At 48.5% G+C, this 143195-nt stretch overlaps 2 protein-coding genes across 5 annotated transcripts; one reads left to right on the forward strand and one right to left on the reverse strand.

The window, feature by feature from the left end:
* The first annotated feature begins 9355 nt into the window (after window positions 1-9355).
* On the forward strand, window positions 9356-62463 carry ST3GAL5 (ST3 beta-galactoside alpha-2,3-sialyltransferase 5). 3 transcript variants are annotated; one of them, XM_057558395.1, is made up of 7 exons: window positions 9356-9550; window positions 34010-34133; window positions 37764-37875; window positions 48180-48523; window positions 51921-52107; window positions 53584-53742; window positions 58063-62463. In XM_057558395.1, the coding sequence occupies exons 1-7, from the start codon at window positions 9460-9462 to the stop codon at window positions 58309-58311; spliced, it is 1266 nt and encodes a 421-aa protein (XP_057414378.1). In that variant the 5' UTR covers window positions 9356-9459; the 3' UTR covers window positions 58312-62463. The 3 variants fall into 3 exon arrangements, with proteins under 3 accessions (XP_057414378.1, XP_057414379.1, XP_028020586.2); XM_057558396.1 differs by lacking the exon at window positions 9356-9550 and adding an exon at window positions 9612-10087; XM_028164785.2 differs by lacking the exon at window positions 9356-9550 and adding an exon at window positions 28348-28459.
* A 39888-nt stretch (window positions 62464-102351) lies between these two features.
* Window positions 102352-136851, reverse strand: ATOH8 (atonal bHLH transcription factor 8). 2 transcript variants are annotated; one of them, XM_007175336.2, is made up of 3 exons: window positions 135653-136841; window positions 126164-126355; window positions 102352-103384 (listed from the first exon to the last, which is right to left on the reverse strand). In XM_007175336.2, exons 1-3 carry the CDS (start codon window positions 136406-136408, stop codon window positions 103379-103381), a joined length of 954 nt encoding a protein of 317 aa, XP_007175398.2. In that variant the 5' UTR covers window positions 136409-136841; the 3' UTR covers window positions 102352-103378. The 2 variants fall into 2 exon arrangements, with proteins under 2 accessions (XP_007175398.2, XP_057414792.1); XM_057558809.1 differs by lacking the exon at window positions 102352-103384 and having other exon boundaries at window positions 126169-126355; window positions 135616-136851.
* Window positions 136852-143195: the final 6344 nt, after the last annotated feature.

Below are 143195 nucleotides of genomic sequence, written 5' to 3' on the forward strand. Positions count from 1 at the left end.
CCACATCCTCGGTCTTGGCTGCTACAACTTCCTTCCCTTCTTTCCTTCTGGCCGCTTACAAAATAGTCGCATCAGCATCACCACTAACAGCTTCAAGGATGCCAGGCCCTGGGGAAGGCACAGCTTCTGTCTCGGTGTCAGATGAGAGCCATTTGGCAGGTGAAAAGAAACAGGCCATCTGGAGAGGCCTCTGAGACCTCGGTAATTTGAACCAATGACTCCCCGCATTTTTAGTTATTGTAAAAAACAACATTTAGCAACATGGAAGGACATTCCTTAAAAAGGAAGAAAAGATTATTCATGATCTCACCACCCTAATGCTACAACTGGTTTCTTTTTCCAAGTTATCTTCCAGTTTTTGGCCACATGATAGAAATTTGCATACAATCTGTATCCTCTTTTTGTTGTTGTTGTTTTCAATTAAGCTCTGTCTTAAGCCTTTTCCAGTGTTGGAATAATCTTCACATTTGTCTCTCTCTCTCTCTCTCTCTCTCTCTCTCTCTCTGTTTTTTAACTGCAAATATTCCAGCCAATTTGATTGAGGCATAATTAATGATTCCTTAACCCTTCGGGATGTTGTTCATTCCCTTGAATCTTTGAAGTTGACTCCTGGCAAAGCTGGAAATGAAAGGAAGTTTATTTCCTAGGCTCATCTGCATGCCTTACAGATCTTCTTACTTCCCTGCTAGCAATTTTAGCCCAAGAGTTCTCCCGCCGTGGGAGCAATCTGCTCTCCAATCCCAACCTGCAAAGTCTTGCCCCCATTCGATGGGCTATTAAAAAAATAAGAATATAGTTCTATTTTTTTCTCAACATAAAAGTGATACATGCTCATGTTATCCAATCTGAGAATACGTAAAAGCAAAAGAAAATAAAAATCTACTGTAATCTTCCTATTCAAGATCAGATACCACTGTTCCTTGTTCCTCTCAAAAATGTTGTTGGCACTTTTGATGCCACTCATCTGTGCTAGGTTCCTTTCCTCCCAGACCCTGCTCTGCCTTCCAAGTTCACCTTAGAAGCTAATTTGTGTTGCAGTGATGAGGACTGAATGAGTAAACCCTAGATAGTATATTGTCCTGAGGCCTTAGGCACCTGTTGAGGAAAAAAAGAAATACGCACAAACAGGTACATAATGCATCAATTGTGGCACCTGAGGTTGGCTAGTTTAACCACAGTGGAATTCATTGGCTTATAAAACTGGAATGTGTAGAAGTAGGATGGGCTGCAGGTCTGGTTTGATCAAGTGGCTCAAAATGTCAAAAAGGAAATGGTTTCTTTCTAACCTCTCTCTCTGCTTTCTCCACAACATTATTTTCTTCTTAAGGTAAGTTCTTCTTACTTGGCTGCCTTATCAGCAATTTCTAAGACTACGTATTGCCTGGCTCCTGTCTAGCAGGTTATGAGAGCATCTCTTTCTCCCTACTTGATAAATTCCTGGGATCTCCTCTGATTGCATCAGTCTTGTTCCTATGGCCACCCATAAACCAATCCTAGTGGCAAGGAGGATGAGACAACTATGGGTGGTTGAAACCAGTAGGTCTTAAACTATAGTCTCAGAACCCCTTTACACTCACAGAAATTAACGAGGAGACCAAAGAATCTTTTTAATGGAGATTTTATCTATTGATACTTGCCAAATTAGAAATTAAATTCATCGACACCTAAGAAATACAAAGGATCATAAGAGATTACAATGAACAATTTTATGCCAATAAAATGGACAACCTAGAAGGATAGACAAATTCCTAGAAATGTACAATCTCCCAAGGCCAAACCAGGAAGAAATAGAAAATATGAACAGACCAATTTCCAGCAATGAAATTGAATCAGTAATCAAAAAATTCCCAACAGGGGCTTCCCTGGTGGCGCAGTGGTTGAGAATCTGCCTGCCAATGCAGGGGACACGGGTTCGAGCCCTGGTCTGGGAAGATCCCACATGCCGCAGAGCAACTGGGCCCGTGAGCCACAACTACTGAGCCTGAGTGTCTGGAGCCTCTGCTCCGCAACAAGAGAGGCCGCGATAGTGAGAGGCCCGCGCACCGCAATGAAGAGTGGCCCCCACTCGCCGCAACTGGAGAAAGCCCTCGCACAGAAACGAAGACCCAACACAGCCAAAAATAAAAATAATAAATAAATAATAAATTAAAAAAAAAAATTCCCAACAAACAAAAGTCTAGGACCAGACAGCTTCATGGGTAAATTCTACCAAACATTTAGAGAAGAGTTAACACCTATTCTTCTCAAACTATTCCAAAAAATTGCAGAGGAAGGAATACTTCCGAACTCTTTCTGTGAGGCCAGCATCACCCTGATACTAAAACCAGAGAAAGACACCACACAAAAAAGAAAATTACAGGCCAATATCACTGATGGGCATAGATGCAAAAATCCTCAACAAGATGCTAGCAAACTAAACTCAGCAATACATTAAAAGTATCATACATTATGATCAGGTGGGATTTATCCCAAAGGTTCAAGGATAGTTCAATAACCACAAATCAATCAGTGTGATTCACCACATTAACAAATTGAAGAATAAAACTCATACGATCACCTCAATAGAGGCAGAATAAACTTTGGATGAAATTCAACATTCATTTTTGATAAAAACTGTCAACAAAGTGGGTATAGAGAGACCATACCTGAACATAATAAAGACCATATATGACAAGCCTACAGCTAACATTATACTAAATGGTGAAAGCTGAAAACATTTCCTCTAAGATCAGGAACAAGACAAGGATGTCTAGTCTTGCCACATTTATTGAACATAGTATTGGAAGTCCTAGCCACAGCAATCAGACAAGAAAAAGAAATAAAAGGAATCCAAATTGGAAAGGAAGAAGTAAAACTGTCACTGTTTGCAGATGACATGATACTATACAGAGACTATCCTAAAGATCCCACCAAAAAACTACCAGAATTCATCAACGAATTTGGTAAAATTTCAGGATACAAAATTAATACACAGAGATCTGTTGCATTTCTATACACTAATAGTGAACTATTGGAAAGAGAAATTAAGAAAATAATCTCATTTACAATCACATCAAAAAGAATAAAATACATAGGAATAAATCTAACTAAGGAGGTGAACGACCTCTACTTGAAAACCTATAAGATTCTGATGAAACTGAAGATGACCCAAACAAATGGAAAGATATACTCATAGACTGGAAGAACTAATATTGTTAAACTTACCAAGCTACCCAGCGCAATCTACAGATTCAACATGGTCACTATCAAAATACCAATGGCATTTTTCACAGAACTAGAACAAATAATTTTAAAATTTGTTTGGAAACACAAAAGACCCCAAGTAACCAAAACAGTCTTGGAAAAGAAAAACAAAGCTGCAGGTATTATGCTCCCTGATTTCAAACTATATTACAAACCTTCAGTAAGCAAAACAGTATTGTACTAGCACAAAAACATACACATAGATCAATGGAACAGAATAGAAAGCCCAGAAATGAACTCACACTTATATGGGCAATTAATCTCTGACAAAGGAGGCAAGAACATATAATGGGGGAAAGAACATCTTCAATAAATGATGTTGGGAAAACTGGACAGCTACACACAAAAGGACCAAACTGGACTACTTTCTCACACCATGCACAAAAATAAATTCAAAATGGATTAAAGACTTAAATGTAAGACCTGAAAGGTCAAAGAGTATAGGCAGTATACTCTTTGACCTCAGTCTTAGTAATTTTGCGGGGGATATGTCTCCTCAGGCAAGGGAAACAAAAGCAAAGGTAAACAAACGGGACTACATCAAACTAAAAAGCTTTTGCATAGCAAAGGAAACTACGAACAAAATGAATAGGTCACCTACTGAATGGGAGAAGATATTTGCAAGCGATATATCCAATAAGGAGTCAATACCCAAAATATACAAAGAATTCATACAACTCAACATCAAGAAAACAAACAGCAGATTAAAAAATGGACAGAGAATCTAAATAGACATTTTTCCAAAGAAGAAACACAAATGGCCAATAGGCACATGAAAAGATGCTTAGCATTACTAATCATCAGGGAAATGCAAATTAAAACCACAAAGAGATACGATCACACCTGCCAGAATGGCTATCATCAAAAAGACAACAAATAACAAATTTCGGCAGAGATGTGGAGAAAAGGGAACCCTTGTGTACTGTTGCAGCCACTATGGAAAGCAGTATGGAGAATCTTCCAAAAATTAAAAATGGGACTACCATATGATCTAGCAATTCCACTCCTGGATATTTATCTGAAGAAAATGAAAATATTAACTCAAAAAGATATATGCACCCCTATGTTCACTGCAGCATTATTTACAATAGCCAAGATATGGAAGCAACTTAAGCGCCCATCAATAGATGAATGGGTAAAGAAGATGTGAGACACACACACACACACACACACACACACACACACACACACACAGGAATATTACTCAGCCATAAAAAAAGAATGAAATCTTGCCATTTGCGGTAACATATATGCACCTAAAGGGTATTATGCTAAATGAAATGTCAGACAGAAAAAGACATAGACTGTATGATTTCACCTATATGTGGTATCTAAAAAACAAATGAACAAACATAACAAAACAGAAACGGAGTTATAGATATGGAGAACAAACAGGTTTTTGCCAGAGGGGAGAGAGGTGAAGGGAGGAAAGAAATAGGTAAGGGTGATTAAGAGATACAAACTTCCAGTTGCAAAATAAATGAGTAACAAGTATGAAATGTACAGTGTGGGGAATATAGTCAATAATTATTTAATATCTTTATACGGTGACAGATTGTAACTGGACTTATCATGGTGATCATTTTGAAATGTACAGAAATATTGAACCACTATATTGTGTAATAGGAACTAACATAGTGTTGTAAGTTGATTATACTTTAAAAACAAGCAAACAATAAACAAGCAGACTCACAGAAAAAGAGATCAGGCTTGTGGTTACCAAACGCAGAGGATGGGGGGGGGGGAGGTGAACTGGATGAGAGCAGTCAAAAAGTACAAACTTCCAGATATAAAATAAATAAGTACTAAGGATGTAATGTACAACATGATAAATATAATCAACACTGTTGTACGTTATATATGAACACTGTTAAGAGAGTAAATCTTAAGAGTTCTCACCATGAGGGAATAATTTTTTTTTCTATTTCTTTAATTTTGTATCTATATGAGATGATGGGTGGTCACTAAGCTTATTATGATAATCATTTCATGATGTATGTAAGTCAAATCATTATGCTGTACATCTTAAATTTATACAGTGCTGTATGTCAAGTATATCTCAATAAAACTGGAAGAAAAAATTAAATTCTTTAAAAATAATAAAATAATTCATAAAAAATAATAAAATTACATGTTAATATGTTGGCAAAAAAGCCTACATTTTCCAAAACAAAAAGATGGTGAGAAGAATGGCTTTTTAAAAAAACATATTTGCAAGTCTCTTTAAGTCTGGCTTAATAGAATTAAGCTGGATTTTCATATCTGCTTCGCATTCAATCTGTTGCAAATTGTTTTGGTTAAAGTACGTGAAGAAAACCTGCTTCACATTAACATGTAATTGGAAAAGCGAGGAATATTTTAATAGCCTTTTAAGATAATTGTGGATAGTCTTCTTTGATAGTACACCAAAACTCTACAAGAGGTGATTTCTTAAAAGTTTGTTGCATTGTGGAATCTGAAACCTTATCTATGAACTTTTCATACTGTTAAATTAAAATCCACTGGGGAATTCCCTGGCGGTCCAGTGGTTAGGACTCCGCGCTTCCACTGCAGGCGGCAGGCGTTCAATCCCTGGTTGGGGAACTAAGATTCCCGTATGCCACGTGGCTCGGCCAATAAATAAATAAACAAGTAAAATCTGTTTTATATTAAAATATAAATAAAATAAAATAAAACCCATTGTCTGCCTTGCATTTAAAACGGATCTTTTACCCATACATGATTTTGTAACATCATGCATTAGCCATTTGGAAAACATCGATTCACTGAGTAAATGCAGGTCTTCCAAATATTGGCACACAATACATTATCCAATATCCAAAAATCACCTTCATTTATATTACCATTGATCACATCAGAAAAGTCCTGAAATACTGACAAGCTGTCAAGCTGATGATGATACAAGTTTTCCAAAATTCCAAATCCCTTTTGAAATCTGGAATTTTTTCACCATTGGCAACAAGTAAATTGTTTTCCTTGAAGAGACAGGATTGCTTAGTTGATTTTCAAGAAAATGTCTACCAAATACCCAAGTTGAAATAACCATAATTGGTCAGCTGTTTTCTCAAGCAAAAATGCTGTTCCATGAAAAAAAAAAAACAAAAACCAACCAGCTAGTTCAGCTTGCAACTCAAATGATTGCATGAGTGCTTCTCCTTACACAACCATCATACTTCAGTTTGCAGCAAAAGTGTTTTATGTGCAGTTTCCATTTTGCCATATAAAATATTTAAAAGGTGTGTGCTCAAGAGAGATTGAGATTTTTTTTTTAATTATTTAATTTTTAAATTATTTATTTAGCTGCATTGGGTCTTCGTTGGTGCGTGCGGCTTTTCTCTAGTTGCGGTGAGCAGGGGTTACTCTTCATTGCGGTGCGTGGGCTTATCATTGTGGAGGCTTCTCTTGTTGCAGAGCATGGGTTCTAGGCGTGTGGGCTCAGTAGTTGTGGCTCACGGGCTTAGTTGCTCCGCGGCATGTGGGGTCTTCCCGGACCAGGGCTCGAACCCGTGTCCCCTGCATTGGCAGGAGGATTCTTAACCACTGCGCCACCAGGAAAGTCCCAGAGATTGAGATTTTAATGAGATAGTCACATTTTTGCTGCTCCATCAAGAACATTCTTAAATGAAATCGCGTTTTTTTTTTTACCGTGAATGTGTGGTGGTGAAAATACTACTACAGTTGCACACCTTTTGCACACCTTTGCTTTTGCACCATCAGTGAGAAAGGTAAATAAAGTCTTAGATTATAATGAAATAATTTTGACTTCAGAGATACTCTGAAAGGTCCTCAGGGATCCGCTCCCCACCCCCGCCCCCCCACCAGCCAAGGGTCTGCGGACCATACTTTGAGAACCACCGACTTAGACCAATCGCAGCCCAGTCATAGAGCTAAGAGTGGGGCAGACTTACCTAAACCGTATGTTGCATCACAGAGGGGGAAGATGGGATGGATGTTGGGGGCAGTGCCTGCTAGGAGAATGACCAAAAGTAATGTTATGACCAATGACCAAAATGTAATGACCTAAATGTAATGACCAATGACCAATGACCAAAGTAATGAGCCTAAGGAACTAACGAATCACAAAATCATGGGTGCTGTCCCAGATTCACAAATAGCCCCACCATTTTGCTAGTCAGGGTTCAAAGGCTTTTCTGAGACCAGTCACTGACTTGAAGAGATTCTAGTTGAGGCTTTGAGATCCAGTGGCTGATTCTCATCTACCGTTTGGGGATCTCTGTCTTAACCCTGAACAGTTACTAAGGGTGGCAGGGACTCCCCTGGCGGTCCAGTGGTTAAGACTCCGCGCTTCCACTGCAGGGGGCGCAGGCTCGATGCCTGGCGGGGGAACTAAGATCCTGCATGCCCTGTGGCACGGCCAAAAGTAACTAAGGGTGACCCTGCAGGCAGTGGAGAGGATGTTTAGGGCACGGCTTGTCTTGTTGCACAAGTGGGTCAGCTTCTCTCACTACCTTCCAAGCCAGAGTACTATTGACCCCCATGCCAGCCATAAAGGGTGTCTGGGCCATGCCTGCCTCAGGGCTGGCTGAAATGCGGAGGTGGATGGATGAGGGTCCTGCCCAGGAGAGGACAATGGTGGTGATAAGGCCTCATCATGGTTCTGCTAGTGGTGGATTGACTGGAAGGTCAGCTGTTCCTGCTCTAAATATATACTTTCAAACAGGGCCTGGCTTTATGGATAAGGAGTATCTGGGAGAAAAGGGGGAAAGCCGCTGAGGCAAGTAGAGGTAAAGAGTATCTGATAATCAGGCAGGCCTCTGCTGGTCTCCAAGAGAGAGGGGGTGAGGTGCTCAGCATTTTCCTTGCAGCTGTCACTGACCCCAGAGACAACAGAGAGCTAGGCTGATGCTCTGTTGGCCAGCCTTGGCCAACACACTGGATTTAGATCTCCTAGTGACAGCTTTTCCTCCAACATTTTCAAAATGCTCATGTGTCTTCAAATTAAAATAATCCAGAAACATTTTTACTACAAAATCCCTTTGAAAGGTGTGAAGGCAGTGTCCTTCCACCTCTTCCTCTCCGAGATTTCCCTCCTGATTTTGTTACCCAGATACGACAATTTTTTTTTCCCCAGCACCCCTGCCCCCACCAGGGGAAGAACACATACAGTGTGCAAGCTGTTGCACAAAAAAGAGTGACAAGACTCTCGGTGTACGCAAATATATTTTGCTCCGTGTCTAGGATCTTCTTTTTCAAACGGGAACTGGAACCGGTATCACAGGCACACGACTGCGATGCCCTGTGCTCACCAACCCGAAAGGAAACTATGAGAGCAGATCAACTTCACTGACTTTACTGAAGAGTCAACAAGTCCTACGGCACAGAAATGTCCCAGGCGCATTATACACACCTGCCTGCGTTAAAGAAATAACATATCCGTACTTTCACGTCCTCTTAATTCCTGAATTTGGGGATTCACTAATATTCACACTTTTAAAAATTGTATGACACTTCCGCTCCAGAATCGAGGGGGACTCCAGAGTTATGGAAATGGGCGCTCCAAGCACAGGTTCTGATCCTGGCTCTGCCACTAAATGCCCTAATGATTTAGGGTGACTCACTTCTGCTCTCTGGGTCTCAATTACCCATCTGTGAAACTAGTGCTCCCTCGATTTTTTCTGATACGTGGAACAACAGAAAGCTGTTCGGCAAATGCCCAGACACACTCAGGCTGCTCTCGTTGTGTCGAGGGCTCCAGGAACTCCAAACTAGTATTGCCTGCGGGTCCGTCCTAGAGAATAAAGCACGTGACTACATAAAGCCCCTTCATTCAGCGGCTCCGCATCTACGAGTCCTCTGTGCAGTGAAAGCCTATAACCAGCCTATAAACACCTTTTGTTCCTTCGCCATCTAACCGCACGCAGAGATCCAGAGGGCGGTGGGTGCCCAGGACCCTCGCCCGGGCCAGCACACAGCCAAGCGCGCTTCCAGCTACGGGCGTCTGGCTGGGGGTGCCCAGCTCCCCTAACCCCGCAGGGTGGAGGATTGAGCGTCTGTGGAGCAGGGCAGCCTCTGGGGCCCTCGCGCGCTCTGATTGGTTCTCGTGTCCTCGTGACTCCAGGCCCCGCCCCACGCCCCTCCTCCGCATCTGAGCTGGGGAGCGGACGGTCTGGGACTGAATGGGCGCTAGCGCGGCGCAGGGGGCGGGCCGGGGCGCCGGGCCCAGGACTGGTGGCAGGCTGGCGCCCGCTCCCTAATATGCGGACGAAGGCGGAGGGCGGCGTGGAGCGGCGTCCCCTGCAGCCGCGGACCAAGGCGGCGGTGGCGGCGGCGGCACCTGCCGGTCGAGGTACGTGGCGCAGCCCCCTCCTCTGCGTAGCGGGGCCCGCGGGCCGGGGGCGGCGGCGCAGATCCGTCCCTGCCCCCGCGTGGCTGGGCCCGGCGACTCCGCCCAAGCCCCCGCGGGCAGCGCCAAGGGCACGGTTCCCCCAAACGCGCCTGGCGGGGGCGCGGGTTGGGAGTCGTGGCCTCGCTCGGAGTGGACCGGCGGGAGGCGCCGCGGCCCGCTCAAGTGTGGACGCGGTGGAGGCGGAGGGGTGAACGGCCGGGACGTGGAGTCCAGGCACGGTGTCCCTTTCCCCTCAGTCTTTCACATCGACTTGGGGTTTAATTCATTGCTGGAAGCTTCCGAGCCCGGGAGAGCCGAGTTAACTCATTTCCCCGGGACAGAATTGGGGGACCCTATGACTAGCAGCTCCGGAAACTGACCTTTGCATCCATCGGGAAGGCGTGCGGTGTCTGCAGGTAGAAGTTCGCCAGTGATCTTCCCTGCTCCTTCTCTGCGGCCAGCCCACACGTTTTGGTGACCTTTGGTTTCTCCTGAATTGTAAGCAATGGCTTGACATGGGCGTGCATTCATATGAGCCTTTAGTGTGTAAGTAATGCAAGATTTTCGGGGAGCATCTTCGAATAGGAAGAGGCGGGGGGTCCTGCCCAACCCCACATCAGGTGGATGACCTTGGCGGACACTGATCCCCCTGTAGGACTCCATCTCCTGATCTGTACTGGGAGGCTTGACCTGCTGATGGCCAAGGCCCCTTTCAGGCCCCTGGTTCTGTGGTTCTGACTGCAAAATGTGTTCACCAATGAAGAGGGTCCTGCAGAATCATTAGCTGACTTGAAAGACAAATTTATGTCCTCATGTCTTAATTCATGTTTATGACGTTGCTTCATTAGGTATTGTTCATTTAAAAGGGAAAATGGTTTTACCTGCTACCCTTCATCTGGCACCCTCGGTTTGCCTGCTCATTAGGCCACGCACCGTGCTGGGTGTTGGGATTACAAAGAGAAAGGAGACGCATCTCCTGCCCTCTGGTGTTAAGCGGAACCCTCCTCTTGGTAATCCTCTTCCACAGAAGAGTGCGCTATCCTGAACCTGGAAGAGGAATCCTGTCTGTTGAGTGAAGGGGCACAAACTCAAAACTGTCAGGATGGGTTGTGGTTTCACTCACATAATCCTGAAAGCTTGATGGTTTAGAAGAATGTCTTAAATTTCTAGTCGTAGAGCCAGGGGATCACCTAAATTGCAGTCAGTGCTGGGACAAGGAGAGACTGACGAGAACTGGCAGAGCCCTGTGACTGGAATGTCGTTAGCTTTTTCATGTGTCTGTCCATTGTCTGAGTGCCGCTGTTTCTGTAAGATGAAATGAACCTTGGTTATGATTAGTAGCTGTATCTTCCTCTAGGCGAGAAAAGAAATGGGTGAGGTGGGAAGGCATGAAGGTGTTTGTAGAAGACGGAGAGGGCCAACAGGCAGAAATTCTAAAAATGCACATTTATGACTACCTATTTTGAAAATGCTTATAATTTTGGCACAGACTGCCACATTGTTTCATATTACCACAATAGATTAGTATTGAATTTTTTTAATTTAATTTTTATTGGAGTATAGTTGATGTACAATGTTGTATTAATTTCTGCTGTATGGCAAAGTGTATCAGTTATACATGTACATATATCCACTCTTTTTTAGATTCTTTTCCCATATAGGTCATTACAGAGTACTGAGTAGAGTTCGCTGTGCTGTACAGTAGGTCCCTATTAGTTATCTGTTGTATATACGGTAGCGTGTATATGTCAATCCCAGTCTCCCAGTTTATCCCTCTCCCATCCCCCTTAATAACCATAAGTTTCTTTTCTACATCTGTGACTCTATTTCTGTTTTGTAAATAAGTTCATTTGTACCATTTTTTTAGATTCCACATATAAGTGATATTATATATTTGTCTTTCTCTGTCTGACTTACTTCACTTAGTATGACAATCTCTAGGTCTATCCATGTTGCTGCAAATGGCATTATTTCGTTCTTTTTTATGGCTGAGTAATAGTATTGAATTTTAAGACTACATTCAAGGCAGGATAAAAACAAACCCTTTGTTCTTTGATATGCCTCCTTCAGTCCTTCCCTGCTTTCCCTGCTGGTCTGTTTGGCAGGAGTTTATCTAGCAGGTTGGCTCTTAGGAGGTGAATGGGACAGTAAAAAAGGTTCTGGGTCCTCTGTGGGAGTCATCCAGGTGCTGAGGGCAGAAGGGGGAGTCTTGGAAGAGGGTCAAGCCTCACTTTCCACACCTTGCTAGTTCCTGAGAAGGGATTTAATCGATTGAATCTGAATTGCCTGTGGAGACACTCCCAGAGAGCATGCTCTGTGTTTTTGGTCTAGCTGGGAAGCCTTGGCAGAATTAAAGCAACTGGGAGTATACACACATTAATGATGGTACGAACTCCCTAACTGCGGAGGAAGGAGAAGCAAGGGCTGGATCAGTATGAAGGATATAAGTTAGCAAAGGCATCCAGAAGTGGGTGAATCACTGGCCTAGTGTGGGAGGGATCCATGACTGTGGTTGGTGACACGCAGGCTGTCCGGGGAGAGAGACCCAGCTTGAGCACATGTGCAGGGGGGGAGTGAGGAAGATGTATAGGGGAGCAGGAGAAAAACGAGGTTAGAGGGGTACAAGGACACTACCAGGCTTTTCTTACCTGGACAGCTTTTTCTTTGTTTTTCTAAGTATAGCATACATACTAGAAAAGTAGGCATAAGTATACTACTGTTCAACAGATTTTCCAAACTCAGCAAGACATTTTTGTTCCCCTTTAGAGTGTGGAAAAATATCCAGGATTAAGTTATTGGATGGTTCATCAACTCCTTATACCCATGAATTCGTCCCCTTTTCAAGTTTTAAATATCTGGAATTAATAGTTCAGAATCAAGTGGTATGATTTGATTAATTTAAACAGGGAGGGCTTCCCTGGTGGCGCAGTGGTTGAGAGTCTGCCTGCTAATGCAGGGGACACGGGTTCGAGCCCTGGTCTGGGAAGATCCCACATGCCGCAGAGCAGCTGGGCCCGTTGAGCCACAACGACTGAGCCTGCGCATCTGGAGCTTCTGCTCCGCAACAAGAGAGGCCACGATAGTGAGAGGCCCGCACACCGCGATGAAGAGTGGCCCCCACTCGCTGCAACTAGAGAAAGCCCTCGCACAGAAACGAAGACCCAACACAGCCAAAAAGAAAGAAAGAAAGAAAGAAAGAAGCTTTCATTAAAAAAAAAAAAAACAGGGAAAAATAGATACAAATAACAAATTTGTTTTGATGGAATAGTAGGTTGTGTTTTGAACATGAAGTCTGCCTTTCTTTTTAAAATTAATTAATTAATTTATATTTATTTTTTGGCTGTGTTGGGTCTTCGTTTCTGTGCGGGGGCTTTCTCCAGTTGCGGCGAGCGGGGGCCACTCTTCATTGCGATGCGCGGGCCTCTCACTGTCGCGGCCTCTCCCGTTGCGGAACACAGGCTCCAGACGTGCAGGCTCAGTAGTTGTGGCTCACGGGCTCAGTTGCTCCACGGCATGTGGGGTCTTCCCAGACCAGGGCTTGAACCCGTGTCCCCTGCATTGGCAGGCAGATTCTTAACCACTGCGCCACCAGGGAAGCCCTCTGAAGTCTGCCTTTAAGACTAGATGTCATTTTCATAATTAAAGGCTTATATGTATTGAGTTCATCAACTCCTTTCTGCTTTTCACAAACGTCTTGTTCTCATTTCCAATCTAGACTTCAGCAGCAAGAGAGGAGGACAGAGTTGTGGTACTTTTACAGGGCTACCAGTACTCTCCTCTCTTTGCTTGTCATTTTCTGCAGTCAAGTCCTTAGTCACCCAGGATTTGGTAGCTGGTTTTCTTGCTTATTCTTCCTCTGGACCAGCTCTGTCCAATGGATATATAACCCAAGCCATGTATATAATTAAAATTTTTCTAGTAGCTACATTTAAAAAATTAAAAGGAAACCGGTGGATCAAAGTTTCAGTTTCCCAGGAAGATAAAAAAACCTTCTAACTCTTGTGCACCTAATAACACAGCTTCAAACTGTATAAAGTAAAAAGTGACAGAATGACAGAAAAAGTTGACAAACCTGCCGTAATAGTGAGAGATTTTAGCATATCTCTTTCAGTAATTGATAGAACAAGCTTACTAAAAACCAATAAGGGATTTTTTTTTTCCAATAAGGGATTGATTCAACAAGCAACACAATTAATAAGCTTGATCAAACTGGTTAAATAGAAAACATAGTTCCAGCAAGTGAAGATTAATTATACTTTTACAAAAATCGAACATATACCAGGTCATAAAGTAAGTCCTAACATATTTAAAATAATCAGTATCATATTGACCAAGTTCTCTGAACACAGTGAAACTAAATTATGTATCAATTTAAGAATATAATTTAAAAAATTAAAAAATTTGAATTTGAAAGTATTTAGATTTGAATGATAAAGAAGTAATAACAATGAAAATATATATATCAAAACTTGTAGAATGAATTGTACACGTAAGGCTTGTGGGATGCAACTAAATCAGTATTTAAAGGGAAATACACAGTCTTAATTACTCATATTAGCAAGAAAATAGTCAAAAACGAATGAGCTAGTCAGCTAAATTAGGAAGAAGTTAGGAACACAGCAATTAAAATAAATCCAAGGAATTAGAAGGAAGGAATTTAAAAAAAAACAAACAGGTGAATTAATTTTAATAATATATTTTAGTTAACCCAACATGTATAATATATTATGAAATCAATGTAAAAATTGTTATTGAGCTATTTTACATTCTTCTGGTCAAACTAAGTCTTCAAAGCCTTGTGTGTATCTTATACTTTTATTAGAGCACATCTCAATTTGGTCTGGCCATGTTTGAATTACTCAGCAGCCACATGTGACTATGGTGTCTTTGCCTCCTGTAAATGTTGAGATTTGTGGTGATAAACGGAACAGTCAGAGCTAACAGTGGTGGGGTTCAGTTATCTGCCAAGTGAATCGAGGGTCATGGGAAATCTAAGAGCGTTTTGTGGTTGGCAGAGGGTGGCTCTTCTTGAAAAATCTTATACACCACCCCCTCCCAACAAACCCACGTGCTACAAAACATAGGACAGAAATAAAGATAAATGCTCTACTGACTCACTTTGTCCTTCCCTGTTTTAGACATGTTACGTATGTGTGTGTGTGTGTGTGTGTGTGTGTATATATATATATGTATATGTTCTTTTAATTTTCACAAAAGCCATATGAGTTTGGTACCATTATTATCCCCATTTTACAGATGAGGATATTGAGGCTCAGGGAGGTTAAGAAACTAAGAAATTCTAGGGGACAGAGCTGGGATCCAGACTCCGGCAATCTGGCCTGGAGGGGGTAGACGAGGCAAATGCATCCCTGTCTTTGCAGCGCATAGGGCATTCCTACCCCACCCCTCAGAAGGTCTCCTGAGAGGATGATCTGAGGTGGCTGAGGCAGCTCTGTTCCCTGGTCCAGGTTCCTGCGTTTCCAGGCACAGCATTGTCCCTCTGCTGGGTCTCCAAGACAGCCTCCTCACTGGTCCTGCCTCACAAAAGGACTTCCCCATCTCCAGTCCTGCCTCAAGAGAGGTCTCTCCAAACTCCAGTTCCAGTTCAAATCCACACCCCAACCCCCAGTTGCTTCTTTTATCTTAGGATAAAATTCCAACCCACCATGGCATGACCTGCTTCCTTTCCCAGCCTCTGGGTACGTTGTTCCCTCTGGGGCTAGACCTTCAGAAACTTCCCTCAGTGCCTACTGTCCTTGCTCAGGCAGCACCTGTCTCCCCACCCCCAGCAAGTCCTACCCATTCTTTCCTGGGGTGGGGGTGAGCCTTTTCTAAGCCCCCTCCCAAACACACACATAACTAACACACGTCCTCCAAATGTAAAATACCTCCTAACCCTGCCCTCATGTCCAATGCAGAGTGAGTTAAAAAGAAAAATGAGGAAAATAATTACATTGGTGTTAGATCTACTTGTCTGATTTTAAAAATGAGATGAGAGCTTTTAGAAGAAGAGGCTGTGTCTGTGTTGCTTCTTGCTCTACCCCCAGGCACATACATACTCCCTGCCTGATTAAAAACGGGGTTACGTGAATGACAGTACGCCTGTTGGGAGCCTGCCCAAGTGCTGGTTTCCCAAATTTTGGGGAGCAGAGAGTAAAAGGGACATGTGATTGGGGCGTAAAAGGCAACTGTATGTTTTAGCCGTGCCTGTTACAGACCTAAATACATGTTGTCAGTTTTAGGAACTCAAACATGCTTAACTTATTCTGGGCTTAAAGCGACCCACACAGAACTTTCCTTTGCCTCCTACGGTTGCTCCCTCTCCTTCAAGTCTCTCAACTGCCGGGGCCTGTCAGCCTCCAGGTTGTTCCCACTCACTGTCCCTCCAGTTCCTTTTCTGGGGTCATTACCACTCTCTGCTAATGGATTTGGGGTTTTACATGACTAGTATGGTTCTTCTGTTCCTGTAGGACAAATAGGGTTATTGAATTCAGCCAGCCCTCCATATCAACCAACTGCGGATCAAAGATACTCAAAACGGAGACTTTCTTGAAAGTTCCGAAAAACAAAACTTGAGTTTGCCGCATGCTGGCAACTACATACATAGCATTTACATTGTGTTAGGTATTACAAGTAATCTAGAGATGATTTAAAGTATACGGGAGCTTCCCTGGTGGCGCAGTGGTTGAGAATCTGCCTGCCAATGCAGGGCACACGGGTTCGAGCCCTGGTCTGGGAAGATCCCACATGCCGCGGAGCAACTGGGCCCGTGAGCCACAAGTACTGAGCCTGCGTGTCTGGAGCCTGTGCTCCGCAACAAGAGAGGCCGAGATAGTGAGAGGCCCGCGCACCGTGATGAAGAGTGGCCCCCGCTTGCCGCAACTAGAGAAAGCCCTCGCACAGAAACGAAGACCCAACACAGCCACAAGTAAATAAATAAATAAATAATTTTAAAAAACCAAAAAACTGCAAAGTTAAAAAAAAAAAGTATACAGGGGAATGTGCATAGGTTCTATGCAAATACTGCACCGTTTAATATAAGGGACTTGAGCATCCATGGATATGGTATCCAAGGGGGGGTCCTGGAACCAATTCCCTGCAGATACTGAGGGGCCACTGTACCAGATCAGTGCGTAAACTGCCTGTCAAATCCTCCACCTTCCCTTCCCCATTGACCAGCCAGCTGCCCCCTGAGGAATATTGCTAAGGTCCTGTTTGGTGATGTCTCTTCATAATCCCAAACCTTAAGAACCCATACCCTTCCCCTTTCTTTTTTTTTTTTTTTTTTTTTTTTTAATGAGGATCTTGAATCAGATGCGTATGTTTGATTGATTGATTGATTGATTTTGGCTGTGTTGGGTCTTCGTTTCTGTGCGAGGGCTTTCTCCAGTTGTGGCAAGCGGGGGCCACTCTTCATCGCGATGCGCGGGCCTCTCTCGTTGCGGAGCACAGGCTCCAGACGCGCAGGCTCAGCAGTTGTGGCTCACGGGCCCAGCCGCTCTGCGGCATGTGGGATCTTCCCAGGCCAGGGCTCGAACCCGTGTCCCCTGCATTAGCAGGCAGATTCTCAACCACTGCGCCACCAGGGAAGCCCCCCCTTTCTTTTTGGGGTGGGATCTTGGTTATTTTAGAATTTGCACACTCACTTTTCCATCATCTCATACCTGGTGTTTCCCTTTATACTCCTGTTTAGGGGAAGGTCCCCATGTTGGAGCTTGTTTACATTGGGTCCCAGAGTTGCTTTTGTTAACTGTTCATTCTACTGACTTTCACTTTCTCCTATTAAGTATTATTTATTCAGCCTGACTAGTTGTATTTCCTTTAGATTAAGAGGGAAATCTCCCATTAAAAAGGTAGCTTCTAGATTTTGCTTTATTTATGGCACTCATGAGGTTGCCACAGACGTGCTCTGCTGTAGCATATTCTGCATGTCTAATTTGCTGTCACGTGGAGGCCCACCGCCAGAGAGCTGTTACGTAAGGTGTTTTGTTAGAGCTTGGAGGGGCCCAAGGAGGACAGGCAGTTCTCTGGGCCGTTTCCTCAGTTTATCCCAGTGTCCTGTCTTATTCCCTCTGGCCTCCTCCTCTTTGATGGGTGCCCACACCTCGGCCGTGAAATCATCTCAGTGGATGGTGGAATGGTGGCAGCTGGTGTAGCCTTCTTGCATACTTTGCTTTTTTTTTTTCTTTTTTTTCTCCCATTAGCAGCCTGAATTCGTTATGCAGGCCGGATCTCGGCTGGCTGGGTGCGACAAGAACAGCCCCTGCCAGCTCAGTCACCAAGTTCCGTGGCCTCTTCTTCCTCCACAGCTCTTGTCGGCCCCCATCTCGCCGTCCCTGCTCTGGCTCAGCTGCCCCATCACCCCTGGCTGCGGTGGTCACAGCAGCCCCTTGACCACTCCGTCCCGTGGCCTCCTACATCCCAGTGTGAGCTCTCCGCCCCCCTGCTTAAGAACCACTTAAGGCCGCCTCCTCCCCTGGGGCCAGTTGGAAGGGCCTGGTTCCTTCTTTGTCACATCTTCTGCCACTTTCCCCCAGGTCCCCTGTGACCTGGCCTGAGCAGCCCTCTCTGGGCATCTTGACATGCCCTTCCTTCCATCCAGAATGCCTGCTCTCTCTTCTTTCTGTCTCTGAGGTCTTGCCTGTCCCTCAAGGATCCATTTACACATCATCTCTTCAGGGAGGCCTCCTTGATTTTGTCTGATGGAGCTAGTGGTCCCTTGCCCAGGGTGCTCCAGGTTCCTCTGTTATTTGGCATTTTGAGTATTTAACTATTTTTTGCTTTCCCTGGCTGGGTTTTTCATTTCAAGAGAAAGGCTGTATCTTAGTTTTCTTTATATTCCCAGTGTTTGGTGTATGCTTATTAAATGTCTGTTTAAAGGATTATTAGGTGAACAAAACAAATTATACAACAGTACAGACCAGCCCTCCCCAGCTGGGGCTCTACAAGAGAATTAAGCCCTAATGCGCTAAGGTCACTATTGTATACTATGAATTAACTTCTCTCCTGTGCTTCTGGAGTGATTCTAGTTATGTACCGTCCTTGGGAGAATTAAGAAAATAGACACTCAGGGACTTCCCTGGCGGTCTAGTGGTTAAGACTTCACCTTCCAGGGCAATGGGTGCCGGTTTGATCCCTGGTCAGGGAGCTAAGATCCCACATGCCTCGCAGCTGAAAAACCAAAACATAAAACAGAAGTAATATTGTAACAAATTCAATGAAGACTTTAAAAATGGTCCATGTCAAAAAAAAAAAAAAATCTTAAAAGAAAATAGACACTCAGATCCTTTTCTGTAGGGCTTAATCTCCAGTGGACCCAGCCTGAAGAAGGGTAGTATAGGTAATATGATCCCAAACCTGATAAAATATACATATGCAAAGAGGAAAGGCAGATGGAATATAGACCAGAATGTTAACAGTGGATATCACTGCACTGTAGTGTAACAACTGGTGTGTGATTTCAAAATGTTCTTTCTGAAGTTTCTAACTTTGTGATAACAGAGTTGTTTTTTTTTTTTTTTAATGTTTCTTGAATAATCCAAATAGGAGTTCCTAAACCTGACTGTGCTTTAATGTAAGGCAATGGAGAGTTGGAGTTTTGTTTTTAAATATAGCTCCCTGTGCCATGCCATAGCGGCCCAGAAGTCACCGAGCTGACCCCTCAGCATTGCCCCTGGAGAACCAGGCCTCCACGTGAGGATGGCTAGGTGTCAGCCCTCTGAACCTGGGTGTTGCCACTGAACACTTGTAAATGAACGGCTGTGTCCAGCAGGCATGACTCAACGTAAGAGAAAATAGCATAGTCATGGGCACTCATGGAATACTCTCAAAAGCAAATCTAGAGGTGTTTTTTTCTTAATAGCGAAGAGTGAACATACCTTGTGGTTATTGGAATTAAGTCTGATAGAGGAGCCTCAATGCTAATTCTTGCTCATCAGCTACTGCTTCAACCCGCCCTGGATGTTTTTCCTGAAGTTTGACCTTGCTTGACCTCACACAGAATTTTATCCTTATCCTGGGTGCTGAAACCAGTAGATTGGATGAGGAACAGGGTAATTACTTAGTCTCTTAAGTATCTCCCATCAAGTTACTTATTAATTACAAAGGAAAAAGGGTAACTTGACAGTAGTTAAACTTGCCTTACACAACTTTGACCAATTGATTTAACATCACCAGTAATGGGACAAAGCAACATCAGGTGCCTCCTGAGAAAATGCACCGAGGCAGACCAGCACCACTTCTGTGATATTCCTGCCCAAAATGCATAACTTGAATCATGAAGAAATGGACAAATCTCCACTGAGGGACATTCTACAAAACAATTAGCCTGTACTTTTCAAAAAATGCCAAGGTCATGAAAGATAAAGGAACTGTTTCAGATTAGAGGAGACTAAAAAGATATGACAGCTGAATGCCACATGTGATCCTGTTTTTGCTCCGAGGCCACTATTGAGACTGCTAAAGAAATTTGTCTGAGGTCTTTAAATTAGAGAACAGTATGAAAGCCACAGTAATTTCCTGATTTTTATCATAATGCTGCAGTTGTGTCTGGGAATGTCCTTGTTTTTAGGAAATACTAAAATATTTAGGGGTGAATGTCATTGTGTCCTCGACTTACTTTCAAGTGGTTAAAAAAGTAGTATGCGCATCATATAATAGAATCACCAAGCAAATGTGGTAGAATGGTAATAAGTGGGTAGTCTGGGTGAGGGGAATTCTTTGTAGTTTTCTTGTAATCTCTCTGTAAGTTTGAGATTATGTCCAGAAATAAAGTTTAAAAGCCCAGAAGCCTCCAGGTCATGGTGCTGCGGCCAGTGTAGCATCAGAGGCCAGCGCTCTCAGTGGCTGCGCTTTGCAGGGTTGCTACTGAATCATTTCCAGCAACACTGAGCTCTCTTCAGAATTGGTTTTGTGGAAAACAGGATAGAGACCACTCAGTGTGGTTTCACCTGACAGGAAGTTTCTTTCTCCAACTTCCTGTTGATGTCACCACCACTGTTGTCCCAGAAGGCATCACTCCTGCTGGTCATCCCCGGGTATCTGGTCAACCAGCTCCAATGCACACATTTGCCTGGTTGAGACTAGACCTCCAGCTGTCCTACGAAAGAGGCTTCCCAGGCAGAGTGTAACATCATTATCACCCAACCTGCTTCTTACATGTTAGCAGACATCCTCAGAGAGGTGACTTGGCCACCGTGAAACAGGCAACAGCCAAACAGTTACTTATTTTCTCCCTCTTTTCTTGAAAAACAAAACAAAACAGATCCAGTTGCTCTTTTATTTTAATTGGATTTTTCCTCAGCTTTATTGAGATATAATTGACAAATAACACTGTATGAATTTAAGTTGTACAGCATGTTGACTTGATACACTTGTATGTTGCAAAATGATTACCACCATAGCCTTGGCTAAAACATCCATTACTGCACATAATTATCTTTTTTTTTTTTTTTTTGCGATGAGAACATTTAAGATCTATTCTCTTAGCAACTTTCAAGTATGCAATACAGTATTATTAACTATAATCACCATGCTGTGTATTAGATCCCCAGAACTTACTCTTATAACTGGGGACTGACACCTCCCCATTTCTCCTACCCCCCCCCGGCCCCTGGTAACTACCACTCTACTCTTTGTTTCTATGAGTTAGGCTTTTATAGATTCCACATATAAGTGATGTTGCAGTTGCTCTTTTATTTCCTTGGTGGTGGGTGGGACAATCATTTATCTCCCTTCCTCACCCTTCCTCACCATACACACACAGTGATTCTTGTTTGAAAAAGGATTCCTGTCCCTGTTCTCTGTATGCCGGGTGTGCCCTGGACACTGTACAAACAACCAATGATTGTGATGTCTGGACGCATGGAAGGATCTGGTCTTCACGTCTGCCTCCTGTTAGGATCTTGCTGAGTTTGGGTTAGCTTTTCTGTGGGGATCTGGGTGCAGGCTGCTGACCAGTGCATTCATTTATTCATTGGTTCATTCGTTCAAGTATTTAAGTGCCTTTTACATGCTAGGCACTGTTTTAGGTTCTGAGGTTACAGCAGTGAACAACATTGACAGTCTAGGAATCTTATGTTTTAGTGGGGAGAGCAGACAGTAGGCAAATATGTACGAGTCGCAATGAGCGTATGAGGTAAAGTAAAGCAGGAAAGTGAATCACAGGGCTTAGGGTGAGAATGCAGTGCTACAGAGGGTGATCAAGGAGGCGACTTTTGAATAGAAACCAGGATAAAGATGGTGTGAGAGGGAGCCTTCTGGAAGAGGGGCAGAGGGAACCACCAGTGAAGACCCTGAAGTGGAAGTGGGGATGGCCTCCCCACCCCTTGAGGAACAGCAGGAGGCCTGCCAGGCTGAAGCAGAGAGAAGAGGAGAGTGAGGAGAGTGCGGGGAAGGGGCGAGGGCTCCAGATTTGACACTGCAACAGTCGATGTCAGTATCTTTCGTCACTTCAGTAAAACCTTGGAGAAATACCATCTGCAGTTGCCGGGCATGTTCTCATTTTGGAAAATGTTTACATACTGTGAGGGCTCAGTTAGTTGCCTTTAACAATTTTAAACATATAAAAAGCAGGCGACTGAATGATAGTCATCATGTATTCTCCGCATTGGAGCTATACCAGTTGATTAGAAGTAGATTAAAAAGCATCCCTCAGAATTATCTTGCAGTTGCTTGCATCTTGGTAGGTGGTCAAAATTGTAGAGTGTAGACTACACATTCGCAGAGCAACACTTTTATTTGCTTTCTCGGAAGACAGGTCCTCATAATTTTGTGCAGTTTGCAGGAGGATCTGAAAATCTTTAGGCTAAAATCTGTTGTAAATCACAGCTGTGAGAAGCTTGCTGGAGAGCAAGGTTTCCTAAAGGGCCATACCCACATAACTCGGGGGAACTTGCTTAAAATGCACATTTGGTGTCCTCACCTGGTCCTGCCAGGTGGGAAATTCTGGGGATGAGGTCTGGGAACCTGCATACATTACAGCAGCAAGTGGTTCTTGTGCATGGTCAGGTTGGAGAACCGCAGGCCGAGACGCATGGAGGCATTGATCAGTTAAATTGAACAAATATTAGAAGCTTTGGGGAGATGATTGAGCGTGATCTCAGCCATCAGTGCTCTCACCAGCACTTTTGTTGTGGTTTTGACATCATGGGTGAAATCTCACATTCCTAAAATAGAAATGAGACACTGCCTACCCAGCAGAAATAGGAAGGTCCCATATAGCAGAGGTTTGCACCCTTTGCTGGTGGGCGTGGACTGAGATGGTTAAGGTGATCTGCTTGAGTTGCATGGATCCAGGAGTGAAAGCTGTCCTTCCTCCCCCGTGCACACCTGTGAACCCGCCGCAGCAGGCTGGTGTGTGAATTGCAGGGCTGTGCCTGCCAGTTGGTTCCTGTTCCATTGTACACATGAGAACACGACCATGTATCTTGCTGAATCGGGATTTCGTGAGCTTATGCAACCCAAACCAAATCTAGAAAAAGATTGGATACTGAAGGTCAAGTAACATCAATTTTTAGCCCACAGTCTTTGATTTTCAGTTTTTGCATTGTTTAATTACCTGCAATACTTTAAAAAATACAGCAGTATTGAGATTTTAATATATATAGTGACTTTATCCCAATGAGTCAAGTCAGGGGCGATTTTGCCCTCCAGGGGATGTTTGGCAAGGTCAGAAGACATTTTTGGTTGTCACAACTGGGAGAGAGGGCGAGGACCAGAGATGCTTGCAGCATCTAGTGGGCAGAGGCCAGGGATGCTGTGAAACATCCCACAATGCACAAGACAGCCTCTTTGCCTCCTACAACGAAGAATTACCCAGCCCCAACTGTCAGTAGTGCCGAGGCAGAGAAACCCTGCAAGAGATCAACTCCATGCCTCTTCTCTGTGTTATATGTTAGGATTCTAAGTGAGTGTTCCTGTTTAAAACACAAAAAGAGTTCCACGGCTGAAACTGGTTTGAAATTAGCCACCTAGATTATATGAGGATGCCGGTCAGCTTGGGTGGACCCGGAGCACAGGTCACCAAGACTCTGTGAGCCCCAGGTAAGGCCCTGGCTGCTGTGCTCTTGAACTTTTCCAACTAGACCATCTTCCCCCCACCACTTCTCCTTCCTGTTGGCTGGGGGCAGAAGAAAGTTTAGTTTAGAACTTCACTCTGACCCAGGGCTTCCCAGTTTCTGGGCCCTAGCCCCGTGGCTTTTGTGATAGTACCTGTGGGTGGGCTTTGGGGGGGCCACACCGTGTCTGTGTCTGTGCTGGATGTCAGGCACCACACTTGTGAACAGCCTCCTTTCCTGCAGGCCTCCCCATGCCATTGGAGTTACGTTGTGTTGTCATTTCCCTGGACCTCGGGTTTCGAGAAAGCGGGGACTTAATCCATTTCATCTTGGCATTCCCACAGAGCATGTTGGAGGAACTGATGAAATTAGAAGTCACCCTTTTTTCTGTGTACAGTGGGGGCACACATATTACTTTTTTAGGTTAAAGCGATCCAAAATGCATTTTGTTTAGGAACTATTGTGCTCCTTTCTTAAATAGTTGAATTTCCGGAGTGTTATGGAACCCAGGCTTGGAACTGTCACAGCAGAGTCACAGATTTTACTTAAGGTTTCCTTTTCTGATTTCCAGCAGTACCTTCTGTGCTTCTTCTTCACCTCTCCAACCCCTAGAAGGCTCTGCCTTTTGTTCTTCCCCTTGGAGATCTAATCTCTTTAGAACAGCCTTAATTGTTCCTTTACCTAAATAGCCCCAGGCCCTTATCTCGGCTGGGGCTGGCCCTACTGCTGATTTAGAGATTCCCTCTCTCCTCCTTCCTTAATGGCAGAATCCTAATTTTGTGTGGAAGCAGCCTGCCCAGTTTGTGAAAAGTTCCTGGCCAACTTTGCGGCTGGGAGTAGCCACGTGATGCAGTTCTGGCTAAAAAGATAGAATTGGAAGCCCGTCAGCGATTTCCGGGGAAGTTTTTCCTCTCCTGATGGAGGTGCCTCCCCTTCCTCTCTAGCTCATCCCTCTTCTCCTTCCTGCTTGGAGTTTGGAGCAGAGGCTGGTGGGAGCCAGGGGCACGGACAGCTTTGCAGAGCCACTGCGCCTGTTCTGTAAGAAAAACACACGCCCGGAGAATTCCCTGGCGGTCTAGTGGTTAGGACTTCAAGCATCCACTGCAAGGGGTACAGGTTTGATCCCTGGTTGGGGTACTAAGATCCCGCATGCCTCGCGGCATGGCCAAAAAAAGAAGAAAAAAAAAAGACACCCCCAGTTAGCTGAAAGCCTTGGCTGGCGCCCAGGTTTCTGTTACGTGCGACCAAGTGCACCCCTGACTGATACTCCAGCTCAGATCCCTCCCCGGGGCTCCAAGCTGGCATTTATCAGCCTGATGGCCCACTGGCATTGGGGACTCCGCAAGGGCACACGTCCTCCTTGTGACCTCCCTGACACGAGTTCTCCTCCTGCCTGCCTGCTTGCCACATCTGACCTGCCTCAAGCCCTGTCTTTTCTGCAGCTGGAAGCCCCTCCTGCCCACCTGGCCACAGCATGGGGACCGGGGCACAGGGTCTGCTGCTGAGACCAGCCCCGTCTCTGGCTCTCCCCCTCCACCACGTCCCTGCTGCCTCCCCGGCGACTCTCCTCCACATCTCATGACCCCCCTGAATAAAATCTTCAAGGGCTTCTCGTGATCGTCCGTGACCTTCTGCCATCATCCATATGTTGACCCTGCTGACCTAATGACCTGTCTTAGGTCAGGTTCCCTAGAAGCAGAGCCTGGAACAGGAATTGTGGTCTCAGCTGCTCCCCCAGGGAGCTCTGGAGCCTGAATTGCTCTCCAGGGTAATCCCAGGCCTCTTGTCCCCCTGTCAGTCAATCGTTGGCTGGGGACAGAGGGCAGATCCTCAGAGAAGGGGGCAGCGGTGTGCTGTCAGCAGTCAACACTCACAGCCGAGATGTAGCACCAGCCCTGGGGTGTCCCAGGAGACCACAGTGTTGCCCTTAACTCCTGCCTGCGCCCACAGCCCAGGCCATACTCCCACAGCTGTACCTGGTCGCTCGCTCTCCAACCTCCCCAGGCCTCTGCTTTGCTCGTTCCGTTCCTTCTGCCCACAGGGTGGGTCTCCCCTCCTCACCCAGCCCCCTCTGCTCCTGCTGTAGCTGGGTGTGTTATCCTTGGCACTGGGAGGTGTTTAATCTCTGCGCGTGCCAAAGCCGTCTCCCCGTGAGGCAGGCTTTCTGTCTTGTCTCCTGTCCTCCTTTATCAAGTACAGTTCTTCATCTAAAACATAAAATCCAAGCATGATTTGAGTGACTGTCTTCTCCACTTTCCCGTGGATGGCGTGGGACTTGTACCAGTCGAGGTTCACAGGAGAGAAGTTAATCACTCTCGGACCTGCCGAGAAAGGCTGGCTGGAGGGATGGGCGTTCTGGGGCGTCCAGGCCGCATTTCCAGCTGCATCCTGGGCATCTTTGTCTAGTTATTTATCATCTCAAGTCCAGCACATCATCATCACTAAACTACAAAAATTGACTTCCAATCCTATTTCTTTCCGTAACCGGGACCCAGATTGATCTTTGCCTGCTGCTTTTTGGCGCTAGTCTTCATCATTTCTTGATCGATCTCTGTTCTCGTCCCATCCTCTTCCTCACCAGGATGGGCCGCAGGCTCCCTTTCCACCCGAGCGTCCAGCGTCCTGCCCCGCTGTCCCCTTACAGGCTAGGGTGAGGCTTCCTTCTCTCTTGCTGTGAAGTCCTTCTCAGGACACCTTCCACCTTGAAGAGCATGCTCTTTCGGCTGCCGTGTTAATATCTAAGCTGTACCTTCTCATCTTCCCAGATTGTCCACTCCAGCTGTGTCGGTTTATTTACTGCTTTGTCAGTTTCAGGTTTTTGTTTCTAATAATCTGTGCTTTGGCGTGCCTTTAGTATTAAGAAAATTAAAAACCAAGAAAACCTTCACATACAGGCATACCCACCTAATTCCAATACCTACCCTTCCTAAGTACCCCCAGGCGGAAGGGCGTGGACTTGGACATGGATAGATGTTGGTTGGAAATTTCAGCTCTCTACTTGTCTATGTGTGACCTTCGGCAGGTTAAATGCAGATAGCAATTCAAAAAAGTAGGTGTTTGGTTTTTTTTAATATTGATTGATTGATTGATTGATTGATTGATTTATGTGGCTGCATCAGGTCTTAGTTGCGGCACGTGGGATCTTTGTTGTGGCATGCGGGCTTCTCTATAGTTGTGGTGCGAGGGCTCCAGAGCGGGTGGGCTCAGTAGTTGCGGCGCGCAGGCTTAGTTGCCCCGTGGCATGTGGGATCTTAGTTTCCTGACCAGGGATCGAACCTGCATCCCCTGCATTGGAAGGTGGGTTCTTAACCACTGGACCACCAGGGAAGTCCCCGAAGAAGGTGTTTTTCAGATTTAATGATATCGTGTGTAGGCTTATTCCTCCCAATAAATATTAATGTCCTACCCTCTCTTGCACCAGTAATTGGCTGTACAGTTAATCTGACAGTTTGTCATGTACTGCTTTGCAGCGTCTGTTGTATTCTTATCTTGGATGGTTAATTCTTAATTTGAAAATGTTAGTACCAGTTCTACAAGTGGACTGAAGGCCTGGACCTTACCTTAGTATTTCTTCATTAGGGTCTTAATAAGAATGATTTCTTCATCAGGTATACAAGCATTTGAGAAGCACCTGTTACAGTTTTACATGTGAGTAGAAATATATCATTTTGAAAGCCAGGCCTTTTCTGCATAGAAAGGGTTAGTGGAGGCTCTTACTCTGGCAGTCTGAATGAAAGGAGGGACACATTTATGAGCCTTGGGACCCTGGCACTTAGAAGGAGGTGGTAGGGGACGAGCTGCCCGTGAAGGAAATGGAGAAGCAGAGCCAGGAGGGTGCCACGGGACAGATGGTGATGGCTTGCCAACGCACGTCCTTGGAGGAATGCCTGAAACCAGCATCACCTCTGAAATCCCATGAGAAACTTGAGCATTTATTCAGTAAATATGTATTAGTTGCCTATTGTGTGCCCCTTACCAACCTAGGCACTGGGAACTCAGTAGTGAGCAAAACAGAGACCCCTGCTTTCATGGAATCTACATTCTGGTGGGGAAGACAAGAGACAAATGTATATTAAAAGGACAAAAATTATGTGTAACACGTCTCATGATGATAAATGTTTTAATTGAACTTTAAATTGCAACCCGTCCTCCACCAAACAGCACATTAAAGACAAAAGAAATGAATGGACGCAGTGCAGATGGTGCAGAGGTGAGCATGACTAGAAAACACGTAAACCCCGGGTTCTCCGAGGGAGCATCTTAAGGCCACCCAGCCGTACGTCAGCTGCACGTGTGTGAAGATGACTCTGCTTGGCCCTCCTTTTGTCATGTTGAATCCAGATGGTCCCTTCTGGGCTTCCCTGGTGGCGCAGTGGTTGAGAATCTGCCTGCTAATGCAGGGGACACGGGTTCGAGCCCTGGTCTGGGAAGATCCCGCATGCCACGGAGCAGCTGGGCCCGTGAGCCACAACTACTGAGCCTGCGCGTCTGGAGCCTGTGCCCCGCAACGGGAGGGGCCGCGATAGTGAAAGGCCCGCGCACCGCGATGAAGAGCGGTCCCCGCACCGCGATGAAGAGTGGCCCCCGCTTGCCGTAACCAGAGAAAGCCCTCGCACGAACCGAAGACCCAACACAGCCAAAAATAAATAAATAAATAAATAAAGTAGCTATAAAATTAAAAAAAAAACAAAAAAACAGATGGTCCCTTCTAAATTGGAAGAAGACATTCCAACCCAAGTAGGAGGATTCAGTGACTTCATGGGAAATCAAATTCTCCTACCTTGAGTAGGTGCACCCTAGAACATGATTATAGGTATATATACATACTTTTTTTTTTTTTAAGTTCTTAATTACTTAACCTTTTGGGGTTTATTTATTTATTTATTTATTTATGGCTGTGTTGGGTCTTCATTTCTGTGCAAGGGCTTTCTCTAGTTGTGGCAAGTGGGGGCCACTCTTCATCGCAGTGCGCGGGCCTCTCATTATCGCGGCCTCTCTTGTTGCGGAGCACAGGCTCCAGACGCGCAGGCTCAGTAATTGTGGCTCACGGGCCCAGTTGCTCCGCGGCATGTGGGATCTTCCCAGACCAGGGCTCGAACCCGCGTCCCCTGCATTGGCAGGCAGATTCTCAACCACTGCGCCACCAGGGAAGCCCTATACATACATTTTTTCAAACCTGCTTTTTTCTTGCAGTATCTTTCTGTGCCAATAAATGTATGAACCGAATACTTTGAGTGCTTCTCAAACTTTAACGTTCCTATGAATCCTGTGATTCAGCAGATGGAGGGGGCAGTGCTGAGACTTTGCATGTCTAACCTGCTCCCAGCTGATGCTGAGGCTGTGGTCACAGATTCCACTTCGTGTAGCAAAGGCTTTAACAACTGCAGAGTATTCTAAGTGGTTTGCACCATAATTTACCAACAAATTTCCCTGTTGCTGGACATGTCAGATGTTTCAGTAGAGTTTACACTTTACTCTTTGCTCTTAGAATTGCTGTTAACATTCAGTTTTAGTTTTAATCTTAAATATCATTGGGAAAGTACACTTGGGTGGGGGGGGAAGTTTATCTTGTTTGATAACAGACCATAGGCGAGTCATGCACATTCCATTCAATGTGGGATGTTTCTTAAGGGCCTGCTGTGTGCCAAGCCCTATCCTAGGTGTTAGGGTTACAAAGATGAGCAAAGCCCCGGCCCTGCAGCTCAGTCCTCCAGGTGCTTGCAGAAAGGTAGAGGAGACCCAAAATGTACACAGAACGTTTCAGTTCATAACGGTAAACAGAGATGGGGAAGTGCCCAGGGACGGTTATGGTGTTGAAAATGATCTTCACAGAGAAGGAGAAGTGTTTAAGGATGAAAGGAGACACGTCACCAGGCAGATCGTTGGGGGAGGATTCCCACCAGGATTCCAGATTGAGCGTGCATCTGTACGAAGGCACGGAGGCAGCAATGTGGCATATCCAGGCTTCTAACAGTACTTCTTTGTGGCTAGAGTGTAACAGACAAGTTTGTCACCTGAAGTCATAGCACCTGAGATGAGCTGGGAGCCACTAAGCAGATACATATTTTAGAAAGATGGCTTTGAAGGGACAAAATTGAGACACGGGAGTCTGGGTAAGTGACCTCCACTAAGAGAATGTCCGTGGGCCCAGGAAGTTCAAGAAGGTATGATTGAGAGGCCCTGGGGATTGATTGGGCCTGGGGATGCCAGGGAGAAGTCTGGAGCCGACCTGCAGGTTTTGGCTTGGATGACTGAGTGGATGGTACAGCTACCAAATGATGTGAGAATAGATTCTGCTTTGTGATTTTGTTTGAGGTGAAGATAGCAGGCAGGTCATTAGCTAGACAGGTCTGAGCTGGGTGAGAGGCCTGCATAGGGAGATAGATTTGGGGTCTGATCCCTTGAGGAGGTGAGTAAAAGGCAAGTGGTGAACCTTGTCGTGAATATATGTGAGCGAGGAGGAAATGGTGCTGAGGGTGGGAACCGGGACCCTGGAGTCCTGCACCGTGTGTAAGGGAGTTTACCATTGCAGAGGTCGGGAGGGAAGCGTGGTTCTAAGGCACGCGGCATGGTGCGCAGACTGAGTGAAGGAGCGGCTGGGCCGTCACGGTGGGGAGGAGAGGCCGGTGAAAGAAGCTGGGCGTTTAGAAAGGGGTTGGGGAGAGAGAGACTGACAGGGACCTGACAGGGTGAGCGCAGGAGGGGTTTCGGGAGGATACTGCCTCTCCAGAGATCCCCAGGAAGGGACATGGATAGGACTGAAGACAGGCCCCTGATGGGGCTGGAGTGGAAACCTGTGGCCAGAAATGAGAGTGCCTAAAGGATGCAGATGTCTTAAAGCCCTGTCAGATAGTTGTATAAAATGCCTGTCACTTCCCTCTCTGTGTAACAATAGCAACAGCCAGCACTGAGGTAGTGCTTCTTATGTGCAACCACCATTCCCACATGAATCCTGGGAGGTAGGTAATATTGGACCCATTTTCCAGATGAGGAAACTGAGCTACAAGAGTTAGAGTCAGTTGCCCCAGACTTCTCAGGTGGCAGGTGGAGGAGCTGAGCCTAGGGGTCTCTCCTGAGGTCCTCTCCAGTGTGATAGAAAAAACAAAACAAAAACACAACTGTCTTTTTCTTTTCTTTTGTTTCTCTCTCTCTCTCTCTCTCTCTCTTTTTTTTTTTTGAGCGTTTGAATGATGCATGAGTGTGTTGTGTGGCAGTAGTGGTGAGAAGAGGAAGGAGTCCAGGACTGTAGACCCTCCTCTCACTTCCAGAGCCTCTTCCTGTTTGGTTCCACTTTCCTAAAAGTAGCAGGAGAGAGTTATCTGATGTCCCAGTCCGTATCCAGCAGGAAACCAGAAACCATAGAGATATGAAAGGCTGCCCCCTCCCTTTGCCTGCCAGTTTTCCACCCAGACGGCACACAATCACAGTTCCTCAGGAAGCCGGGTGGCACAAGAGAGAGCCTGGGAATGCAGTTTGCAGGCTTGCAGCCTGAGTGGCAGAGCAGATGAGAAAGAGGGGGCAGAGTAGAGCCCAGAGCCCACAGCGCCGTCCAGCACGCCAGCCGTGGGCAAGGGTGGGATCCCGGTTCCAATACCACCGTCTGCTTTGTTCTCGGGAGGTCCACGCGGGTGTGAAGTGTCGTTCTGGTCACAAAAACACGGGCATCATAGAAACTTCCTTTTTATAGATGCCCTGGTCATAGGCAGCCCCCTAGGACCCACCACTTGGCTGACTGTGCATCTAAGTAACCACGAAGTTGTGGTGATTGAAAACCTTCCAGGGTCTCAGTTGATCTCGCTTCTCCTTTAAGAATTCAGTAGGTTCTTCAGCAGAGGTTTACTGGTGAGGCCCTTGGCTCAGTTTTTTTGAAACTACTCAAATGGAGTGATGCACGTCTACGAAAATTCTTGTACTGTAGCGTTACACAGTTAAAATTGCAGTTGAGGGAGAGTGTTTACAGTAGCAAGAAATCGAATACTTGGATGTCAATTTGATAAAAGATGGTTTTTTTCCGAAGAAAATGGTGCAGCACTCATGGGGGAAATGAAGTGAATAATGAGATATAACTTCCTCCTGGCTTCAAGACTAAGTATAGTAAAGACATGATTTCTTGAATTAATATATAATAAATAATGTATATAATATACATTATTTCTTGAATTAATATGTAAATATCATAATGCAATAGGTGCCTATATTAGCTGGGATTTAATTAACAGTTGCTTCAACAACATGGAGGTTTATTTCTCCGTCATGTAGGCGTCCAGAGGCAGGCAGTCTAAGGTGGATTGGCAGCTCTGTCCTTGGGGTGGTCCAGGGGCCCGGGCCCCTTCTCTCTTGTTGCTCCTCCATCCCTTGGGTGACATGCTGGGTGGTCCAAAGTGGCTCATCAAGTGTCAGTATTTCAGCCAGCAGGAAGGGGGATAAAGGAGAAAAGGGCGTATGCCAAGGAAAGCACCCTGAAAGTTCTCCGGGTCACTTTTGCTTGTATCCCATTGACTAGAACTTAGTCACAAGGCTGTACTTAGCTCCAAGGGTGGCTGGGAAATGTAGTCTTTATTCTGGGAGGCCATGTGCCCAGCTAAAAATCCAGAGGAGAGAGGAAGGGGGAAACTGATATGAGGGGAGATGTTTTGATTTCTACTACAATACCCCTTGTAATATTGCTTAAAAATTGAAAATTTGAGAATAAAATTAATTCAAAAGAATAAGTAGGCAAGCATACCAGAGAACATACGTTTTTTTTTTTTTTAAAGGATTTTCTTATTTATTTATTTATTTATTTATTTTTGGCTGTGTTGGGTCTTCGGTTCGTGCGAGGGCTTTCTCCAGTTGCGGCAAGCGGGGGCCACTCTTCATCGCGGTGCGGGGACCGCTCTTCATCGCGGTGCGCGGGCCTTTCTCTATCGCGGCCCCTCCCGTCGCGGGGCACAGGCTCCAGACGCGCAGGCTCAGCAATTGTGGCTCACGGGCCCAGCTGCTCCGTGGCATGTGGGATCTTCCCAGACCAGGGCTCGAACCCGCGTCCCCTGCACCAGCAGGCAGACTCTCAACCACTGCGCCACCAGGGAAGCCCTTTACGTATTTTTTAAAGAAAATCTCTTTTAAAGTTGTCATTAAAAATTTTTTTAATTGCCATGTTTTCTTTTTCTTTTTTTCTTAGTGTAACCCTCTTCCTCTGTTTTTTCATGTACCACTTTCTTTTTAAACTTTTATTATAGAAGATTTCAAATAGTTTTGAGAATTGTATAGTGAGCCCCATGTACCCATTGCCCAGATTCGACAGCAGTTTAAAGCTCATCTTGTGTCAGCTATTCCCACAAACACTTATCCCCTTCCTGTTTTTTTTTGAAGCAGATTTCATTTCTCCTGTTTCATCTGTAAATAGTTCCGTAAGTATCTCTAATAGTTAACGACTCAACAAAAATTAAACTTTTACTTTTGGGATAGTTGTGGAGTCACAAGCAGTTGTAAGAAATAACACAGATTACTCACTTTCCCCCCAATGGTAGCATCTTGCAAAACCGTAGAATAGCACAACTGGGATATTGACAGGGGTACAGTCAAGATACAGAATATTTCCATCACCAGAAGGACCCCTCCTGTTGCCCTTCCATAGCCACTGCACCACCCCTTGTCTAACCCCTGACAGCTAATCTGTTTACATTTCTGTAATTTTGTCATTTCAAGAATATTATATAGGGAGCTTCCCTGGTGGCGCAGTGTTTGAGAATCTGCCTGCCAATGCAGGGGACACGGGTTCCAGCCCTGGTCTGGGAAGATCCCACATGCCGCGGAGCAACTGGGCCTGTGAGCCACAACTACTGAGCCTGCGCGTCTGGAGCCTGTGCTCCGCAACAAGAGAGGCCGCGACAGTGAGAGGCCTGTGCACCGTGATGAAGAGTGGCCCCCACTTGCTGCAACTGGAGAAAGTCCTCGCACAGAAACTAAGACCCAACACAGCCATAAATAAATAAATAAAATTAAAAAAAAAAAGAATATTATATAAATGGAATCCTGCAACGTGTAACCTTTTAGTATTGGCTCAGCATAATTGCCTCGAGATTCATCCAGTTGCGTGTATCAATCGGTCACTCCTTTTTTTGGCTGAGTAGTATTTCATGGTATGGCTATACCACATCAAAGCTCTTTAGGAAATTCCCTGGCGGTCCAGTGGTTAGGACTCGGCGCTTTCACTGCCAAGGGTCCAGGTTCAGTCCCTGGTCGGGGAACTAAGATCCCACAAGCTGCGCAGAGAGGCCAGGAAAAAAAAAAAAAAAAAAAAAAAAAAGCTCTTTAAAAGCATAATCTGCTGAACTCAACTTTCCTCTTTCCCTTCTCCTGCCCTCTCCTCTCTTCACAGCAATGCCAAGCGAGTACAACCGCGTGAAGCTGAAAAGCGATTGCTCGCGGCCCTCCCTGCAATGGTACACCCGTGCTCAGAACAAGATGAGAAGACCCAGCTTGTTGTTAAAAGACATCCTCAAGTAAGCACGAGCCCTCGGGCCTCAAGACACCTCTGATTCGGGTGAACTGGGTAGAACTGGGGGAAAAATTCAGTGAGAGCCCTGAAGATGGCTCTCATCCGCGGTCACACTTGGTCAGGGATCATTTAAAGGCACATTAGCGTCAAGGCTCAGAGCACAGGTGCCGTGGGCTCGTGCATCAGGCTGTGCTTGGTGGCAGCACAGCGCCAGCCAGGAGCCTGCAGCCCCCACAGCTCCCAGTGCACAGCCCGTCCAGCCGCTACCTAGTGCAAGAGGGCTATCCCCTTGGCCTTCGCTATTTCCAGTGAATCTAAAGACACAGTTAATGAAAGTCCCCGACAGGCATTTGAATGACATTGAATATCAAACACGAAAAAGCATGAGAGGGGTACCAGCCAGGTCACCCGTACATCCTAATAAGAGATAGAATTGTTTTTCTGTTTTTTTAATATTTTATTGTATTTATTTATTTATTCGGCAAGGCTTGTGGGATCTCAGTTCCCCGACCGGGGATTGAACCCAGGCCACTGCAGTGAAAGCGCCAAATCCTAACCACTAGACCGCCAGGGAACTCCCGAGATAGAATTGTTAAGGGAGGAACTTGTCAGTTTTACTTGGTACCAGCCAAACTAGGTGGCAAACTACCCTTTCTTTCATGCCGACGGGTAGAAATCCAACCCTGAAATCTAGCCTCCCATCTCACGTTACTAATTCGGGAGGTGTAGAAGAAGCAAGGTGGGAAAGGAAATGTATGTTAATGAACACTCAGATCATTTTCCACCTCCTTTTGTCATCAACCAGTGATTATGGAGCCGCCTATGCCTGGCACCAGGCTGGGTGCTGGCCACACGGGAGACAGACCTGGGCCCCGTGCTGCTGACAGTGTGGCTGAGGCGGACTCGCAGCCAGGAATTGCAGAACAACGGAATCAGCACTGTAGATTCTGGGCCTGCTTTTAACTTTTTCTTCCTTCCTTTTTGTTTTTCTTTTCTGGCCACGCTGCACGGCTTGCGGGATCATAGTTCCCCGACCAGGGATTGAACCCGTGCTGCCTGCATTTAAAGCTCGGAGTCCTAACCACTGGACCGCCAGGGAATTCCCCCTTTTTTTTCTTTTATAATCAAAATAAGGGAATTATTATTTTTTTAAAAATTTATTTTATTTACTTATTTTTGGCTGTGTTGGGTCTTCGTTGTGGTACACGGGCCTCTCATCGCGGCGGCCTCTCTTGTTGTGGAGCACGGGCTCCAGGCGCGTAGGCTTCAGCAGTTGTGGCACGCAGGCTCAGTAGTTGTGGCTCGTGGGCTCCAGAGCGCAGGCTCAGTAGTTGAGGTGCACGGGCCTAGCCGCTCCACGGCACATGGGATCCTCCCGGACCAGGGCCCAAACCCGTGTCCCCTGCATTGGCAGGCGGACTCCCAACCCCTGGGCCACCAGGGAAGGGAAATAAGGGAATTATTAATGCACTGAGTATAATACCTTTTCTGGGACTGGAGAAAAAAATAGGTCACACTGCATTCACAAGATTCAAAAGATATTAAAGGTACTCAGTAAAACATCTCCTCATCCCTGCTCCCCACATTTCCTCTTTCCACTTAAAGATGACCAACATTAGCAGTCTTCTGTATGTAAGAAGTACTGTGTGTGTGTATTCCCCTCCCCCGACCCTCTCTTTTTTATGCAAGTGGTTGCATCCCATTCACTTAGCATTGTATTTGATCCCAGGGAAGAATCAAGATGCTTGTCCAGGTTTTCATGGTAGAGTCTATTGAAATGAGAATCAAGAAGTCTTGAAAACACTTCCTAGCAATACTTTCTTGCAACGTAATCCTCAAATATTAAGAACTATTTAGCATCTATTGTGTATGGTATACTATGCAAAATGCTATATATATATTTTTTAATTTATTTATGGCTTGTTGGGTCTTCGTTGCTGCGTGCAGGTTTTCTCTAGTTGCGGCGAGCGGGGGCTACTCTTTGTTAAGGTGCATGGGCTTCTCATTGCAGTGGCTTCCCTTATTGCAGAGCACGGGCTCTAGGCACATGGGCTTCAGTAATTGTGGCACACAGGGTCAGTAGTTGTGGCTCAGGGGCTTAGTTGCTCTGCGGCATGTGGGATCTTCCCGGACCAGGGCTTGAACCCGTGTCCCCTGCTTTGGCAGGTGGATTCTTAACCACTGTGCCACCAGGGAAGCCCTAGATGCTATAGTTTTTAAACTGCCCTTTTCTTTAGAGTATATTTTCCCCTTAAGGTTATTCCTTAACTTCGTTTATTCAATAACGTAACTTATTTAAAGTACTGGTTCATAAACTTGATTTAAACTTTTTTTTAACCTTTATTTTGCCAGTATCACTTGGGGAGCTTATTAAAAATGAGATTTCTAGAAGCAGGACTAGACTCAGTTCTTTTCTCCTAGTGTGTGTGTGTGCGTGCACGCATGTGTTTTAAACTGTAGAATAGTTTGAATTTATCAGATCTTTAAAAATAGTTTTCATAGGTGGTATTAAAGGTGACTGGTGGTACTGTCTTAGTCAGCCTCATTTCGGAGTAGAATTGTTTTGAAGAATAATAAGTAGATTGTTTATTTTGTTTTCCTTTTTTTTTTTAAGAACTCACTGTATTTTCTCCTAATTATTTTTATTGTGGTAAAATAACGTAACATAGAATTTACCATCCTAACCATTTCTAAGTGTACAAGTTCAGTGGTATTAAGTACATTCACATTGGTGTGCAACCGTCACACCATCCACCTCCAGAACTCTTGTCACCTTGAAAAGCTTGATCCTTTATACCCATTAACACTAAGCCCAGCCCCCCTTCCTCTGGCCCCTGGCAACCACCATTCTACTTTCTGTCCTGATTTTGACTACTCTACGTACCTCAAATAAGCGGAATCTTACAGTATTTGAAGGACTATTTTATTTTATTATTTTTTAAAATATTTTATTTATTTATTTATTTGGTTGCACCGGGTCTTCGTTGCGGCAGGCGGGCTCCTTAGTTGTGGCTCACGGGCTCCTCAGTTGTGGCACGTGGGCCCCTTAGTTGTAGAGTGAACTCTTAATGCAGCATACATGTGAGATCTAGTTCCCTGACCAGGGATCGAACCTGGGCCCCCTGCATTGGGAGCGCAGAATCTTAACCACTGTGCCACCAGGGAAGTCCCAGGACTGACTTTTTTTTTTTTTTTTTTTAATTGAGGCAAGGAATACGACTTTATTCCGAAAGCCAGGCATCTGAGAAGATGGCAGACTAAAGTCTCAAAATAACCATTTTCAGGACTGACTATTTTAAAGTGGCAAAAAATTGAAGCTGAGATTCTATAGTTCAAAATTTATTACTTAGTTTTTTTTTTAAGTCCAGTAATCTATATTGTGATTTGGATTTTTTTGTGGTACCTTTGCAGAAAAAAGTTTTTTCTATATTTGCTTGTAACAAAGACAGTCATAAATGACTAATTTCTCTTGTTAGAAAAATAAGAAATGCTGCCTTAAGAGAGCATCTTAAAGACTGTACTTTTATGCTGTGTGGCAGGCAGACTATTTGGGTTAGGTTTTCAGTTATTTCACATGATCTCTCTTGATTATCACATGACGACATCATTATACGTAATTGATTTTTTTTTCTAGGTGTACATTGCTTGTGTTTGGAGTGTGGATCCTTTATATCCTCAAGTTAAATTATACTACTGAAGAATGTGACACGAAGAAAATGCATTATGTGGACCCCAACCGCATAAAGGTTAGATATTCCATCAGTGTGGTTTCAATTAGAATATTTCCAAGCGTAAGCTTAAATAGTAATATTGTCTCTCAAGTGTTATAAATAAATGTTCATGAAAGTTATAAACAGAAGGGAAAACACTTAACCTTAGCACTTCAAAACACCCACCTAACACTCACTGTTCTTCCCCCATTTACTGAAGTCGTGGGGTGAGGTGAGTTCCATTTGACCCTGTAGGGCACCCGTCATGGAATTAATACACCATGACGCTGCCAGCGTACATGTTCTTAAAGCAGATCAGGAAGAAATTCTTTTAGTATCATTTGTCATTTCTGTGTTTTATTTTTCGTTTTAATGATTGCACATTGTATTTCAAGATTTTTCCTTCAATGTGTATTTATTTTTTTAATCAATTGACATATTAAATGCTGATTTCACTGTTTGAGTTATAAATTATCTGATACTGTTCAACCTTGGACCAAAGACAGATGATTTTCAATAAAGTAGCATGGTAATAATGATAACCGACATGTATGGGTGCTTTACATGTATTATCTCATTTAGTGATCATCATGACTGAGAGATATCCCAGGGTTCTCTGCATCTTACAGATGACGGCCTGGGAGGTTAAGTTGCTGGCCCAAGTTCACACCTAGTTTAGTTAACTAGTTTAGTTAATCTAGTTTAGTATATACTGTGTAGCTGTTCTGAGAATGCTTTAGCAATAGAAACTCATTTAACCCTCATAACAGTCCTGGGGATACGGCTAGTGTTATTACCCCCACCTCATAGCTGAGGATAGGGAGGAACCTTAAGTAACCTGTCTGAGGTTACCTCAGCAAGTAAGTGGTGGTGTGAAGGCTTGGACCCAGCAGTGTGGTTTCAGAGTCCAGTCCCCTGATGAATCTGCTTGCTGCTGGGGTAGGGAGCGTCCACAGAGAGGAAGCCAGAAGTTATAGGTAGCATGATGCAGAGGAGAGAGCTTAAACTTCTGACCCGGATTCAAATCTAAATGCCACTTCGTAACAATGAGACCTGAGGCAAGTGACTGAATCGTTTGGAGTCCCAGTTTCCTCAGCTGTAGATAACAACGTCTGTGCAATGGGGTGGTCATCAAAGTCCAGTAAGATAGTATGCACAAAGCTCCTTTTCTAGTCCTGATTTTTATTCTCGTGTTTCTATTCTGTATATGCTTTGAAGTACCTCACATTTTTCTTAGTACAGACAGGTATAAACATGTAAATGAAAAGAGTGTATTGTAGTTAACAAATGCACAGCTTGGCCTGTGCAGAACCCTTGTGTCTCAGGGGTCTTGCTGAGCACGGGGCCTTCCTCCCCTGCTGTTTCTGTCCCTCAGATGTTGGCCGACTCAGTTCATCTCGGCAGCATTAGCCCCTCTGCTCTGCTGGAGCAGGATGTGGTCCCGCATCATCCGCTCGGCCTTTCCCTCCTGAACAGCTGCCCTTGCAGACATTCCCAAATCCCTTTCAATTCCAAGGCCTTCCACAGCTCGCTTGGATAAACTTTGCAGACATCCTGTCTCTGTTTTTTGTCTCCTGGAAAAACCCTGAAATGCTGACACTTGATACTGTGATATACGATTACTGGTATCTGTGAACTCGTCCCTTTGCTACACTTCTCCACATTCTCTGTGCGTCCCCTCTGTCCTGTCCATTTCATTCATCAGGCCGTTGACCTTCTGACCAACAACAGAGATCATTGCTCTCGAGTCTGGGTTAATTGAGGAGAGATGTGAGCTCTCCGTTCAAGAGTTAGAGCACTGTGTGTACTTGTGAGATGGATGAAGAAGATGTGGTTTGGTAACACCTTGGGTGAAGTCAACTTAGTGGTTTTCGTGCCTGGCCAGCGCTGTCTGCGTCAGCTGTGCTGTGGCTGTTTTCTTTTTAGCTACATTAATAGGCCACTGGTGGTCTGCTCGAACCTGCCGTGTTCAGACGAGTGCTGTGGTCATTATGGCTCTTTAAGTTTCCCCTAAGGAATTCTAGTGACTTAAAAAATTTTTTTGGCCACACCTCGTGGCTTGCGGGATCTTAGTTCCTCAACTAGGGATTGAACCCGGGCCCCAGCAGTGAAAGCGCCAAACCCTAACCACTGGATCGCCAGGGAATTCCCTAGTGATTTCTGAGAAGGACCAGAGAAGAGATTCTAGACCTTGTCCCTGAGGAACCTTTGAAGGGATGGGAACATTTGCGTAGAGAAGACCAGTGCAGGACACATGGCAGCTGCTGCCAACAAGCCAGAGGGAGAGTCCCTGGCCCAGGGGAGAGTCAGCCTGCCCGGGTGGCCTCACTGGAAGAACTTTGGATCAAGGGTGACAGCCAAGCTGAAAGGAGAAGGGTTTGATGGTCCACGACATCCAAAGATGGAGAAAATGAGCTGCCTTTGTGGCGAATCTCTGTAGGTCTTTGACCAAAGCCAGGATGGATAACTATTTTAGGGTAGAACTCAGGCATCAGACAGTTGGTGGCTCAAGGGCCTTCTGAACCCTTCCGTGGTTCAGAAGGGTGGAATTCCGTGGTTCACTGCAATTGTCTAGTACCTGGCTGGAAAGCGTAGGCTGGTTTCGTAACCTGGGTTTTTCCTGTTCTGAATGCAGGCACGTGACACCACTAGTCCCCACTCAGTGACGTTCAAACTGAACCTCAGTGGTCTTTGAAGCTCCTCTGAAACTTAACCAGATTCCATCTGGTATTACGAATGTTTGTGTAAGCATTTCACTGTCCCATCTAAAGTATGTTATTTGAGAAGCGGGGCTGTGCTTATAAAAATATATAGTTTCTAGGATTCTGGAAAAAGGAATAATGATCCAGGGTTGCCCTTGAAATCCTCTGTTCTCACCATTGCCCCAGTTCAGTGTCTCCTTACCCGCCTTTCTGCATTCAGGCATGCTAATTATGGCAGAAGTAGTATTTCTAATAACTGAATCTGACATGTTGCTTCCTTGCTTCAAACTCTTTGGTTTCTCTCCTTTACCTTCAGGAGATTATCTGCACTCTTTAGTCTGGCCTGTAGGGGTCTTCATGACTTGGTTCCTGCCAATCTCTTCAGGCCCCCTTTGTCACCGCTACCATCGCAGCCCTGCTTGTATCAGGCACACGAACCCCCTCACAGGTCCTTGGTGAGCTTCCTTCTTCCTCGTTATGGTTTTGATCTGATAACTAATGACGTTGACCATCTTTTCATGTACTCATTGGCCATTTGTAGGTCTTCTAAGGAGAAATGTCTATTTAAATTCTTTGCCCAATTTTTAATTGGCTTGTCTTTTTATTATTGAGTTGTTTAAGTGTTCTCTGTATATTCTGGATACCAGTTCCTTATCAGATATATGATTTGCAACTATTTTTTTCCCATTCTGTGGGTGGTCTTTTTACTTTTTTTGATGGTATCATTTTTAGCACACAAGTTTCTAATTTTGATGAAGTCCAGTTTATCTACTTTTCATTTTGTTCCTTGTGCTTTAGATGTCATATCTAAGAAACCATTGCCTAATGTTTTCTTCTAAAAGTTTTCTAGTTGTAGCTCTTAAATGTAGGCCTTTGATCCATTTTTGAGCTACTTTTTATATATGGTGTGAAGTCAGGGTCCAGCTTCATTCTTTTGCTTGTGGCTTTCCAGTTGTCCCAGCATCTTTGTTGAAGACTTTTCTCTGTGTTTGCTGTGTTGTTGTTTTTTTAAAATTTATTTTATTGAAGTAGAGTTGATTTACAATGTTGTGTTAATTTCTGCTGTATGGCAAAGTGATTCAGTTTTATATATTTTGTATACACACACACACACCCATATATTCTTTTTCATATTTTCCATTATGGTTTATCACAGGATATTGAATATAGTTCCCTGTGCTTTACAGTAGGACGTTGTTGTTGTTTATCCATTCTCTCTGTAATAGTTTGTATTTGCTGCATTCTTTCTTCTCTGCCTGGAGCCCTTCCTTTGCCTCTCTATTATTCATCTTTTACATCAAATCTCAGCTCAGGGGTTACTTTTTCTAAGATCCTTCTCCGATCATCCTTCTCTCTTGTCTTCTAGGAGCCCCCTCATACCTTAATCCTGACAGATACCACTGTGGTACTTTAACTGTTTTGTCTTCCCCACTTATCCTCCAGACAATTCCTTGGGAGATAGGAATTGTAGGATAACATTTTACATTAACGAATACGTACTTATATGTATTGAACTCCAGAGGGAGGAGAGGTATTACTCAAACCTCAGCACGGTGTCTCATCTTTGAACTCCAGATTGTACAGAAACTCCACAGTTAAATTTTAACAGGCAATTCTTTGAGGACTCTCAGTTATGTACATTAAGTTTAATATCCCTTTGAGGAATAGGGCAGATACCTCCTATTCAGCTCTTCATATCCCCCAGTAAACAGACTCTCCATTCTCTTTCCCCCTAAACCATGGCATGTGAGTGCCCCCCCCCCTTTAGGCTGGTGGGATCAGTTTTAAACCTAAGTTCACTGCTGGGCCAGTAACAGCCTCTCATGGGTGCTAGTGCCCTGTCCCAACTGGCTCCAGTAAGGATTCCTGACTTGTCCCTGATGGGGGGATGGAAGGACCTGATGAGTGGGATCAGCCTCCCAAGCCCCACTGCCTGCATGGAGAAGGGGTGACGGCTGCCTGAACGAAGGACGCTACGGTTCCCGAAGAGGAAGGAGCAGGAAATGGAGACCCAGGAGGTAGCCCACAGTGACTGCCACATCAACCCATTTCTGAAAGACTTCTAAAAGATCATTATTTTTTCCAATTAGAAAGTCCCCCGTAATGGTGCAGAAAAAAGGAGGAATGGGGGCACGGTTAAGTCAAACAGGTTTGTGCAAGTTTCCGTTCAGAAATTAATAAAGTAGAAAGTGAAAGCCTGCTCTAACCGTGATGGAATGAGGGGTGTCTTTTATTCTATTACTTGAGACTTTTTTTTTTAAATGTAGCTTTTTAGCACTATTGACTCTGTCAAATTGCCCTACTTTTCACAATGGTCGTGACAGCGCGTGCAGACAGCACGTGTCTCAGTGGGCTTTGCAAAGTAGAGGAACACCAAGAGTAGATACTGCTGAGGATTCGGGGTGGGGAGTAGCAGGATATGAGACTGAAAATGAGACAGGACCAGAGCGTGAGAGGCCTTGAATGCCACACTGAGCGGTTCCTAACTTTGATATCTGGTCACGCATCCCTATACAAGAAGAGAAATCCTCTCTCAAGTCCCCAGAATAGAGGAAATAGCCGGGAAGCCGGCTGGTATGAAGGGCTGGGAGATGGTGTTCAGTATGAGCTCTCTGCAAAGAAAACCCTGTCTCCAGGCTTTGGTGGAGACTGATCCTTACTACCAAGAGAGTTTGGACGAATCTGAATGATTGTGGCTGTGTATTAGCAGAGGAGGGTCTCAGAGTCGTGAGAGTGGGGCCCTGTGAGCTTTGTTGATGACGTTCAACAACTTGCAAGGTCAACAACCCTGTTGGACTCTGAACATCTGGTTGCATTCTGCCTGTATGTATACAGCGGAAGTGTGGCCATGTTTGCTGTGGGTTTTCTATTTTCTATTTAAAGATGTCCCTGAACGTGCCATTTGTGAAAAAAGACGAACAGTGGTCTCTGCAGGGATGCTTGGACAGTTTGAGTGTGGTGCAGATGTGAAACTGCACTTAAAAGATGTGTGAAGAGAGACAAGAGCACATTCACATCAATTTAGGTTCAGACCTCGCAGTAGCACCAGTTTGAACTTGGCCTTCCCTCAGGAACTAAAGTCCACACATCACCCTGGGGACTGCCTCCTGGGCCGTGTGGTTCATCATGGCCAAGTTTACGTCTTCACCGTGACTCCATAGACCTACAGTCATGTATCCAAAGTAAGCAGAGTAGGACTTACCTGGCGGCCCAGTGGTTAAGACTCCGCGTTCCCAATGCAGGGGGCACGGGTTCGATCCTAGGTCGGGGAACTAAGATCCTGCAAGCAGGGCAGTGTGGCCAAAAAAAAAAAAAGTAAACAGAGTAACCCTGGGCTGAGTTAAATCAGTCCAGACACTCACACTTCCAGATCGATCCCTTTCTCTCCTGGGTGCCACTCTTGCTTTTCCCAGACCATCCTTTAGTGGTCTCATAGAGGTGAGGAAACTGAAGCCTTGAAAAGCCTTAAAGTTCATGCTTTAACCAAGTTTACACTACTGGTAAAGAGATCTGAAACTGGGTCTAGATCCAGATCACCTGATTGTTTTCTTCTTAACCGTGTATTGTGATAAAACATACATACCATAAGACTTTCACCTTTTAAGCATCCAGTTGGAGGAGTGTTAGTAAATTTATAGTGACACCACCATCACCACAATCCTGTTTAGAACATTTCATCACACAAGTTAATTCCCGCTCACCCCTTCTGTGGTCAATTGCCACCCTCAACTACCAGCCTGAGGCAACCATTGACCGGTTGAGATTTTACTGTGCTATTCTCTCTGTGACTTGTTTATTCAGATTTTTCCGCTTTTAACCACGTAAAAGTGATAGACAGCTAACTCATGGAAGTTAAACCAGAGTTTACAAACGTGGAAATGAAAGCGTCATTGCATAACTCATACCCTCGGTTCATGTGGTCTGTGGCGGAGTTGGGCTCCTACCCAGGTCCAGTCAGCTCCAGGCCCCAAACTCTCCTTCATCCCAAATGCTGTGCCCTGTCCTGGGTTTAAATCAATAAATAAAAGAAAACATTGCCTTTTACTAAGAATTATGCCACTTACCTATATTTCTGAGAAGGATTGTCCTAAAAATTATGGGGTAGAAATGAAAATGGAGATGTTTACTGAGGAAAATTCACTTTTTAATATCCTTCAGGGAATTCTCACATTGTGGTTTTCCAGGGTACATCGCCACATCAGTGACAACTGAAACTGCCTGATGTCTGTTTATTCTCAATTGTGGGCAGCCAGCAAGCTCAGCCTTGAAGCCTTTCAAAAAATGAAGCTCTTGTGTCCATGCCTCGATTTGGGAGAAGAGGGGGTTCCTGTGTCTTTGAGGAAGTCACCAGTCCTCTGGTTCCCAGTGGTCCTCCCCCGGGATGGATGCCATCCGGACCCCACTGCGTCCTTCCTCGCCAGCCTGCTCTGGCTCCCAGGTTTGACATTGTCTGCAGTGGAGAAGAGGAAGGTCGAGATGCTTGCGGTCTTGACTGCAGCTCCACGAGGCGAGCTTTCCCCCCCGAGGCATTTTTCTTCTGAGCTTTGAAACCTGGAAGAGGAAGGAGGGAGGCTGAGACACTTCTGGGGCGTGTTACATGTTTAAACAAGTTGAAACAAGAGAAGAAAAGGAATTGGCTGTGGCTTTGGCCATTTCCAGTGGCATTCAGAACATTGTCACTGGGATTGATTTATTGCACCTGCTGAGGGACGGGAGGGGTCACCATCAAAAGATGCTCTGCTCGCAGTCTAGAAAATTAAGTTTGAAGCCTGAGATGGAACTCTTTGCCAGAATGGAAATGGAATGAAATTTCACTCCTTCCAAATGAAACTAGAAAATTTGGTGCCCAAGAGTCGTGCTCCAGTGTCCGGCTCCATCACCTCACCTCTCTTTCCAGTCCTGAGTCAGTCACTAAGCTTCCGTCTCTTGGCACTTCTCGGATGTTCATTTCTATCCCAGAAGATTTGTAAAACAAGATGCTTGGGATGTCCTTCCATAGTGAAGAATTAGACCTTTTGTTCTCTAAAAACTTGTTCACAACCCTCAGGCCCGGGGTGTAGAGACAAGTATGGATAGTACATGTGGCTCCTCTGCTTGCCCTGCCCCCCAGTTGGGCATTAAGTGCCTGTAGGTGCAGAGTGTCACCAACCTGGAGGCCTGGTCAGGGCGAGCCCTCCACGCGGGGGCTGTTCTGGGTTACGACCGACTCCTTGCTTAGCTTTCCCTCCGATTCCTCGCGGAGATGCTAATTCGCGAGGTATCAGTGGTGTATCAGTTTGTCACCTGCTCTCTGTGGGCAGAGGCTGGGATTGTAGGGGTTTGGGAGGTGATCAGGCGACGTGAGCCTGCCAGCTCAGCCCTCTTCCTGGGTGTGCCACCTGGAACCCTCAAAGCGAAGATACTCAGGACCATCTTGCGAGGTGTCCTAGGTGTCGTGCCGGTGACCTCAGACAGTGACCTTACGTCGTGTCTGCAGCATCTTCTGAGGCTCAAAGAAAATCCATTCCCTTCTTCAGACGTGGGGCCAGACTCTTAATATGTAGACAGCGTGCTCTTCCCAGTACTAAGAACTTTTTGAAGCTGTAATTTAAAGAAAAGGGAGTGGGGTTCTCCTGCAGTAAGATGATTATTTCTACAAAAATTTTATTATGCAAAAATCAGACAAGACTTTGAGGAAAAACATAGTTGAGACAAACATTTAAAACTGTATATGGCAATAATAATCCTCATAATAATACTGACACAGTTCAAAAGACATATTCAATCCTGAAAATAAATACCCCAGCAAATAAAATAGAGGAACACACACACACACACACACACACACGCAGCTTGGTGGGAGGAGGGATGAGGTAGGGCCAAGACTGCTGCATGTGGCGATGAGGACAGAAGGCACAGTGATGTTGCCAGATGGTCCCGAGGCAGCATTTGGCCAGACTGAGCCCAGGGGCAGACTGTGGGGCAAGTGGGTGTCTGTTCCTTGTTTCTCCGTGTCTTGCTGTGTTCAGCCGGGCTAGTGTACTTGGCCTTCAACAGTCATTTCTTGTCGATGCAAAATATTAACGTGCAGGGAAGATGGTATACAAAACCAAGGCAACTTCTTTGTTGACTGGACACCGTTGCAGGTTACACCTGGTTCCCATTCCAGACTGTGGGATTACTCCATCATTACTCATTACTCCATCTGATAAATAAGCCTGTTTCTCATCCAACTAGATAGGAACCTGAAATAGGAAATCTTTTTCTCTTTCGGCTGTGCTGCACAGCATGTGGGGTCTTAGTTCCCTGACCAGGGGTTAAACCCGTGCCCCCTGCATTGGGAGCTCGGAGTCTTAACCACAGGACTGCCAGTAAAGTCCCTGGAAATCTTTTTTTTTAAATTGTGTTTTAAAAAAAAACCCACATAAAATTTACCGTCTTCATTATTTTTAAATGCATAGTTTGGCCCTGTTAAGTATATTCACATTGTTGTGAAACAGATTTCCGGAACATTTTCATCTTGCAGAACTGAAGCTCTACCCATTAAACAGCAGTTCCCCATTTCCCCTCCCCCCCAGCCCCTGGTAACTACTGTTCTTCCTATTTCTATGAATTTGACTGTTAGATGCTGTCTATAAATGGAGTCCTACAGTATTTGCCTTTTGTGGCTGGCTTATTTCACTGAGTATAGTGTCCTCAAGGTTCATCCATGTTGTAGCACATGTAAGGATTTTTTTTTTTTTGTGGCCGCACCACGCGATTTGTGGGATCTTAGTTCCCCGACCAGAGATCGAACCCAGGCCTTCGGCATTGGAAGCACAGAGTCCTAACCACTGGACCACCAGGGAATTCCCATGTCAGGATTTTATGAAACATGAAATCTTAAACACCTCAAATTTATTTGAACAGCTTAAAATAAACACCTCAAAATTTATTCAAAATTTATTTGAAAATTTGTTCAAAATTTATTTGAACACCCCAAATTTATTTGAACAGCTTAGGCTGGGAGGGTAGGAGGTGGGGGTCCTTCCTGTTTTACTTGTGCCATGAAATAAATATCCTTGTTGAATTTGTCTCCTTGTCATGTGATTCTCCCAGGTTTCCCCCTCAAGTTTCTAGCATAAATTAACTCTTTAAACCAGATTTTTGTTGTTGTTGTTTTTTAAAATTTATTTTATTTATTTGCTTTTGGCTGCGTTGGGTCTTTGTTGCTGCGCGCGGGCTAGAGGGGGGCTACTCTTCATTGCGGTGCGAGGGCTTCTCATTGCGGTGGCTTCTCTGGTTGCAGAGCACGGGCTATAGGCGCGTGGGCTTCAGTAGTTGTGGCGCATGGGCTCAGTAGTTGTGGCGCGTGGGCTCAGTAGTTGTGGATCAAGGACTCTAGAGCACAGGATCAGTAGTTGTGGTGCACGGGCTTAGTTGCTCCACGGCATGTAGGATCTTCCCGGACCAGGGCTCGAATCCGTGTCCCCTGCGTCGGCAGGTGGATTCTTAACCACTGCGCCACCAGGGAAGCCCCCTAAAGCAGGTGTTTTGTGTTACAAGACAGTCATCCACAAGGGAGGTACATCAAACATCGCAGGACAAAGTGTCACCTGTCAGAGTATATTTCTGATGCCTGAGAGCCTTTGACACTCAGGTCTGTGTGCTTCGTTCCAGAGAGCCCAGCAATATGCCCAGCAAGTCCTGCAGAAGGAATGCCGGCCCCAGTTTGCCAAGAGGTCGATGGGGCAGCTCTTCAGGTACAGGTACAGCTCGGACCTGCCACCTTTCGTGACGAAGGCCCCCGCAGGGAGCGAGGCCGAGTACAAGTACGACCCTCCTTTCGGATTCCGCAAGTTCTCCGAGAAAGTCCAGACCCTCTTGGAACTCTTGCCCGAGCATGACTTTCCTGCACACTTGAAAGCCAAGAGCTGCAGACGTTGTGTGGTCATTGGAAGTGGTGGAATCCTCCACGGACTAGAGCTGGGCCAGGCCCTGAACCAATTCGATGTTGTGATAAGGTACGTTGGCTTTCAGACCATCCTCTCCCCTCTGGACTTCAGTTCTCTGCTGTGGGTCAGGGTAGCACCTAAAACAGGAGGGACCCAGGCAGCCCTACATGTCCCCGCCTTCAGGGGACTCACTGTTTGAGAAGTTGAAACAAAGACATGAAAGGATTGGATGCCCCAAACTGTGCAGTACTGACCCTAATTTTGGTAAAAACCCTTTCAGAGGAGGTGAAGGTTGGAAGGATGGGTAGATTCAGATAAGCCAGCAAAGGTGGAAGGCTGTGCTAGGCAGGGCCCAGAGGAGGATGCAGTGCAGGGAGCTTGAGTCAGTGGGACGCCTGGCTTCTGGGAGCAGGGCTTGGGGTGGGTGAGCCCTGGAAGGTGGCACCGGCTGGGACCAGAAAGCACACAGAGATGTTTGAAAGCCACATAACAGGCAATAGGCAATCATCCTAAATTACAGGAGTTTCTGATAGTTGCACAGTCATGTCAGGGGACACCAAGATTTCTAGTCTGGGATCTGAGACGTTAGTGGGACCGCTGTCAGAGACGGAGTAGTTGAGGAAAATCTCTGGCTAGTGAGGGAGGATGACAAGATACCCATCTCAGATATTTTGAGCCTGAAAGTGGTGCTGTATCCACATAATGCCTTTATCCCCAGTAGCTGTGATCTCGGGCAAGTTTCCTTGCTGTCCTGTCCTTGCCTCCGTCTCCTCATCTGTAAATGGGGGCAGTGATGGCACAGACCTTATAGGGTTACTGTGAAAACAAAATGAGTTAACATCTCGATGTAAAGCACTTGGAACAGTGTCAGACTTGGGATAGATGCTCAGTACATGTTAGCAGCTATTTTTGGAAAATGTGTAGGAAGCTAAGGAGGAAAGGGCACGGGGTGTAAGATGTTTATAGGAAAGAACCAGACTTTTGTAAGGGCCAAGAGATAGAAGAAACAAGTAAGAACCACGTTTTAAGGCGAAAGGTGTGACGTGAGGGTGTGGGAGTGGGTTTGGGGCCTCAGGGGTTGTGGACGTTGGTTACCTCGTCAGGTGACTGCTTCCTTTCTCTGGGTGCTTCCTGTGTGCCAGACACTGTCACGTGCTCTGGATGTTCTCGTTCCATGGTGAAGCCATCCCCTTAGCCAGGGTCAGGCATGAGGACACAGAGACACTGTGGGGCACAGGGTCCAGGCCAGAGCCTAGCATTCCACATGCAGGGTTGTGAGGCTTCCAGAACCTCACCCTGACTCTGTGTGAGCAGCTGTGCACCGGCGGCACCGGGGGAGGCAGACAGGACCCCACATGCCCTTCTAATGGTGCACGACCGATACACGGGAGGAGAAGAGGTAAGAAACCGGGGTGCACACTCCGGTCCAGAGGAGAGATGCAGTGGAAGAGAAGGGGGGCCTTGAGCTGACCTTGAAGAATGGTGGGATTTAGCCCTTTAGGAAGGAGGTGGACAGGAGATCTGGGTGGGGAACCTTACCTGGAAGAAGGAACGAGGGCCTGGGAGAGGGAAAGGGGGCTGGGCAGGTGGCTCGATGCCCAGTGATGGTGGGGCCAGACTGGACAGCATGGACTTCAGGCACAGGCACTGGGGGCCACAGAGCACTGGGGACCAAGGAAGGGGACTTAGCCTTATTATGATGGAGATCAGTTGAAAAACTTTTTTGGGGTAACTTTTATGTTATTTATTTATTTATTTATTTTTAAAATTAATTTTTATTGGAGTATCGTTGATTTACAGTGCCGTGATAGTTTCCACTCTTTTTTAGATTCTTTTCCTATATAGGTCATTACAGAGTATTGAGTAGAGTTCCCTGTGCTATACAGTCGGTCCCTATTAGTTACCTGTTTTATGTATCGTAGTGTGTATATGTCAATCCTAATCTCCCAATTTATCTCTCCCCCCTGGGGTAACTTTTAGGTTTAAAGCAATTCTGAACTTAACAGGAAAGTTGCAAGAGTAGTACAAAGAACTCCCATTCACCCTTTTCCCAGATTCCTCAGTTGATAACGCTGTTATCACACTAGCTTTATAATTTTCTCTCTTTATATACTATTATTCTTTTCTGAACCCTTTGAGAGTTAGTTGCAAATCTCAAACTCCTTCTTTACCCCTAAATACTTCAGTGTGCATTTCCTAACAACAAGGACATTCTCTTATAGAACCGCATGACGATATTCAGAATTAGGGAATTAACACTGATGCAGTACAGACCTTAGCTACAGTCCTTATTCAGACTTCACCAGTTATTCCAGTCATGTCCATTATTTAAAAAGAAAGGAAAAGGGGGCTTCCCTGGTGGCGCAGTGGTTAAGAATCCGCCTCCAAGGCAGGGGACACGGGTTCGAGCCCTGGTCCGGGAAGATCCCACATGCTGCGGAGCAACTAAGCCCGTGCGCCACAACTACTGAGCCCACGTGCCACAGCTGCTGAAGCCCGCGCACCTAGAGCCCGTGCTCCACAGCAAGAGAAGCCACCACAATGAGAAGCCCGCGCACCGCAACAAAGAGTAGCCCCCGCTCGCCACAACTAGAGAAAGCCTGTGCGCTGCAACGAAGACCAAAAAAACGCAGCCAAAAATAAATAAATAAATAAATAATAAAATAGAAAGAAAGGAAGAGAAAAAGAAAATACCTCGTCCAGGATCATGCTGTGCATTTAGTTGTCATGTCTAATAATAGCTTTTAATAACCAGGAGTTAGGTATCTGAGATCTGGAAGAGGAAGTGGGGAAGTGGCAGTGGAATAGAAAAGAAAGGTTTATACAGGTGTGATAATACAGGGAAAGAACCAAACAGACTTTTTTTGAGATTTCAAAACTGTGTACCTGTGTGAGTGGTACTGCTTTGGGAAGAACTTAACATTTTCCCCAGAGCATCCACCCTGGCAAAGCCTTCATTGATCTAACAGTTCTAAGTGCCCCAAATTCCTGCTTTAATTTAAGACCAGGTTGCACTTGGACCCAGTGCCCTCCTCGGGCCCAACCCTGTCTATATAACTATGGTTTGTGTCTGCCTTGCCCCGGTTTTTAGGTTTTCTTTTCTGATTACCTTTTTGAAATTCTGGCAAGAACCACTAATATCTAAGCACAATGGGAAGCTTTCAAGGAAACATGACTAGTGCCCAGAGTGTAATGTGTTTGGGTTGGCTTAAAGTGGCAGGACTAGATGGAATTGCTTGTCATTCAGAGATTGGGTACGGGAGTCTCTTGCAGACTGAAGACTGTGTTCATCAAGCACCTGGAAAGGGCAGAGCTGAGGGATGACAGGGCTGCTGGGAGGGGTGCCCTACCCCCCAACCACACCCTCGTTCCCAGTCCTAAAAAAATGTGGAAAACACGCTGCAGGAATTTGGCATGTGTTAAAGTGGTTAATGTCAGTTTATCTTTGTCCTTTTTACTCAAATAGGTTAAACAGTGCACCGGTTGAAGGATATTCAGAGCATGTTGGAAATAAAACTACTATAAGGATGACTTATCCAGAGGGTGCCCCACTGTCTGACCTTGAATATTATTCCAATGACTTGTTTGTTGCTGTTTTATTTAAGAGTGTTGACTTCAACTGGCTTCAGGCGATGGTCAAAAATGAAACCCTGGTAAGCACTAGAAATTCAGCTATCAGATATGCCTTCGTAAAAAGCGAAGGGGTCTCTGATTGGAATTAACAGGTTTTTATTTTTAAACTAACACACATGCTTTCAAATAAACACTCCCTTTGTAGAAGCCCCTCAGAACTTCCCCTGGAAATTGCTTTCAGAACTTGACTGAGTCACATGTGGAAACTGGGATCATTACTTAGTGGAAATAACAAGCTTGGGACCAAAATGGCTATTATTGAGGTTGACCACCCACCTCATTCACCAGACTTGAATTTACATGGCTTCCGACTATTTTCAGAAATTAGATTTATGCACATGAATATAAACCATTACTGAGGCTATTCAGAAGAATATACATAAATTCTCTGAAGAGTATTTTCAAAGAGATTCTCCAAAAATGCTTTGATTGGTGGTGGTCCTTTTTTTTTTTTTTTTTCCTTTTTTAATGTTTATTTATTTATTTGGCTGCGCTGGGTGTTAGTTGTGGCAGGCGGGCTCCTTAGTTGCGGCATGCAAACTCTTAGTTGCAGCATGCCTGTGCGATCTAGTTCCCTGACCAGGGATTGAACCCGGGCCCCCTGCATGGGGAGCGCGGCGTCTTATGCAGTGCGCCACTGGGGAAGCCCCTGGTGGTGTTCTCGCTGGAGTCAATTCACAGCATTCCAGAAGGGCAGATGTGGAGGAACTGGCCCCAACTTGGTCATATTCCTTTTCTTTGTCTTTACAATAATCCATCACCTTACTTTATAGTCCCCCAACCCTCCACATTATGTTGAAATAAATTCCAGAGGTCAGCTGTTAAGCAGTGTGTGTGCGTTTATATGCACTTGCACAAACCAGCTGACTGTAAAGTTAACAGGATATATCAGACTTTTCACAGAAGCTTCATGTGCTGGAGAATTTGTATCTCCAAAGCTCGATTCCGTACAGGTTATTGTGGTCCTATGGATTTTCTCTTGGGTAGTTGTTCTAGTTGAAAGATGAAGCACATATGAAATGACTTACAGTCAGTTACCAAGAGACATCACAGGACTAGGAAGTGGAGTAAGTGGAGAAGGGGGTGCATGGTGGGGGCCTGAGCACAGGCGGGGCACCCAGAACACTTCATACCCTCGAATTGGATCTATTTGCTTGGTTTTCCCTGGGCAAAATGGTGGCTTTGGATCCTAAAAAGGCTGACTATCTCAGGTCATTACCTGAACAATTTCTGCCCGAAATCAATAAAGAGCTGCTTCTGCAGTTCCTTTCCTTGTCCAGTGCCACCTTCATAAATCAGATCCTTAGAGCTGCTTGTCTGAGTTGAGGTACTGGATTTGCATAGATCTGTGACTTTGCCACAGAATGCAGCACACAAACCCACAAGGGGCCACACCCACGGTTCTGGCCTCATTAGCAGGGGATGCGCTCTCCCCCCTCCACTGATAAGATAACGTTATTAAATCCCCCTAATGATTGCTTGCTTTCTTTCCTTAGCCGTTTTGGGTGCGACTCTTCTTTTGGAAGCAGGTGGCGGAAAAAATCCCACTACAGCCAAAACAGTTCAGGATTTTGAATCCAGTTATTATCAAAGAGACTGCCTTTGACATCCTTCAATACTCAGAGCCTCAGTCAAGGTTCTGGGGCCGAGATAAGGTATTTTTGTCGCTACTGAAACTTAACTGTTTCTTCTCTGTGTTGGAAAGGAGGCACCTGTACAACTTTCAGTGAGGCTCAGCTCTATACCCAGAAGCATCTTCCAGGGATGAAACCTAGTCGTGGATTAGATGTTCCATGTGTTTTTCCCTCTCTACATCTTCACCTTAGAGCTCCCCACTGTTTAATCCCCCCACTCCCGGTGGCTCATCTCATTAGTATAGTCAGCACGTTAGCACTTCGATCACTGAGATATTATTTAAGGTATTCTTACTCCAGGACTCCGTATAATTAGCTGCAGGACACTGAAAGGAACTTCGGTGGTCAGAAAGTTCTTTACATTTTAACTCTACAGGCCACTTGGGTGAAAATTGACGTTTATCATCACCTTATAGGTGATAGTAAATAAGCAATCCTTTAGACCAGTGCTTTTCAGTTGATGCCTGGATCCCACCCCAGACGTTCTGATTTAATCTGTCTGTGTTGTGGTCTGTACATTGGGATTTTCAAAGTTCCCTGGGTGATTTTTATTTTTCAGCCTGCTTTGAGAACCTTGGTGCTATAGGCTGTTCACTGCAGTAGATTCTTTACCTGCAATTAGCCTGTGTTGCTGCTGGGGGGAAATGCCTTTATTACCTGTTTCTTCATGATCTGAATAGCTAAACCTGTGTCTTTAAATAAAACTTTTTTAAAAGCAGTGGAAATCGTTTAAGCAAAAACATTTATATATAAGGAAAAGCAAGGAATTTTGAAACATGGGGACTGCTACCCACACTGGGGGCCTGAGATACCTCCTAGGAGATGGGGCTGGTCCGGGGTGCAATTTGCAAACACGGAGCTAGACTCAGGGGTCCTCATCCCATAGGCAGATGAGCAGGGTCTTCTATTTGCCCTTTGAATCAAATTCTAATTAAAAAGATGCTTTAACACAACTATGTAAATTTTAAAGGAAGAATTCTGTGCTTGTTAAGGAAAACAAATACCTGAATAGTCTCCTTAAAAACAAAAACCTAGTTCTTCACTGCAATCAGTAAGAGCTAAATCCAACTCTGGCTCCAGCTTCAGGCTTGAACACCCAGCTCGGGTGAAATGGTTCCCATAGTGGAAGCTGTTCCCTTTGCAGTCCGCCGTTTTCCTCCAGGGCTCTGGCCCCTCCATCCATGGGGAGCCCAGGAGGGCCATGTAGTTTCTGCCCATTGCAGGAACGTGTCCAGAACCCATGATGCGTTTTCCCTCTCATAGGAGAGCAGCCCTACCCCCGACCAGTGACTGTCGGGTCTCTGATTGGCTTTAGCTGGGCTCTCCCACACAGAGCACATGGGTTCTTCCGGAATGTGGGCTTATAACTTTTAACCTGTTGGCATCACTTTTAACAAAACAATTTTTTTAAAAAGACAACATACTTTGGCAAGATTCTTCAACTAAGTTATAAAGAGGTTTCACTATAAATGCACTTAGATTTCTGTATCTTTTTTTTTTTTTTAAAGGAATTCCTTTATTTTTATTATTTATTTATTTATTTATTTATTTATTTATTTTTGGCTGTGTTGGGTCTTCGTTTCTGTGCAAGGGCTTTCTCTAGTTGCGGCAAGCGGGGGCCACTCTTCATCACGGTGCGCGGGCCTCTCACTATCGCGGCCTCTCTTGTTGCGGAGCACAAGCTCCAGATGCGCAGGCTCAGTAGTTGTGGCTCACGGGCCCAGTTGCTCCTTGGCATGTGGGATCTTCCCAGACCAGGGCTCGAACCCGTGTCCCCTGCATTAGCAGGCAGATTCTCAACCACTGCGCCACCAGGGAAACCCAGATTTCTGTATCTTTTAAACTGCCCTGTTTCTTTATTAGATTCCATAGTATTTTTTTAAACACAGGCAGATGCTCATTTGTTGGTTTGCAGGTCGATTTTATTTTAAAAGTAACCTTTGAAAAATGGACAGATTTAATTACGTGAAATACAAAATTGCCGAATGGCAAAGGGTATCAGAAACAAAGTTAGTGGGGGAAAATTTATCATAGAAATTACAGAGTAAGTATTCTCAAAGCATTAAGAGATCTTATTAAATCAAAAAGAAAAAGATGAGCCAGTAAAGAAATGAGGAAAGGATATGAACAGACATTTCACAAAAGAAATTAATACAGCCCAGGAATCCATGATAAAATGTTCATCTTTACCAGTAATCAAGTAAAAGCGAATTAGAGCCACAGTGACATTTTTTTGCCTGTTTTCTCAGCAGAGATTTAAAAGCTTGATAATGTCCTTGTTTGGCAGGAATGTAGGCAGAATTATAAGTTGGCACTTTTTCCGGAGGGTGGTTTGGCAATACATATATCACTTTAAAATATGAAGAGTCTTTGACCCCGCAATTTGACTCTAAAAATTTTATTATAAGGAAATTAGAGAAAATCTGCAAGGCTGTTCTAGGATGTTCATCATAGCATTGATAGCAAAGGACTAAAAACAGCCTAAACATTCATCATTAGAGAATTGTTTGAACATTATGGTATAGTCGATGCAATATCGTGTGACTGTTGAGGATGAAGAAAAACTAATGGATATGAAAACACCTCCACAATGTATTAAGCAAGAAAATCGAGTTACAGAACATTTATTTAATCCCGTATTTGTTTAAAAACTAAAAATGTGTATATAGTTGCATAGGAAAAAGCTTGGAAAGAATCACCAAACTGTGAAGAATGCCCTTCTCTGGAGAGTGAGTCTATAGGAGTCTTTTACATTCTACTTTATAATTTATCATTTGAATTGAATATTTGCTTATTTTTTTATCATTGTCAAAATGGTATTCTTCTTTTGGATAAAAACAGTAACTTGAAAGATGGCTTCTGATCTAAAATTGCATTGTCAGAAACTCCCTCGTGCATCTGCCCTCCCAGCAGACAGAGAAGCCTGTTGGACAGTGAGGGCTGCTCTTGGGGGATGTGTTCTGGAGATAACATGCTCTGGGGAGTTTTTGATAGTTTCTGAGGTTCTCTCCATGCATTACCCCTATATACTCCTCCACAAACACTGATGGGTACTCCTAAGGTGCTGTGTGCCGGGCTGGCCGCAGGTGGAGAAGACAGGACACACTGCCTTAGAGTCCTAAGCCCAAACAGGAGGCTGGCTTCTTTAGGGTCAATTTCCCTTGGTTTTTATTTCCAAACATGTAAAATGACCGTAGAGTTCCTTTTTAATAAGGGAGGCTGGCTTTGAGAGGTAGACACGACACACTGCAGAGCAGGAAGCAGTTTTTATCGAATGGTGGGTTCCCTGGAAGTTCCCTAATCCCACCTTAATCTCTGAACTCTGAAAGGTTCACTGTTGTTCCAGTTTACAGAAAAGGAGAGTTGTTTATGGAAGTCACAGACTCGGCTGAGATGAACCAAGCAGGTATATTTGCACATGAAAGACGAAACAAAAGAATATCAAGTAGTAGATGGGCAGCAGCCTCCAAGGAGGGGTTAGGCATTGCAGGGCTTTCTGTCTTCCTGTCTGCCGCCCTGTGTGCTGTCTTTACCCAAGTCTGTGAGGGAGATCCTGAGAACCAATTCCAGATTTACAAGTGGCAAGATGTTGGACGTGAAGAGGGAGTGGTGATACAGCCAGAATCCAAAATTTTGGACATTTGGCATTCTAGGCCAAAGTCAGCAAGGGTACATTTTGGAAAAAACTAATGTGAAAGCCCGTAATGTGAGCCGAAAAATGTACTTGCCTGAACAGAGAGTGAGCAGAAACTGTGAAAGCAGCAGGACATGTGAAAATGGCCTGGGGGTGTTATTTGCCAGAAAGGCAAGTAGGGGTGAAGTAAGACTGTCTTCACAAGTAAGGGGTGAAGACAGTCTTCACCAGCGGGAGCTGAGTCCGCTCTGTTCTCAGGCAGAGGCTGTACAGGAGCCAGCCAGGACGGGACGGGTTCCCAAACCATGTCCGGAGAAGGGCTGTGGCCACTTGTCCCAGAGCAGACCTTGTAGACATTTGTCACATGAGAGAGGAAATGGGTTAGTCTTGCTATTACGGTCATCCTGTGCAGGACCGGTGGGTGGAAGTTTTAGAAAGAACACCTTTCAGCTTGGTGCAACAGGACCTGCCAGGCTGCCTCTTGCTGGTGTGTTAAAAGAATTCACATCACAGACCATGATTTAGAGTCTAGATTCCTGACTTGGATGGCAAGTCAGACTTTAGAATTGGGTGATATTTGAAATTGGGTGACGTATAAAATTGCAGCCCCCAGTGCCACTTTCATCACTTTGCATGGCATGTAGCGTACCTGTAAAGCAGTGACTTGTGCTAAGACCTTTTTTTTTTTTGGCTTTTCTCCTTTCCAGAACGTCCCCACGATTGGCGTCATTGCCGTTGTCTTAGCCACGCACCTGTGCGATGAAGTCAGTTTGGCGGGCTTTGGCTATGACCTCAGCCAACCCAGAACACCTTTGCACTACTTTGACAATCTCTGTATGGCTGCCATGAACTTTCAGACCATGCACAATGTGACCACAGAGACCGGGTTTCTCCTGAAGCTGGTCAGAGAGGGCGTGGTGAGGGACCTCAGCGGAGGCATCCATTGTGAATTCTGAACCCAGAAAACCTCACTTGAAAATGCAGTTCTGACCCGGAGGGCTGTTTTTCACAGCCTTCTTGACGCGTCCTGCAAGAACTTTGAAGTGCAGCTGGTGTTTTTTAACTTTTAATTTAAAAAACAAAAACAATACAAAAAGTTCCGCTCTTCCCACTTTTTTCCCCTATTTATTTGAAGCCAGTGTTTTTGCACAAAATTTTGTAAGTTAATTTTGAGAATGGGAAAGACTTTCCAAAGAGAATTGTATGTAATGATGTTTTATTGTATTTTAAGAAAGTTATTTAATTTGTAAAAACTCTGTTCATGTCTGCTGCACATAGAATCCCAGGTCATTAAGTGGAAGAAGGGAGGCGGCTCCTTTGATGACAGCCCTGAATGCCTGATTCTGGTTCTCTGTTAGTCTGTTCGGTGGGACAGATGTCGGAAGCACTTCCAGGGTGACGTGCTGGGTAGCTAAACCACTGGGACTGGTTGGGCCAGGCTGCTGCATGAGGCCTGGGCCGGTCGGAGAAGTTCACCGTCCCTCTCCATTGATCTGCCTTCTGCAGGAAGACTTGTAGGCATCAAGCAGGGTAGCTGTCCTGCAGGTCCCAGGTCAAGGAGGGACACAGAGACATTTTCTGTGTCCTCCGAGTACTGCAAAGCTGCCCCAGGCGGTAGAAGCCACGGTCTTCCCCGCAATTAGGACAACTCTTGGATTTCTTGAGAGTTTTTAACTGCCCTTCCAAACACTTAAATGTTAATCCAGATTATTCCACTGTCTGTCTGAGGTGGCTTATAAAAATTAGGACAAAACCTGTGTTCTCCAGAGCCGTAGAGGAATAAACTCTTTCCAGGAATAGTCATGTTTTCTGAAACACTGAAATGAAGTCCTCCCAGTGTTATAAATTGCCTATTTAAGAAAAAAACGTTTTTTTTGAATGCCTCCTTGGCAGTGTGTACCAGGCAGTGTGCTGGTCAAAAAAAAAAAAAAAAGAATAAAAGCTTTTGAGGAACTCTTACAGTCTAGTTAATTTGAGTGCTTTTTTTTTTTTTTTCCCCAGAAAATAAGTTTATGAGTCTAGCTAAAATGTCCTTCTTGGACGCCACTGCTAGGCAGGGCCTCACTGCAGATGCCTGGTGAGGAGGGCTGGAGGATGAAGGGGTCTCCTCCGCTGGCCGCTGCTGCCGCCCCTCCCCCAATTCTATTTCTCCCACAGCCCCGGTGCAGCTCTGACCCCCAGGCCAGGCCGATGGCTCCCACATCTGCCAGCTCCTCGGCATATGCGGGGCAAGGAGCCAGGTCATAGCTCTGAATGAGTCCCTTGGATCTCCATGGTTCTGGGGTCAAGCTCAGAGCAGCCTGCGTAGCAAAATAGGATTTCTCTGGTTTCATGTCTTTTCTTAAGATTTTCTATGGATGTTGCTTTCTACTCTGTAAGAACACTGTTTAGGAAAAAATGCTTTAAAAGTCCTACCTGTTAAATGGTGAGACTTAGCTCTGAATATTGAGACTCAGGAAAATGGTCCACAGCTGTCCTGTGATTCAGGTGGGACCAGGCCTGCACCACACACCTCCACCCCCTCATCCCTCAGGGGCTACTTAGAGAAGCCCAAATGCTTATTAAAAAAGACAAGAAGCAGCCAGGGTCTTAACACTTGGAAAGCTTTCCCAGTGCATCCCCTCACGGGTGCACATGGTCTCGTTTCCCCTGCCTTGCACAGCTGCTGGGAAGTAGCCAGTCCAGCACTTTCTCAGCTTTCAACAAATACCAGACCTGGCCTCATCCCTCCCCTCCTCCTCCTCTGTGTGTCTTTTTTTTTTTTTTTTTCATTTTTACGTTGCTTTGCCCATGCCTCTCAACGTTTAATTACTGGCAGGCAGTAAGTGCCCTAAGTGAATAAAAAGGCGTATTTTTTTCAAAGACCTTTCATGGTGTCCACCAGTCAGAGTTGACCAGAGACCATCTTTGAGAACTTTAAGCACTTCGGCAGTTTTCATTAGCAGTTACTTCTTTGCTTCAGGGCTGTGTCTCCACCTGCTTTTCTGGGGACAGACCTCCAGGTGCCCCAGGGTGTCACAAGGTTGGTCTCCAGTAACTGAGTTTCCTCCGTCACGCTTCCAACTTTGTGCAGCCTTGTAGGCGCACATGCTCTTACGTGGATGGAATCATTGGTTTGGAGGCAACTTAGGATGATGTCCACGTGTTCTGTACTTTAACATACTTCTCACTAGAACTTTGAGCCACAGAAAATTTCAGTGAGTTTTAGTTTTTTGTTTTTTCCTACAGAGAGCTTATTCTCTCCAGAAACCTAGGCTGGCCGTAGAAGAATGTTTTGGGGACCAGGATGAGTATCTCCTGAGGACGTGTGTCGTGTTTCTAGGCAAAGCTAAATTGGGATCTTCTGAGCAACTTCATTTTTCTAGGTGTTACCTTGCCTTCTTCACTGATACTTTTGTGTCACAGTGTTGTTGTTTTTTTTAAATTTCCCAACAATGTACTAATAAGGCATTGGCCATGTCTATTCTCACAAATTTAGGGGCGGGGGCGGGTCTCGTCATCTGTGGACCCATTAGTTAAAATGAGTTGTCAAGCCCACTTTTTGGACTGTTCCTGTTGAGCTATGACCTCTTGACCGGCAACGGTCAATCTGGTTTGTGTGCAGACATGGGCTGATTGTAAAAGAAAACAAGCAGTAGTCACACCCTAGTCTCCCCAGGGTATTAAAGATTTCTGAAACCAAGGACCTCTTTATTTTAACTGCATTCTAACTCCAGTGCTTTGGGACTTGATATCAAAGGGATTGTTACATGTGCCTTACTTCTGTCTTAGGAGAAACTTTTAGACCAGCATCATAGGAAGATTTTGAAATGGGATCTATTCTCCTTGGCAGGTTTACGGCATCCAAGTATGGGTTATTTTTTCTTCCTTTCTTTGGTGCACTTCAGTCAAGTCCATTGAGAAAGAAGGAAAGGACTAGTTCTGTGATTTAGCAGAATTCCCCTTAGAATGAAGTGAGCTTTTAGAACGCGTGTGTAGCAAGCAGGAACTGTGCGACGCTGGGCCTGCCTTCCATCCATGCACATGGTGACTAAATGCTTCCCTCAAACAAAGGACTCTGTTGCTGCCCGTGGGACTGACACCGTCTTCCCAGACGCTGACCCTCCCTGAAGGCCGCCCAGATGACCACACCCTCAGCTCTCAGACTAAAGTGCAGACAACAGGGGAAAAGACCCAGTAGATAGCACACCCCCTGCCCTTCCCTGGAGGACCAGGCACCCTGGCCCAAACTTCTGTCTTTTTCTCTTCTTTCTTACATCCCAATGCCATTTTAGCCTGTTTTTGTGTTCACAGAACAAGGTGTTTATCTGTATTTACCTACAACCGACACAACATAAAACTGAAGTAAATTGAGGAGAACCATTCATTCATACGCACATTCAAATTTTGACAAGAAAGTAGTGTTCCCCAAAAGGAAACCGCAGTCTTTGTAGTTGGACTTTCATTATCCAAATGATTCGATTTGACTAGTTCCCAATATTAAATTCCAACCCATTCCACAGACAGGAAAAGTAGCCACTCAGCGGGGCTGTGGTGAAATGAGAATAAATTACATGCTGTGAAATTTAGTTATGACTTTTTTAAAAGCAGATTTTTCCAATGAGCTGTGTCAATAAGACATGTCAGAAGAATGACAGGTTTATAAGTTTCCTTCTGTCTGGCAGAAGTGAGATGTCAAGTTTTGCTCTGGTGTCAGGCAGCCATCCAAGACTGGACAGATGTAGCCATTAGAGCCTTTGTGTAGCTGGAAATATTAACAAAGTGAACTTTCAGAAAATGTACAGTAAGAAACTGACTATTCAGTAGATATGTCATAACAGCAATAACTGTTTGTACGCTAAAAACTTGTAACTTCTAAAGGAGCAATGTATTTCCACCCTGTTCTCTGTTACCTGGCTTATATTTTTTTGATTTATCGAAGAAAATCAGTTTCAAGAAAAACGACGTTAAAGACAATGATGGAATTCCCTGGCGGTCCAGTGGTTGGGACTCCGCGCTTTCACTCCTGAGGGCGCAGGTTCAATCCCTGGTGGGGGAACTAAGATCCCACAAGTCACACAGTGTGGCCAACAGATAAATAAATAAATAAATAATAAAATAAATGGTGGACAAAATACCTTCTGACTATGAGGTTTTGTTCTAGAGCTGCTTCCTCTTCCAGTGTGATATTTAGTATGAAGAGGAAGACTCAAAAAAAACATACGTACACACACACACACTCCAAACAGGTAAAACTATAGATTCCAGTGTAAACCAAAAGTCTTGTCCTAAAATTAAAAGTTGAGTGGAATGTCCCAGCAGCGGCCTTTCCCTCTCTGTGTCACCTGTGGCTCATCTATGTCATTTTTCTCTAAATTGACCTAAATTTAAGAACACGGTGTGCGCTGTGATCCTGGAGAAGTCAGAGGGACAGACCCTCTGTTCTCTTACTAATCTCTCCTATTCTCCCAACATCACCACCACTCATGATCCGGAAGCAGGACCAGGAATCAGGAAACATCTGGTCGACCTCTTGCTTCACAGCTGAGCATTTAGGGTTCATGCACGCCAGCCTGGCACCCTTCATCTGGAAGGGGTGGGCAGTCTCAGTTCCAATTATACTGTCCAATTAGCTGGTCAAATATCCTGATTTTGACTTTAAACAGTATAATCACCATACTCGTTGCTTTATAGACTTATTCCTAGTGACCTATTTTGTGTTTTTTAAAGTATTTATGCCAAGACAGTTGGAGTAACTTTCAGAAGGGGTTCTCCTGACCACTTACATCTCAGCCTGAAGCTACTTCAAAGTCACTCCAGAATTTTCCCCAAACCTTTCTCTATAAAGAGCCAGTCCTGATTTTCTTCCCCTCTCCCTTTTCTCTGCCCACCCCACCCCCTGTTCACATCCTGTACTAAACATTGATTTAGCTTCTCCCCAACTAGAAAGAATTCTTCCTCTTTAGGAAGTTTGCAAAATTAGGCTGACAACTGAGGAGATTCTGGCCTGGAGCTAGGAGCCAGATTTAAAAACCACAGCCTTGTGTCAAAACTTCCTGCAGAAACAAAGGACTATCTAATTTCTATTGTCCAATTTTGAATACTCCTGAAAAAAGATAACAGGATTTCAAATATCATTTAACATTGAGATATGAAATAGAAAGAAGAAAAGCTTATTCAGATCATTTTTCATTTCTTCAGGCTTTTTGAAGTCTCTGTGTATGACCTCCTTTGCGTAACAAACTTGGGTTTCAGTAGCCCTGCAGCTGGCCTATGCACTGGGGAAATCCAAAAGCTCTATTAACACCCACTGCTACAGCTTTGTTGTAAGAGAAAGGAGAGGGAAATATTTTGACATGTTGGTCCTGTTGTCCAACAGCCCAAAGTTGGTAATGTGCACAGCGACAGCATGGCGGGGCGCTGGTCCACCATCAGCTTTGTGGGTGCCTCCACGTTATTGTCATTTTCTGGCTCAAGGGTCTGTTGGCCTCAACTCTGGGAGAGGTCTGACCAGGTGAGAACAAAGGCCATGCTGATTCCTACCTGCTCCAGATGCAGCCCCACCTTCTCCAAAACTTGGAACTGAAACCCTGATTGTTCTATTTTTAAAAACACTAAAATATACCAGCTCCTAGAATACAAAAGTGAGGCCAACAGTGGGGGCCCCTTCTGCTGGCTCGATTCTGTGGCTCTGGCTAACCATTCTGTATGGAACACCATTTGTTCAAATGCTGAGAACAGCTGATGGTCTGCCCACGGTTCCAGACAGATGCTCTTGGCTATATGTTAGTACTCAGTGGGCCTGCCCCAAAGATCCTGCCCTGTGACACCTGGTGCTAGCTCCTCTCCTGCTCTGCCAGCATGGTCACCCTTAGTGCGATAGGCTTCCTAGAGCCACGGCTGGACCCTGATGGACAGGCTGCAGACAAAATGGACCCTGTCCTACTGCCCTGGAGTTCAGTCTAGAGGGGAAAAAACATTAAAGGCATGAACATGACAACGCAGGCATTAGAGCACAGGGGAGGGCACTGTGGACCGTGGGGAGGGTGCCAGGGAAGTCAGCCTGAGACCAAGGGGGTAGTTAGAGGAGAGAGGAGGAGTGGGGAAGCAGAGCGAAGAGATTGGTGGAGGTGACACAGCAAGACCAGCTCTATCAGAGCAAACCCAAAAGGCAAGTATACATAGGCTCAGGGTGAAGCTTCTAGAGGCATGATGCCCTGCAGGCCAGGCCAAGGTGAATGTCAGGGTAAAAAGCAATCTGGAGCCATTATAGGGTGTTACTGGGAGAGCAACTTGATTCAGTTTATACTGAAACACATCTCTGTGGCTGCAGGTGGAAGGAGAATGGGGATGGGGTGGATGGGGAACTGGAAACAGAAAGGATGGGAAAAGCAAAGAAGGTGATTTCACTGTTGGCAAGACTAAAAAGTGGGTGGTGCTGGAGGGCTGGGCCTGGTGGGCAAGGTGGCCCTACCGCGGCTATGACACCCCTGTATGCTTTGGGGAGAACCACAGTCCCTCTCTGGGCTTGTCATCTGTTAAACAGGAAATGGGGGGGGGCAGCACACATTAATTTCTCTTTAAAAAGAAGAAAACCCGACACGAAAAGGAGTGGCTGTTAGAATGGGCCACAGCGCCGCCTAGTGTCTTGCAGTGCGTGCGCGGCTCTCAGAGCCCTGGGCTTCCAAGCAGCCCCCAGGGCGGACGGTGGGACCCACTCCTCTTCATGTCAGGCCTCCTCTTCGGCTGGGCTAATTCCCTCCTTCCTGCACCATCTCTGACCACTTCTCTTTGGGTTCCCCTTCCTCCTCCCAAGCCTCTGGCCTTGATCCTCTTTTCCCCTTCCCGTTGTAATTTCTCCCTGGAAGGTCATCCACTCCCATGGGTCACACTTTGATACAGCCTCTCTTTACTCCCACACCCAGGTCTGCAGTGGGGCCTCGCCGTCAAGTCTCCAGAGCCACAGCCCAGCACGTCCACCTCCTTCAGGACACTGCCTCCTCCCCAGCTAGCCTGGACCTCAGACTCCAAATGCCAAAAATTCCAGGGCTCTTCCACTGAACGACTCAGTTTCTGATAGGTAGCGTCTCACAGGTACCGTGACCCAGAGTCCTCCAGTTTCAGGTGGAAGGTCAGGTGGATTCTGCCTTTGCAACGCCTCTTACATCCAAGTTTGTCCCTTGTTAAGTGGACGGTTTGGGAGAGTGAGGCTCTGGGAGGCAGTAGAGCTCCTATAGACCCTGCAGAGCCCAGCTTGGCCTTGACACTTCCTTGATCTGCTGGTCGCTGCCCACCACAACTCCTGACTCCTAGACCTGCCATCAGGAAGAAACACTACTTGTATTTTTTCTTTATGGTACAAATAATACACATCCACTGGAGATACTGATACATTTAAACATACATGCTGGGACTTCCCTGGTGGTCCAGTGGTTAATTGGCCATTGTTCTAGAAAATGTCCTGCTTGGCCTAGTTTGCGTAGAGCATTGTTCAAGTCACTTATTTCCTTGTTGGCCTTCTGCCCAGTTGTTCTATCCAATGTATATAAAACAAGCCTTAATAAACTTAAAAGGATTGAAATGATGCAAATAATGTTATCCAATCACAATGCAGTAAAATTAGAAGTTAGTCAAAGAAATAAATTAGGGAAATTCACAAGGATGTGGAAATTAAATGACACACAACTGAGTAGCCAAAGAGTCAAAGAAAAAATTTATGAGAAATTAGAAAATACTTTGAAATTAATGAAAATAAAAAACACAATGTACCAGAAATTGTGGGATGCAGTTAAGCAGTCCTTAGAAAGAACTTTATAGCTGTAAATGCCTACATTAAAAAAGAGAATCTCAGGACTTCCCTGGTGGTCCAATGGTTAGGACTCTGCATTTCCACTGCAGGGGCCGTGGGTTCAATCCCTGGTCGGGGAACTAGGATACCACGTGCCATGTGGTGTGGCCAAAATAAATAAATGAATAAAGCTTAAAAACAAAAATGATATCAAGTCAACAATCTAACCTTCCACCTTGAGACACTGGAAAAAAGAAGAGTCAACTAAACCCAAAGCAAGAAGGAGGAGAGAAATTACAAGGATTAGCATAGAAATTAATGAAATGGAGACTAGAAAAATTATAGGATCAACAAAACAAAAAGCTGGTTCTTTGAAAAGATCAACAAAATTGACAAACCTTTGGCTATATTGATCAAGAAAAATGAGAATACTTAAATTACTAAATTAAAAAATAAACAAGGGTACATTACTACTGACCTTCCTTATAGAAAAAAATCATAAGTGGCTACTATGAGCAACTGAATTCCAACAAATTACATAATAGATAAAGAGGAAAAACTCCTAGAAAGACATAAACTACTGAAACTAATTCAAGAAAAAAAAATCTGAATAGACCTATAACAAGTAAAGAGATCAATTTAATAATTAATCAGTAAACTTCCCACAAAGGATAGCCCAGGCCTAGATGGCTTCATTGGTGAATTCTACCAAACATTTAAAGAATCAATACCAATTTTTCACAAACGCTTCCAAAACACAGAAGAGAACACTTCCCAACTCATTCCGTGAGGCCAGTATTACCCTGATATCAAAACCAGAAAAGACATCACAAGAAAAGAAAACTATAGAGCAATATCTCTTATGAGTATAGATGCAAAAATCCTCAACAGAATGCTATCAAATCTAATCCAGCACTCTATTAATAGAATTATACACCATGACCAGGAGTTTATCCCAGGAAAGCAAGGTTGGTTTAACTTGGAAAAAACACTTTTTGTAATACACTATATCAATAGAATAAAAAACAAAATTCACGTGATCATCTCACTAGATGGGGGCGGGGAATCATTTGACAAAATCCAATACCATTTCATGGTAAAAAAAACACTCAACAAATTAAGAATAGAAGGGAAATTTCTTAACTGGATAAAGGACATCTACAAAAGGCCCACAGCTAATGGGTTTTCACTTAATGGTGAAAGACTAAATGCTTTCCCCCAAACTGGAGATTCTAGACAGGGCAACTAGGCAAGAAAATGAAATATCAGTCACCCAGATTGGAAAGGAACAATTACAACAGTCTCTGTTTTCAGATAACATAATCTTGTACATAGAAAAGCCTAAGGAATACACTGAAAATGATTAAAGTAATAAATGAGTTCAGCAAGTTTGCAGAATACAAGATCGACATATAAAAATCAATCATATTTCTGTATAATAGCTTTGAGCACACCAAAAATGAAATTACAAAAACAATTCTATTTACAATAGTATAAAAAAGAATAAAATACTTATGAATATAAAAGTATACTTTTAACAAAAGAAGTGCAAAACTCATAGTCTGAAAACTACCAAACACTGTTGAAAAATTAAAGAAGACCTAAATAAGGGGAAAGACATCCCATGTTCATAGATCGAAAAACTTAAAATCGCTAAGATGGCAACACTCCTCCCAAACTGATCTGCAGATTCAGTGCAATCTCTATCAGAATCCCAAATGCCTGATTTGCAGTAATGGATAAGATGACCCTAAAATTCATATGGACATGCAAGAAAACACAAGTAGCCAAAGTAATCTAGAAAAAGAAAAAAAAAGTTGGAAGATTCACACTTCCGAATTTCAAAACTTACACTAAAGTGACATTAATCAAAACAGTGTGGTACTGGCATAAGGATAGTTATATAGACCAATGGTACAGAATTGAAAGTCTAGAAATAAACTCATACATTGACAGCCAATTGATTTTTTTCTTTTTTTTTTGATCCATTCTTTTTCAGATTCTTTTCCCATATAGGTTATTACAGAATACTGAGTAAAGTTCCCTGTGCTATACAGATTTTCAACAAGGGTTCCAAGTCCTTTCAATGGAGAAAGAGCAGTCTCCCCAATAAATGCTGTTGGGACAACTAGATTTCCACAAGCAAAAGAATGAAGTTGGATCCCTATCTCACACCACATACAAAAAACTAATTCTAAATGGATCAATGGCCTAAATATAAGAGCTAAAACTATAAAAAAAAAAAAAACACAAAAACAAACGAACAAACAAAAAAACTTAGCAGGAAACATAAGGGTAAATCTTTATGACCTTGGATTTGGCATTGACTTTTTAGATATGACAACAAAGCCATGAACAACAAAAGAAAGGAAGGTGAGGGCATTGGGGTACTTATAGGATTAGCAGGGTGGCCTTAGGCATGGGGAAAGGTGATTGGAGGTAGGGGGAAAAGATGAGGTAATTGGTGTTTGGGAAGGTGCATCTGGGTTACATGCTTCTGCATATTCATGTGTTTAGCATGATCTGAGGGTGGAGTTTTCTGGCCCTCTGATGTCAAAAGGCTGTTGGTTGGACATCTGCACAGGCCAGGTCTAGGGTTCATGGTCCCAGTTGTCCCCCAGCCGGCTTGCACTGAATAGGAGCTGACTCCAAGTTCCTGTAGAACAGCTGGGCTGTGTGAAGCTGGGAAGGTATGTAATTAAAGAGAGGGGGAAAAAAAGAAAGAAAAAAACTAAAGTGAACTTAATCAACGAAGGCAGTTTACAAGCAAAGGACTTTTAACAAGTTGTTCCTTTATCTGTTGTTATGTAAGACAAGTTCAAGAATTTCTGTTATCAGCTTTTGTTAATTCTATGGGGCACGGTTTCATAAACAACGGAAATTTATTTTCTCACAGTTCTGGAAACTGGAACTGCAAGTTAGAGGGAGTTGCCAGTAGGTGTCTGGTGTGGGCTTTCCCCTGGGCCTGCAGATGGCTGCCTTCTCGCTCTGTGCTCACATGATGTCTCTCCTTATAAGGACACTAATTGTGTTGGATCAGGGCCCCACCGTTATGATTTCATTGTAACCTTAACTACTACCTCAGAGGCCCCATCTCCAAATACAGCCACGCTGGGAGTTAGGGCATCAACATATGAATTTGGGGAAGACACAAACACTTGGTGAGTGTTCTGTATGAGCTTGAGTAGAATGTGTATTCTGCTCTTGTTGGGTAAGTAGTCTATAAGTGTCAATTAGATCCAGACAACTGATGGTGCTCTTTAGCTCAACTATGTAATGACTGATCTTCTGTCTCCTTGATCTGTCAGTTTGTTCAGCTTTTCTCCTGTTGTAAGGATGGGAGCAATGACTTCCAAGATTTCAGAGCTAAAACTGGGGTCCCCCTGATTTGCTGTTTTGAGTTACAAATAAGAGGTGGGGAAGTAGAGACAGCCCCCTCCCGGGGTGCCCTTGGGAATGTATGTAGATGAAATGTCTTCATCCATTCATGTTGGAAAGGAACAAGGTTGCCTTTGGAGTGTGGAAACTAAAGATGGGATGGAGATAGGGACAGAGGAGAAGGAAGAGGTTTCAGAAGGGATCCTGAGGCTGTGACCCCAGTACCAGGGACAGAAGGCTGCCTAATGTTCCCACAGGGCATCCAGAAAGAGGGTTTACAAACTCAGAGAGACCCTGGAGCATAAGCATGAAAGGGCTTTGGGGACCTTATGTTCGATGCGCAGGTTGGATGCCAACGAGTCAGAATTTCCAGAGCATTTCACTGCTTTATAGGGTCAAGCAGACAGAATCTCCAGTATTGAAGCTGTCTACCGGCCACAGAATCTCCACCAGGCACTGTGCCAGGCACTTTGCAAACATTATCCCTAATCCTTACAGTAGACCTATAAAGGCGATGATACCCTACTTCACAGATGGGAAAACTAAGACCCCAGGGGAAAAAATGACTTACCCAAGCCACACTGCTGATGAGTCTCGAGGCCAGGATTCATTTTACAGATGAGGCAACAGAGGTCCAAAGATGTGACACCACTTGCACAAGATCACACAGATGGTAGAGCTGTGGAATTTGAATCAATTCTATCCCTTCATGGCACACAACCTTGTACAGATGCTCCACTGCCTAACCGGAGGTTAGTGCCCTGTCTCACCCACCCCAGGGCTCAGGAAGGCCCTGGTAAGGATCTTGGCTCTGCAGAAATCAGGGAACCTCAGGAAGGGCTCTCCCAGCCACAGGCCTTGATCATGCAGCAGTGGGGCAAATGGTGTGGAGACATCCTGTTACTCTAAAAAGACCCAGGTGTCCCAAGCCAAAAGGTTGCTAAATTCAGGCTGGCATTTGCTGCCAGAACTCCAGTGCAATAGTCAGGCAGTCTAAGAATCCCACACTTTAATGATAAATTTAAAAAAATTTTTTTAATTGAAGTATAGTTGATTTATAATGTTGTGTTAGTGTCAGGTATACAGCAAAGTGATTCAGTTATATATATATATATATATATTCTTTTTCAGATTCTTTTCCCTTATAGGTTATTACAAAATATTGAGTATAGTTCCCTGTGCTATACAGTAGGTCCTTGCTGTTTATCTATTTTATATATAGTAGTGTGTATATGTTAATCCCAAACTCCTAATTTATCACTCCCCCCACACTTTCCCCTTTGGTAAGCTTGTTTTCTATGTCTGTGAGTCTATTTCTGTTTTGTATATAAGTTCATTTGTATCATTTTTTTTTAGATTCCACATATAAGTCGTATCATGTGATATTTATCTTTGTCTGACTTATTTCACTTAGTAAGATGTGAGTTTATTAATGATAAATTTAATGTTATGTGTTTTTTACAACAGCAAGGGTAATAATAAAAAATCTTGAACTTCATTGCAGCATTGTTGAGAAATAACAAAAATATTGGATATTACCTAAATGTTCAACAATAATAGCCAACAGCAGTATTCTGAACACTTTATGTGTGCTATCTCATTTAATTCTCACAACCTGCTAATAAGGTAGGTACTATTATCATCTCCATTTTACAAATGGGTACAACGAGGCACAGGGAAGTTAAGCAACTGTCCCAAAGTCACACAGCTAGTGCATGGTGAAGCTGGAATTTGCAGTCTCGTTCTAGAAGCTGTTATCTGAAACACTGTTTCTGTTTCAGTAGAATTGATTATAATTTGCACCTTAATTTAAAAAAATTTTTCCCTCGTTGGAATTACTTGAATTTTCATCTGACCTAAAGTGGGAGAAATTTAATTACAGAATAGTATATGTAGCATTATCTTATATTTTGGGAGGTGTGGCTATTCAGGATCATGATCTTATAATACTTAGTCAAATGTAGTACAGACATACCTATGATCTATGACAAAGCAATTTCAGTCCTGGGTATATGTCTTAATTGCAGATAAGTTCTCACACAGGTCTAAAAAGGAAATATGTATAAGAATATTTATCACAGCATGTTGGGGGCGCAATCTGGGTGTCCACCCTGGAGGAGGAGATAGGTCCAGTGTGGTCCATGCACACCCCATGAAGCACTACGCAGCAGTTAGAGGCGACAGACCTGGTGTAGATGCTACAAGATGGATTATCTTCAAATCAAAGAGCTGAGCCCAAAAAGCAAACAAGAAAATGAGATCTGTTTCAGTCCAATCAACAAAATGGAAAGCACCATAAACATTTTAAACAGAGGGGATTGAACACAGAGCATTAATGATAAAGGGGTTGGAATTGCTGGAGGAACAAAAGTGGAGGTTCAGACTACCTACAGATTCGTACCTGCAGGAAGCAAAAGGGCAGCAGTGTTACCGGGTACCGCCACCGCTGCCACCACCATTGCTACCACTGCTACTGGGAGAGCTGCTATCAGAAGCCCCCACCCGTAAAAAGGCTTTTCCCGTCTCCCCCTTCCAGTCTCCCACCATTGCCTCTCATCAGCAGAACCTCACAGGTAGAGAGTCAGGGAACACGGCTTTCAGATTTCCAAATCCTTCAGTGGAGAGGATGGTTAGACAAGCAATCAGGAGACAGTGGACGTGACCCAGCACAGCCCATCCCTTTTCTCCTCAGCATCCATAGCAACCCATATTTAAACTCCTGAGTGACAGGGATCACCACACCCTCACACTGCTGCCTAGCAGAATGCAACTGTCACTCGTACAGATGTGGACACACTCACTCTCTTTACAAAATTTTAGACACCAGGTCCCGCTAGTCTCTGCCTCCATCTCTCAGCAAGGTTAATTTCTCTTCTAGTTCAATCACCAATCCCACCTGAATTTTCTGTTACCTAGAAACGATGCTGTAATGTTAAACACCACCATTTCTTATGTAAATCATTAGGAGAGGGACAGCAAGGGAAAAGGATTAATGTATACAACAAGGAAGAAAATATGCATAGCTCCTGGTTCACACCTGTCACAAGGCCATGGCTGTTGTCAGAAGTTCTGTGTTTACAGGACACAAGTATATGGCAGTTCCACAAATGGTACTTTGGGGTTCAGATTAGCCACTCAGAAGTCCCTTCCTCAAGGAGGGGTAAGATAGGGGTAAGGAGTTAAGAGGTATAAACTACTATGTATGAAATAAATAAGCCACAGGGATATACTGTACAATGCAAGGAATATAGCCAATATTTTATAATAACTGTAAAAGGAGTATAACCTTTAAAAATTGTGAATCACTATGTTGTACACCGGAAACATATTGTACATCAACTATAGCTCAATATTTTAAAAAAAATCCTGAAGACATACATTTTAAGGGAAAATGGGACAAAGTATATGTATAAAAAAATTAATAGGGCTTCCCTGGTGGTGCAGTGGTTAAGAATCCGCCTGTCAATGCAGGACACAGGTTCGATCCCTGGCCTGGGAAGATCCCACATGCCGCAGAGCAACTAAGTCCGTGCGCCACAACTACTGAGCCTGCACTCTAGAGCCCGCGAGCCACAGCTGCTGAGCCTGCAAGCCACAACTACTGATGCCAGCGCACCTAGAGCCCGTGCTCTGCAACAAGAGAAGCCATGACAATGAGAAGCCCGTGCACCGCAACAAAGAGTAGCCCCGGCTCGCCACAGCTAGAGAAAGCCCGTGCACAGCAAAGAAGACCCAATACAGCCAAAAATAAAAACAAATAAATAAATAAATTTATTTTTTAAAAAAATTAATAGATGTCAAAAAAAAAAAAAAAAGTCCCTTCCCTATTTCTGCTGAGCACCAAAGAAGCTGGGCAGATGGGGCCCTGACAAGCTCGCATTCACTGGTATGTTAGGGAAGTGTAGCCATTCTCCAGGGACCTCGGTGCAGACCCTGGAAACCCAGGCCCCAAAGATCATTCAGCACTGTGGTTAATACTGTAGCTTCTGGGGACTTTCCTGGTGGTCCAGGTGTTAAGACTCTGCGCTTCCACTGCAGGGGGTATGGGTTTGATCCCTGGTTGGAGAACTAAGATCCCATATGCTGTGTGGCAAGGCCAAAAAAAAAAAAGAAAAAGAAAGGGAGAATGCAGAATTTCTCCTCCAAAAAATAATACCGTAGCCTCTGGAGTGGAAGAGCCAACTCAAGTTCAGCCTGTACAGCTTCCTAGATGTGTGGCCTTGAGCAAGTTCCTGACCTCCTAGGGTCTCATATAGAATGGAAGGTAGAATGAGATTGTCCGTGTAAAGCCCTCCATAAATATTAGCTATTAGCATTAATAGCTGTTCCTGTGAATTATTTTTTTTAAATCTGAGGGCAGTCCAGAAAGGACTACTTAGAGTTACTTAGGTTTTAAATTAATGTTCCCTTAATAATATAGAAATAACCTAGTTATCCTTAAGCAGTTATGTTCAGTTTACAAATCTTGTTATTCTGTTTATAAATATGGCAAGATAAGACTAGTGACCTTCGATTCTCTTTGATTAATGATATATTAACTCAACTTGAAGACCCTAAGCGCCTTTGAAAAATCATTTACAAACTTAATTAATTAAATTCCCCTAAACACTTTGAACTGCAATCATAAATTTAATATATTACATTTCCTTTGTAAGCACTTCGGTTGCCTGACCAAGCAAAATATCTCCAAGTAATAAATTCTTATAAGCCTAAGAAATAAAATGTATTAATATAGTGAAGCACCAGTTTTCTTTAAAATCTCATAATATTCCCAAAAATGGAGTCAAATTTTCTTTCCCCTTCCAACTGTAAGTCACAAGTCTAAATTCTATTACATATTTAAAATGCATCAAGTTAATCTGTCAGTCTTTAATGTGCTAGAGTCTCTTAACTATTACAATATTTTAAAGAAACCACTATAGACAGGTTACTTCTAAACTTAACATGATAGTTTGATCCTTAGGGCTTAATTTGTTTCATCATCTTCATGTTTAAACCTAAACTTTCCCAGATTGGAAAAGGGCCCTTGAGGAAGCAGATGCACCATCTCTAGCAGGCCATGGGCACCACCCTCAGGGAACTGGTGACACTAAGCTGGTAGTTTATGGCCAAGCGGTGGATGTTTTTTGGTCAGAACTTCAAGACACTATTGTGGATCTGGGAACTGCGGAGTCCAGAGGGCCGCAGTTTGGACCCGCCAGGCCCTTCGTATACTTGAGATGACAACAGGGGCCCCAAGTCCATCCCTTTCAGATAGGAATGGCTTTAAAACCCAAGCTCCCTGGGTATTTATCCCCTTACCCAGTTTTCCATAACCTCTTTTTAAGCTTTTATCGGTTTAGTTGGGACATGAGTTAACATGTTCCATTCCTCATGACCAACCCCTCTCCCAGGCTTTGTTCAGTTGGATTCAACCAACCTGCTCACTGTCTGAGCCATGTCTTATTGGCTTCAGCTGCAGCAAGAAGGTCATTCCAAGGACATAGCATTTTCCCATAGGCACAAGTTGCTGCCCCGCAGAGTTTAGAGGGGCAGGAGCTTTTCTCGAGATAATCATTTACCCTTTGTTCTTGATCTACTTTCCTCCCCTTATTCAACCTACTTTTCCTACTTTTATTTTCAGGATCTTGAGCAGTTTAAGGGGATTGGGCTGGGGGTTTGGGGAGAAGAGAAAGAGGTAGTTTGGGGAGAATGCGGTGACCCAGAGTAGCAGTGTTCACCAGGAAGAGACAGGACCTCAGGTGGCAGGGCTGCGCTGTGTGGAGCACCCGGGGAGCATGTGGGCGTGGGCCCAGGCCCCAGGGCTGCAGATCTTGGCAAGGAAGCAGCAGAGCCTCCTGGAGGCTTAGACGTGAAGCTCTCACAGTGGCCCCAACATACTGAAGATTTGCCCTCCCCCACACTCCCCCCTTTTCTGGCATCACGTTAGGCTCCCGGGTCCTTGCATGGGCCTAGGGGAGAGGAGCCCCACTCCCACTTCCAAAAGCAAGTAACAGTGAATTTTTCTGCAGCCCTGGAAAGGTGGTATCAGGTCTAATTTGATTTTTTTTTTAATTGAAGTATAGTGGATTTACAGTGTCCTGGTAGTTTCAGGCATACAGCACAGTGATTCAGTTATATATGAATATATATATATTCTTTTTCAGATTCTTTTCCCTTATAGGTTATTACAAAATATTGAGTAGAGTTCCCTGTGCTATATAATAGGTCCTTGTTGGCTATCTATTTTATATATAGTAGTGTGTATATGTTAATCCTAACCTCCTAATTTATCCCTCCCTCACCCAGGTCTAATTTGATTTTAATGAAATAAAGAAGGGCACTGTTTCCAGTATGCCTGTTCTGTTATATTCACACAAGATGACCCTATCTGGAGTAGGAGGAAGAGCACTGCGGGGTGGGTCTGGCTCTACCATTCAACAGCAGTTTACTTCACTTCTCTGATCCTCAGTTTTCTCATCTGTAAAATGGGAATGGGCTTCCCACCTCCCAGGGTCCCTCCTGGGCCGGGGCCTGGCCTGCCTGCCCAGTACAGGGGTGTGGAGGTCCTGCCCGAGGCTGGTTTTTTTTTTTTTTTTTTTTTTAATTTTTTTTTTAATTCACGTTCTTTGATTTATTTATTATTTATTTATTTATTTATTTATGGCTGTGTTGGGTCTTTGTTTCTGTGCGAGGGCTTTCTCTAGTTGTGGCAAGCGGGGGCCACTCTTCATCGCGGTGCGCGGGCCTCTCACTATCGCGGCCTCTCTTGTTGCGGAGCACAGGCTCCAGACGCGCAGGCTCAGTAATTGTGGCTCACGGGCCCAGTTGCTCCGCGGCATGTGGGATCTTCCCAGACCAGGGCTCGAACCCGCGTCCCCTGCATTGGCAGGCAGATTCTCAACCACTGCGCCACCAGGGAAGCCCCCGAGGCTGGTTTTAGCGTCACCATCACCCTGTGCTGAGGAGCAGCCAGTGCCAGCCCAGCCTGGCCAGCAGAGGGCGCTGCCATGCCATGCAGACTGTTCCTGCTTCAGCCTGCGGGATGGGTGGCTCAGGGAGGCCGCCAGCCCCCAGGGCTGTACAGAGCAGATGTGCTGTCCAGCATCCACCCTCCTTTCAGGGGAGCAGTCTCACAGCTGGGACCGGGTCACAGGGTCATCCACTCAGGCCCAGGTCCCAGACTGTCTGGCGGGTCCAGGTCACCCCACCTGTGTGACTCCACTTAACCCCACCAACACTTCTGTTCCCACAGTGTGCCAGGCCCTCTCATACTCCTGCTGTCACTTAATCTCGAGGAAACGAGACAGAGAACATCACCCCCATGGGGAAACTGAGGCTCAGGATAGGCGAAGTGACTTGCCCAAGACCTCATGGAACTGCACTGAAACCCAGACCTCCAGATTCCAAAGGCCATGTGATTTTCACAGCACTGTTGAGTCTCTTGAACGTGGGCACCGAGGCTTCGGCTGTTTGGGGGAAGTAGCATGGGAGGGTGTGTGGGTCTAGCTGCCCGGCAGAGGGCTAGGAGATGCATTGTGCTCAAGCTGAGGTTGGTGTCACGTGGAGCACAGACAGGCCTGGAGAACAGACGCCCTTTGCAGGCCGCTTGTTTGGGGCAGCCCAGCCAGCATGAGCTCAGACCCCTGTGAGGTGTCCGTCCTTACCTGAGACTGAGCAGGGCTCCTGGGAAACCCTGATGACAGGACACTTAAGGGGGAAGTAGAGGCAGGGGTGGGCAGAGGAGCCCAGGCCACACTCTCACTGCCCTCGCTGATTCCTGGGCCGGTGGCAGATGTTAGCAACATGGGGCTGGTGCCCACCTTGTCTCCCACCTCCTCTGAGCAAGCTGGTTTGAGCCCCTCTTCTGTTTCCCTCACACAGGTCACCAGTGTGATGTCGCCAATCAGCCCAGATTTACCATCAGTGAAAATTCAATTCACCCAAATGCGAGGTCCTATCTGCACAAGAAACTGGGTCAGACATGCAGGGGTCTTGATGAGGGACCAGATGAGGAAGATGAACACATCCACAACTCAAGGTGGCCCAAGGTCAAGGGCATGGGAGACCTGAAGGTGGGGGGAGGGGAGTGTTGGGGCAGCTCAGAGAGGGAGGGGGCCTCTCTGGCCAGGGTAGCCTGGGAGGACCTAATGCACAGATGGTCAGCAGACAGAGCTTTGGCTAGGAGAGGGGCTGAGCCCTGGCCGAGAGATGGGAGGAGGAGCACAGGCTCAGAACCAGGGAGACGCGGGGCGGCTGCGTAGGAGTGCTTGAGGGCATTCAGCAGGGATGAAACTGGGAAGGTGGGCAGGGGCCAAGTGTGGGGAGCTTCGCGTCAGGATGAGGACGCCATGGGCACATACAGCTGACCAGCAGTTCAGAGCGGCAGCAAAGCACCTAAGACTCTGAAGCAGACTGCCTGGGCTCAAATCCCAACCCAGCCAATCACTAGCTATGTGACCTTGGGTAAGTCATTCCGTTCATTGGTGTTCTAGTTTCTCACCTAGGGTGTGGTTAAAGTACTACTTCATGGGGCTACTGTGAGGATGAAGTGAATTAAACTGCATGCAGCACTTAGCGAGTGCCTAGCTCATAAGGGTGCTCTTACTATTACCTCATATAAATAATAACAACGGCTACCATTTGGGGAGCAAGTATAATGTACCAGACTCTGAGATGTTTCCCTAACTACATCATCTCTTTAATCTTCAGAGGAAACCTCAGGGGTACCATCGTCTTACCATTATCACACCCATTTTACAGATGGGGGAAGGGGGGTGTCCTTGCCCACAGTCACAGAGCTGCAAAGTGCTGAGCCAATCTCCCACCCAGGCCTGCCTGGCTCTAGGGACCTCTAAGCCGCCGTCTCCTCTGGCTGCATCTTGCTGCCAGCGAAGGGGCCTGGGCTGTGCCCTGTGGTTCATGGATCCCAGGATTCTGAACGCAGCTTTGTGGGTCTTGGATGGGGTAGGAGAAAAGTTCAGTGTCCCCCCCTCAACCCCTACAGACACGTCCCGGGGCCCACATCCAGGAGTCTCGGTTTTAGGCGACACATCAGTGCTGCCTGTTCAAAGCAGAGCAGGGGGAAAGGCGTGGAGCCCTTAAAACAGTACAAACGTGTCCCTCGCAGCCGTGCCTGATTCTCCTGGAGCCCGGGCGCGCACAGACAGAAGTTGTGTACACAGGATTTTAGTATTTCCTCTCCGGCTCCAGCCCCAATTTGAGGGCCTGTAAAAGCTTGAATGGCGTCCAGTGCGGCGTGGTTTGCCTAAGCTCGGCTCCCGGCACAGAGTCAGAGCAGCCCACACAGGGATGGGGCGCCCACAGGAGGCCCCGGGGGGCAGAGGGTGCCCATGCCCAAGCCCGGGCCGCCTAGCCTACCGCCAGCAACCCCTCACCCCCAGCCTGGGGCGCTGATGGGGGGAGGCGAGGGCCGGACCACGTGACCCTGTGCTCCCCCCTGGCCTGGAGGAAGAAAGGGTGAGCTGGGAACCTCTTTCACTTCATAGGAGGTGGGGAGGGCTCCCCCGTGACTGGGGGGGACTGGTCCAGGCTGCACCCCGGGAGGTGGGAGGCTTGTCCAGTCCCCGCTTTTAAACCTGCCCCCGGCATCTCTGCCACTGTCTGAAATCACTCAGTCTCCTTCCCTAGCTGGCTGTGTGAGTCTACACAGCTCATTCGCCCTCTCTGGGCCTCAATTCCCTCACCTGTAAAAAGGGGCTGATGGGGCTCTGTCTCGGGCCCCAGCCCCAGCCCCAGCCCCAGCTCCAGCATCTTGGGGTCCGAGGAGCCTGTGAGCAGTCTGCACTGTAGACAAGGTGCTCTCTGAGGAAGGGAGGCCTGGCCCCCTCCTCCGGGGGCTGTGACCCCGCACAGCCAGGCAATAAGGGGAGGAATGTGTCTCAGGGCCAGGAAGGGACACGCCAGGACCCCCACGCTCGGGGGACTGGTCACAGGCCTTCCAGGGGTCACTCACACCCTGAGCACAGCAACCTTTGTGGACACAGCCCAGGTCACCCAGGTCTCCACGCGTGGAGGTGTTCAGCCTGCCCTCCACAATCACCGCTCTGCAATTCCCTCGTGCGCATTTGTCTTTGAGGCTCTTAACCAGGAACTTCTGCAGAGGAAAGTTTTTCATTTTAATGAGGCCCAGTTTATCCATTTTTCCTTTTGTGGATCAGGCCTGGGTTTAGATCCCAAAGATTTTTCTCCTATGCTTTTCCAAGTTTTATAGTTTTGTGTTTAAGCCCATTTACGTCTACAGTCCATTCTGAATTGATTTTTGTATAAGGCATGGGGTTAAGTTGAGGTTCATTCCTTTGTCTGTGGATAACCAATGGCTAAAGGGATTATAAGAGCCGTTTTGACCATACCCAGTTTCTGCCTTAGAGTGCCACTTTTAGATAAAGTAAAGGAAGCCTGGAGAAATGAAACGACTTTCCCCAAATTACTATGTTCAGCATGAGTGCTGCTTCCTATCCCTTCCCCACTCTCTCTTTTCCGGGCACATGGTGGGAATCACTCCTCGGGCGCCCCTCTGTGGTTGGGTCGGTCCTCGCCAGTGAGTTGGGAGTAGAAACTACATGAGTCTCTCCCAAATCAGAGCATTTAAATGCCATTTCAAGACCCTCCAGATCTTTCCTTTCCCTTTGTCCCGGCAACCAGCAAGTTCAAAATGGTGGTCATCCATTAGCCTGCATTCCAGAGGGCGGAGAAATGGAACAGAGCCCGCAGTGGACTCATGATGGACATTTAGAATGAAAAGGATATAAACTTTGTGTTTAAACCATTACACTTTGCAGGCCATTTGTTACCACAGCATGACTCAGCCTCTCCTGACTGATACAGCCACCAAGTTGGACTGAGGGCCCCTCACTCCCCTCACTATGGACTTGCCAGGAGAGGAGACCAACCACAGAGTTATATAGACAATACAGCCCCTAGAGCATATTGCTGCTAGCACTCTCTGCTACGAGGACACCAGGCTCCAAGCAGCAGCTGTCCCCAGGCCCCCTGCACCCGCTCAGCTCAGAAAAGGCCCACAGGGAATTCAGCAATGGTGCTGTGTCAGATGACCCGGGGACCCCTCCCCACTCTGCTTAGCACCAATCACTACCCCAGACACAGGGGCTGGATCTACTTTTTTTTTGGAAGATTTATTGATTGATTGATTGATTGCTATGTTGGGTCTTCGTTTCCGCGCTAGGGCTCTCTCCAGTTGCAGCAAGCGGGGGCCACTCTTCATCGCGGTGCGCGGGCCTCTCACTATCGCAGCCTCTCTTGTTGCGGAGCACAGGCTCCAGACGCGCAGGCTCAGTAGTTGTGGCTCACGGGCCTAGTTGCTCCGCAGCATGTGGGATCTTCCCAGACCAGGGCTCGAACCCGTGTCCCCTGCATTGGCAGGCAGATTCTCAACCACTGCGCCACCAGGGAAGCCCCTGGATCTACTTCTAATGACCCCTGTAAGGGGGAGTAGGGATAAACTGCGACCCACTGAGGCGAGTGTCTGGAATGGAAGTGGGGAGACACAGTGGGTTTCACAGTGTTAAGTCCAGAAGCTTCTGCTTTCCTGAAAAAATGGGATGGATTCAGCTGGCATGGACCCTTTCTTTTCATCTTTTTGTCTCTGTTTTCTTTTGAATGTGGGCATGATACCTAGAGTTGTAGCAACCATCGAAGACCATGAAGAAAAGGCCAAAGAAACCCTCCTACACTGTTGGTGGGAATGTAAATTGGTGCAGCCACTATGGAGAACAGTATGCAGTCTGTCATACAGAGTGAAGTAAGTCAGAAAGAGAAAAACAAATACCGTACGCTAACACATATATATGGAATCTAAAAGTTAAAAAAATGGTTATGAAGAAGCTAGGGGCAGGACAGGAATAAAGACGCAGACGTAGAGAATGGACTTGAGGACACGGGGAGGGGGAAGAGTAAGCTGGGACGAAGTGAGAGAGTGGCATGGACATATATACACTACCAAATGTAAAATCGATAGCTAGTGGGAAGCAGCTGCATAGCACAGGGAGATCAGCTCGGTGCTTTGTGTCCACCTAGAGGGGTGGGATAGGGAGAGTGGGAGGGAGACGCAAGAGGGAGGGGATATGGGGATATATGTATACGTATAGCTGATTCACTTTGTTATAAAGCAGAAACTAACACACCATTGTAAAGCAATTATACTCCAATAAAGATGTTAAAAATAAATAAAATAATAGAACTACCATATGATCCAGCAATCCTACTCCTGGGCATATATCCAGAAAAGACGAAAACTCTAACTTGAAAAGATACATGTACCCCAATGTCCATAGCAGCACTATTTACAATAGCCAAGACATGGAAGCAACCCAAGTGTCCAGCAACAGATGAATGGATAAAGAAGATGTGGCACATATATACAATGGAATATTACTCTGCCATAGAAAAGAATGAAATATTGCCATTTACAGCAGTATGAGATTATCATACTAAGTGAAGTAAGTCAGACAAAGACAAGTACCGTATGATATCATGTCTATGTGGAATCTAAAAAAACGATACAGATGAACTTATTTACAAAACAGAAACAGACTCACAGGCATAGAAAACAAACTTATGGTTGCCAAAGGGGAAAGGGGGCAGGGAGTGATAAATTGGCACTCTGCTATACATAAAATAGATAAACAACAAGGACTTACTCTATAGCACAGGGAACTATATTCAATATCTTGTAATAACCTATAATGGAAAACAATCTGAAAAAAATATATATATGTATATTTAACTGAACCACTTTGCTGTACACCTGAAACATTGTAAATCAACTATACTTCAGTTAAATAAATAAATAAGAAGGGCTTCCCTGGTGGCGCAGTGGTTGGGAGTCTGCCTGCTAGTGCAGGGGACGCGGGTTCGAGCCCTGGTCTGGGAGGATCCCACATGCTGCGGAGCGGCTGGGCCCGTGAGCCACAATTACTGAGCCTGCGCGTCTGGAGCTGTGCTCCGCAACAGGAGGGGCCGCGATGGTGAGAGGCCCGCACACCGTGATGAGGAGTGGCCCCCGCTTGCCACAACTAGAGAAGGCCCTAGCACAGAAACGAAGACCCAACATAGCAATCAATCAATCAATCAATTAATCAATAAAAAAATAAATCTTTTTAAAAAAATAAATAAATAAATAAGAAAAGGCCAAAGGAAATCTCAGAGTCGTTGAGCTACAACAACAATGTTATAACGGCCTCCTCTTGATTTCTTGTTATGAGAAAAAGACTCCCCTGTGTGTTTAAACTTCTATAACCAGACTTCCTGCTACTTGCAGCCAAATACTTTCCTAACTGGTACAGTTCCTAGCAGGGGAGTTGGAAGAAAGGACTTTTTCTGGTTATCAGCGCCTGTGCTTCTCCTCTTTCCTCACCCGGGGTTGTATGGCCACAGATCAATCCTGTCCCCAGAAGTTGTCCCTGATCAATTCTGACTGCAGCAGGAGGTAAGATTTAAGTGCCCCACATCCGGGGCTCTGCAGCAGGAGCTTTTTGCACCTTTCACATCAACTCCAGAGTTATCTCCCCAAAACACAAACCTGAACATGGCACTGCTCTGCCCCCAGATCCTACCACCTTCTCTCGGACCCTAAGAATGACATTCAGGTTCCCTTCCCAGGCCCTCAAGGCCCTTCCCACTCTGGATTCAGCTTACCTTTGCAGCTTTAAATCCCTTGCCTCCTCACCAGGCACCATCCCCTTCCTAAGCCACCACCTCTGTCACCCCACATCCACCGTGGGTGGATGTGCTGTTACCCTCCTTGACACTCTTTGTCCACACCTTTATTATAGCAAGTGCACTTCACCTTGTAATTACTTGTTTGCAAATCTTTCCTTCCAAAGATTGCCAGCTCTGAGGACAAGGGTCAATCCTTATTCTATTTGTATGTGCTTTAGCTTCCAGAATGGCTAGTACTCAAAACACAGCCTGTTGAATAAATAAAACCCCAGTGCTTTGGTTATACTTTGGATGTTAACTGTGAGCTTTCTCTTTGGGTCCTATACGGAACCACTCTTCAGGTAACCTGTGAATTCCCCATTATAAGGAAAGGGCTTGCTTAGTTTCCTATTAAGCAATATTTATTGAGCACCTACCATGTGCTTGTATCCGTTAGCTATTAGCACAATCATGCTGTATAACAAACACCCACAAATCCCTGAGGCATATAATCATAAGCACTTATTTGCCACTTGTTTTTGTGTTGGCTGGGGGTATCTAAAGTTGCTATTACAAACCCCATTTTTCAGATGAGGAGACCAGAGGTGTAGAGAGGTAAAGTAACAGTCTAAGTTTGCACAGTTGATAAGCAGCAGAGCCAAAAGGAAAACCTAGGGAGCCTGGCTCACATCTGGATTCTTAACCATTATATTGCACTGCCTCTCTGCTATAGACTGAATGTTTGTGCCCCTTCCACCCCAAATTTAATTGTTGAAGCCTAATCCCCAATGTGATGGTATTTGGAGGTGGGGGTTTGGAGAGGTGATTAGGTCATGAGAGTGGAGCCCTCATGAATGGGATTAGTGTCCTTATAAAAGAGGCCCAGAGAGCTCTCTAGTCCCTTCTGCCATGTGAGAACACAGGGAAAAGACGGACATCCATGAACCAGTAAGCTGGCTCTCACCAGACAGTGAATCTGCTGGTTTCTTGATCTTGAAAGTCTCAGCTTCTAGAACTATGAGAAATAAATTTCTGTTGTTTGTAATCTACCCAGTTTGTGGTATCTTGTTGTAGCAGCCCCAACAGACTAAGACGCTCTCCATCTTTGAAAGCATCCCACCTCTATGCATAAGGAGTTTGCTCATTTTTAAAATCACAACCTAAGGACTTCCCTAGTGGCACAGTGGTTAAGAATCCGCCTGCCAATGCAGGGGACATGGGTTCAATTCCTGGTCAGGGAAGATCCCACATGCCGCAGAGCAACTAAGTCCATGCACCACAACTACTGAGCCTGCGTGCTGCAACTACTGAGCCTGCGTACTGCAACTACTGAAGCCTGTGAGCCTAGAGCCCGTGCTCCGCAACAAGAGAAGCCACCGAAATGAGAAGCCCGCGCACCGCAACGAAGAGTAGCCCCTGCTTGCCGCAACTAGAGAAAAGCCTGCGCGCAGCAAAAAAAAAAAAATCACAACCTAATATTTCAATGAATGGATGGCAATATATCATAAGTACTTAGTCAGTCCCTATTGACGCGCATTGAAATTATTTCCAAACTTTTGCTGTTACAAACAACACTACATGAATAATTTGTGCCCAAGTCATTCAGCATTGGTGAAGTGTATCTGCAGGGAAAATTCCTAGAAGTGGAATTGCTGAGCCAAAATTATGTGCCTTTATAATTTTGAATGATATCACTTAATTGCCTGCCAGCAGTCTATGGATTTGTCAATTTCCCCACACCCTTTCCCACATGGTGTGTTAGCAAGCTTTTTGATCTTTAATAACACGATGAATGAAAAATACTATCTCAGTGTTGTTTTAATTTGCATGGTTTTCATTATGAGGAAGGTTGAAAAAATTATAATGTTACCTCATGGGGTTATTGTGAAGATGAAATGAATTAAGTCAATTAACAGGTATCAAGTTCTTAGGACAGTACCCAGTACGTGGTAAGCACTTAATAAACGTTCATCGCTATTAATATTATATATCGCGGGGGTGAGGAGAAGGGCGAGACACAAAGCAGTATGTATAATATGCTGTTATTTGTGAAGAAAAAGTATATTATTTGTGAAAAAGAATATATATGCATATATATACATGCACACACATTCACACATATATATGTATGTGTATATATGTATATATGTACTTGCAGGTATATATAACTTTTCTCAGAAAAGATATACAAAAGTAGAGAATGGATTTGAGGATACGGGAAGGCGGAAGGGTAAGCTGGGACAAAGTGAGAGAGTGTCATGGACATATATACACTACCAAATGTAAAATAGATAGCTAGTGGGAAGCAGCCGCATAGCACAGGGAGATCAGCTCGGTGCTTTGTGACCACCTAGAGGGGTGGGATATGGAGGATGGGAGGGAGGGAGACGCAAGAAGGAAGAGATATGGGAACATATGTATATGTATAACCGATTCACTTTGTTAAAAAGCAGAAACTAACACACCATTGTAAAGCAATTATACTCCAATAAAGATGTTAAAAAAAAAAAGTAGCAAATATTGATGCCTCTAATAGAGGAACTGGGTGCTGGTGACAGCAGTGAGAAGAGATTCTTTCCTGCATTCTCTTTGTATCGCATAATATTTGAACCATGTGCGTGAAACATTTATTCTCAAAAAACGCTGCAGTTACTGGCACTTCCTGTAGGAAGGCTGCACAAGTAAGGAGAAGGCTCCCAGCCCCGTAGCTTTAGCCCTAAGTCCCCAGGTGATACAACGCATTTTGCCACCTTCCCACCCTTGCCTCTTGAGGGCGCCAGACTCAGCCCTAATTGTAGCTCAAAAGAAGGTTGGCTTTGCCACAAGCTGAGGGATGGAAAGAGCTGTTCATTCTTCCCCATTTGTCCATGCTCTCCAAACCCTATCATTCCATCCAACCCCCTCAAGGCAGCAGGAGGAAGGACGATGCAAGAAGGGAGCCTGAAGCATTTGCTGCCTTCAAGACGCCTGACGAAGTAGTAGAAGAATTCCTCGACTTGGGTGCCCTCATCCAGTCTCAGGGATGCCACTAACCTCCTGGGCAGGCAAGAGCCATCATCTCCCTAGGCCTGAGTTTTCTCAGAGTGAAAAAGGGTTACTGACACCCAGCCTACATCATGGAGTTTAGGTTAAATCAAATAAGCAATGTGAAGCCACATTGAAAAACCAAAGCATGATGTTAGGCAGGCTTACAGAACATGGGAGTGGAGTGTAGGAGTGAGCGTTCCTGAGCTGTCACCAGAGAGAGAGGCCACTCCACAGGGTATCTGTTCCCAGAACAAACTCCAACGTGGGAGCCCTCTTCTCATCCAAGAGAACAGAATGAAACACCTTGCCCAGACACTGTCAGATGTCAGATGCCATGTCAAGGATAAAGAGAACAAGGATGTAGGAAAGAGAAAAGCTTATTCCAGGTTTAATAAATGTCTGCGGGAATTTGGCAGAATGTATTGGAAACATCAATCCTTGATGAAAATCTATTGATTAAAAACAATCCTCAGCCATAAGAAGGAATGAAACTCTAGTACATGCTACAACATAGATGAACCTTGAAGACATTAGGCTAAGTGAAATAAGCCAGACACAAAGGACAAATAACGTCTGATCCCACATATATAAGGTATCTAGAATAGGCAAAGTCATGGAGACAGATAGTAGAATAGGGTTACCAGGGGCTGGGGAAGGGGGAAATTGGGAGTTATTGTTAATGGGTTCTGAGTTTCCATTTGGGGTGATAAAAGAAATTCTGGAGATGGATGGTGGTGATGGTACACTGTGAATGTATTTAATGCCACTGAATTGTATGCTTAGAAATCGTTAAAATGGTAAATTTGTGTTAATGCACAGTAAATAATCTCCCTCCAAAAAGAGGGAAAAAAATCCCTTAATGCTCAAAGTGAACTTTGTGCAATCACCTTAGCAGATAATAAGACTAATTTGAAAATAAGGGCCCAGAAACAAGAAAACACCCAGTCCCAAGACCAGCAGTGTTGGGTTGGCACGAAGTGGAGGGTGTGGAGGGTGTGGAAGGCGGAAGCGGGCAGCGGGGCTTTACAGGAGAGGAGCCCACCCTGTCGAAGCCGGTGTCATCTCCCCGCCACACTCAGGGTTCCTTCTGGTCATTAGTGAGAAACCTCCGGGCAGTGACACCAGAATGCACTGTGGAGTATTTATAGTCACATAGATTTGAGTCTATGTTTGTATAAGCCGTGTCGTAAAATGCATTCTCATGTCACAATGTGAGGTCATTCATGCGAAAACGAATCCTTTCGTTGACTTCATATCGTCCTGAGTTTAAACAAAAGGAAGGACCCTTCAGCTGATGCCCTGGATCAGGGGAACCTGACCAAGCTGTAAAAATTCAGACTCTGCTGTTCTGAGTGGGGAAATCAGGAAAGCCCCTGGCCCAACCTGCTTAATAGAATTCTGTCCAAGTGAGGCTTGGTTCATGGGTCATGTGTGACCCATGACCGTCATCAGGGAGAAACGACATTATTAAACAGCCTATGAGAAGACGGAAGGCATCCACCCCAGCTCTGCTGCCACCTCTGTTCCTGAGGCGGGCAGAGCCCCAAGAGAAGGTAGGTTGGGGCGTGGCGGCAGCTCAGGGGGCAGAGAGGAGGGGTCCAAGACAGCCCAAGCGGTTCTCTGAGGCTGGGGAGGGGAGGTCGTTCAGTTTGCTGAGCTAGCCCTCTGCGCAGGCAGGGGGAGTGGGGCTTCTTGCACCTGGGGAAAGCCGAACCACCTATAGCACCCACCAGCCTCGCCTGCCAAGATCTGACTGACCCCTTCAGGGCATGACCACCCAGGGGCCTTATCAAGGAGAGAAGCGCGTGTCAAACAACTAAGCAAAAGCTCACTTTGCAGAGAGTCTTCGTTAGGATACAATTTGGCTGTTGTGACCGAGATCCAAAGCTTCCCAAATTGTATTCCCATTCTGGCACACAGGGAAAATGACGAAAATTATATAGCTCCACTGGCCCAGGGATGGCGCTAGGCAATCAGTAGCTTCACACACCTGTACCCCACACACCAGGGAAGCCCAACATCGGTGGGGAAGCTCTGACCTTATTAATACAGATGTTTACTTCCCTGTCAGATAGAAGAGTGAGCTATTATGGTGATTTTGCTCTCTGAAGCCATCAAGGGCCCACACCCGGTCTATGTTGTTGCTCCTCCACCCTTAGCATGTTGCCCTCATCTGAAAGATCCAGGATGACACACCCCACACCCACCTTCCATACAGAGAGAGGGCGAAGGGGAAGCAAAGGCCCGCCCATCCTCTTAAGAGCATGTGTTATCTGTGGCTGCCTAACAGATTACCCCAGAACTTAGTTACTTCAAGCAAAACACATTTATTATCTCAGTTTCAGCAAGTCAGCAGTTCAGAGGTTGCAGTCAAGATGTCAGCCAAGACTGTGATCATCTGAATGCCAGCTAGACTGAGGCTTGAGGATCTGCTTCCAAAATGTCTCCGTCATGTGGCTGTTGGCAAGAAGCCTCAGGCCCTAGCCACGTGGGCCACTCCAGAGGGGCTTCTTGATTGTCCTCATGACATGGCAATTGGCTTCCCTATCGTGCTTATTACAAGAGAAAGCAAGGAGGAAGCCAACTGCTTCCCTGCCCTAACCTTGCACATCACACACAATGACTTCTGCCATATTCTATCCATTAGAAGCAAGTCACTAATTCGAAAAGATACCTGCACCCCAGTGTTCATAGCAGCATTATTTACAATTGCCAAGGAAGCAGTTGGAAGCAACCAATTGTCTGTGGAAGCAACCCAAGTGTCCATCAACAGATGAGTGGGTAAAGAAGATGTGGCGTATATATACAATGGAATACCACTCAGCCATAAAAAAGAACAAAATATTGCCATTTGCATGCAGCAACGTGGATGGACTTGGAAGGCGTGATGCTAATGTGGCATAAGTCAAATACAGGAAGACATAAATATTGTATGACATCACTTATATGTGGAATCTAAAAAATACGACAAACGAGTGAGTATAACAAAAAAGAAGCAGACTTACAGATATAGAGAACAAACTAGTGGTTACCAGTGGGGAGAGGGATGGAGGAGGGGCAATATGGGGTGGGAGAAAATAAGGTTATCATGGGATTATATGAAATCGTGTGTGTGAAACTTTTGAAAATTGTAAAGCACTCTAGAATTTAAAGAATCTTTCATTCAATTAAAAAAATTCAGGGAAAAAAAAAAAGCAAGTCACTAAGCACAGCGTAAACCTAAGCAGAGGGGAATTAGGCTTCACCTTAATGAAAGGAGTGTCAAAGAATTTATGAACATGTGTAAAACCACCACAGGACACATCCAAAAAATTGTACATATTCCTCTTCTGCTCACCCCCCATTGGCTAGAACTCGGTCACATGACCAAACACAGTCCGAGGGGAGCTGGGATGTATTGTCTTTGTGGTAGTGGCTGGACACCCAATGGGCGGTCTGTTACTATGGGAGGGAAATGGAGCATGAGTAAAGTTTCTGCCTCCAGAGAAGCGAAAATGCAGATATGCCAGCTGAAAAAAGGACCCTGTGGAATATAATTTACATTCTAGGCGAGGGAAACCGTGTTTCTCATCATTGGCATCCTTGAAAATGCTCATGACATACGGACGAGTGAAAAACGCAGGTTGAATAACAGCATGATGCCATTTAAGACAATTGATATACGCAGATCTCAATGGGTGCGGAGGCTGAGAGGTGATTGGAAGGCTGTTCGCCAGCACGATAATTGTGGTTATCTCCAGGTGGCTGAATTACGGGCAGTTTTTTCATACATTTCTGTCATTTTTCTATATCATTTACTATTTTTCCCCAAAATAGAAAAAGACATAAACAATATTTCTTCCTATCCTTTCTAATCAACCCACCTCCCCAAGCTGGTCTAAAAAGAACGTCGGTGAGAAATTCCTGGGTGTCCTGCCGTGAGTCTTGCTGGAGAATCTGTCAGTTCAGAGGCAAGCCAAGCACAGGGCAGCAGGAAGGGCAGGGCCGGGGGCCGGTTAGACAGTGAGGACGTGCCAGTGGACGTGGTACCAGGGCACGAAATCGCAGCTGAGACCATGGGGTCAGTGGTGGGGGGCATGCCATGAGAACAAAAGTCAGAACAGAGAGTCAGACCGAAAGTGGGAGCAGCCAAGGTGTGGTGCCTGAGGGGAGGGGCCAGGGTCTGGGCAAAGTCACAGTCTAAGCATCCAGGCTGAAGACAGTGTTCCCAGTTCCAGCGAGCCCTAGGGAACAAGAGGAAAAGAGATTTCAGAAACTGATGCTTGGTATTAGTGATGGGAGCCAAGGCAGGTGGAAAAGACCGCTGGAACCTCAGCCAGGGCACTTCTGGGGAGACGCGGCCAACCGGCAGCCCCGATGCAACCAGGAGGCTGCCGGGGAGCATGGGCAGTAGCCCCAGCAAGAGAGGCCTCTGCGGGGCTGGTGCTGACTGCACTGCCTCCTGCCTGGGCAAGGGTGGGTGAATGCGTTTAATCTTGCCTGCCAGCTCTGACCTATGACTAGCAGCTCCCTGGACTCCTGGGTTGAGAGAGGTTCTAAGGCTAAGTCTGGGCTTAGGAGGAACCACTGAAGTGATTGATTGGTGGTGTCTGCCAAGGCCCAGAGGAGAGTGTAGGCCAAGTGCCGTGATTCCAACAGCTTATCCTTCTCCGCTGGGGATTCAGCACCATCCCCTCTTCCCCCACTTGCCTGTCTCCCATAGTAGGGAAAAATTATCCATAATCCCCCCCTTTTCACTTTGGCTGATTCACTGCTAGAGTTTCTATATACAGAGAGCCTTTTTATGTAGCTGTCATCAAAAAGTACATCCTAATTGTAAATGTTTTTTTCCACTTGGCAGTACAGCACAAGGATTTTCCTATGATTCTTTTTTAATATCTTCTTTTTTTTTTAACTAACACAAGTACATTGTAGAAGAGACAAAGAACCAAAAAGAAAAAAACTTGAAAACGTCTTTAATTCCAAAATGCACAGGGGACCCCAGAGCATGTCAGGAAGTGTCAAACCAGGAAGACGTTCACTCTAGACCAATCGCTCCAGAACCTCCATAAGTATCAGAATTGTATGGGATTTTCTTTTAAGAAATGAGGATTCCCTCTACAAACTCATTAGAAAAGGTAAACCTCTTCCCCACAACAACAACAAAAAAAAAGGGGAGCAAAGACTATAAAAGAGACAATTCATAGAAATAAAAATTCATGAGGTCAATAAATAAGAAGGATGTTCTTCTCTAATCAGTCAGGAAAATGAAAATTAAAACAAGGAGATGCCTTCCCCCTCCTCCAGCATGCTGACATCACACATTCAAGAGCCAGAACATCCAGCACAAGCAGGGCAATGGGCATGAATTGCTACAGACTCTTGGGAGAGTAATCTAGAGTTGATTATGAAAATTAAAAATAAATCTATATGTACATTTGTTAGAACAACCTCACTTCCAGGATCTCCTCTACAGAAGTAAAAAACCCAGAACATGAAGATACATGTACTAGGACATCTACTGAAACACCCACCTATCTGTTCAACAAACATTTGTTGATTAACTACCATGTACCAGGCACTAGGAATACAATGAATAAAACAAACGCACATCCCCGATCCCAGCGAGTTTATCTTGCAGAGGGAGGAATCAATTTAAAAACCAGATACATTTAAAAGACATAACATGGAGAAAAATAAAACAGGGAAGAAAGACAGAGAGAATGCTAGGGGAAGTGGAGTATGTGGGGTCGAGGGAAGAGGGTTGCACTCTGAAACAGAGTGATCATGAAAGGCCTCACTGAGAAGGTGGCATCTGATCAAAGAACTGAAGAAGAGGAGGGAACAAGTCATGGGGATATTCAGGAGTGGAGTATTCCAGGCGGGGGAACAGCCGATGCAAAGGCCAAGAGGCAGACTGGGCCTGGTGTGTCCAAGAACCAGATAGAGGTACAGGTGGTACAGGCCTTGGAGGCCACTGCAAGGACTTGGTTTTACTCTGAGAGGGATCTAGCCGTCTCTGGGATGCAGATAGGAATTTGGAAGTCAACAGCCTACAGAGGGCATGCAGCCCTGAGGGAGGGAGGAGGGGGAGATTGTGGGAACTGAGGACCGGGCCGCAGGGCATCCCAAGAAGCAAAGGAGGCTGAGGAGGAGCAACCAGAGAGGTAGGGAGTAACCCAGGGAGACGGGGCCCCATTTCAGGGAGGGCGGATGGGCTGCGTCAAATGTGCTGGCCGACAGGTCAAGTCTGATGAGGACTAAGGACCAACATCCTGAAGGAGACGGGCTGGTCCAGCCCCGGCGGAGGACTTCAGTCCCTGAGGGTGGGCACTTGTACAAGCCCCTCAGGAAGGGAAGTGGAAAGAACAGCGAGAGCAGAGGGGATCAGGAGGCAGCAGCTGAGCGGCCTGATGAGGGGCTGCAGGGGCAGCTGGCCGGCTCCAGAGAACAATGGAGTGCCCTGTGTCCTTGAGCTCCGAGAAGGGCGCCTCTCACCCAGGGCCGGGAGGAAAGCGGATCCCCGCGTTAATTAAGTCCCATCAACAGCAAGTCGGTGCTTGCCAAGCTCTGCCGGGCGGGGCCTGATCCAGGTCCTGCCTCTAAGGAAGCATCCAGGCCGCCAGGACAGGCACTGGCTCCTCGGAAAAGTGCTCAGGTCTGAAGGAGGAAATGAGTCCCCTGACCGAGAGCCCCGCCAGAGGAAGGCCACAGCCCTGGGAGGAGCCCGGGTGCCTGGGGAGAGGCCAGGCCAGCGGAGGCCAGTCCTGAGTGAGAAAAGCAGATGGAATGAAATGCCTCTTCCTTCCTGCTGTGGGTGATGCCCGGTGGGGCAGGGCAGGCTGAAAATGGGGAATTTAAAATAGAAATGAAACAGATTTTTAACTCAGCCTGGTGCTGAGTGATATTTTCTGGAGAGAGAGAACTATATAGCTGGAAGAGGCTTTAGTCGTCATGTCCTCAAACCACATATTTTACAAATGGAGAAACTGAGGTTCAGAGAGGGGAGGCATTTGCCCTGGGTCACACAGCCAGTGAGCAGCAGGGCTGAGAACCAGCATCAGGGCCCCTGGCACCTGTGACAAACTGCAGGCCAGGGGGTGCCTGGGAAATGTGGCTGTCACCTGAATCCACGTACCGAGGAAAGGAGGCTGGGGAGGGGAAAGGCGGAGACATCAGAAGCCAATGGGCAGAGGAGGGAGCAGAGGCCTGGCTCCCAGCAGCAGCGGGCTCTGTGAGCGGGGAACAGCCTGGCCCAGGTGGGAGAGGGGGCTAGAGGTCTGTGAGAAGGTGGGTCTCAGTGGGCTCAGGACCTAGAGGGAAGGGCAGACAGGCCCTGGGAGGGAAGAACACCCTGCACCTCGGCCTGTGGGCAGGTCAATTTCACTTCAGCCCTCTGAACACCTTCGGGCTGGAGAAGCTCAGGTACTCCCGGGGTTCCACTCCCTGTGCGTTCCGTCTGGCTCCAGCTCCTTATTTATTTCATGCTGAGGACACTCATCCTGTTTAATACTTTCTCCCTTGCCTGAATCTCTGCTGGGCTCTGCAGGACAACCTGGGCTGAAGTGGGAAGGGCAGGACCCTCTGGGCTCACCCTGCAGCCCCTCACCAGGGCAAAGAAACCCCAGGAGCCCTCCCAGCCCAGGCCAGCAGAGCTGTACATCGAGGCCACAGGGCCTAGGACTGTCCTGCAATGTGTAGACAGATAGACCTACCCTCTGTCCCCCAGGAGCCCACAACCAAGCCAGAAAGAGAGATGGAGAGGCAAGCAACAGTGCCAGAAGGGGGAAAGTGGGTGTCCTGGGGGGGCCCAAGGAATGTGGAGTTTGGACAAAGGTTAAAGGACCTTTCGTTGAGGCAGCAGGTCAGGAGTCTGGGGGTCTGGGGAGGTGACCTGTACCCAGATTAGAAGGATGACCACTTGTTTATTTGTAATTTCTCTAAAGATGCTCTGTTGGTTTTGGTTTAACAACTCTGGAAGGTATCTGCTCCTTCAAATAATTCTCCGGTTCAAAAGGTAATGCCTCAGGAGAAATACAGCTGCTCGAGCAAGACGGAGGAAGAACCTCAGGCTCCGCCGGGTGGTGGGAGAGCCCACGTGGGGAGCTGTAATCTGAGCTTTGAACTGAGGCATGCAGGCAGGACAAGGCAGTGTGGAACCCAGGATGGAAATCAGCTGCGAGGGACCTTGGAGGTCACAGAGCCACTGTCTACTTGTCTACTCAAGACGGGTCACATGGGGAGTTGAAGGTCTGGCCAAGCTGGACCCCAGGCCCCCAGGTTCCCAGAGGACCGCGTTCTCCCCCAGTCACAAGGGGCTTGGCTCTGGGTGTTTCCTCCCTTGCGTTTCCCAGATCCCTGAGCTTGGGAGAAGAATGCACAGCAGAAGGCCCTCTGGAGGAGGGTGAGCCCGGAGGGCACTCACTTTGCCCCAGCAGGTCTGCCCGTGGGAACTGCTGACAGGAAGGGCAGGGAGGGGCAGTGGTTTGGAACAGTCCGTCCAGCTCCCTGAGGAGCAGGACAGGGTGCACCTGTGAGGCTGCCAAAAGGGGACTGGGGCCTCCCTCAGGCTTGGCTCTGGTCCAGTCCTGTCATCAAAGCCAAGGGAGGCCGCCCTGACAGATGTCACCAGCACGGAGCTGTCAGTCATCCCAGCAGGTCTGCTCACCACAGCCACCGTCCTGTGAGGGTTGGAGGACAGAGCTCTTCCTGGCTCTCCCCCAGCGCTGATCACTGATCACCCCTCCCGGGTCCTTCCCAGACAGCTTCACCTCTTGGGGCTTTAGCCTCTGCCTTCAGCTTCGAGACTGAGCCGATCAGAGCGCCTCTGGCAGTGCCTGGGGCTGCCATGTGGGTGAGGAAATCCTGGCCCATCCAAAACCCCCATTAACCAGCAGTCCCCAAACTGTGTTCCGTGGACCTCCCCACATGGTGTCCAGTGAGAGATTGGGGCATGAAATAAAGAATAAATGCCTTGCATCAACAGATGAATGGGTAAACCAAATGTAGCACACACATACAACGGAACATTATTCAGCCATAAAAAAAGAATGAAGTTCTGATACACGCTTCAGCATGGATAGACCTTGAAAATCTTATGCTTAGTGAAATAAGCCAGACACAGAAGGACAAATATTGTATGATTCCACTTATATGAGGTACTAAGAATAGGCAAATTCATAGAGACGGAAAGTGGAATTGAGTTTACCAGGGGTGTAGTGGTAGAGGCGGGAAAGGGGGAGTTATTGTTGAATGGGTACAGAGTTTTTGTTGGGGATGATGAAACAGTTTGGGGTATAGATAGTGGTGATGGTTACACAACATTGTGACTATATTTAATGCCACAGAATTGTGTACTTAAAATGATTTAAATGATAAATATTATGTTATACATTTTACTACGATAAAAAAATTTTTTTAAAGAGTAAGTGCTCAAACAACTTTGGGAGACACTGTGTCCTCAAATTTAAATGGAGGGGCAGTACAGGGGTAGGGGATTAAATTTTTTTTAATAAAAAAATTTTTTAATTTAAAAATTTTTTAAATAAATAATTTTTAATTAAATATATTTTTTAAAAAGGGTTGTTATGGGGGCTTCCCTGGTGGCGCAGTGGTTGAGAATCTGCCTGCCAATGCAGGGGACACGGGTTCGAGCCCTGGTCTGGGAAGATCCCACATGCCACGGAGCAGCTGGGCCCGTGAGCCACAATTACTGAGCCTGCACATCTGGAGCCTGTGCTCCGCAACAAGAGAGGCCGCGATGGTGAGAGGCCCGCGCACCGCGATGAAGAGTGGTCCCCACTTGCCACAACTAGAGAAAGCCCTCACACAGAAATGAAGACCCAACACAGTCATAAATAAATAAATAAATAAATAAAAGAATGTGAATTTCTTTAAAAAAAAAAAAAAGGGGTTGTTATGGGATTATCTGAAATCATGTGTGTAAAACTTTTGAAAATTGTAAAGCACTATAGAATTTAAAGAATCTTTCACTCAATAAAAAATAAATTTAAAAAAATTTAAATGGGTTTTCCTTATGCAGGACTTTTCAGAGCCTTTATGAAGGGGAAATATTAGCTATGGTTCCCAGTGGAGAGGATCACTGAACACTTTGTTCTTAGAAAGCCTATTCATCTTTTTTTTTTTTTTAATTTATTTTTGGCTGTGTTGTGTCTTCGTTGCTGTGCACGGGCTTTCTCTAGTTGCGGCGAGCCGGGGCTACTCTTTGTTGCAGTGCGCGGGCTTCTCATTGTGGTGCCTTCTCTTGTTGTAGAGCACGGGCTCTAGGCGCACGGGCTTCAGTAGTTGCAGCATGTGGGCTCAGTAGTTGTTGCGCACGGGCTTAGTTGCTCCGCAGAATGTGGGATCTTCCCAGACCAGGGATGGAACCCATGTCCCCTGCATTGGTAGATGGATTCTTAACCCCTGTTCCACCAGGGAAGTCCCCCTATTAATCTTAGAGCTGACCCCGAAGTTACAACATTTGACTTCCTAGGCTGCCTCTCACACCTGAAAGAGGCACTAAAATATTCGTCAAACCCTTTGTCCTGATTTTTATTTAGAAAATAAAGCATAGCATAGCTATCCCAAAGCATACCCGAAGCTTGATTTTTTTGCTCTATTTTCTTCTCCAAAAATAGAAATTTATTTCCTGGAACTTGGAAGGGTTTTGAGTTCTTTATTAAAAAAAAAAAAGTGTGTGAGTTGCATGCATATGTGTGCCTGCAAGAGTAAAATTCTCTTGAAACTTCTGGTTGTGGGGATGGAAATGAAATCCCGGAGGAGGAACGCATGTTGTCTGTGGGCCAGATGGCTTTGAATGTGGTTTGGGGTATGGGCTTGGCACGGGGCTAAGTTCAGGGCCCTGCTTGCCTCTTGGGGGAGGGGACAGGCTCTGTCCTGTCCCCTCCTCCCCACGGTATTACCAGTCAGCTGCCCTTGGTCATAGGAGAGCCTGGGGAAAGGAATGTGCATCTCTCCAGGTCATGCATCTCTCCTCCCAGAGGCAAGACCCTGGGTGCCTGTTCAGCTGAGTGTGGGTGAGAGGCCTGGCCAGCTGTCATGTTTGCTTGTGACCTTTCCACTGGGCATCGTATTTTATAGTCTCCTGTTTTCAGGCTGGGATTTGGTGGTGACCTGGGGTTGGGTAGGGAGATGTTAAATTGAAGAAAAAAGACTGGATTCAAGCCCCAGCTGTGGGACAACTTCGGTGAGTCACAGCCCAGAAATGTAGTGTCAGAGAGTGAAGCCAGAGGGGAAAATATTTATAACTGCCGGAAACATGATGAACCTGTCAAAAATACATGAAATCAGCTAAATAAATTGGGAAGAAAAAGGCAAGGTCTTATTTGGTTTTCTGTGAGTGTAAACATTTTAAAAAATCATCAGGAAGGGGAAAAATAATTCCTCTATACACAACTGCCTTGTGTGAGTGATGTTTTGGGGAAATCAAGGGAAAGTGGCTGTGTTCCCTGTAAAGCGGAGTAAAGAGAAGGGATCAGCCATAGGAGGCGATTGAGAGAGAGATAATTAGATCAAAGCAGAGATAACCATGGGGATGTAAGCCCCTCAAGAATCCTCAGAGACCTGGGGCAATGCTGGCTTCTCAATGAAGATGGGGTGGCAAAGTGATGTTCTGATTAATATATATGAAGAGGAAAGACGAGTCCTTAGGATAGGAGGACATGTACCCAGGCCATTGCTGTTGGGTTAAGCAGGGCCTCTCCGCCTGTCCAGGTTCTGGGATTGAGAAACCTAGATTTCCCCTAGGGAACCAGGGGCCTGGGTGGATGCAATACAGAGGAAAGTTAGATTAAACCGGAACTGTTTCCATTGCAGTAAACACGAGGGTCCAGAAAGAATCTTGTTTTGTGGGCAGCCAGAGGAAAGGGAACTGAGACATGATTAAGAAAGAGGGACTATTAACACCTGGGGATGGGATTCAGCCAGCATCCTTAGATGCCCGAACTGGGGGTCACTGAGTCTGGGGAGGCATTGGAGTCACTGGAGGAGGGGATGTGACCCTCCACGACAAGTCCTATAGGTAGCTAAGGAGACTGGACTTTGCCTGGAGGCGATGGGCCCAGGGCAGGAACTTCAGGACACACCTCCATCAGCAGGAGGGAGGGGCAGCAGGGAACAGATCAGACAGCGGGAGGCCAGCCAGGAGGTGGCCGCATAGCCCTATGGGCATAAGGAAGGCGACCTCCTAACATATCCTCAGTCATATCATCCTGATGGTGCCCCAGGAGGCTGGTCTGAGGGTGTCCCCACCTACCACTTACTCCAGGATGGCCCTGAGACCAAGATGGCCAAGAGAGCACATCTCTTCAATGGATTAATAGCGACTGCCTGAAGCACTGTCCTGAACTCAGGAAGCTTCAGGGACCAGGGAGAAAAAGAGCCACCATTGATTAGAGATGTCTGAGGAGGGGCATGAGGGTGGGGCAGCGTTCATTCATTCATCCACACACCTTCAATAAATGTTTATTCAGCACCTAGTGCATGCCAGGTGCAGGTGCTATGAAGCTCTCCTCTTTGCTGGAGCACAGTTCTCAAAGGCGCAGCCACAGAAAGAGCAAAAAGCCCCAAGCCTGGGCTCCACTCTGTTCTGGACCTTCTCCCTTTGAGCCTCTTTGAAGCCTTGGCAAAGGCCTGTGTCCGAGTCTCTCAGGGTCTTGAATAAATTAGCTGCTTGGTAGTTATTTGTGGAAGGAAGAAAATACATGCGTGACTTACCATATTTTTCATTTTTATCCATTCATTCAACAAAGAAACCAACATATACATTTTGCCAGGCCTTTTCAAGGATTTGGAGATGTATTTGACCTAATCTTTGCCCTCTAGGAATTCATAGCGCCATCTGGAGATTAGACACATGCCCGCATAGCCGTAAAACAAAGTCGTTATTTATAAATCCAAGTTCCTTGGAGTGCCTGGCTTCAGGGAGGCAGGCATAGCTTGTCTGGGGTCCGGGGGACCAGAGGGGACCCGTGGGAAGGTGAGGACCCTGGGGCAAAGGGCGAAGCCAGCTGCCCCCTCCTCTCCACCCCTCGCCTAGGCAGGGTCTCCTCCATGCCTCCCCGTCCCCCTGGAGCCTGGAAACAGAAGGCAGCTGGGCAGGTGGCAGAGAGACAGAGGGAGAATGGCAACACAAATCCGCTGAAGGAAACACTTGGAGATATCTGAGTCTTGCTTTGAGAAGGCCAGGCTATTTGTCAGCCGGGCTGCTGGCAACAGTCCCTTTTAGCCCAGGAAGCAGCGTGGAAGGTGGGAGGCAAGTGCAACCCCTGCTCCAGCCCCCTAGCAGGCCCTGCCCTGGCTGCCTTACAGTACGGCTCAGCCTAATTAGCGGTACCCAGCTCTCTGCCCTGTATCTCGGGCACAAAGGAGCCCTGTCTGCACCTCAGCTCCCTACACAGTCCCTGCTGGCGGCTCTGCTACCCAGTCCCCAGCCCCTGAGACCTGCCGGCTCCTGCCTCTCACTGGCTTGGAAGGAAGGGGAGATGCGTGGGAGGGATCAGGAAAAGAAATAGGACAGCACAGGACAAGGTGAGGTGGAGGGAAGGAAGAGGTCCAGGACAGCGCGGTGGGCCACGGGGACGGGAGGAAGGACAGTGTGGGGAGACAGAATCCACCAGGGCCCTGGCCACGCTGTGAGACCAAAAAGGGGCCCAGGGACGCGTGGAAGGCCCTGCCCAGAATTTACACCTCTCTTCTGGCATTGTCCGAGGCCGGAACCAGGAAGCAGCGGGCAGCCCGTGTGCATGGAGTTTTTGAAGAGTCTTGGAGGGCTCAGCCTTGAGCTGGGGAGATCTCTGACTCGCAGAGCCATTCTTTGTGGGTTTGTCCTTTGGAGAGCAGGAAGCAAGCATGCTGCAGGAACCAGGCATGCACCAGAGGTGCAGACACGTGTGTACACACGTGGCCTCCAACAGGGACACCCTCCCTCTGTGGCTGGTGGCTGATGAGCCATCCCCGGCATGTGGAGCCAGGACCCAGAGCAAACAACGGAGCAAGAGGGTGTGTGCGCAAACAAATCTGCCGGGGCCCTGTGACCACACCCTCGGCTGGACCAGGACAGGCGCTGTCAAGGCCCCATGAGGGTGGCTCTTCATAACTTTTATTTTGGTGAGGGCCTTCTTGCACGGTTGTTTACACAAACTGTAGAGAAGGCTGCCGATGAAATCTGAATCCATGTGAAATGGATTTCCCTTCCCTGGGAATGTACGCAGTTGGTATCTGGGTGTGCACACAAGAAGGAGTGTGTGTGTGTACATGTGTGTGCACAAGAACCCAAGCTGCTGTATTGGGAGAGAAGCTGGAAAAGGAAAGAAAAGCATGGACTTTCAATCACTCATATACACACATACCTGTGTGTGTACATTCATGCGGTCGTCTGACGGTATCACAATTATTAGCTTGTCTATTTGTATACACACACACACACACACACACACACACACACATATCCCTGTACATTTTTGGCACAGCCTGTATCCCATATCAGTGATTCTAAATCACTTTTTTGTCAGAGATCTCAGCCCACTTCAACCAGTAGCTCTCAACCTTGCCTGCACATTGGAATCACTTGGGGAGCTTTTAAAAATCCCAAATGCCCAGACCACACTCCAGACCAATATATCAGAATTTCTAGAGATGGAACTTTGGTATTAATACTTTATGTCAGTATTTAAAAATCTCCTCAGGTGATTCCAATGTCTTTCGAGGGCTGAATACTTCTCTGCGTAGAAAGTCCTTCTTCCTTTCCTCTGCTCAGAAAACTTCTATTCATCCTTCATGACCCAACTCACATAGCTCCTTTCTAGGAAAGCCCTTCATGATACCTCCCCAGGGAGAGTTACCTTTTTCTTTCCCGAAACTCCCAACAACACCTTAGTCATCCAACTGTATCACAGTTATTTGCTTGTCTATCTGTCCGTCCCATCTTCTGTTCAGAACTCTGAGCTCCGTGAAGACACTGTGGGATCCATCTCTCTATTCCTGATACCCAGCTTAGAGTCTGCTATGCGGCTGGTGATCAATAGATGCTTCAGAATGGAAGGGAAGTACGTAATGAAGGCCATGAGTAGGAGAGGGGTGGGGAGTAGAGACCATTATTGTTTCTGGGTAGAAAGGCCACGGGTCTGCTCCCTTGTCAGCAGGATGGGGGTATCTCCCCCAAACCGTTAGTAACAGGGTCCTTTTATGTCAACAAGTTTGCTGCAGGTTGGTCCACATTTCCTGCTTCCCTAGGAAATGCCACCAGTGTTACTCAGAGGCTCAGAGGGACACCAGAGTGAGTCTATCATCTGTGTCTAGAGGCCTGGGGTGACGAACCACCTCCCCCTGCCCCACTCCAAGCCCACTCTGCCTGGCCTGTTTCCAGGGCACTGTTGCTCTGAGGAGCTCCTTGAGCAGCCTGTGGCCCCTGCTTCTGCCCCAGATCCAGGACCAGCCCGCATAGCTCGGTCCTTGGGCAGAGCCATGTCTGGGAAACACTGGTGCAAGAGGAGGTGCAGGCACTGCAGCCCCAGCCCAGGAGCCCGGGAGTAGACAAGAGAGGGCGACACTGGGCGGAACCATGGGACAGGTGTGTATTCTGCAAGGGCACAGCCTCCTTCCCTCATCACCCCCCCTCTCCTTGGGCAGCCCTGCCCCTCCTACACAGCCGTCTGCCCTGACAGTCCTTTCCTAGTTCTTCTCTTATTAACCCTCCCCCATCCCCACTGAGCCATTATTGCCCCATCTTAGGCCAAGTCCACACAAAGACTTCGGGCAGGAGCTGGCCTATGGGGCTGGAGAGGCGCTAAGCGCACAGGCAGTGGAGTGAGGCCGCCCTGATGTGAGAACTGTTTCTGTCACTGACTGGCCCTGTCTCCTCCCCGCCTCAGGTTCCTCATCTGTACAATGGGATTAAAAATTCAGTCCCCACCTTATAAACTCACAGTATGGAGTAAATGAGGCACAAAGCCGAGAACACTCCTCACATGTTCCTGACTTGGCCTCCTGGTCAGTAGTCCAGGCCAAGGCCATGGCGAGGGCCCCACCCCCTTACACACACACACACTGCTCACTTCCTGAAGGGTTCTCAACCTCTCCCTCCCCCCACAACCCTCTCCAGCTGACCGGCCAAAGTCCTGGTCACCCACAGAGTCCATCAACACAAGCAAGTGTTTTCTTTACATGTTGGGGCTTTTACTTCAATTTGAAGCAGATGGTTGAGCACAGATGTGAACAGCTTTGGCCCTGTGAGCACAAGGAAGGAACAGGCCTTGACTTTGAACATGCCCGCCTCCCCACATACTGGCCCATTCCCCTGGTCCCTTCCTCCCCTCTGCCCCCCTGCACAACCATCACAGACCGCCGGCCCCCAGCCAGGGCGCCATCTAGTGTGCCCAGTCAGGAGGGCGGGCCCCCGGCAAGGAGTGGCTGGCTGGACCGGCTGGGGGTCACCCTGGGGCAGGTCCCTGGGGTGAGGCATGGGTGGTCAGTATTTGCCCCCACCCCACCATTCATTTCTCATGATGCTGAGGACCCAAGAAGGAGCCTGGGCCCAGGGAACATGGGAAAATCAGGGTCAGAGGCCTGGGCAGCCAGCGGGAAGGAGAGGGGGGCCGGGATCTCAGATCTCACTCCCCCACAGGCGCCCCCAGCCTCCCTATCACAGCCCCCAGAAGGCTTATCTGCGTCCAGCCAGCTCGGGGCCCAGCTGTAGAAAGGGAGTTCCGGGTCAGAGGGTCAAGCGCTTCCAACAGTCACCAAACGTCCATCCTTTCCACGAGTTCCTAGTGGAACTGCTGACTCGTTCTTTGGCGTGAGATGGGACCCAGGCAACAGGAGGAGCAAACATCATAGAGCAACAGTGTGGCTTTTCACTATGGGGTCTTCTCACCCCATTTTGTTCAGTGTCTCTGTCGAATCTTTGGCAATGAATTTCTGCAGCCAGACGGTGGGCCTCAGGCCCGGGCAAGGGGAAGGCTTTGCTCTCCCCGTCCCACCAGGCAGAGAGCAAAGTGCAAAGTCACTATGGAGTGGTTGAGGGGGGAGGGCGAGAGGGGGGCAGGCAAGCTCCTGTCCTGAGAGGTGGTGGTCTGAGCATCCGGTGACAACTTAGAGAGGACGACAAGGCTGGACTTGGCGAGCTCACCTTCTCCTCAAGCTTGACTGGAAAGAGGGCCCACAGCAGCGTCCTTGGACGAGCCCATGGCCGGTCACTCCTGAAAGAAACAACCAATGGGAGGAGAGGGATAAATTAGGAGGTTGGGATTAACATATACACACTACTATATCTAAAATAGATAATCAACAAGGACCTACTGTAGAGCACCGGGAAGTCTACTCAATACTCTGTCATAACCTATATGGGAAAAGAATCTGAAAAAGAATAGATATCTCTATATATCTATATATAAAACTGAATCACGTTGCTGTACACCTGAAACTAACACAACATTGTAAATCAAATATACTCCAATATAAAAAAATAAACTAAAAAAATAAAGAAACAGCAGCTAAGACCCGGCACAGCCAAATAAATAAATAAATAAATGTTTTTAAAAAATAAAAATAAAGAAACAAACAAAAAATAAAATAAAATACATAAGCTAAAAGGATATATTGTATAGCACAGGGATTATAGCCAATACTTTATAATAACTTTAAATGGAATATAATCTATAAAAATTTTGAATACCTATATTATATACCTGAAACTAATATAATATTGTAAATCAACGATACCTCAATAAACAAGCAAACAAACAAAAAGAAGGGTTTCCCCGGTGGCGCAGTGGTTACGGATCCGCCTGCCAATGCAGAGGACACGGGTTCGAGCCCTGGTCCCGGAAGATCCCACATGCTGTGGAGCAGCTAAGCCCGTGCACCACAACTACTGAAGCCCATGTGCCTAGAGCCTGTGCCCCACAACAAGAGAAGCCACCGCAATGAGAACCCACAACGAGAAGCCACCGCAATGAGAAGCCCGCGCACTGCAACGAAGAGTAGCCCCTGCTCGACACAACTAAAGCCCATGCGCAGCAACAAAGACCCAACGCAGCCAAAAATAAAAATTAAATAAATAAAAAAATTTTTAAAGCCAAAAAACCAACAAACAAAAAACAGCCAATGGTCAGAAGTAGCCCCTACTGGTCCTGACTTCAGAAGGCCGACCTGTACCAGGTACCGGCACCCACGGCACCTCCGCTTACTCAATCCTCGCAGGTGCCCGGGGAGGGACTCGGGAGGGACTCGTAGGGCCCAGGCAGGGACTGAATCTTGAAAGGTTCAGTAAGGGATGGAGCCAGCATCTGGACCCAGGACTGCCTGCTGCCAGAGCCCACACTGTCCCCTTACTCCCCACCCCTACCTTGCTGCATTTCAGAGCCACTGCTGATTTTGTTGGTTTGGGGGATGGGCGGGGTTGTAGAGGAAGCTCAGGGACCCCTGGTCCGGATACCGCAATCCCCCAGGTCACACCTCTGAGGGATATCAGAGTCAGCCCTGTCCCCCACGGGAACGGCATCCTTACCTCCTTCTCCCTACACCAGGGGTCCCCAACCCCCGGGACCCCTGTACCGGTCTGCGGCCTGTTAGGAACCGGGCTGCACAGCAGGAGGTGAGCAGCAAGCGAGGGAAGCTTCATCTGCCTCTCCCCATCGCTCACAACACCTCCTGAACCATCCCCTTCCCCATGGTCCGTGGAAAAACTGTCTTCCACGAAACCGGGCCCTGGTGCCAAAAAGGTTGGGGACCGCTGCCCTACACCCTTCAGACAAGACACTACACCAGCAGCCAAGAGGCTGACCCTAGGTGCAGCCCATCCCCCCGCCAGCTGGGCCTCAGTGTTCCCATCTATAAAACGACAGTGTCTTCATCTATAAGAGGTCAGTGTCCTCAGCTGTAGTAGAAATGAAGCCTGACCTGGGAATTCTAATACAGAAAACAGATGACCATGGTTCTAGTCTATTTGGATCGGGAGAGTACAGGGGACACAGAGAGAGGGGAGCCCAGAGTGTACAGTATTCCTTCCAACGTGGAGCCTGGGATGGCTGTGAGAACCCAGGTGCTATGGGGCAAACTCGAAAACCCCTAGGTTAGACCGTCTTTCAGTTCCTTGCAGTCCTGACCTTCGGAAACTTCACTCTGGCAGCCGAACTTGGTGTTGCTCGTGAGCAAACTGACCAGAGGGCGTGATTTGCTACAGGAAGGGACAGGAGATGCGAAAAGGTCCTGGGGCTGCCGGGGCTTTAGCTTTGGGGGAGGTCAGAGCTGGTGGGGAGGCTCTTCAGGGGTTCCCAGCGCACCCAGAACACACAGGAGAAAAACAGCCGTCCGTTACCTGGGCACAGCACACCCCTAATAACGGAGTTCCAAATCCCTCTCTCCTGTTTCCTGCAGCAACCCTGAACAAACAGCTAAGCACTTATTTCTGAAGCAAAACATCTGTCAGGCACCTCTGACATGCCAGGGAGCTCCTCACATCCCCAGCTCAGAGGTAAGTGCTACGAGTTGGCAGCAGCACGACTTGAATCCAGATCGGCAGTGTTTATTCTACCACACAGAGCCCGCTCCTGCTGAAAGGGAGGCTCGGGGAGCCGGCTGGAGCCAAACCACGGGGCTGGAGGGGCTGCGAACCACAGGCCCTGGTGAGCCTCAGGCCTGGGCGGTGCTGGGCAGGCAGCCAAGGTGCGAGGCCGGGGCAAGGCTGGAAGTGGGGTCCAGGGAGGGTGAGGGAGCCCAGCCAGGAGGAGGGAGTGTCCTGCAGCTAATAGAGGCTAAGAAGGGGAAAAGGAAAAGTGAGAGGAGGGAGCATCTTGATGTGGTGAATCCAGGCTCACATTCTCCGAGCCCATGGTGCGTGGCTGGCCCCAGCAGGAATCTGCTTTTTGTTACCGAGTCTGAGGAGGAGGATTAAGAAGCGGAAAGGAAACCCGTGGGGATGGCACTGGGTCTGTGGTCCACGGGGTGATTTACAGCCGCGTCATCCCGGCGCTGGCTGCCTGGGCGGGCCCTGCCGAGGACTGGCCCGGAGTTCCTCCCTTGTTCAGTCTGCCTGCGGTCGGGGAAGGCACGGAAGGCTGGGGCAGCTGAAGCCATCCCACCGGCTGCCCTGTAAAGGCGGCCGCCTGGCCGGGCCCAGCCCCAAGCCCTCAGTCGGCTCTCAGACTCCACTGAAGCCATGGCTACCGCCCAAGAGCAAGGGAGACAGGGGTTTCTCTCGCCAAGGCCTGACCTTCAATTCTCAACCCCACCCTTTCCCTAACGTCTACACGGGACCTGCATTCCCACCACCCACCTTGGTCCAGGAATCCCAGCACATGCATCATCCGTCCAAGGAAGCCTCATGTCAACTGGAGCGTGGTGGAAAGAACACTGGGAGGCCTTAGGTGCCACGACCCTTTTTGCAATTAACCAACTGTGTGACCTTGGGGAACTGACTCTCCCTCTCTGTGCTTTAATTCCTTCACCTGTACGGCAAGTACACGTACATGGATTAGCACCCCCCAAAGGGTGCTCTTCAGAATACTAGCCAGGTGAGGTATATCCCATGAGTTTGGGAAACCTCACAGATCTTGGCCCTACCTTGGAAAGTCACTGTGTATATGAACATATTAAAGTCTCTGAAAAGTCTTACAGTAAAGAAATTCGTGTGGCTTTACTTACCCAGTGTTTTCCCAACCCATTTGATTGTGTGACTGCAACTGCATTGTGAGGAGTAGAAACTCACTCTACTCTTCCCGTTACTTAAGGCTGCACAAGGGCATTTCAGAGCGGCCGGGGGAAAGTCTCAGGAAAGCTTGTGAACCTCAGTAGGGGCAATCTATGGCCCTTCCCTCCAGGTGCCTGCCAACAACATCACTCAGCCACTTCCAGGCTCTGCTTCTTTCATGCCTGTCTGCCCATTGGCCCAATCTCTCAGCCTCCCAACCCCAAACACCCAGTGAAGGCAGTCAGTTGGTCTAGCCTCAGTCAGATTTCTTCCCCTAGACCAATCTCGTGTGGCTGAGAGACAGGAGACAAGCCTACCTATGCCATCCCTTCAGAAGAGGTGGGGTATGTGTGTGTGCGTGCACGCGTGCGTGTATGTAGGTGTAGGTGTGGACGTGTGTGTGTGCACGCACACATGCAAGCATAACTGCAAATACAGGGGAGAGGGCTGGACATACTCCCCGCTGTGACAACCACACCACAGACCCCCTTCTCATGTAACTCCTGGCAACATCCTGCTTGGGTCCATGTGAGAAGCACAGCTTGAAAGGGCCTCTTGCGTCCCCTCTGGCTCTGGTCTTTTGTGGGTGGTGTTCCCACTGCGGCCAAGTCTCTGATTATGGCTGGGTAAGGCTCTCACCGTCCTGAGGAGCCCCCTGCAGCATGGCCCCTCCACACATCTGTGTTAAAAGATGCCCTTTAAACACAGGTCGTGCTGCTCACTAATATAAACTTTGAAAATGACTAGACAAGATGCCTCCCAGGTCCCTTTCAGCAGGTCTGACGTGCTGGGTCCGACTGAAGTGATTTGGTCAGGGTGACAAAGTGTCTGGGTTTATCACATTCAGAAATCATCTTTTTTTTTTTTTTTTTTTTGGCCACAGCATGGCATTCAGGATCTTAGTTCCCCAACCAGGAATCAAACCGTGCCCTCGGCAGTGAAAGTGCAGAGTCCTAAACACTGGACCGCCAAGGAATTCCCAGAAATCATCTTTTTATCTGCTCACTCATTTGTGGTCAGAATGTCAGGTCCACAATGGCAGGGACATGGTCGTTTTGTTCGCTGCTGTAGCCCCAGAGCCTAGAACAGTCTGGACACACAGTAGCATCTCAATAAATATTTGTTATTTATTGGACATGTGAATAAATATTTCCAGTTACCAGGCATTTTACTTACTGTAGCATTTAAGTGCCACCAGATATGCTGCCTATTTCAAATGTAACACTGAGCATTTTTGTAACTGTGCCTATGCTTTAGGGCAACTTTTGGTAATTGTTGTGAACCCAGGAACAATGTTGTATCTTTCTGCTTTTGTTCACTTCCAGTTTTTAAATTTCTAATTATACCTCCTCTGCTTACTAAGTCTGTCCCTGGCTTTAAGTGGATTGGTTTCCTCTCCTCATCACTTCTGTGTGCTGCAGGGTAATTTTATCACTTTGGGGCATTTAAAAAGATGATTATTTCTGCCTATAAGTTATTTTACCTTTAAAGTTCATTTTCAGTCACTTCACCTATTTAACCATTTTTGACTGTTTTCAAATCATACATCTTTCTGTATTTAAGCAATTTGTATACAGCCTTCTAGGTGCAGAAAAAGATGTCAAATGGGATTGAAATCCTGAGTTTTTTGTTTTTTATGGTTTGTCCTAAAAGGAGAAGTCAGATTGCAATGTTACTTTAAAACTAAAATATGAAAGACAAGCAGGGAGGGCATGGGAGAAGTATTTTTCAAGACCCACACTATCAGGCATTATTTTACCTTTCACTTTTATGTACACCAATATATGGGCTAGAAAGGGTCTGGTTCTAAATGCTGACCACTAGGGTTCATCTTGGCCCCAAAGTCAGTGGGACTCTGGGGCCCTGGGCAGGCTGGTTGATCTATCAAAGCCTCAGTTTACTCATCTTTAAAATGAGCACAGGGGAGGGATAAACTGTGAGATCGGGATTGACATGTACACCTATTATATGTAAAATAGGTAACTAATAAGGACCTACTGTACAGCACAGGGAACTCTACTCAATCCTCTGTAATGACCTATATGGGAAAAGAATCTGAAAAAAAGTGGATATATGTATATGTATAACTGATTCACTTTTCTGTACACCTGAAACTAACACAACATTGCAAATCAACTATACTCCAGTAAAAATTAAAAAACTAAAATGAGCACAGTAATAGTATCCACTTTCTAGGTCAGTTGCAAAGAATCAATGGGACAAGAGAGCCACACTCCCAGCAGGGCCTGGTACACAGTGTAAGCACCAGCTCCCATTCCTGCAAAGAGCTGGGTCCTTGGTGTGATTCACTGGTGTTTGAAAACATAAAATGGCATCATAGGCTGAAAAGTCTTAAAAGAAGTAACCAGAAATAGTCATATGGAACCAACTGTCATCTTGACCAATCTGCTTTAGACGAATTCTTTTTTAAAAATAAGCACAACTTTTAAATTACTTAAGTCACATCCATGACGAATGAATAACCAAAGTGTGGTATATTCATACAATGGAATATTATTCAGCCATAAAAAGGAATGAAGTACTGACACATGACAGAACTTGGATGAACCTTGAAAACAGTATGCTAGGTGAAAGGAGACAGACACAAAAGCCCACGTAGTACATGATTCCATTCACATGAAATGTCCAGAACAGGGAAATCCATAGATTAGTGGTTGCCTAGGGTTGGGAGGGAGAAGGAGACTGCTAAAGCATATGGGGTTTCTTTGGGGGCTGATGAAAATGCTCTAAAATTGGCTGTGGTGATGGCCACATTTTAGTGAAAAAACTAAAAAATCATTGAATTGTACACTTTAAATGGGTAAACTATAATCTCAATAAAAATGTTAAACTTTCTGGGACTTCCCTGGTGGCGCAGTGGTTAAGAATCCACCTGCCAACGCAGGGGACAGGGGTTCGAGCCCTGGCTCGGGAAGATCCCACATGTGGCGGAGAAACTAAGCCCATGCGCCACAACTACTGAGCCTGTGTGCCACAACTACTGAAGCCCATGCACCTAGAGCCCGTGCTCCACAACAAGAGAAGCCACCGCAATGAGACGCCCGCGCCCTGCAACGAAGAGTCGTCCCCACTCGCTGCAACTAGAGAAAGCCCGCGCACAGCAACGAAGACCCAACGCAGCCAAAAATAAATAAATAAATAAATTTATAATTTTAAAAAATGTTAAAATTTTTGTAAACGCATAAGTAGTATATGTTAATTATAGAAAAGTTAGAAAACACAGAAGAGTGAACAGAAGAAAACCATTTAAATCACCTCCATCTCCCCACTGAGAGAAACCATGATAGTGCTGGTGATTGCTGTTCCACATACTTTTTCCTTTTTTCCTTTTTTCCTTTTTTCCTTTTTTTTTCCTTTTTTTCCTTTCTTTTCGATTATAGGTTATTACAAGACATTGAATATAGCTCCCTGTGCTATACAGTAGGTCCTCGCTGTTTATCTCTTTTATATATAGTAGTGAGTATCTGTTAATTCCAAACTCCTAATTTATCCCTTCCCACCCTTTTCCCCTTCGGTGACCATAAGTTTGTTTTCTACGCCTTTGAGTCTGTTTTTGTTGTGTAAATAAATTCGTTTGTATCATTTTTAAGATTCTACCGATAAGTGACAGCATACGGTATTTGTCTTTCTCTGTCTGACTTGCTTCACTTAGTATGATCATCTCTAGGTCCATCCATCCACATGTTTTTCCTATGCGTAGGCAGACCTATATTGGATTTCATGGGAGTGAAATCAGCTTGTGCAAACTGCACGGCAAGCTGGTGTTTGTGTTTTCTCCAACACTCCAGCCCATACATCTTTGCATCTGGCAGATCTGCTTCCACATCTCCAAAGGCCAGGCTCTGCTGAGGTTATTCTGGGCACAAGCATAGGCCTGGGCTTCTGGCCTCCAAACTTCCCAGGCAACTGGAAGCAGGTATGGACCAGCCCACCCCAGCACCTCCCGCCTCGCCTGGCCTGGGCGCCACGGGTGACAGGCAGGAAATTTATGAGCAGTTGGAGCTGGCTGCTCTTTGCTGAGGGCGGGAACATGGTGTGAATCAACGACCACACTGTGTCCAGGCTGGGAGGGCTCTCAAGGTGCCAGGACCTAAGAGTTGCGAAGTTATAGCCAGAGCCCCTTGTGAGCCAGGGGAATCCGCCTGGGGACCATGAACTGGGGGAAAAATTCATTTAGTCATCAAAGATTTATTGAGTTCCTCCTGTCAGCTCTGTGACAGGCATCAGGGTTGGAGGCCCTGCCCTGCAGCAGCTTACAGTCTAACCCCAGAGCAAAGCAGAAACCACCAAAATGCTATCCTGGTAAATGCTGTCGAGTCACCTCTTCCCCCTGCCCCCCACCCCGTTGTGTCCCTCCAGGCCACTCATCAGAGAAGCGAATACGATTGCCAGGGGCTCCCGGCTACAGGGTGCAGTTAGCTGCCTGTGATGCTAGGACGACGTCCTGCCCTGCCGGCCCAGGTCAGGAGCAACAGTGGGTCCAGCAGTCTAAACCGCTCGCTGACTGAGGCCAACATTTATGTTCAAACCTCAGGGTCAGTCAAGGACATACAGAAGGACTTTCCTAGGGGTAGGAAACAACCAGTGAGTAACCCTGGGGACCCCTCCTGTGCTAAGATGCTGGAGCTGGGACCCAGGCACCCGGGCCAGCACTAAGAGAGCCCCGTCCAGCCCCGGGCGTCCCCTCTGTTCCAGTACAGCCTTGCTCGGAGTTACTTCCACCCACGGGAACGGAGGCTCCAGGAGGGCAGGGTTCTGCCGGCTGTGTCCCCAGTCCAGGACAACGGGGGCTCCGGTCCAGCTGCCTGCCCCGAGACCCACCTCACTGCAGTCTGGGGAAATGTGTTTCCCCTCCGAAGCCTCCAAGCTCTTCATACCGACTCCTGTATCCCTCTGTGCTCGAGTTATGGTTGGTGCAACTGCCATCGCCCACTTGCTCAGCCCACACAGCTCCACCACGAGCTCCTGAGACAGGGGGCCAGGTCGTCCTCGGCTCCTTGTCCTCCCAGGCCTGGGGACAGAAGTCGGTGAATGGGCTGAGGGCGGCCTCGTCCGGAGCCCAACACACTCCTTTGCATGTGCGGTTGTACAGTCCTTGGGAGGTGTTGTCGCCGCTTCCATTTTGCAGATGGGGAAATGGAGGCCCTAGGTCACACGCTGGGATGCAGCAGAGCAAGGCAGACCCCTCAGCCCCTAGAGGATTCAGCTTCTTCACTGGCACTCGGGACTAGAAAGTCCTCAAGCCATCCCCCCAGCTGCCACCTCTCTTGGTTCTAAGAAAATCTCAGCCTTCATCCCCTGGGGCCTAAGGGAAGGTGGGAGGCCCGGAGCTCGCAGAGCCGGGCCAGAGCTCAGAGGGAGAACCCGCGCCTGCAGGGGACAGGCAGGGAGACCCCAGGCGCCGCCGCGCCGACCCTTCTCGGGCTGCAGGCTGACAATCTCTGCTTCTCTCTCCGTGCTCCCGCCGCGTCTCTCTGTGCCAGCTCTCTCTTGGTCTCCCCTCTGCTTCTCTCTCCACGTCTGTCAGCCTATCTGCCTTTCTGGGTCCCCACCTCACCCCGCCCACAGTACAGGGCACAAGAAGGGCCGAGCTGGCCTGGGTGAGGTCTGAGGCCCAGCTGCTGCAGCTTCCCATCTGCTCCCCATCGTGTGAGGTTGTCCAGCCAATTCCACTTCGCTGCATGCTACCCTTCCAGACCCCAGAAGCTCAAGGAGCTCCTGCCCTTGCGCCATAGCCAGAGAAGGCACCCGGGCTGGAGGGCAGCAGACAGCTGGGCAGACAGGTGGCCCAGCCAGGTGAGGAAGGCCCTGCTCCCTGGAAGCGTCCCTCGGGCCCCAACTCATGACCCTCACACACACTCCCCCCCCCCCCGCCAACACTACACGTATACACACCCCCCCAACCACAGTGTCGGGGGTCCCTGGGGCCCCCATCATGCTTCTGCATACCTCCGTGCCTCCCCTCTCCCCAGTCCTTTATTTTTTTTAATTTATTTTGGCTGCATCGGGTCTTAGCTGTGGCACGCAGGATCTTCGCTGCGGCATGCGGGATCTTTAGCTGCAGCATGTGAACTCTTAGTTGTGGCACGTGGGATCTAGTTCCCTGCCCAGGGATCGAACCTAGGTCCCCTGCATTGGGAGCGCGGAGCCTTAGCCACTGGACCACCAGGGAAGTCCCTCCCCTCCCCTCCCAATCCTTATAGCAAAGCCACAGCAAGAGTGATGGGGAACCAACCAGACAAGCCAATTCATGCTCAAAGTGCTGGCCCACAAGCCTTTGCAAAGCCCGCAGCATGTCTTCAGGAGATCCCCAGTAAGAGTCTGGCTGTGGATATTTCAGGATCAGTGGGGGCAATAATGGGGTGGCTGGGAGAGGCCACGAGGCCCCTGGACAGCCCAAATAACCAAATGATTTCCAACAAAACAGTGTGCAAACCCCTCCTCTGGCCCCTCCCATCGTCCCTAAGCCCCTCATAGCTAGATTCTGGAGCTCCCGTGGGATTTAGGAAAGGGTAGGACATCTCTGATCAGGGCTCTTTACTCACCACCACCCTGACCGTCAGTGACACCACAAAAGGACTGGGAAGAGAAACGGATCTTTCACCCACACACACACTTAAGTGCACGTACATACACTCCCTGACGCACAAGCACCCTCACTGACGCAGTGCAGCGCAGTGGTTAAATGTGCCGGCTATGGCATCAGACAGCCTCTGTTTGAATCCTGACTTCCCCGTTCCACCAGCCGTGTGACTTTGAGCAGTTACTTAACCTCTCTGTGCCTCGGTTTCTCCACCTATAAAATGGTAATAATAGTAGTCTACCGTCTGAGGTTGAAGAGAGGATTAACGATCACAAAGGCTGCGAAGCCAAGCACGCAGGGTTAGGCAGCCACGTGTCAGTACACACACGTGTGTATGTGGGTGTGTGTGTGTGTGTGTCTCCCCCCATTTGCATGTCAGCTCGTCAAGGCAGGAACTGTGTCTCCCCATCAGGTGGCCAGGGCCCCACTGGGGACACGGCAGAGAGGCGCTAGCTGCCCATGAGATAGATAGTGTGGAAGACAGCTAGAAACACCTCACTTGCTCGGGCTTTCACGCTTCCATGCATTCGGCAAACATGTACTGAGTGTTCAGACCGTGCTGGGCTCCATTCGGAGCATGGGAGGCCCCCCACAGTGAGCAGAACAGACAAGGACCCCGACCCGCCCAGCGCTGCCCCCGCAGGAGAACAAGCCCCTGAGCAGGGGCGAGTTTCCCTAGAGAAAGGAAGCTGTGTGTTTTCTGTGCCCAAACAGCTTGGACAGGTCCCAGTTCCCAATAATTGATGCACTTCCCTGCATTCTCCGTCAGACGCTACTGGATGTACTTCAGCTTCCTCTTGACAACTCAAGGTCAAGCCCGGGAACGTCAGTCTACAGAAGACTCCCCAGGTCCTTGAGGCTTCTGGGGCCCTTTAGCCCGACACTAAATGGCTCCAAGCCTCTTGGCTCCTCTGAGCCCCTGGTGTTGCTCTTTTTGTTCTCTGTTCCTTCCCACGCCATCAGGCCACTGGCTGCGATTCCGGGGGCTGTCACTGCACCTGCTCCAGGAGCTGGCCTCCTGGTTGCTTCTGCTCAGCTGCTCCGACCTGAGCCTCCCGGGAGTCAGGCTTGTAAGACCTGTGTGCAGAGCTAAGCACAGTGGGCTCCGAGGAAGGTCCTGCAAGGCTCTCCCGTGAGCTTTCCTGCCTGGCCTTTGTGTCGTTTAGCCTGAGTTCCAAAGGGTGGGGCCTTTGTTTTGTTCTCCAAAGTGACCCAGCACCTAAAACAATGCCTGGCACATAGTAAACACTCAAAACTGTTTATTCTTAAATAAATGTACTGCGTCCTTCAAGCTTAATTCATCTTTTTCTGCTTCTGTTGAATAAATGAAGCACCACTGCGTGGTTACGTGGAGGGGGTGGGTGGTCAAAGTGGATCCTGACCCCTGGGGGAGAGGGGAAGTTCTGAAACCCTTGAAGGCCTCCGGGCACCTCCCCAGTGCCAGACACTCAGTCCACCATGTGGGAGGCCCTCCATCTGAACCTGGCAGACAGTGCCTACAGATGCCCCAACAAACCCATGCACACACACACACACACACACACACACACACACACACACACACACGGCAGAAGGACAGACTCGGTGTCTGCTGCCTGGCAACAGAGTCAAGCCCACCCAGTCTAAGCCCCTGGGTGGGGAGGGGACACTCAAGGTCCCTCTGCCCACCTTCCAGATGGACAGCATTGCCCTCCAGGAGCCCCAGTGACTGCGTAGTGCACCCAGTTGACGTGGCCCTTTCATGGCCATCATTTCCTTGGACCCTCCTCACCCATGGACATTTCTATCCATGTCTCATGAGGAAAGCGAAGCTTGGAGAAGGCAAGCGCCTGAGCTGACAGAGCTCATGAGTGGCTGGGCTGAGACAGACCCGCGTCACTGCTAGACCCCCTCACCTTGGGAGAACAGAGGGCAGTGATGGTCTAGATTCATGAGCGCTTGTTTCACTGGGCTGGATGAGCCTAGGTCCTGCCCGGCCCCACCCAGCTGTGTGGCACTGAGTGACTTCACCCCCCTGGGTCCCAGCCTCCTCATCCAGCTCCCATGGTTAGTGATGTGGACCTCAGGAGGTCACTGCGAAACTCAAGAGGACAAGAGGCATGAGAAGGCTCTGCAAACTGAAAAGCACTGTGGACCAGGTCACCAGTGGCCTGGCCTAGTCACCTAGGTTCTCTGAACCTCAGTGCTGTCAACTGAAAACAGGGCTACTGGCCCTCACTTTGCGGGGCTGAGGGGAGGAGTAGGCAAACTCGCAGAGATGGGGTTCTGACACTGTGGTTGAGGTTATGACATTGGTCAGCCCCGCCGGGAAGAAAACCACTCTGTCAAAAATCAGGGTCGGGGCTTCCCTGGTGGCACAGTGGTTGAGAATCTGCCTGCTAATGCAGGGGACACGGGTTCGAGTCCTGGTCTGGGAAGATCCCACATGCCACGGAGCAACTAGGCCCGTGAGCCACAACTACTGAGCCTGTGCGTCTGGAGCCTGTGCTCTGCAACAAGAGAGGCCACAATAGTGAGAGGCCCGCGCACCGAGATGAAGAGTGGCCCCCGCTTGCCGCAGCTAGAGGAAGCCCTCGCACAGAAACGAAGACCCAATACAGCCAAATAAATAAATAAAAATTAAAAAAAAAAAATCAGGGTCAACTTTCCAGGGATGAGCCACGTGGCTGTTTACCCTGCTGTCCTCCCAGATGAGAGGCCCCAATGTCCTCCTCAGTTTCAGGGACAGCACCCCTTCTTTCAGGGCAGGTAGGGGATGTCTGGACAGGACTGACTGAACTGGTGAGGAGAAACGCTCTTCCCGGCGAGGCCCTGCCCTGCCTTGGATGTGGTGTGTGGATGAAGTGCTCAGTGTCGTGGCAGCCACTGTGCAGTCATGAGGTAAAGACCAAGAAAGAAGCCCGAAGCCTTAGCATCACCAGAGCCTTGGAGCCAGGCAACAGTCTCCTCACGTCACCTTTCCTAACTGTAAGAAACAGGGGCCCTGTTAGTTTAAGCTGCTGCTAGAGGGGTTTCTGTGATCTGAAATGCAAAGCTTTCTGCACTGATTCAAGGCAACAAGAGCCCAAACTCCCCAAACAGGAGCCTGGGGGAGCCCAGGGGCACTTCCCTGTCTGTGTCCTAAAGCCCCTAGTTCACTCTTCCCTAGAGTCTTTGCCTTCACTTCAGGAATATTCAGCCCCAGTGTGTGTGGATTTTCGTGGAAGGAATGCTGTGCATTATTTGGCAGCTTCCTCTGTGCCAGGAGCTGGGACACAAAGATGAAAGGGCTGACAGTCTAGCTAGAGAGGTGTACTAAACACACATCGTGTGACATAATGTAATGTAGTATAGAGTTTTAATATCACATAATTTATCAGGTAACATATCACCTAAAAATATAATATAATGACATAAAATGAGCTCTAAAATATCACATAATAGAGTATCACATACTATGTCTTTACTTCATACTGTATCATAGGATGCTCTCCTGAATTAGACTCTACACACCCCTATGGTAAGGGCAGGGAAGTGGCCATGCTATGGGGCCCTGAGGTGGAGGCTGGGGTAGGGGTCAGGGAGGGCTTCCAGGAGGAGCTAAGCCTTCCAGCATGAGCAGGACGTAGCCAGACAGGCAGGGTAGAAGGGCATTCCAGGCAGAAGGGACGGCATGAGCACAGAGGCCAAAAATAGCCCCTCTGGGCGAGGAGTTCCGCGTTGCTGGAGTGTAAATTGGGACACCGGGAGTGACCGGCGGGAGCCAGGTCACTTAGAGGGAAGGGCAGGTGTCCTGTAAGGGAGTCTGGCCTCTACCCTTGGCCTGCGGAGAGCCCCTGAGGGGTCCTGAGCCGGGGAGTGAGGCAGTCAGACCTGGCTTTCAGCAGAGCTGCTGGGAGCGGCTCAGGTGGGTATGAACTGAGCCAGGGAGCAGCTGGGCAGCAGGGTCAGGTCCCAGGTGGCCGTGAAGTCTGGGCAGAGAACTAAGCACCTTGAAGGCAGGTGCCTTCGCCCTCTAGAAACATTTATACTAGGAGGTCAAGAAGGCAGGGATTTATACTTTCCCCTAGAACCAGCCTCCGGTCTGCAGGGGCAGGTAGAAAAAGGATGACCAGGGCCTGCCTGCGACCCCTGTGCCAGGCGATCCACTGTGCCAGGGACAGGGGCTCAAGGCTGGGCCGTGGGCAGGACAGGCCTGGTCACTCCAGTGGGAGGGCAGCCCCGCCCTCCCTCCTCCTCCCACTGCTCCTCTGGAAGCCCCAGGGCTGGAAAGCAAGTTCTGGTCACTGGTCGGACCCCACATCATCACCAGGGGTCTGCGGCCAGCGGCCACTCCTCCTTCCCTAGGCCCTCCTCACCTTTGGCTCCACGGGGACCAACTTCCCAGGCAGGAGACACAGGAGGGAGGACAGAGTTCACAAAACAGTTTCACATGCTTTGTGCCACTGACCCCTGGATAGGTGGGCAGTCAGGCTGGCATCTCCCGGATACGACACTTGAGCAAGGCCACCCAGCTACACAGGCCCCTGGGCAGAGCCTAGACCAGCCTCAGAGTCCAGACTAGGTAGCTGCCCACCAAGGCCTTAGCAGGGAGGGGGGATCTCAGCCCATGCCCAGCCCTTCAGACGGGGAGATTAATAGCCCTGAAATTGTGATAAACTTATATATATTTTGTCCTGCCAGAGCTGCCACCTCTCCAACCGAAACTGGGAAGAGAGGAGAAAGGAGTGAAGTACGGGGCCTGAGTAGAGCGCAGATGAAACGCCCTCCAAAGCCCGAGCCTCAGCTTGTGAGGACCGGCCACCCGTAGCGATGTGGACGACAGGCTTTTTCCACTGCTGGGGTGAGGGGCAGCCGAGCTTCTGGGTCTCATGGGACAGTGTTGGGGCAGGCAGTGAAAAAGGGGTGCCGGAACTGAGAAAGGAAAGGGGAAGCCCCCAGTCCCCTGCCCCTGCCCCGTGACCCCCCCCCCATGAGGTCGCGCCCATCTGACACTTGGGAGGTGTCCCTCTCCCCACCTCCACCTGGCAGCCCTGGGCCTGACTCCCAGCTCCCCCTCAGGGGTCCAGGGGGTGTGAGGAAGGTGGCCAGACCTTGCCCTCCCCTCCCCACCCCTGCCAATGCTGGCCTCCCAGCTGCCAGCCCTGCCCCAGCACACCCCAAGGGCCCCACTCAGGCCACCCGGTGACTTCTCCCAGGAGGTGCCCAGATTCCAGGCAGACATCTCCCAGAAGTTTCTGGCGGTGGCGGCGGTTCTTAAAAAAGGCTTCCTGTCATACTGCAATCAGCTGAGGCGCCAAGCGCTGAGCGTTTCATTAATGCCACTGCTCTCCCAGAGCGTCTCCGTGCTGCCTTCTGATGAGTTGATGGCGGTCTCTGCACTCTCTCTGCCCCCGACCCTTCCCCGGGTTGACGACTTTCTGCTGCCCTGCCCACACTGTGCCCTCCCGGGCACCTTCTTTCTGCCCCGTCTCCTCCAGCCCGGGGTTTTATGAAAACAGTCACTTCTAACCATCTCCCATTTTAAGAGCTTTGTGAAGAAAAAAACAGTTCGGCAGCGTCCAGGATACCTAATTAGGTGGCCTTCAGGCACCTTAGAGGAGGAAGAAAAGTCACAACTGGTGCAAGAAGGGGAAGAAACACCATTAAAAGAAAACAAGGGGAACCCAAATAAAGAGCAGAGATAAAGAGTCGAGAGAAAACAGCGGCGCCTGAGAAACACGGATTCCAGCCGCCAACTTTTACGGCGTCCAGCCCTGTTATTCATAAGCGAGTTTCCTCTCTCACAAAGGACCTTTTGCACGGTTCTCCCTGCTGCCTCCAAACCAGCTGCTTGTGCTGTTGTATCCTGAGTGATGATGAGGCTCTGAAAGGGTTTTTTTGGGAACAGATGGCCAGGGGAGAGCTGGGGAATGTGCCAGCAGAGCGCTGGGCGGGCTGCCAGGGCCTGCGGTGACTGAGTGCTTGGGCTTCCAGCTCGCGTGCTTTCCCTGCCCTCTGCCCTCCGTGGCGCCAGCAGGCCTTCCCAGCGAGCGCTCGGAACATCTGGAGTCTGGGGCTGCCAGGAGGGGGGGCCGCGGCGGCCGGGCGGGGGACCCTCTGTTCCAGCGGAGCTCCCAGGGCCTCGCCACCAGGCCCGCCTTGTGGAACGGCTAATCAAAACCACAGCGCCCGAATGGGAACCAGGCGCGCTCCCAGCTGCAGCCAGAGGCCGCCAGGGCGACTTAACCCGGTGTCAGGCCTCGCTGGCGGCGGCACTGGGGGCGGGGGGTGCTGCTGACACCCCCCACACACACACCGGCCCGGCCCACCCCTTGCCACCCCCAGCGGGCTGTTGACTCCCCGCGGCTAAATGGAGCCTGCAAGCGCCGCAGCCCGGCTGCTTACATAAGAGCTCCTGCTCCTGACAAGGCCCTGCACCCGCATTTGCTGGGGGTCCCCGGGCGCAGGCCACCCTGCTGGGCGGTATGTGAGCTTCAGGGCCCAGGCGCAGCTGAAGAGCTCGGAGTTTAGAACCAAAGAGACACGTGCTCAAAGCAGCTCCACCACTTCCTCGCTGCATGGCCTTGGGCAAGTTACTGCCCTTCTCTTGGCCTCAGTTTCCCCTCCGTGCAATGGGGAAGTGGTGCTAACTTGTGGGGTTAGCATAAAGGGTAGAGATAAAGTATGCGAGGTGCTCGGCACGCAATGGGCACTCCCCACTCGGTCAGCCCGATTGTTGGTGAGAGTCTGTTTATTAGCATTATTACCACGTACAACCACACGTTATGCATGTTCTTTGGTATGGATCCGTGAACTTTGAAAGCCCAGGGATTTCTGGGCTGGCTAGGTGCTCGCCCCCCTTTAAGGATGCAGGGCCAGGGGGTTTGCCCTGAATGCTGGACAAACAGGAGTCCCCCAATCAGAACTATCTGCCCTTATCTGCCTTTTGTCTGGTCATTCATCCATTCCAGGCACTGCCCTTTCCTGAGATGATCCTTCCTGGGATTCCATATGAAGTTGTTACCTCGTGGCTATAAATTCATGAGATTTCCCTTCTGGCGCTGAGAAAAGGCCAGCCCTTTCTCATACTGGATCTCCTTTAATCCTTCCAGCAAGGTGGCAAGGAAGGTTTACAAGCTCACACTTTACACACGAGAGAACGGGGGATCAGAGAAGTTAGGTAACACACCCAAGGTCACATGGGTAGGAAGTACCAGTGCCATGATTCAAACCCAGGTCTCCAGCGCCAAAGCCTACACTTCCCCTACCTCATGGTCTTGCCAAGGGTCTCCCTGTTGTATGTGCCTTAAAGTTAAATGACAGCACCAGAGAGAATTGAAAGGAATTGTAGGGTTCTCTCAGCTCAACACCCACCTATAGCAAGCATCCTGGACCACCGAGCCTCTGAAGGGGTTTCCAGCGGGACACCCTGGCTCAAAGAGGTGCCCTGGAGGTTAGAGCATCAGAGGGGACTTTTCACGTCTCTGACTTTCTGAGCATGAGAGGTTGGTTCTTTCTCACTGTCCGAGACCCCAAGTTTTCATTCATACACAGCGTGGTGGGGAGAATGGTGGGGTCTGGGAGTGCGTGTCAGGAGGGTAGAGGAGGAGGAGGTGAAGACAGTGTGAAAGGAGAGGGGAAGGCAGCGCCCCAGTCTCTCCCCCACCTCGGGACCACCCGGGGAACAGCAGAGGGCCAAGTTCTGCGTTCCAAGGAAGCCAGCTCCAAGCTAACCTGGGGGGCTCCCCAGCCCACGACCCCTCCATCCCAGTCCCTGCCAGCCGTGTGGACTAACGGTGTCAACTGTGAGAGGAGAAACCACAGCTGAGAGAACACTCCGTGTTAGAACAAACAGCTGGCGACAAACGTCTATGTAATTGGAATGCCAGAAAAAATAAATTGCATCCATTTTTATGACGAGAAGGGAATTTGATGGTGGTTTCCCACCCACCCCCCCTTCTTTCCCGGCATAGACGGACTCCATGGGCTTTGAAAGCACATGGTATTTAACTCAGTAACATGGCTTGGAGGATGTGGAAACAGGACCTCCTCTCACCACCCTATTTCCATGCGGGGGGCGGGACAGGGAAGTGGTAGGAGCCCCGGGCACCTCTCCTACTGGCCAGTTCCTCGGGCCTCTGAGCCTCAGATTCATGGTTCCTGGGACAACATCAGGATCCACCTTGAAGGGGTGGCGGGAGGAGTCAACAGGGTGACATGTCAGAAGTACTAAGCACCCAGCACCACGCCTGGCGTGGGATCCAGGCTCTAAGAACATCAGGTAGTATCAGTATTCTCCGGGTGCACTGCACTGGGGTCCCAACAGTCTCTGTGAGCAACTTTCAGATCTGTGTGAAATGCCCGTGATGGGCAGAGGGGAAGGGAGAGTAAACGCCTTTTGTCATTTAGACAGAAAAAGGAGCTGAGGTGACCTCAGTTCGGAAAGTCTGACCAGAAGGGGCCTTAGAAGTCACTTCTGGGGTCAACTCACCTTACAGAAGTGGGAGACCAAAGCCCCAATGGGGGTGACTGTGTACATGGCAGGTGGGGACAGAGACAGGACAGTGTCCCTCAATGGGGACTCTGGGGATGCAGGAGACCCTGCCCACGAGGGGCTGGATCCAGCCAGAGCAGGTGCTGGAGACTCTGCCTCACATACTCCGGGGCTCCGGAACAGACCACAGAAAGAGCAGGTGCCACCAGGTCCTGTCCGAGGCCTGGTTTCAGCCCCCCAGACAGAACCCTCTCGGCTCCCACTGACCCCCCAACCCAAAACCAATGTGCCACCTCGGCTGGCCCCCAGCACCAAAAATGCAGAAGTCGGCACCCAAGATGTTCTTCCCAACAGGAGTCCGGCTACCCTCGAACCTGCCATCACCACGAAAAGCCTCCCCTACCCAGAAAGCAGCAGGAAGAGCGAAGACGCGGTCGAGCTACGCCAGCCTCAGTGCCTCCTCTGGCACTGGACCACCCACAGGGTGAGGAACAGCCTCTGGCCTTGCAGAGCCAGCCTTCCCTGCCCAGCTGGCACACACGGCTACAGTCACAGCCCCGGGGTCACCAATCGGTGCCCAGGCGTCTGGTAGGGCCCTTAGCTCAGCGCACTGTAATGGACTTATCTCTTCCCCCCACCGCCACCCCGGGGCCTGTGAGAAACCTGGGGGCAGGAACTTACTGGCCATCTATCACCAGGGCTTAAGCTATGCCATCAGTGTTAGTAGCTGCTGCTGCCGTTATTATTATTATTATTATTATTATTATTATTATTATTATTATTATTATTATTATTATTATTCACTGGAAGGCAGTGCCCTAGATTGTGGGAAATCGGTCCTCTCCTATCCCACAGGTCCGGCAATGCCCACCCTGCCCAGGTGTGGAACAGTTCTGCTGCTTTTCCTTCTCCTCCTCAGAAGCTCCCAGGAGTTGCTGCTTTAAAAACAGGAGCTGCGGAAACATGGCCCAGAGCCAGGTGCTTAATGTGCATTATCTCCGGCTGCAGCCGGAGCTCGAGCTGAGATCTGCAGAGCCCTTCCACTCCTCCCACCTGTCTCTCTGCTTGGCAGCCTCCGACGGGCCTCTCTGCACGACCAGGGCTTCCAAACGGACCCTGGACCCTCAAAGGCACTTCCTGTGAGGCCCAGATATAGCGAGCACTCACCCGTCAAGGGACATGGGTCCCCACCCCCAGCAAGGAAGGGCTGAGATGGGCAAAAGGATGTACCTGGGGCCTAGAGGGTAAGTAAAGATCACTTTAAATCCCATTCTTAACACAGGTCTGGAGGGACAAGGCAGCTCATCAGGGGACACTGAGTACAATCTGTCAAGGAGGCGTCCTGGAAAAGGGTCGCCCAGCCTCTGGGGCACATGAACTGTGAGAGAGCCACGCTCTCTGGGACAGCTCAGATCGCCCTCAGTGGCATTGGTGATGATCATTTATGGAGGACTTCCTTTCAGCTGGTCACTTACATCAGCATATTTTCTCGTTTCTTCCTTTCTTTATCCTTCGTGAGAATGTAAGCCTGACTCACTCCCATCCCCAAACCCTCAGGCTGCCCTGAATGGCTGCAGGGGAGGGGCAACAGGGGCTTGATTTGAGCCTCACATCCACCTGCCCTGTCTACAGGGACTAGGGAGGGTCAAGCCCGCCCCATCGCAAATACCCATCACAGTGCCCATGTGCTCAGGATGGGATTGCCCAACACGGAACTCACTGCCAGTGCTCGATAAACACTGAATGAATGAATGTATGAACAAATGAAGGAATGCGTCTCCAGGGACACCAGCTCCCTTGGTTCTGGTTAACAAAATGGTGGCCTATCCCAGGCACTCAGGGCCACTGGGCGGGTCACTGAAGACCATCCCTGAGGGCACCCTGAAACTCACCTACCTGCATGGGGACAGATGCAGGAAGGCACACACACCAAGAGTGGGGTGGTGCTGTGATCTGCCAATCATCTACCAGGGCAGTTACAGGGCCCAAAAGGCCTCAGATGTCCCAGCAGCTCCAAGACCCTGTCCCATCCCTCCCTCTAAGTCCTCTGGGCAATGGTGGTTGTCCAGGCATGGTCCTCGGGAGATGGCAGCCTCAGGACAGCCCGCTCGGCAGGAGGGGCTACAGGATGCAAGGGGTCCCTTGCCCTTCAGAGGTGAGGCAGGACCTCTGCTTGTAGAGTCAGACTAAAAAGGGCCTTGGAAATCTCTGATGTTTCCACCATCCCCGTTTATTGAGGAGAAAACTGAAGCAAGAAGAGGTTAAGAAATGGGTCCAAAATGATACAGCTAGTAGGTGGTGAGCCAGGCCTTGAACTCAGGGCTGTTTGATGCTCTTACCCACAATCTAACACCTCAGTCTCCCAATCTGGACAATGGGGAGGCTGGACCAGATGGTCTCTAAGGTGTCTTAGATTGGATGTGATTTCAGGGGAAGCCAAAAGCTCGTCTCTGCTGGGCTTCGTCACCCCACCACCCCCCTTCTTCCCTCACCTCCCAAGCATCTGGTTTCCTCCCCAGCCCAGGGCACTTGCTCCAATCAAAGAACAGGGAAGGAGGGGGGCCCAGCACTCTGGCCTTTGGTGGCTGACGGGAGGACTTGGGGAGGGGGGGATGAGGGGCAGAGATGGGGGAAATGGTGCCTGCCCACCCTGCCCATCCACACCTCCGACCGACCACCACCGAATGCCAGGGGAAGTTCACCGAGAGTTTACAACCCTCCTTTGTCACAGAGCGCTGCATGGACCATCAATCACGCCCTTAATTTACCCGTGTCACTTTCCAGAGGAAAGCCGCCCTGCGAGCAGCCAGTGGCGCTTCCTCTCTCGCCCACTTGATGAAGATTTCATCTAATTGGTCCACATTAAATCACTCCCAGGACCCCAACGTGCCATCACCGCAGCAGCGGCAGTGGCTGGCGGTGGGGACATGCCGGGGCCCTCCCTGCTGTGGGCAGGAGAGACCACAGAGGGCCTCCCTGGCTGGAAGCCTCTTGAAGGGGCCCCTGGGAAACCTGGAGAACCCAGAGAGGGGCCTCCTTGAAAAGGGGGGCTGGGGGAGGAATGTCAGGGATGCGGGGAGGGGCTGGCCAGGAAGGAAGGAGGAGGTGGTAGGAAGGAACGAATGGAGGATGCCAGAGTCACTTGGCTCCCCCCCGCTCCCCATCCCTAGATGCCCAGGGGAGTCAGGCATCTCTAACCACCTCTACCCTCTTCATGGATGCAGACTGGGTCCCACCCTCTGTCTCTCTCCCTCTAGCCTCGTGGGCACAGAGATCCAGAGGGTTGCCATAAGCCTTGCTCTGCACTGCCTGGCAATGACCCCCAACTGGAAATGCTGGAAGCCTAGGCCATCTGGGAAGCGTAGCTGTGCCCGACACCTTTCCTCCTGCCCGTATTTCTCCAGACACATCATGCTTTGTACAGGCTATTCCCTCTGCCTCAGATATTGTTCCTGCTTCATCTGCCCGGTGACCTCCTGGTTGTCCTGCTGATGCCAGCTCAAACACCACTTACACAAAGATGACCCTTCAGACTCCCTTGGGCAGGAGAGGTAACCTGTCCCTTCTCCGCCTGGCCTTCCCCTGCCCCAGCACAGGCCTCCGGGGCCTCCTTTCCTACACTCTCCTGCCCTTATCCACAGGCAAGAGGGTCTCTGAGCATCCTGTGAGCGGCAGGGGTGCTGCGACCACATGTTTATCATTTTTATACCCCTGCCCGGCAAGCGTGGCACATGGCTGGGGCTCAGTAAATCTCTTCAGAATGAATGAATGAATGAATGAATATCACTTGCCTTAATGCGTGGCCTCAGGTAACCCACAGGCCAAGTCACATTACCAAAACATACCGAAGGGCTCTCTCGGGCTGTTACCAGTTCAGGAGATCTCACCCTGATATGACATCAATCAGGGGTCGCATGGGGGATTCATCCTAAGAGCATGTAAGGCCAGAAAGAGCTTCAGAGATAAGCTGTCCTCCTCATTTGAGTGATGAACAAACGCAGGCCCAGGGTGACTGTCCCAGGTACCCAGCAGCCCCATGACCAGGAGTAGAGTCACACACAATCCCAGGGGCCTGAGGAGCCCTGAAGCTGGCACGAACCCCAGCAAAGCTCCTAAAGGCCGAGCTCACCGGTCCCTTTGGAAGCCTGGGGGAGTGAGGGGCTCCCCAGGTTCCTGTCCCCACCTCTCTGTCTTCCCAGGAGGCTGCTGCCTGCGTGGCTGGCACGTACCTTGCGTTTCTTGGCACGGCCCTCGGCCTGCAGGGTGCGGGTGCAGCGCTGCACACACTCGGAGAAGCTGAGGTTGCTATGGTCGGCACTGTAGTCGAGGTCGGCCAGCCGCGCCAGGGACAGGATGTAGTTACAGGCGATCCTCAGGATGGCCAGCTTGGACAGCTTCTGCCCATATGAGTAACATGGCACCTGGAGGGTGAGAAGGCGTCAGGAGGGGCTGCCAGGGTCTCTGCTGAGAACGGCCCGGGGGCACCTCAGCCAGGCAGGTGTAGGGCCCCTCACACTGACATCTGCACCGCCGGACAGGGGACTGCAGGGCGGCAGAGGTGGCCCATCTAATCCCTCAACCCGGATTTTATTCCCTGTTCTAAGCACCCGCTGTTTCCACACTCACAACCTTGGGAGGCATCCACATTCCCGCGTCGCAGGCGAAGAAATTGAGACTCAGCTCTTGCCCGAATGTCAGTGAGCACGAAGCACACGGAGTTCCCCCAGGACAGAGCTCCACCCCCCTCCCTCCCTGAGAAGGAATCTCTCAGAGAGAACAGATGTTTTTTAGCTCTGAGGGTCTATTTACTCATTCAGTGGCACTTGTCTTGCTGGGCACTTGGGGCCCGACAACAAATAATAACTCGGACCTGCCATCAGAGAACTTACACTCAAGAGTGACGTTATAACGTCAGAGCAGAGTTAGGTGCCCGGGACTCTGGGAACAGACCAGAAGCAAAGTACCAGTGCTCAGCTGGGGAGCCCACACGTGATTGGCTTTCTTTTGCTTTTCTCTTTTTCTTTCTGCCCTCTGGACCTGGGGTGCTGCTGGGCATTGCAACAGGACAGCCCCAACCAGACTTGACAGCCTTGACATTCATCACCAACTAGGCACTCACTAATGGCACAGGGATTTGTATGGGTGAAGCGATGGAGTCTCTAACATTGTCCACCAATGCTCCTGCTGCTTGAGCAAAAAGCTACAAAGACCGCAGCAGAGTTCTGTGTCGTAACACGGAGACATCACCACAAAGTCCACCTGACAGGTGCTAACCAACAGAGCTGCTCTGATGCGTCATTCACCTAAATGGCCCAAACGTGCACTGCAACCCAGGCTGCGGCATCCTCCTCTCTATGGCTCTCCAGGATCTACATGCAGCATCCGTCCCCACCACGGATACCTGGTACTAACCCTCAGCCCACAGAGAGTGGGGCGCCTTGCAGGGACCACTCAACAAGTATGCCGGGCACTGTTCTGGACCAGTGGTTCTCATCCGGGGACAATGTTGTCCCTAAGGGTCAGCTGGCAATGTCTGCAGACATTCTTGATCGTCACCACCGGGGAGCAGGCAGGGAGGGGCTACCGGCCTGTAGTGGGCAGAGGCCAGAAATGCTGCTAAACATCCTACAATGCTCAGGATCCTACGATGCCTCCACAACAAAGAATGACCCAGCCCGAAACGTCAGCAGAGCTGTGCTCGAGAAACATAATCAAGAGAGCCGCTTCAGATGAGGACCCTAAACGCGTCAACATCTTGATCTCATGTTAAAGCTCACTTCGTCCAGGAGCTTTCCTTGACCTCCCACCCAGCCCTACCCCGGGGACTAGGGCTGCCTCCCCTTGATGGTGCTCTAATAGCCCGCCGTCTGTCCTTAACTCCTGATTACTGTGACTCATTTAATGGTCAGTCTCTGTGTGAGCTGTCAGGGGAAGGCCTCTGTATGCAGAGCCTAGCCCAGGTCCTGCCCATCACCGGCCTCCAAAGGGTTTGTTGACTGAGGGAATGAATGAACAAATGAATGCTCTCCCTCCATATCTATCAGGTGACTCCAGAAGGTTTAGAACTGGGTTCAAAAACTGTTCTCTCTCTCTCTCTCTTTTTTTTTTTTGGCCATGCCGCTCAGCTTGTAGGATCTTAGTTCCCAGACGTGAGATTGAACCCGCGCCCCCTACAGTGGAAGCATGGAGTCCTAACCACTGGACCACCAGGGAATTCCCAAAATTCTCTGAGGATAAAGATTTAGTTATTTGGTGCAGAGGTGAAGCTCGTACACCTTCTGGTCACCTGGGCTAACTCCTGGCTCTAGCTATAAACCCTGGGCAAGAGACATAACCGTTCTGAGCCTTGGTGTCCCTGTCATATTGCTAACAGGACTGACCACACAGCGTGGTAAGGACTAAAGGAGATGGCATATGCGCTGCACAGAGTAAGGCCTGATACAAGTCAGTGACATTATTACGGTGGGTGTTGCAGAGGGTCTCCAAAGAGGGGCTCCAGAGAGGGTGAGAAGCAGGAGATCTGGAGCCAGGACATATTGCCTGCTCATTCCCCCACCCCCTGGGGGTCCTGAGAACGCAGGCCCGAGGTGAGGTGAGGTTTGCTGTCACCTTTCAAAATCCTCTAGCTGCCAAGGAGTTGCCCTTCACCAGGCCAGGAAACGCAGGGAGGGGCAGGGAGGTGACACGGGGACCACCAACTCCTGTGCATTCCCCTTCCCCCTCCCAGCCCTGGCCACAGCTCCAAACCCATCTGAGAAAAGCCTGCAGAACAACGCACTTTGCCTGTTCTCATCCAGAGTCCAGAGAATCCTGCTTTATCAGCCTGAACAAATAAACAAGGTCTGTGGGACAGAAAGGTTCCCTGGGGCAGGGGCAGGGGTCTCAGGGACCAGCCTAGCACCTCTGCCTCCCCTGAACCCAGGGAGGGAGTGCCCTCCTGGTGGAGGCTCTGGACACCGGGCGCGGCTCTGTGACACAGGCCCTAGTGTGCTGTTACCCAGAGGCCATGCTGGGAGTTACCCAGCTCTTTGAGCGCTGGGCCCTGAGCAGCTGGGCTTCCCTGCCAGCAGGGAGCAGGGATCTTGCAAGGGATCTGCACATGGGGATCCAGGGTCATTGCGGGACCACAGAGCAACAGATGAGGTCAAGGCCGACCTAGGGGCTCCCGTGCCAAGTTCTGAGCCAGTTTTGCCCCAGATTTGTCACTCTGTCCCACTGCTTGTGTCAAAGTCCAGGTCTAACAAGAAAATCATCTATTGAGGGGGTTTCCCTGGTGGTGCAGTGGTTAAGAATCCGCCTGCCAATGCAGGAGACATGGATTCGAGCCCTGGTCCGGGAAGATCCCACATGCCGCGGAGCAACTAAGCCCGTGCGCCACAACTACTGAACTCCGTGCGCCTGGAGCCCATGCTCCGCAGTGGGAGAAGCCGCCGCAATGAGAGGCCCGTGCACCGCAGCGAAGAGTGGCCCCCGCTCGCCGCAACTAGAGAAAGCCCTACGTCACGCTGCAACGAAGACCCAACGCAGCCAAAAATAAATTAATTAATTAAATAAATTAAGAAGCAACTGTGGAGTTTAAAGAAAAAAACCCATCTATTGAGCTCTGGTTGCTTACCTGGCACCGTGGTCACTATTTACAGGTAGTTTTAGCCCATTGAAACTTTCCCCCAAATAAAGATTGTTACCCCATCTGCACATGAGGAAACAGAGAGGTGACATATTGGGCCCCAGGTCACTCAGCTAAGACCCGGTTGGAGCCAGAAGCTCGTGTGTTTATCACCCGAGGAAGGCGGGCTTTCCAAGCTCCCACCAGGAGCTTGGCCACCGGGCTCTCCAAACTCCCACCACCAGCGGTGGCCATATATGGGACACCAAGGGCGTCTTCTGCCAGCTCACTCTACCTCCTCCCGCTCCCCAGGGTGTGCTCCTCAGCTCACCTGGCTAATTCCAGATGATCCTGGTGCCCACGGCCCAGGATGCAGCAGCTGGGCCCCCAAAAGCCCAGCTCAGAGGCAACCTGGCCTATGAGGATCTGATTCTAGGAGGTCAAGGTAAGGCAGAAAGAGCTGGTCTGAATCCCAAAGAGCGGGGTGACTTTGGACAGGTAGCTTCACCTCTCTGAGCCTCAGTTTTCTTATCTGCAGAGTGGGAATAATGCCTGGGTACCCTGGATGACTGTTGGAACCAGGCCATCCCCTTGCTGTTTCTTGTGATCTACTAAGGCCAGGCAGAGGGCTGGGTGTTGTGAATATAATTCATCTTTAAACAGCGCCACGAGGTAGAAATGACGACTTCCACTTTACAAAGAAGCATTTGATGCCCAGGGAGTGTAAGAACTTCCTGTATCTCTCAACTGATGAAAGATGAGCTGAGTTTTGAACTCACACCTTAGCTGGGCTCTTTCCAATCAGCCAGAAGCAACGGCTTCGGGGGATGGATGAGCATCGATAGCCTATGGTGGGGAGGTGGGCAGCCCACGCTTCTGAGCAGGGGATGGAGAGTTCTGGACTCCATGGGACCCCAGCCTTGGTGCATTACCTCTCTGAGCATCCACAGCGAGGCCCAGAGCCCAGCCATCCCACCACCTGCCGGGGACCACACAGCAGTCATCTGCTCAGCCTGGGCAGAGGACAGAAGCCAAAGGAGGCAGCAGGGCCACTCGGCTCCAGCTAATGACAGGCAGCAAAACGTCCTGTAAAGTAAAAGGACCTGCCTCACGCTCACCCCACAAGAATTGTTACGCTTCAGAGAAGCAGGTGCAGTATGGGGATTTTTCACCAGGTCCCACGTGCCCCTAAAAGATTCCATCCCACCTACCCCAAGCTGGACCCTCTCCTGGCTCCAGCAAGCGGGAAAAAGCAGGAAGGACACTGGCCCGGGATTCTGAGGACCTAGCTCTACTCCGGGCCATCCACGTGATCTTAGGTCCACAACCTTAGGGGACCTCAGTTTCCTCACCAATAAAATGGGCATCAGAATACCTGCTACCTCAGAATGGAATCGCCATGGGCAGATGTAGGGAGGCGCTACAGAGAAGCAAAGCCAGGAGCCAACCAGCCAATGTAGAGGAGGCCTGGAAGCCCTCCACCCACTTGCCTCTGTGCCAACTCTTACGCACACTTCAGACCCAGCCCAAGACGCCCACCGAGACTCCTGGACCCACAGAGCTCCAACATCACTGCATCCCCAGCACACAGCCGAGCACTTGATTCCATTTGAAATTTTTCTCTAATCGGCTCCTGTCAGTGAGTGCTGGCTCCCTGGGGTGAAGCCGCTCTACACAGAGCTGTTCAAGGTCCTCGTCAAGTTCTATTTAAACAAAATCCCAACCTGCTACACAGCAACGAGGCTGGACCCTGAGAACCTGGGTCTGAGTAGTTAAGAGCCATGACCCAGGGCCAGACGGGACAAATCCTGGTCACTCACTCTACCTCTGTAAGCATCCCCATCTGTGAAATGGGAAGGCAGCAAGACAACAGGGCCAGGTAAGGCACTTCGCCCCGTGCAATGAGGCTCAACAAGCTGCTGTCCTGGTGACTGTGGATGCAAGGGGGCAGGAGAGAGGCTTCTGTCACCCCTCTTCCATCTGGATGCAAGCAGGCCCATCGCCCATTCCCTGAGGAGGGGGGTACAGGTTGCAGTGGGGCCATGGGCCCCTGGCATCCTATGGGGTCTGAGATTGAGGGAGGTGCCGGGCTGGGGCTGCCATCCTCATGCCCCCTCCTGGGCCATCCTGAGTTCACCTGCTGAGGATTCCCTGGGACACTCCAGGGGCAGCAGAGGAGGGCGCCACTGGTTTGGCACTTCAGCAGGTCCTGAGGGCTCCTCCTTGCTGCCCCAGGCCTCTGCCTGGCTAGGCTGCCATTCCTCCATCAATGCCGAGGGGCTTCATGCTTCTCGGGGAGAGAGGAAATCTGCACAAATCGGCACACGCACCAGATGCCCCGATGGTGAGCACAGCCTGTGAACCAGAAGGTTCTGCGGGGGAGGCCGAGGCCCACAGCTCTGGCCCCTCCCCTCACCCGCCCAGCAAGGCCAGGCTTTCCCTTGGACCCTCTCCCACCCGGCCCGGGGCAGCCCTGCACGTGGGCCAGGCCCAGCTATGCACACATGGCCTTCACGTGAGACGGCGGGGAGGGCCCCGAGCAGCTGGGCTGGTGGCATGTGCTGCAGCCTGACCATCTGCCCCACATACGCACCCCCTGGCCCCGCTGCCCGGGGGCCTCCCTCTCCCCCACCTGCACTTCTCACGGCCAAGCAGCCCCCCACCCCATCCCCTTCCTGCTTGAGAGCATGATGGGTTGGACAACACAGAAGACTGTCTGGCTTCCCTCTGCTGGGGGTGGACAGCTCCGGGGTGGTCACCAGGCTGAAGAGCGGGGCCGTTAGGAGTCTGGGCCCTGGAGCGACTCGCTGACTCCGATTCAATCCAGGCTCTGCAATGACAGCGGCACACAGCCACGCAGGCTGTGACTGCACCACGCCCAGGAGGGCGCCGGCACCCTTAAGCCTGGTGAATGGCAGGTCAGGCAGGCATGCAGTGCAAAACCCAGGAGGCCTCATGCGGTGGCCAAAGGCTTCGAGACCTCCACCAACTTACAGAAGTTCCCTGAACCTCGGCCTCACCATCCGTGAAACAGGGGTGGGAATGAGGGTGGGGGGATGGGGGGGTGGGAACAATACCTACTTCATTAAATGAACTAATACGCATAACACGCTTAGCACACGACCCAGTACAAAGGAAGCATCTGATAAATGGCAGTTTCTATGATTATTATTAAAATGATTACAGAATTCTTATTTCTACATCGGTCAAGGCCTTTGCCCAGCACTGAGGACGTTGCAGATGTTCGAGAAATGTTCATTCCCCCTACAGCCCCCATTCCTTTCTTCATTCGCTCTCTGCAGAGAAGCGGTGTATGAGGTAAGCATTATCACCATTTTCCAACTTTAGCAACTGAGGCTCAGAGAGGGAAAGTGACTTGTCCACGGTCACACAGAAAGCATACAGCAGAGGTATAACTCAAACTCCAGCCTCCGGACTCCCCGCCCAGTGCTCTTTTCACCGTACCAGGAATCTGCTCAGAGAAATGAAGCCCCAGACCAGAGCCACAGTCCCAGAACTGACCTCAGTGCTGCAACGGCCATGGCCTCATTTCAGGAAAAACCATCCTTCTTCCTCACCCTCCTTTCCCAGGGTCCATTTCAGACAGTCAAGCCTAAGCCTAGATCCAGAGTCACAGCCTGCCTGGATAGGGGCACACACACACATACGCACACGAGTGTGTGTGTGTATTCACGTGCGCATTTTCTACAGGTGGGATACTGAGGTCCAGAGGAGGAAGGAGCGCCTCTGAGACACAGGACTTTCCCCATCGGATGGGGGCTGTGATGTGGACATGGTGAGTGTTTCCTAGCGATAATTCTTTCCCTCCCAGACAATAGACCGGTGCCCACCAGCAGCCTTTTGGGGGAAGGGACAGATGGACTGGGCAAGGGGGGGAACAAACCGGGACAGGCGCTTCTGATCACGCGTTTGTGTGTGCTCTTGGGCACGTGTACTGATCGTGTGTATAGGTACAGCTGTGTGTACCTGTGTGTGTGTGTGCACACTTTCTCCCTGAATTTGTCCCTCTTATATAGAACTTCCGCACAAGAAGGACAGAAGTGAAAGGAAACCACGATTAACAATCTCATCTCAGAGAGTCAGCCATGTGTACACCCACCTTCCGACTTAACAACACTGCGAGTGCAGGGCCCACAGCGCTGATACAGCTGACATTGTGAGAAGCATTTGGCCAGACGGGCATTCCAGAAACTTCTGTCGTCTTCCCTAACCCACTAGGTGATCTTGGAAGCGTTTCCTTCCTTCTTTCTCCAGGCTCCAGTTTTCCATTCCATTAAATGGAAAGCTAATTCAACCGACAGGGATGTTAAGATCAAATAAGATGGAATTTATTACTGAAAGAAGTTCAAGCCACTGGACAAATGAGATGTAGTTGAACACACAGAGACCGTGAATACTTTCTCGGAACTGAAAGAGGCAGCTGGAGGAGTAAAAAGGACGCTGAACTGTCAGTTAAAGGACCTAGGTGCCAGCCCTGCCCTTCCTCTCACCAGCTGTGATGCTCTGGGCACGTGGCCTCCCCAATCTGAGACGGGTTGCCCTAGCTGCAAGGTGAGCAGGTGGACAGTCATGTCTCTGCCATCTCATCCTTCCATCCTGGGCGGTAGGTAGCAGGATGCCCTCCAGGCTGCCACCCTCTGACACAGAGCCACTGCCTGAGGGTGAAACTGAATTCTCCACTGGGCCCACTGCCCAAGGTCCCAACTGTCTATGACAGTTATCTGACTCCTCCACTCCACTCTACCTCACTGACCAATCATCTTACTCAAGCCCAAATGTGACACTTTGGCTCAAAAGTCATAGAAACTCTTTTCCCCAGGAGTTTAATTCCCTTCCCATGGATGGACACAGGCACCTTCCCTGCCCCACCCACAGGAGGAAGAGGAGAGAGTGTGATCCAAAAAGAAGATCATGTTTTCTGAAATCCTTTGTTGTTGGCTAAAGCCCAGAGAGGGTGAGTAACTTTCCTGAAGTCACACAGGAAGTCAGCTGCAGAACAAGCAAAAATCCTGACCATTCAAAACAGTCACATCCACACCCCCCCAACCCTTCCCCATGCCCTGTGTGGGGTGGGGGCAGGGGGCACTTACCACACTCTTCTTAGATCTCCGCTCTGTGAAAATGAGCAGCCTAGAATCCCAGGGCAGTCTCAATCTTGTCTAAGTGGAATTGTAAAACTGCCACTCCCCACTATGGGTAATTCTTGGACAAATATTCTTTCCCATCGGCCCCAGAAGTGAGGGGGTCCTGGTGAGGACAGCCCCCACCTTCCCCAAACTAAGAAGCCCCTAACCCACCCCAGAACTAGTTTCTGAAGATTCCCCGATCAATCAGTCCCCTCAGCAGACCTGCCTGCTTCAGCATGCGGCGGGCGGCGAAGGGCAGCAGTGGAGGGGATCTCCTGGGAAGGCTCTCTCCAGCCAATTCCTGAGGCCGCCCCTGCAGAGGGGGCTCAGGCTTGTACCCCGGGTCCTTAAGGACACCAGGAGCGAGGGGTGCAGAGCGCAGAAGCAACCTGAGTTCAGGGGCATCCCTGCTGGGAGGTGGGGGCTGAGGAGGGACTGACAGGTTCCCGTGGAATGAGGGACCCTTATGTTCTGGCAAAACCAGGACCACCCCTCCGCAGCATTCCGGGCCTCCAAGACCACGCCAAATTGCCGGAAGGGTAAGGGTCTTCCCCCTTTCCCCGCCGGAGACAGATTCCCACATTGCCCCTCTCCACTCCCCACCGCGTCCGAGGGACTCCGGGAGACAAATATTCGCTGCCATAAAAGTGAACTATGAGGGGTGAAGTCAGACGCGCAGACAGGGTCACCCCAGGGGGGATGGGGGTGGCTGTAACCAGGGCGTGCCCGAACCAGAGATCTCGAACCTTCACCCCCACTTTGCAAACTAAGAGCCGTACCAACGCTGTGGCAAAGGTCACTGCCCCAGGAGGACCCAAACCTGTCTGGGCCCTGGGGCCGACCGGGCGGGGAAAACTTGCCTCTTACCCACGCCCTCATCCTCCCTAAAGTCCCCCCGCCACTTACCCACCCACTCCCGCAGTCATACCCGGGCGCAGTGAGGGTGTGTGGCTGGGAGCCGGTACCTGCTTCCTGAGCGCCTCGAAGGCTGCGCTGATGGTGTGCACCCTCGTCCGCTCCCTGGCGTTCGCCAGGAGCCTCCGGGTCTGCTGCAGGGCTTTGATCTCGGAGGAGGCGGCTGTAGCTTCGCCCGGCCGTTTCCTAGGCGACGCGGAGGAATCCGGGTGGTTATTGTAAATTACGTGTGAAATTGACGAGTAAGAACTTTCCCCAGGGCGCGTGGGGGGGGCCGGGCGCACTGAGGGCTCCGGGGGAGCAGGGGCCGCCGACGGCGTGGGGCGTGCTGGCGGTGCGCACAGCAAGATGCGGGGACGTAGGCCAGGCTCCCGGAAAGGCTGTGCCTCGGGACCCCCAGGTACCTGGCCCTGGGGCGCTGGAGGCGGCGGCGGTGGCGGCGGCGTGGGGAGTCCCGGCCCCACTGCGCCCAGGGCGAAGCCGCGTTTCCGCGCGTCCAAGACCTCCGGAGCCCGGGCGCCCCCGCGCTCCCCGGCCGTGTCCGCGCCCCCACCTGAGGGAACGGCCGGCGCCACCCGGGCTGGCACCGGGGCCGGGACCGGCTGCAGCCGCTGGGTCCTGTCCCGCAGCCCGTTGGTGGCGGCGGCGCCGTGCTCGGGCGCTTCCAAGTCCAATCGGAAAGTTTTATAGCCGTTCGCGCGCCGCGCCGGCTCCTTGCCTTTCCTCTTGAGCTTCTTGAGGCCGTTCAGCTCCTTCACGCACACGGTCTTCCACGGCCCGTCCTCGAGAACCGGGATGTGCTTCATGGCGCGGGCAGCGCGCAAGGCAGGGGCGTGGGGCTGCCCGGGAAGCGCGCCCGCCGCGCTCGCTCTACACGCTGCGCGCCGGCTCTGCCCGGGCGGCCGCGGCGCTCAGCGCCTCGGAGTCTCCAGCTCTCCCCCTGCTCGCTCCCTCCCTCCCTCCCTCCCTTTCTCCCCCTCGTCCGGGGCAGCTGCGCCGCCGGCTCCGCGAAGCCGCCGGGCTGTCCGTTCCCGGAGCGCTCAGAGTGTCATCTGAAGTCGCTGCCGCCGTGCCAGCATTTCTGGAGAACGCCCGCTGCGCTCCATCTGTGTTTGTTTAGCCTCAGTTTACACAGAAGCCCAATTCGGTAGATCAGTCAGCGCCGCCGCCCGGAGAGGAGGCAGCTCCCGCCGCCGCCTCCCCAGCCCCGGCCACCCGATCAGCGAGCGCCTTTAAAGAAACAGGAAGCATTTTTCAAAACAGCTGGGCTGCCGGCCGCCTCCTTTGTCCGCGTCCTCTCCACCTCCCCCCACCCCCATCCCTTCTGCCCAGAACCTGCGTCCTCTGACTCTCCCTCCCCGCCCCCTCCTCAAGTCCGGGGCGCTTCTCTTTCCCCAGAGGACAGTCCGCTCCCGAGCACGTGCCTTCTGGGCCCTTCGGCCCTTCCCCAGATCAGAGCCGGGCCTTGTCTCCCTGGCCTTGCTGACCTCTCGGTGACGCAATGTCGCCTTCCGCACCCAGCACCTCCACGTCCAGCCCTCCACCCCAGCTTGCCAATCGAGAAAGAAACAGAATGGCGACTTCTCCTGGGGGGCGGGGGTGGGGGCAGGTCGACGAGGGAAGGGAAAGGCTCTGGGGTTGCCGGAGACCCTCACTGCCCCTGCACCGCGGCCCCATCCGCTCGGGTCACTTGCTGGAGCAGAGGGACCAGAAGCAGAAGGCCTAAGCGCCAGGCAAACTGAGGCTCTGAAAAGGAGTGGGCTTTCCCACGGGCACGCAGCGAGTTAAAGAGGCCGAGCAGCGTGGAAGCTTTGGGTTTAGACGCAGCATCTGGGAGAATCTCAAGTCACCTCGCCCCACGTTGCCCGCTACGTTGCTGTGGGGAATTCAGCCCCAGGCACAGAGGGGGTACCAGTCAGATGGAAGCTTTGGTTATTATTATTATTAATAACAGAGGCAGAATAGCTTCTAGAGGCAGATTTCCTGGGTTCAAATGCCAGCTCTGCCACTTACAAACTGAGTGTCGTTGGGCAAGTCACTGAACCTCTCTGTGCCTCCCTTTCCTCGTCTGTAGAATGGAAGTAACAATTGTACCTTCTTCCCGAGGTGTAGTGAAGATTAATTGAGCATATGTGTGCAAAGCGTTCAGAGCTGCCTGGCACAAAGTGAGAGCTTTGCAGGTGCCCACTGTTATTGGCAGGCGACAGAGGTCGACTGCCCAGACCCTCGGTCCTCAGTGCCATCCCACTGGAGATTCTGGGGGGGAGAAAAAGGGCAAACTAGTGGGCTCTCACCGGAGCCCACCTCCCAGAGGCTGCCCTGAGGACCAGCACATGGTCCTTCCCTCCTCACAGGTCCTTCCTCTGTGGTAGTAAGCTCCTCCTTGGTGGTGGTTGCTTTAAGCAGTTTGAGAGAAGATAGACCCTTGACCCTGGCCTTGGGCTCTGACCTCTGCAGCCACTGGAATCTTTGTCTTTCTGATTTCAGTCATTCACTCCCATCCCCAGACCCACCAAACCCGGTGGGGTTTTTCTTGTGAAAATGCAGGGTTCATCAGAGTGCCTTCTCTCCTCTAGGGGTGAATGCCCTAGGGGTGGGAGGGGGCAGATGACATGGTGACCTGGGCCATACAGTGTCCTGTGAGGTAGGATGGGGGTCCAGGCAGAAGGTTCAGGGGCAAGAGCGTAGATTGTACTTGGCTTTTCAACTATCAAGCTCCATGACCCTGAGCAAGACAGTTCATCCCACTGGGGTTCTGAATCTGTCCTTGAGGATGATATTTCTGTCCAGCCAACCTCTCAAGGTAGTTGGGGAAGTAAAAAGAGATCACAGATGTAAAAGGACTTTGACATAAGACTTCAAACATCCCTTCACACGTCCACATTCACACAGGGACACACGCAGAGGCATGCAGTTTTCTGACTATGGTAAATGCAAAACCTCATTTTTTCCACCGGGATGGGTCCCGGCATCATAAAATGTGTGCTTCCTGAGGCACCTCCTTCCCTGGGCACCCAGCATCTTCCCATACCTTACCTCTCTCCTGAAGACCCAGGGTAAGCCCCAGAGAGAAGTCCCCATTCTCCTTCTGTTTCCCCCACCAGCCTGGGACCCTCTGAAGAGAATAGTCTTCTCACTCTTTGATGACTGGCTCCAGTCTCCCCTCCTCCTGTAAGCCTTGGCTGGTCAGCACAGCCCCCTGTCACTCTTGCTGGCCTCTGCATGTGGTCACTCACAAGAATTGCTGCAACTCGTCCTCCACTGAGGTCCTGCCTGAACCCCTGGGTTTGTGAGCTCCCGAAAAGCCACTGTTTCCTTCCTCCCTGTCTTCCAGGAAACTTTTGCTGAAGGCTTCATGCCCTTTACATTCTCCAGATCCCAAGCAGAAGCTGAGACCCCAGCCTACCCACTCCTCATGCACCCAGCCAGTCGGTGGCAGAGTTGGGGGGAAAGCCAAGACCACCTCTCTAGAGCTGCTGAGGTCCTCTCTGAGCCTCAGTTTCCCCCTCTGTAAAATGGAGATCGTAATATTGTCTCATAGGGCTGGCATGAGGATTAAGTGAGGCTGCGAGTACAGCACTGAGCCTGGTACGTAAGTGGAATGACGGTGGCCTTACGCATCCTGGGTTAGCACAGCTGCCCAGGCTCCTTGCATCCCAGCTTTTCCCCCCAGGCTCGGGGTGCACTTGCAGGCTGGGGTGTCCATGGCTAGTTAGGGCGTGCAGAAGTCTCATGGCAGGACTGAAAATTGTCCCTGAAGAGGCCAGGCTGTGCTCCAGGAAAATCACGTGTCTTGGTTGAATAGCGAAGGCTCCACTCATGCTGATCCTGAGCCTGTCACCAACTCTTCCAAAACAGAGGAGAAGGTCACTGAGATCCCAAGGGGTGGGAGGAAGAGAAGGGAGTGGATAGGAGTGGTCATCTGCGCTGGGTGGAGGGAGAACGGGACTCAGACCCAGCCGGTCTCCCAGGACATGCTCCTTCCCCCTCGCCATGCTGCCTCTCCCGCTGGTCAAATCGTGGGGCCCAGGGGTTGGCATCAGGCTAGCCTAGTGCTTTGCCACTCACCAGCTGTGTGGCCTCGAGCAGCCCCTTCACCTCTCTGAGCCGCAGTTTGTTATCTGGGCGTTATCTCCTTAGTCATAAGATGGAATGCCTTGTACCGGAACAGGAGGGCCCAAGTGATGTGAAGGGTCCCTGTTATTGTGATTCTCAGCCTACCAGGTGGCAGACCTTCGAAGTCCAGGCTAACTGCCCAAGGTCCCCCAGCCTAAGGGCAAACCGGCCACCCAGAGCTCCCTTCCCTCAGCCTCCCGGAGAAGTGGAGGGAGACCAGCCTGCCAGCACCCCCTGGTGGAATGACACTGTCCGGACTATACACAACATAGCCGTCTCCCCACAAGGATTTAGAGCCAGGAGTGGTAGCCCTGCATTGACAGCAATTTGGATTTTGTGAATTCATAGAATTTCCAGGATAAAAAGGCTCTCCAGGCTCCAGGTGGTCTCACCCCCTGTTTGGAATGGGACAACACGGACATCCAAAGAAAACCTATGCCCTACATTAAAAACATCCCCCACTGAATCAAGTGTTTGAGGTTACTCTGGGCTAGCATGATCGTGCCACTGGGAGGTTCCACATCCCCTGTATGGCTGGTCCATGGAATAGGAATGAAACTAGAAAGGGAAGTGAAGGCAAGAGCTTAGGGCTTAGACCACTGGGAACAAATGTTAGAAAGCCAGGCAGCAAAACTCACCACCACACAGGGAGTGACTACAGGCTCTATTTCACTAAATCCTTATAACAACCCAGGGAAGTAAACCCATTCTACAGATAAGGAAACTGAGGCTCCTAGACCAAAAAACAAAACAAAACAAAAACTTGCCAATGGAAAGGAAATAACAGAAGTGGGATTTGAACCCAGGCCAACGGACCCAAAAACTTAAGCTTTGAACCATTGTGTTTTGCTGCCTCCCGAGACCTCAGTGAGTAGCATCTGGGGAGGTGAGTCACTGGGCCACCTACAGGGCTGGCCTCTCTGGAAGCCTGGCTGTCCCTGCATGTGCCACCAGCCTGGGCGAGCTTCTTGCTGTCCTCTTCTCAAGGGAAGCCACTGTCCTCCCTTGGACCAGCTCAATGACCCTCCAGCTCCTTCCAGGTCAGGGTCAGATGGCAGGGGCACTGCCTCTGGACATTTGATGTTCTCGGGCATATGGATCCCAGGTCTTATCCAGGTACTGGTGCCCTCCTAGCATTGCTGGTTGGAACCTGCCCAGCAATTCCTTAGTGCATAGGCACCACCCATGGGTGAGGACAGGATAGCTCTGCAGGGTGACATCCCAAGATTGCCATCTTCTTGGCCAAATGGGATGGAACCTTGGATACTTGCTACATGGAACACTACATTCCTGAATCCGGAGTCCCTATTTCCGGCTGTCTAGATTGTTCCAAAGTGGGTGTGTCATCCATTCGAGAAAGGGAAGAAGAACAGAAACTAGACTGCCAGAAGGCAACAGAACACATGTGATCAGTGCCTTCCAGAGTTGTGCTCATAGCCACCCTGGATAGGACCACCCAAGGCAGTGAGCAGAAAGTAGAATATAGTCAGCCTGGTGGCCCCCAAGTCTCCTCCCTACCTTTCAGTCGCAGTGTCTGCTCTGCCACCATTAACCAGAAGGACCCTGGATCCAGAAGACAGAAATGAGACATCCAGGCAGAAAGCTGTTCCAGACTCACTCTCCAGTCTTCCTCCTACTTCTCTCTATCCAAGTGACCATCCCCGCTGTGGAAAATTCAGAGAGTTTCTGGGGCTGGGAAAGGGGCTGGATAAGGGCACGGCAGGAGGGAGCGAGGAAGGCCTTCAGCAGCCCCTCTCTGGGCCTCGCTCTCTGGGATGGGCTAGGGTGCACCTTCTCAGCCCTGAGCACATGCTCTGTGGTTAATGGAGCAGTTTCCCCCGGAACAGGCAGAGCCCGTGGGGTGCACTTAGTCCTGGCTCCTGTGGTCAGGGAGGAAACGGGAGGATTGGCTCAGGAGGGAAGGGGTTCAACAAGCACCAGGAGGAGCCTGGCACAACAGGCTGGCAGGTGCCAGGTTCCCACACAGTTGGCCAGATGTCCTTTGAAACCTAGGACACATCATGTCATTCCTCTGCTCAAAACCTCTCTGTGACTTCCTATTTTTCTCAGATGTGTTAGGAGCTGCCAGCAATCCTCTCGCCCTGCAAGCTTGGAGACAGGGGTCTGTTCCTCCACCCCGGGAACCCGGACCCGAGGGAGTGGAAGTGACACCGTGCTTTTAAGGGCACTGGCTGTTTCAGCTTCCTGCCAGCGGGAGCCCTGAGTGACCGTGTGAGCAGTCCAGGTTACTCTGCTGGAGAGAGAGGCCTAGTGGGGGGCACCATGGTGCCTGACCTGTGAGTGAGGAAGGCACCTGGACACCTGGCCCAGGGGAGCCTTCAGACGCCTCCAGCCCCAACCTCTATCTGGCTACAGTCACATGGGAAAACCTAAGCGAGAACTGCCCAGCTGAGCCCGGTCAACCCCCAGAACCATGGGAACGAATCCTGAATTGTTGTGTTAAGCCACTACATTTTGGGGTGGTTTGTTATGCAAGCAATAGAGAACTGGAACATTCGAGCAGGAGCCAAGGTTGGCATCTGGTCCTCCCTTTCCTCTCTGACTTCATCCCCTCAGTCCTCCCCCACCACCCACCCCATCCCTCTGCTCCCACTGCACTGGGCTTCTTGCTACTCCTTGAACTTACCCAGCAAGCTCCCTCCCGCCTCAGGGCCTTTGCACTGGCTGCTCTTCTGGCCTGGAATGCCAGGTAGCCCAGGTAGACTCGTGGCTTACTCCCTCACCCCCCTCTGGTGTTTCTATGTCACCTTCTCAGTGAGGTTGTCCCTGGGCACCCCATATACCCTCCTCTTCAATATCTCTACCTCTTCCCTGCTTTAATTTTTCAAGTACTTACCATTATCTGACATATTATGCCTGTAGGTGTATAACTGGGTTTTTTGTTTATTTGTCTCCCCCACTAGAATGTCAGCTCCATGAGGGCAGGGATTTTTACCTGCCTTGTTCACTGCTATATCCCAGGATCTAGAACAATCCTGGTATACAGTAGGCACTCGGTAAATATTTACTGAATGAACAAAGGCTCACTGCTCAGTTTGGACCAGGTCTTACTCAGCTAGTCAACCAGCTGCTTTAACAGAAGAAACCAGTGGATCCAGAGTTGATCGTGTCCCAGGGACAGCTGCTCTGACCACCGGGAACTGGTGGTTAGTCGAATTCACTTTCTTTTCTCTGGTTTCGTGTCTCCTGGCCTGATAAACAAAGTGGGGGACAATGGGTGCAAATCAACAGTCATTCATTCACTTGACAAACCTTGGGCCGAGCCAGGCCTCACGATGGGACTGGGTCAGAGAGATGAGGTGTATGCCATCAGGAGCTCAAGTGATTCCCATCTCCAACTTGGTCCACCTGTGACAATTCAACACACATTTGTAGACACCTACTGAGGCTGTCTACACCTACAGCACAAAGACAGCTACTGGGGGATACAGCAGTGAACAGAGCAAAAACCCCTGC

Source organism: Balaenoptera acutorostrata, chromosome 12 (assembly GCF_949987535.1).
Source record: "Balaenoptera acutorostrata chromosome 12, mBalAcu1.1, whole genome shotgun sequence".
NCBI lineage: Eukaryota > Metazoa > Chordata > Mammalia > Artiodactyla > Balaenopteridae > Balaenoptera > Balaenoptera acutorostrata.

Bases quoted from the DNA above. Each gene is read 5' to 3' on its own strand.
- ST3GAL5 (XM_057558395.1), top strand. From the start codon at position 9,460: ATGCGGACGAAGGCGGAGGGCGGCGTGGAGCGGCGTCCCCTGCAGCCG. The intron at 34,134-37,763 runs GTAAGCACGAGC...TTTTTTTTCTAG, and splicing joins TTGTTAAAAGACATCCTCAA to GTGTACATTGCTTGTGTTTG. The intron at 48,524-51,920 runs GTACGTTGGCTT...TTACTCAAATAG, and splicing joins CAATTCGATGTTGTGATAAG to GTTAAACAGTGCACCGGTTG.
- ATOH8 (XM_007175336.2), bottom strand. From the start codon at position 136,408: ATGAAGCACATCCCGGTTCTCGAGGACGGGCCGTGGAAGACCGTGTGC. The intron at 126,356-135,652 runs GTACCGGCTCCC...CTCACCCTCCAG, and splicing joins TCGAGGCGCTCAGGAAGCAG to GTGCCATGTTACTCATATGG.